At 55.8% G+C, this 136,766-nt stretch overlaps 5 protein-coding genes across 16 annotated transcripts in view; 2 read left to right on the forward strand and 3 right to left on the reverse strand.

Annotated features, from left to right (window-relative positions):
* Window positions 1-4,104: 4,104 nt before the first annotated feature.
* MPRIP (myosin phosphatase Rho interacting protein) lies at window positions 4,105-87,054 on the forward strand. 9 transcript variants are annotated; one of them, XM_075436675.1, is made up of 27 exons: window positions 4,105-4,270; window positions 15,556-15,633; window positions 17,629-17,694; window positions 39,955-40,106; window positions 43,408-43,492; window positions 48,594-48,804; window positions 49,801-49,960; window positions 50,048-50,317; window positions 56,229-56,370; window positions 56,916-57,032; window positions 59,994-60,050; window positions 61,445-61,513; window positions 61,740-61,829; window positions 62,230-62,339; window positions 63,287-63,325; window positions 66,742-67,327; window positions 68,113-68,229; window positions 71,479-75,348; window positions 78,060-78,207; window positions 78,724-78,841; window positions 79,577-79,736; window positions 79,852-79,971; window positions 80,458-80,601; window positions 81,226-81,388; window positions 81,841-81,926; window positions 83,083-83,148; window positions 85,886-85,974. In XM_075436675.1, the coding sequence occupies exons 1-26, from the start codon at window positions 4,151-4,153 to the stop codon at window positions 83,113-83,115; spliced, it is 7,311 nt and encodes a 2,436-aa protein (XP_075292790.1). In that variant the 5' UTR covers window positions 4,105-4,150; the 3' UTR covers window positions 83,116-83,148; window positions 85,886-85,974. The 9 variants fall into 9 exon arrangements, with proteins under 9 accessions (XP_075292790.1, XP_075292789.1, XP_075292791.1 ...); XM_075436674.1 differs by having other exon boundaries at window positions 83,083-83,144; XM_075436676.1 differs by having other exon boundaries at window positions 80,458-80,544; window positions 83,083-83,144.
* A 7,191-nt stretch (window positions 87,055-94,245) lies between these two features.
* PLD6 (phospholipase D family member 6) lies at window positions 94,246-96,129 on the reverse strand. Its single transcript, XM_075436557.1, has 2 exons — window positions 95,736-96,129; window positions 94,246-95,667 (listed from the first exon to the last, which is right to left on the reverse strand). The coding sequence occupies exons 1-2, from the start codon at window positions 96,127-96,129 to the stop codon at window positions 95,429-95,431; spliced, it is 633 nt and encodes a 210-aa protein (XP_075292672.1). The 3' UTR covers window positions 94,246-95,428.
* Window positions 96,130-99,031: 2,902 nt separating this feature from the next.
* On the reverse strand, window positions 99,032-109,753 carry FLCN (folliculin). 2 transcript variants are annotated; one of them, XM_075436535.1, is made up of 12 exons: window positions 109,510-109,753; window positions 108,601-108,879; window positions 107,678-107,824; window positions 106,766-106,987; window positions 106,147-106,307; window positions 105,381-105,472; window positions 104,495-104,682; window positions 103,038-103,151; window positions 102,548-102,671; window positions 102,050-102,181; window positions 100,337-100,442; window positions 99,032-99,543 (listed from the first exon to the last, which is right to left on the reverse strand). In XM_075436535.1, exons 2-12 carry the CDS (start codon window positions 108,847-108,849, stop codon window positions 99,342-99,344), a joined length of 1,737 nt encoding a protein of 578 aa, XP_075292650.1. In that variant the 5' UTR covers window positions 108,850-108,879; window positions 109,510-109,753; the 3' UTR covers window positions 99,032-99,341. The 2 variants fall into 2 exon arrangements, with proteins under 2 accessions (XP_075292650.1, XP_075292649.1); XM_075436534.1 differs by lacking the exon at window positions 109,510-109,753 and adding an exon at window positions 109,426-109,488.
* A 1,003-nt stretch (window positions 109,754-110,756) lies between these two features.
* On the reverse strand, window positions 110,757-125,566 carry COPS3 (COP9 signalosome subunit 3). Of its 2 annotated transcripts, none has more exons than XM_075437027.1 (12): window positions 125,402-125,566; window positions 122,792-122,921; window positions 120,961-121,073; window positions 120,809-120,858; window positions 119,857-119,949; window positions 118,955-119,134; window positions 117,596-117,736; window positions 116,274-116,447; window positions 115,304-115,390; window positions 114,848-114,961; window positions 114,281-114,361; window positions 110,757-114,000 (listed from the first exon to the last, which is right to left on the reverse strand). In XM_075437027.1, the coding sequence occupies exons 1-12, from the start codon at window positions 125,454-125,456 to the stop codon at window positions 113,947-113,949; spliced, it is 1,272 nt and encodes a 423-aa protein (XP_075293142.1). In that variant the 5' UTR covers window positions 125,457-125,566; the 3' UTR covers window positions 110,757-113,946. The 2 variants fall into 2 exon arrangements, with proteins under 2 accessions (XP_075293142.1, XP_075293141.1); XM_075437026.1 differs by lacking the exon at window positions 125,402-125,566 and adding an exon at window positions 125,085-125,149.
* A 2,273-nt stretch (window positions 125,567-127,839) lies between these two features.
* Window positions 127,840-136,766, forward strand: part of NT5M (5',3'-nucleotidase, mitochondrial) — a 9,188-nt gene continuing 261 nt past the window's right edge. Inside the window, exons 1-6 of one of the 2 annotated variants that reach the window (XR_012765658.1) lie at window positions 127,840-128,561; window positions 131,999-132,099; window positions 132,583-132,643; window positions 133,044-133,158; window positions 133,363-133,890; window positions 134,151-136,766. The exon at window positions 134,151-136,766 is cut by the window's right edge and continues 260 nt beyond it. Coding sequence is in view for 1 of the 2 variants with exons in the window: in XM_075437028.1 (XP_075293143.1) it covers window positions 128,298-128,561; window positions 131,999-132,099; window positions 132,583-132,643; window positions 133,044-133,158; window positions 133,363-133,520 (699 nt within the window). In the remaining variant the exon portion in view is untranslated. Of the gene's footprint in view, window positions 128,562-131,998; window positions 132,100-132,582; window positions 132,644-133,043; window positions 133,159-133,362 lie in introns of both variants that reach the window. The other variant, XM_075437028.1, reaches the window with a different exon arrangement.

A 136,766-nucleotide genomic window follows, 5' to 3' on the forward strand; every position in this document is an offset into this window, starting at 1 on the left:
CCCAGGGCTTGCCGGCTTCAAACCACGAATCCTGCCCTCTCCCCTGGGCATCCATCCGTCTGGCTCCATCGTAATGACGGCGAGGTGGCGGCGCGGAGAGATTAAATGACTTGCCCAAGGTCCCGTGGGGAGCGACGGCCACCTGGGAGGAGCACCCGGCCGTCCCGCTCCTGCCGTGGCAGCACCCGGCCCTGCGGGGTAAGGTGCCACATCGCAGCTTCGCCCGCAAAACGGGGCACGGCCACACGTCCCACGTCCCCACCCTGGTGACATCCTCGCGGTGCACGGCCACACATCCCATGTCCCCATCCTGGTGACATCCTTGTGGGGCACGGCCACATGTCCCGCGTCCCCATCCTGGTGACATCCTCGTAGGGCACGGCCACACGTCCCATGTCCCCATCCTGGTGACATCCTTGCGGGGCACAGCCACACGTCCCGCATCCCCACTCTGGTGACATCCTCGTGGGGCACAGCCACACGTCCCGCATCCCCACCCTGGTGACATCCTCGTGGATGCGTGTGCCATGGCAGGGAGCAGGTGCTGCTCTCCTCTCGATGGCGGGGTTTGGTGGAGCCGAACCCTTTCCCGGAGCAGGATGGCTTTGCCGATGCCCTTGCCAGGCTGGGGCCGGCGCAGCCGGAGCCCGTGACTAACATCTCCTGGTTTGCAGCTTGTTTACCTGGCGCTGGGGCTTCGGTTTGGATCGCTGACTCATCACAGCGCCTTCCCCCTCTGCCACTGCAGCTCTCTGACGAATACTTTCCATTTTCCCATTACTTTAATTGCCCTCGTTTGAGAAAAACTGCTCCAGACTGGCTCTGGGCTGCAGGGACCTGCTACGCACGGCTGCCCCAACCGGGTGTCCCCATGGCAGGGGCGATGGGGGACAGCGGAGTGGGACCCCCACCTCTGCGGCATGCGTGGGGACCTCTGTGCCAGGGTTGTGCCAGGGCCTGGGGCACGCTCGGCAGCGGGTTTTCGGCAGCCCCGACGGCTGGCTGCACGCGTCGAGCGTGGCACACGGGCGGCCGGTGGTGCGTGGATGCCGGCTGCGGCTCCGGCGTGGCTGAATGCGGCGTGACGGGTTTACAGAGAGGCCCGTCCCGTTCCGCTGGATTTCTGGAGAGGCTGGAGCCAGCCCCAGCACCAGCTGCTTCCCGCGAGGTGCTGCTGGCACCGGGTCGCGGCCCTAAGCCACGGGGCAGCTTGGCCGCGTCTCGGGGTGGGCACAGCCTGCGGTGCTGGCCCCAGCTCCACGCTCCGTGCCATCACTGTGCCCCTTTTTGGGGGGACATGGTGCTGGGGAAAGGGCAGCCCCTTCACTTCTGGAGGGACCCCCCAGCGCGTGGGGTCCCTGTCCCATCTCTGTGCACATCAACGGGGTGACTTGCACGGGTCACCCCCATCCCCCTCCCCCTGCTCCCCACCCAACGCCCTTTTCAGAAGTGTTGTCACCCCTGCTCATCCCAGCCGCGCTCGGGGAGCACGGGAGGGTGCTGTGCACAGGTGACCTCATGGTGGCCATGGGTGCTCGTGAGGAGCCCTGAGGTGGTGGCAAAGAGCTGGGGACCATGGGGACGGCAAGCAGAGGTGCTCAGGGAGCTGGTAGGTGGGAAAAAAGCACTGGGCGTCTGCGGGACCTGTGGGATGCAGGGCACGCCGGGTCTTCGGCAGGGAATGAGGCGGGGAATAATCTGACAGCATTGGGGGTGGAGGGAGGGAGGAGAGGGAGATCAGGGCAGGAGAAGAGTCGATCAGGAAAATCGTCCACCCTTCTCTGAAGAGCAGGAGCTCTGCAGTCACGTGCCAGGTGAATGAACCCTGGACCCATGGCGAGGGCGTCAGGGTCCGTAAATCCCAGAGGGGAAAATCCTCCCTCCCTGGGCAAGGGGCCCTGCTGCTTTCACAACATTTGTATCGAGGGGACGGCAAGAAAATCCACCCGAGCAGGGATGGGGTGGGCTGGCGGCCGCCCCTCAGCCTGCTCGTCCCTCCCGGGAGCATCGCACGGGCTTGGGCTGTGCAGGCAGAAGGTGCAGGGCCGGGTGAGGGTCCCATCCTACTCCATGGCACACCAGCACCATGCGCGCCGTGAGTGGCAACGGCGGGAGGGAGAGAGATGATTAAAGCAGCCTTTGATGAAGCAAAAATTAACAAACAAGCAGGCAATCGTGCCGGTCTTTATTTACGCCAGGATGACGGCGGCGGAGCCGGCATGGCGAGGCCAAGCCCCACATCAAACGGCGGGGCAGCGCCGGGCGCGAGGGGACCACGGCCGCCGCCTCTGCTCCGACGGGTTTTTCCTGGTCCCGGGAAGGTCAGCGTGGCCGTTCCTAATAGCAGGGTCCCAGCCCACGCTGGCGGGGGATTTTGGGGTGAGCGGGAGGCACCGCGTGCCGCCGCAGCATCCGAGCGCGGCGGACGTGGGGCGCATTTTGGAGGTGCCGATTGGCATGCTGGTGCTGTCCCCCGGCTCCGGAGCCGGCATTCCCACGTCACTCCTGCCCCGGCGATGCTCCACGTCACTCCTGCCCCGGCGATGCTCCGCTGGGGTCCCTGCGTTGGCTAGTGGGCAAAATTATGGGCTGGGAGGGTAAAACCAGAGCCAGCGCGCGCCCACGGGTGGGTAGCGTGGGCAGAGCCAGGAGGCCAGGCCTGCGCCCATGCGCCGGGTCCTTATCGCCCGGCCGGGCGTACGGACCTACCGGCGCTGCCCAGTTTCCACCAGATAAAAACGCACTGGTCAAACAGAGCTGGCTGCCGGCCCCGGGGTGGTGGCTCCCCGCTCCCCGCTTCAGCCCGGCGGGTCCCCAGCAGCGCAAGCTGCACAGGAGGGGCACGAGGCGGCTTTGCCCCCCGCCGAATCTGGGTGTCCAAGCGGGTGATGAACCCCCCCATGTGCCAACCCAAACCTGGGTCAGGGCCGCGGCCGAGGACGGGGTCGGGGTTAGTGGGGGCAAAGGCTCTGCGGCGGGGGTTTGGCACCCCGGGTCTGGGCCACAGCACCCGAAACCACCTGAGCAGTGGAGGGGCGGGGGAGGGGGTTCACCCCGGGGCACCCCTCTGCTGGGGGGTGGCTGTGGGGGTGCAAACCCCACCCGTTGCACCACGCATCCCCACTGATGGGTGGCCAGGAGGGTCCTGGGCTGTGCACGGGGCTGTGTGGTGGTGGGGGTCACTGCGCTGTATGTGGGGGGGGCTGTGCATGGGGGGGGCCATGCGTGGGGGGGTTCAGTGCAAGGGGTGGGGGGGCCGTGTACGGTGAGGGGGCGTCAGTTCACAGGAGGGGGGGTCAGTGCATGGTGAAGGGGGGGTCAGTGCACTCGGGGGGGCAGTTCACGGGGGGGGCAGTTCACGGGGGGATCAGTTCACGGTTTGGGGGGGGTCAGTTCACGCGGGGGTCAGTGCAAGGGGGGGTGTCAGTTCACGGGGGGGTGGGGTCAGTGCACGGCGGGGCCAGGGCAGAGTGCGGGGGCCCCCCCGCAGCTCCTCCCACGGGGGCTGTGCCCCGCCCCCCAGCTGTCAGCGCCCCGCCCCCCCCACAGCCGAGGGGGGGCCGAGTCGGCCCCGCCGCGCCCTGCCCTCTCCTTGCATCCCATTGGCCAGCGAGCCCTTTTGTTAGCGGCGGATGCCCGCCTCCATTGGCAGGCGGGGACGTCCGTCTGCGTTGCGCGCCCCGCCCCCTTTTTTTCCGCCTGGCTCCGCGGCGCTGGAAACTTTGCGGGCAGCGCAGTCGGAGGCGGCGGGCGCGGCACCGGGCACCCCGCACCGGGCACCCCGCACCGGGCACCCTGCACCGCCCCGCAGCCGGTGGCCCCGCACGGCCCCGCCCCACCCCGCCCAGCCCCGCAGGGCGGGGGCAGCGCGGCCCCGTTGCGCGGCCCCTCCGCGCCGCCCGGCCATGCGCGCCCGCTGAGCCGCAGCGGAGGCGGCCGCCTCGCCGACCCCGCTTTCAATTTCACCGCTTTGATCGATTTGGGGGTGCGAGGGGGTCTTTTTTTGGGGGGGGGGGTGGGTTTGTCGTTTTCCGGCGCTCCCCGCCGCGCTGCGGAGGCCGCGGCCCGCGGGGCGGCGATGGGCGCGGCGGCGGCGGGCGGGCGCGGAGCGGGGCGCTGAGCGGGGCGCGGAGCGGGCGCGGGGCGCGCCATGGCCGCCAAGGACAACCCCTGCAGGAAGTTCCAGGCCAACATCTTCAACAAGAGCAAGTGCCAGAACTGTTTCAAGCCCCGCGAGTCCCACCTGCTCAACGACGAGGACCTCAACCAGGTGGGACCTGCTCACCCCGACCCCCCCCCCCCGACCCTCCCCCCCCCTCAAATCCGCTCCCAACCCTACGGCACTGGGTCCTCGTGGGGTGCCTGGTGGCCCCATGGGTAGCACAGGGTCCCAGGGGTGGTCCCGTGGGTAGTCTGGGGTCCCATGGGTGATCCTATGCATAGCCCACGATCCCGTGGATAGTCTAGGGTCCCACGGGTGCTTCCTGGCCCTGTGGACATCCTGGGGTCCCATGGACAGCCTACGATCTCATGGATAGTCTCAGGTCCCACGGGTGGCCCCATGGACAGCCTACGATCCCATGGATAGTCTGGGGTCCCATGGGTGGCCCCATGGATAGCCCACAATACCTGGATAGTCTAGGGTCCCACGGGTGCTTCCTGGTCCTGTGGATGTCCTGGGGTCCCATGGACCGCCCACGATCCCGTGGATAGTCTAGGGTCCCACGGGTGGCCCCATGGACAGCCCATGATCCCGTGGATAGTCTAGGGTCCCACGGGTTCTTCCTGGTCCTGTGGACGTCCTGGGTTCCCACGGATAGCACAAGGTCCCGTGGGTGCCTGCTGGTCACATTCATAGCAGAGGGTGCTGTGGGTGTCTCCTTCTCCCGTGGGTAGCGTGGGCTGTCAGGGACAGCACGGGGTCCCATGGGGTGCCTGCGGACCCTGTGGATAGCACCCACAGGTCTCCATGAATCTCATGGAGTGTTTGGGAGCCCCGTGGGTGCTCTCCAGACCTGTGAGGTGTCCGGGGGCCCCGTGGAGTGTTTGCTGACCCCCGTGTGTGGTGTGGGGTGCCTGTGGACCCCGTGGGTGCTGTGGGGTCCCGTGGGGTCCACATGGAGCCTATGGGTAGCACAGGGACCCACAGGTCTCCATGAATCTCATGGAGTGTTCGGGAGTCCCATGGGTGCTCTCCAGACCTGTGAGGTATCCAGGAGTCCCGTGGGGTGCCTGCAGACCCCATGGGTGCTGCGGGGTGCCAGGGGGTGCCTGCGGAGCCCATGGGTAGCACAGGGACCCACAGGTCTCCATGAATCCTCCGGAGAGTTTGGGAACCCCAAGGGTGCTCTCTGGCCCTGTGGAGCGTCTGGGGGTCCCACGGGGTGTCTGCTGGCCCCACAGGTACCCAGGTGTCCCACGGGGCACCAAGCATTCCCACGGGTGCCCACTGGTCCCTTAGGCCATGGCCCCCCCCAGTGCCTCCTCCCGTGGGTCCCCTCCCCTTCTCGGAGGCCATTTGGGGTCCGGTGCCTGCACTTGGGGTGATCCCAGCCCCTCTTGGGGTGCGCAGGTGGGGGGGGGAGATCCTGTAGGCTCCATCCGGAGACCCTGAAAGTCCTGGGAAAAAGTCGGCTGCCAACAAACCGTCCCCTCCTGGAGGTGCCGGGCACGGCCCCCCCACCCTACAGCCCCCCGCTTTCCTAGGGGCACGGGAAGGGGACCCCTGCCCCTTCCAGGCCGGAGGGGGCTACCGGGGCTGGGTCTTCCTCCTCCTCCTCTTCCTCCCAGGCCTGATATAGGCCTGGGGAGCATGGGGGGGCCGTGGTGTTGGGGAGCTGGAGCTGGGCCACCCTCCCTCCCTCCGCACCTTTCGGGGGCCGGGGCTGACGTCCCGGCTCCCGATCCTATTATGGCAATGAGATCAGACATATTGCTGGGGGCTCTGGGGGGGGGGCATAATGAAATCTTGAGGGCTAATATGGAAAAAATGTAACTGGAAAAAATGCCGTGGTGTGTGCGGGAAGGGGCGGGCAGCGGGGAGCGTCGCGGCCGTGCCCAGACAAAGGAGCCGTCCCGGAGGGGGGCTCGGAAAGAGCCCCCCGCTCCCGGCTGGCCCCGTCCCGCTGCCCTGCCCGGGGTTTCGCCGCCGTCCGGGTGCAAGGCGTTGTGATTTTTATTGGGGGGTTCAACGTGTCGCGCGCTGTCCCCTGTAGCGCCTGCCTGCCCTCGCCGCCCTCCCCGGGGACTCGGAGCCGTCTTTGGGGCAGCCTTTCGTTGGCTTTGTTCCTGTTGGGGTGGCGGGTGGCCCTGGGGGGCTGCCACCATGGCCGGATCCTGCGGGGATGGGGTTGGCCCCGTGGCCGGATCCGGACCCCGCGTGGGGGCTCCGGTTGGGATAACGGCGCGGTCCTGTTCGGCTTCTCCCTTTGCAGCTGGGGTGAAGTAATCCCGATTCCCAGATAAGATGGTGGCTCTGGTAGCGTGGGATGCATGCGGACGCCCTCCCGCCTCGCCGTGCAGCCCCCCGGGGCCGAGGAGCCCCCGGCCGTGGCCAGCCCAGCACCCTGTCCACCCCCCCTCCGAATTTGTGCCCCTTGGAGGAGGAGGAGGAGGCTCCGCACCGCAGCGAGGAACCTGGCTGGGTGTGGGGGTGTGCTCCTTCCGAAGCACACCCAGGAATAACGGTTCATTTAACAGCGCTGGATGGGGGTTTTTTTCCCTTTTGGTTTGGGTGGGGGGGACCCCAGGGCGCAGCGTGGGGGCCCTGCGCTCAGCATGTCCCGCTCGCCCCGTGGACGGGGATCGTGTTGGTGATTACCTAGAGTCAGGCTAGAAAAGTCCTTTTGAGTCATCTGACCTTTCTACTTGGCTTGCAGGAAAGGTGAAGGTACTTCACACTTACGCACTCGTGTCTTTTTTTGGATTTTTATTATATAAAAATACCTGCGTGGGTGCTGGGAGCCGTCCCTGCTGCTTCCCAGGGTGCTCCGGAGCCTCTCGGGGCAGGGACCGGTGCGCGTTGGCAAAGAGTCACAAATATTTAGTGATAGTAGTGGATTTGCATTGCACTTGGGCACTGAATTAGGAAGGGGGCTGGGAGGGGGGAATCCGGCCCCAAACATCAGGATTAATGAGCTGGAGCTCTCTAATAATAATCGGACTTAGCGCTTCCAACTTCAAAGGGCTGCGTGGCCGCTAAGTCCCTAATCCCGGGAGCGCTGCGTTCACGAGTTGTTTTTGTGCGTGGCTGTGCTGCCGGCCGGGGGTCGGTGTGGCTTGGGGTGGCTGCGTGGGGTCCCACTGCCCCGTGGAGCCTTGGCCACCCCCCCCAGGCAGAAGGGGACATGTCCTTGACCCCCCCCAGCCTGCACTTGACCTTTTGGGGTGCCTGCATGGCATGGGAAAAACTGGGTCAGTCGCTGCGTCTCCTCCCCGCTTTGGGAATCCTGTCGCTGTGGGTCTGCCCCGACGAAGCCGAGCCCCGGCATGGGTGGCCGCAGGGTCTGGCCCGTGGTCCCCGGCGGACACGGTGCTGTCGATGGCTCTGTCCCGGCTGCTCCTCCCCTTGCGCTGCCCCTTTCCCAGCAAGGGAGAAATTCCGTTTTCGTGGGAATTCCCTCTTTCCTGGCAAGGCGTGCCTGCACCGACACCGCGCAGTTCCCGGTAACCTCCTGCCTGCCTCGTGTGGAGGTCAGCCTTCCCAGAGCCTGCCGCGGGAGGATGGACGGTTCCCGAGGACCCTTCTCCATCTCCGGGACAAAGCCGAGCCAGCCGGTGGGACCCTCTGCCCGAGGACTCTGCAGGGCTGTGGGGGTGTCCCCGCGGGGTCCTTGCTCTCCACGCCGGCTGGCCTGGACCGAGCCATGCCAGCGCGGACGTGCCTTCGGTTCGTAAGGGAGCTGAAGTCCCCCACGACAGGAACGGGCTGGGAATTAACCTCAAAATTACGCTCGGCCTGAATTGGAAGAAGAGCAGAGTGTAAAGCAGTTTCTTTTAATTTTCTCCATGCATGTGCTCTCTGGGGACATGGGGACTGGCACAGATAGAGGAATTTGAGGACGTCTTTCCAGCTACCGGTGCCTTTTTTTTCCTTTTTTTTTTTTTTTTTTTTCCTTTTTTCCTTTTGTTTTGTTTTTTTCTTGAGACCGTGGCATGGATGCCCAGAGGACCACCCAGTTAGAAAATGGAGCTCGCAGACTTTTCCCAGTGCCTCCTCCTGCCCCGGCCCGTGACACCCCTACCCAGCGGTGGGGGGGTGGTTATTTCCATCTCTCCTCTGTCGGATATTATCACTTTCCTGCTGTTCTGGACACCAAACAGCCGGCCGCCAGCAGCCCCGAGGCCAGAGAGCGTCAGCGTTGGGTCGTGGGCTTGGCTTTGCTCCGGGGCGTTGCGTCGATGGGGCTGCGATGCCCTGGGGTCCTGTCCTGCCTCTGTGCGTTGTCCGAAGGGCAGCAGGGTGAGGGATCATGTCCCGGGCACGCTTTCGCCTCCACCCCCTCTCCCCGCTCCTTCGGGAAGGAAAAGCCCCCTCTTTACTGGAAAGCAGCCCCCGTGCTCGCGTTCCCTGTGCCTGGCTGCTTGTATCATGCTGCAAAAATCCGCCTGTGCTTGACTAATTATTAGGACTGAACAGGGGGGGATTCTCTGCAAATGTCAAAGCCGCCTCCGCCGGCGGCTGCAGCGGGCAGGGCTGTGGGGGGCACAGCCAGAGGGGCTGGGGCAGGGCAGGGTCGCAGCATCCCACCCTCGGAGAGCGGCGTGCAGGCAGCGGGAGAGCCGTGAGGTTGGGTCCCGAGGTCACCTTGGGGTGCGCTTGACCCTCCGCGTGGCCCGAGGACGTGGGGGTGCGTTTGGGTGCCGGAGAACTGTCCCCTTGGCGTGCTGATTTGCTGCTGGTTTTTCGCCTGGCGCCGAACCTTATCTGCTCTGGCACCCGAGGAAGGGATAAATCCCCTCTCCAGCACTCCGGAGAGACGTTGCGGCTTCTCCCCGGCACGGAGGAAGCCCCGATGCGGGAGGTGGTTGGATACGCCTGCTCGCTGCCGGGCACGCCGGGCTTCGGGGCCGCTCGAGGAGGGGGAGCTGGGGTTGCAAAGCCCGTTCCTTCCCACGTCCATTTTGCTGCCACCTGATGAAATGCCCGTTGGCGCTGCAGCCGGCCTCTGCCAGCTCCTGCTCCGACTGCCCGAGCCGGTGGCAGCTCTGGGACCCGAGCGCAGCCCCGGGGCCGGGGTGTTTGCAGAAGGAGCCCGGCTGTTTGCACGAAGGGCGAATCCAACCTCTCCCCGTCGCGTTCCTCTGGCTGGCCGGTCGCTCCCGCTGCCCCCGCCGCAAGCTGCCCAGGCAGCTCTGTTCCCCGGGGTTTGCCAGCGGCTGCGTCGGGGCCGCTGGTGTGGCCGGGGGGGCTGTGCCATGCACGGTGCCCGTCAGCCGCCCGTGGCACCTCGTGCACCTCACGCCCCAGGTCAGGTCTGTCCGGTCTGGTTTGGCCTTTTCCTGTGCCATGAGATGGGCAAAAGCCTGGACGATTTGCAGCTTCGGTGGCAGCGGCCGGCTCACGCCCGTACCCGCGCTGTGCGAATGTGGTTTTGCGGGAGGTGGGTGCGCAGGGGGCTGTCCCCACACGCCCAGGAGCTGCCTGGCTCTCGGGCTGGAGAAAGCTGAGCTTGGAGCGAACCTGGGATCAGCAAGGAGCTGCCACGATGCTGAGCTGGGGGCTCGCAGGGTGTTTCCACTCCGGGAGCGGCTGTGGGTGCCCACCAGCAGCACAGCAGCCTCCCGCGCTGGGGTTTGGCCCCGCGCCGTCGCCAGGTGACGGGGAGCAGACGGGCGATACTGTATGTGCAGGGAAACCGAGCGTGAGCAGCTCAACAGCCGAGGCCGGGCTGTGTCCCCAGCCCTGGGGACTGCGGCCGGAGCGCGGGGTTGCACAGCGGTGTTTGCGGAGCATCCCGCCGGCTGGGATCGTGGCAATCCCACTGGGAGCGTGCGGAATGCGAAGCGGTGCCAGTCTCTCGGTTCCTAGAAGCCATGCAGTGGGCAGGGAAACCTGCTTGGGTGTCACATCCTATTCCCACCCCGAACACCATGTCACCTTCCCCATTCCTGCTGGGTGACCGTGGCTCCGACTCGCCCATCAGCAGCGTTCTCTCGGGCTCCAAAACCGAGAGCAGAGCGGAGCTGAAACCACACAGGTTTCCTCTTCTGAGGTTGCAACCACAGCGCTCGTGGTGACTTTCCCCTTGAGCTCTGCCAGAAGTGGGTCCCTGCCTTCGGGGAGCCCTGAGCAGTTTGGGAGTTGGTGCTGGGAGATGGCGACGGTGTTGTCCCTGCTCTGGGGTCCGGCTGCGAGCTGTCACCCTGTCACTGAGCACCCAGAGATGCACACAGGGAGCGGCAGGCGCTGCTGTCGCTGCTTGCGGAGCGGCCCCTTTGCTGAACGCTGGGACTAAACCCAGAAGGGTGGCGGGACGGGAGTCACCATGGGGTCACCCGCAGCCTTGGCCAGGCTGGGGCCGTTGTTTTCTCGCAGGGCTGCTGGAAGCCCCGGCACAGCGTCCCTGGTGCACGGGGCTCTCCGCGTTCAGCCTTGGAGGCAGAGGCTAAAGCTCCGCTGCCGTGGTCCATTCTTTTTTTTTATTGGGTTTTTTTTTTGTTTCCCCTTCCCGCTCATTTGCCAAGCCTGAACAAAACAAGCCCAGCCTCCACCCGAGACAGGCTGATGACGTCTGCCGGCAGCCTAAACAGATTATCCCTCCCGCCACGCGCTCGGAGCCAGGAGCCTCTCCCAGCGATGGATTCAGACTTCCCTCGGAGCGCGGTGGGATGGGTGGTGGTGGGGGGGACATCCCCAGCCCGCCTGGGCGTCCCAGCACCCCGATGGGGACGTGGTTGCTCCGCCGCGGGGCCGAGTCCGGACCCGAAGAGGAGATGTGGCTGTCAGCAAAGCTCCCCTGTTCCACCCTGTGCGATGAGCTCTGCTGGGTGCTGCTGAGCACCCTGCTTGGCTGGCTGGTTTGTGTGGGAGAGGGAGGAGGTGAAGGTACCGCTGACAGACGCTGCAGGCGCGAAAGCCTGTCCGACGGGCGTGCTGGTTGGTGTCCAGCCCACCGCCAGCTCTGTGGCAGGGTGCTCCATGGGTGCTCAGGCTCCCGTCGCCTGTCCTGCCTGCGGGAAGCGGGTGGCTGTGCCCCCTCTGCCCTGCAGCCCTGGGGATGCGCAGGGGGTCCCGCATCACGCTGGGCGTTGGTGGGTGCTGGGTGGCTCTTCACGTCCTTCGAGCCCTGTCTCCCTGCTGCTGGGAATCGTGTTCCCGGTGCTGGTGGAGCTCGGTGCTTTGTCCGTGCCTGGGCAGCATCAGCGCGGCAGCTTGACAGCTTCGTGTAAACCGAGCTGGGGCCACTTCCTTCTCCGCTTCCTCCCAGCCGCCGAGCTGCCAGCGCCGGCCCTGGGTGGGAGGCAGCGTCCTCCCCGTCGATGGGTGCGGGAATGGATGCAGTGACCCGAGGGGCGGGTGAGGGGCTGCGGAGAACCCACAGCACGGCTCTGGCGATGGGCCCTGGAGCTGAGCAGAGGTGAGATGGGATGCCTGGGCGTTCCCAGAGGTGCGACGGGAAGCGGCGCGGTGACGCGGCTGCGTTTCTGCCTGAGTCAGCGTCCGCCGGTCCCACGGGACGAGACCCAACCGGGTGCCGTGGGGCTCCGACCCGGCCACTCGTCACAGAATCACAGAATGGTAGGGGTTGGAAGGGACCTCTGTGGGTCATCTAGTCCAACCCTCGTCCCGCGCGGTGGTGTCCCTGGAAGGCACTGTGGCTACATCTCCCCTTTTTTTGGGTGGTGAAGTGCCTGCAGATCTCTCCCGCGGTGGTGAGGCGGCAGCTCCGGCACCTCCCGGCCGAGGTCGTGGCGGATGGGTGGCTTTGTCACCGCGAGCCGTGCCGGAGGAACCGGCTCTCCTCTTCCTGCCTGCCCTGGGAGCGTCGCCCCACCTCACCCCACCCCAGACGTGGATGCATCGCGCTGCCGGCAGCTGCCCTCCTCTCCGCTCCGTGTCGTGGTGCGGCTCGCCCTTCGGCCAGGTCCCTCCTGGAGAAAAGCAAAGCCACTCGGCGCCCGAGCATCCCGCCTGGCTGCTGCCTGCGGGGAAGCTGCCCGGAGCTGCCCTTCGGACGTCGCCGCAGCTCGCGGGAGACGAACGGGGCTCTGCGTCACCTGAGAGCCCCGGGGCTGCTCTAACGCCATCCCTTAACGTGAGGTTGGACGGATCTGCTTGGACCGGGGAAGTTTTTGCTCTGAGCTCTTGCTCGGTGCTGGGCGTTGCATTTTCCTCCAGCTCTCCGGAGGAAGCCGAGCTGGTGCAGAGCGTCGTGTGGCTCCAGCTCCATCGCGGCGCGGTGACGCTTCCCTGGACCTGCCTCCCGCAGCGGCGTCGAGCGGGGTTATTTTAAACCTCGTTTCAGCAGGACTGTTCCAATGCAGGTGTGACGGGTTTATTTCAGGCACTTTGCGTGCGGACTCATAGCCCTTTTATTTAGGCTTGTCCGTCTCTGGGCAGTTGCTTGGTTTTAGCACTAGCTTGCCTTGGTTTGGCTTTAAAAAGCGCTGCTGTGTGTTCATCTGTTGGTGGGTGGAACCGGGCTGCCCACGCTGGCTGGCTCTAATTCATACCTTTCAGCTATTTCAGTTTCAATATCTGAAATTGGATGCTTCTGCTGAAGTAAGTATAGCCCGCTGGTGCTGTTTTGTGATGCTGGTAAAGAAACGACGGTGCTCTCTGTGTTAAGGTCATGTATTTCAGGTGCTTGGTCTGCTGAGCCAAAACTGGAGCGGTTGAGGGCAAAATAACGTCTGGGGCAGGGCGTGAGGCAGGCTGAGGTCAGGCAGGGCTTCACACCCGGAATCCTGGGTTAGGGCTGCTCGCTGCTGACCCTGGCGATGCTGTCCCCTGGCTGGGTTTCGTGGTTGCTTCGTCCCCGCTGTGGCACTCGGGCTTGCCCGCTGCCTGTCGGACGGGGGGCTACGTGGGGCCAGGGGGCATGAGAGGTTTTCCTGGTGGGGCTTTGCTGGGTTGAGCGTTTGACTGTGCCCGTGGGCTCTGCTGGGGCATGGAGGGGAAAATCGGGGGACGGCGGAGGGCCGAGCCCCGCAAGCAGCTCAGCTTGCTAATCCGGGCGCTGGGGATGCCGCGTCCTGCTGTCGCTGCCATCCTCTTCCTCCTTCCTGGGTGGTGGTGGCTTCTCCCAATGTCTCCTCGAGCGCCGGAGCTGGTTGCTCAGGGCTCGCTGCGAGTGCCTCTTGTGGGAGTTTGGGGACCCCCCCCTTCCCTGCCGCAGTGACCTGCTGAAGGCGCTTCCCGACTCTCCGGTGGGTCATCCTTCGTTATTTCATCACCATTTTGCTTTCCCCCCTGTAAAACAGAAGAAAAATTTTGGGGATGCAGTTTGGAGCGGCACGCCTGGCACGGTGGGGAGCAGTGGGAGCCCCTGCTCCAAAGTCCTCCCCTCGCGTGGGCAGGGGTGCGTCACGGGCGCCCATGGGTGCGGGCGCGGGGCGTGGCGGGACGCGGGACGGGCGCGCAGCGGGTGCCGCGGCGGCTGGGGGGCCATGGGCGAGCAGAGCACCCAGGTGAGCAGGGTGGGTGGATGGGATGGGGGGCGAGGGGCTCCTTGCCGAAGCCAGGGAGGGCTGGGGGCTGCGGCGTGCCCACCCGTGCCAGCAAGGCGTGGGTGAGTCTCGTGCTGGTGGTGGGAACAGACGGGTGCAGGGGTGCCCCGGGAGGGAGGGAAGCAGCTCCCCCAAGCTGGATCCCGGTCCCAGCACTTCTTTGTCATTGTTTCCAACCCCCTTTGAAGGGAAGGGGAAGGAAGGAAGGAAGGAAAGTCTTCTCAAATCATGTTTTCCCAGCTGCTGGGAGAACAACACCTAGAGCTGATACATCACGTTGTGGTGGGGGGATAAGAGGTTTTGTGATTTCTTTTCACTTTATAAACAGTAGAAGGGCTCCTCCAGCTTGTTTCCAGTTTGCTTACTCAGTGCTTCATGCATTTGACAGTTTTTGGTGCATAGGCAGTTTCTTCTATTGTTTGCAGGGATTTTTCCAGAGGGGAAACTTTTTTTTTTTTTGACATTACAAAACCACAGAAACTGGCAGGAGGAATCTAGGGGAGGTGCTGAATTGGAAACAGTTTTAAGCTTTAAGGAGAAAAAAAAAAAAAGGAAGAAAAAGAATGAAAGCAACAAGATTAACCAAATAATTTCAAGAGCAGCGGGGAACGTGTGTCCTTGTTGCTGTACGGGGAACGTGTGTCCTTGTTGCTGTATGGCTGGGCTGGGCGTGCGTGGAGGTTTCATGGTGGAAAGCAGCGTCTCCGGAGCCAGGGGCTCCTGAAGGTGGGTCTGTCCTGGGCTTCCTCCCTCCCTCCCTGTCCCGGCACCTCCGCCTCGGCGGTGTGGCAATGCCTCGCTGCTCTTGCGCCAGGATTTGGCCTCAGCGCTTGCCGGGAATGGGGTTGGCTAATAGCTTGACAGCAGGAGCGGTGCCCGTAGGACTTTGCGGGGGAGGACATGCCCGGTGCCCATCCCACCGCTCGCCGTGACGCGGGTCAGCTTCCCACCGGCCACTTCTGCGCCCAAACCACCGGTGCAAAGAGCCTGGATATTTTTCTTTCCTCGTTGATAAGCGGCAGTGCTGTAAGGCATTTCTTTCCGGGTATTCTTTCCCTTTCTCTTCCCGGCTGGCTGGCTGAGCTGTTCTCCCTCCTCCCGGCCCTGACCTTCCTGCGTGCTCGGCCGGGGGCTGCTGGAAGCCGCTGCCGGGGAGGAGGGGGCTGGCAGGGGCCACCCCTGCGGGGAAGTGGCTGTTGGACCTGCACGGCACGGGAAGCAGCTCCGAGCTGGAGAAGTGCCAGCGCCGGGTAGTTTTTCCTCTCTTAATTAACAAAAGGAAAACATGGAGCTCTCCTTCGGAGTGGGTTTTTGCTTTGGAGCAGCAGCACGCTGCCGATGGCGAGGGGAAGCGCTGTCAGCGAGGACGTGCCCTGCAGCTTGGCGGTACCCAGGAGGTTGGTTGGCGCTCCCGGCGCGATGCCGTGCGGAGGCAGCTGAGTCTGGTGTTTGTGGCCAGGGTTTTACCTCCTCCTGAGGCCTCGTCTCAGTCCCGTTTGCACACAGTGTATATGACACCACGGGCTGCCATCAGGCATCGTGTTCCCCACGCTGCAGGGCTGATGTTCTGAGTGCAGGAGCTCGGACCTGTGCAGCCGCCTTTGGACTGGGACTGATGCGGTTTCCCCTGGTCCCTGACCATCGATGCCCTCGCAGAATCACAGAATGTTCAGGCTTGGAAGGGACCTCTGTGGGTCACCCAGTCCAACCCCCCTGCTGAAGCAGGGTCTCCTACAGCAGGCTGCACAGGACCGAATCCAGATGGGTCTTGAATACCTCCGGAGAAGGAGAATCGATAACCTCTCTGGGCAACCTGTGCAGCACTTGTCCACGGTGAGCCGGTTTCCTCGGCGTCTGACGTGTTTCTCCGCTGTTTCTTTGCAGGCCAAACCCATTTATGGTGGCTGGCTGCTGCTGGCCCCGGAAGGAACGGACTTTGACAACCCCGTCCATCGCTCCCGGGTAAGCGAAGCGGAGACGCCCTCTGCCCGTGACGTGGGTGGGGGTGGTGGGAGGAGTGGCGAGGGCCTGTCCCCGTCCACGGAAGAAGCTGCGGCCACGGGAGTGCCGCAGGCACCTCTGTGCACCCATCCCCTTCTGCAAACTGGGAAGATGGGAGGTGGTTCCTGGAGCGGGGCTGGACTGCCTTCTCTGGGATGCAAGGTCTGCTGTGCTGGGCAGCAGGCTGGGGTGCTACGGGTGCTGGCCAGGCTCGGTCCGTGCAGTTTTATTGCTTGCTGCTGTTGCTTTCTGATCCCTTGATGCTGCTCTGGTTGGGGTCTGGTTGGCCTGACACATGCCACGCTGATGGGAAGGCTCGTGGGCTGTGGGCTGTGCGGCTCTGAGCTGGGCTGGGACCATCAGCAAAGCACCCAGATTCCCTTTGGTGCTTGGAAACAAGTAGTTTATTTTCTGCAGCTCATCAGGGGCATGCCCAGAGTTCTGGAGGGAAGCTGCATCCCATCCCGTGGGTCAGGCAGGTCCTGCAGCGAGGAAGGGGCTGAGAAGCGATTCCCCCATTTTCCTGCCCTGAGGGGTGAGAGGCCCAGAAGGACGTGGCCAGGCTGATGCCCTTTCACCACCGGCTTGCGACGAGGACTCCCAGCCTGTCGCCAAGCTGCTTTTCCAGGGAGCTTGCTGCCGAGGCCGCCAGGACAGGGCTGTCTGGTGCGTGGGAGGGATGGCAATGGTCCGTGAACCCTCTGTCACGCAGCCAAAACGCTCTCAGAGCTGCTACTAGTGGGAAAAAAAAAAATCTCTAGAGTGAACAAGGACTGGGTTCCAAGTTCAGCCTGGGGTATACAGGTCATTATTTGGAGTCACAGCTCGTGGCAGGCTTGCTGGCCCGACATGGTGGGGACATGGGACTCTGGTCCCCCCTGGAGCGGAGGCTGCCTGCTAAGCTGGGGCGTGCGGAGGTCCACAGGGTCCTCGATAGATTTGCTTGTCCCTGAGCACCTTGGACTTTACCCGAAGGGCTAAGAAAAGTGAGATAAGAATTGCTGCACTGGGGCTATGAATCTAGGACCTTTTTTATTTCAGCCTGCTCGACCAGTTTTTGCTCTTGGCTGAAAACAACCTGGCACATAAAAAAAAAAAAAAAAGAAAAAAAAAAAAGGCAGTTTTCCAGCCAGATCAGTTCTCCAATCTGGTTTGCTGTGTGGCTGCAGAAGCAGCAGTGCCAGCGTGGTGCCGGGGGAGGCAGGACCTCCTAGGCAGTGCCACCCCCGGGGTGCAGCCACTGTCCAAATCCACTGCTGGAGGATGTCTGCCATGACACCCTGTCACCCTGCAGCACCGGCTGCTGGAACGGACCACGCAGGATGATGCTGAGGGCTGAGAGTGCTTAGTTGGAGGATCCTTCTGGTGTCCTGCAGGGCTTGGGTCTCTTGGAGAGCAGTGATGGGGCTTGTGGGTGTCCCTCAGGAGAGGAGGAGGAGGGAAGTCCTGGTTCCAGCCTATAGCTGGAGTCTTTTGTCTCCTGTATAGCTAATCCAGTCCAGCCTGGGGTCTGTGTGGATCCAGAGAGGAGCAGGGTGGGGAAGCAACCCTGAAACAGCCTCTTCTGGGGTGCCCACGAAGCCGGGCGGTAAATGGGCATTGAGCGATGTGGCCGGTGCGAGCAGCCCTCTGGCAGGACCTTGCTTTGGAAAGCCCACGGCACCCCAGACAGCTCGGTTTGGGGCGAGAGGCTCAGCAGAAGTCCTTCTGCAGCATTCACCGCCCTTCAGGAATGGTTCCCGCGGTGCTGGGGGGTCCCCCCTGCTTTTTTGGCAGCTGTGGTCCAGTGCTTGGTGAGACCTGGACATGTGCCCTGTTGTCACCAGTCCCCTGCCGCGAAGGGATTCCAGGGCCTGTTGTCTGCCCCAGCTTTGTGGGGCACAGCTCCGGTGTCCCTGGCAAGGCCCGGGGGCTGGTGGGCGCTGCCATGACGCACCTCGCTGTCTTCTCTTGCAGAAATGGCAGCGTCGGTTCTTCATCCTCTACGAGCACGGGCTGCTGCGCTACGCCCTCGACGAGATGGTGAGTGCTGCCGGCGGAGACGCGTGGCCACGTTCGGGCTGTGGGGAGGGGGCTGCCCATGCCCCAGAGCCGGGGACACCTCTGCTGCCCTCTGAGGAGTGTGGGGTGATGCTCCCGGTGCGCAGCGAGGTCCCTGCCAGACTGGTGAAGCGTTGTGCTCGCTGGGTTTGGCTTACGGCCGGGCTGGGTTTGCGTGGGAGCTTGGTGGACGGTCTGCGGAGGGTGGTGGGTGTTCTGGAGGTGTGTGGGTCCCACCTGGGTCTGCTGCCAACAGATCCCACACCGGCAGGGAGTGCTAGGGGGGTCCTCAGGGTGTTCACCCCCCTCCCACTCCTTTCTGCCCCAGTCTTCAGTGCCGGCTGGGACTTGGTGGCGGTGAATCGCCTTGGCAGTGCCCGGGAAGGAGGCCCTGGAAAGGAGGTCAGCTGGGATGGCTTCCCACTGCGTGCCCACCCCGGCACGCCAGCGGCACCGCTCCCCTCGCTAGCAGAGAGGGGGGAGACGAAAGGAAACCTGCGGAAGGAAGGGAACCTCCCTTCCCTTGTCCACTGCGGCTGCAGAGTGGAGCTGCTGAGCCCCGCGGGGTCAGCCCCGTAGTGACCGTCTGGGGCTGCCGAATTATTCCCCTGGTTAGAGCGAGCCCCTGGGAAGGTGCCGGGGTTTGAGCGTGGTGGCACAGCACTGCACGCCGTGCGCCCACGTGCTGGGATCCGCCTGGGCGGGAGGCTCACGAACCGGGCGCACTGGGATGCGGAGCAGCGTGTGTGCTCACACGTGGGGCCGGGACGTGCGGGGACACGTGGGGATCTGCGTCGGCGGCGGGGAGGCTCCCTTGGTCCTCGGCACGCCTTGGTCCGCGGCCGATGCCTGCTGCGAGGGCACCGTGGGGCGGGGGGCACGCAGCGCAGCAGGCGTTGCTCGAGTTTCATGCCTTGTTTGTTTGTATTTTTTCTTGGGGTTGGTCCAAGTGCCCTAAATAATTTAAATGTCTCGGGTAGGAGCGGTGGAGGCTTTCAATACGTTCGTAGTGTCTCAGCAATGTGGCTCAGCACTGGGCTGGTGTTTGATGTCCTACAGCGACAGGAGAACGGTGTGTGGCTGGCTGGGATGGGGAGGTGCCCTGATCCGAGGAGAGGTAGAAGGATATTGGGAGAGATGATTTTTAATTTTCTTCTTTTTTTCGGTTTTGCATCCTGGAGAGGTTGACCTGCCCCAGATGCTGCTGCCTCGGGGCAGGAGCAGCCCTGTGCCCTGCTCTCTGGACCTCGGGGCACTGCTCGCCGTCCCCCAGCAGCCCTGTGCTGCTGGGAACTGTTGCCAGAGAGCACGCAGAGGGTGAAGGAAGCATCCCGCAGTTTTCTGGGCACCTCCTGGGCTTTTTCCCCTCGAGAAGGGTAAAAGTGGGGAAAAAAAACAAAGGGAGCATGGAACAGGAGGAACAGCCCCCGAGCAGGAGGAAAGGGGGGGTTTTGTTGTCGCTCAGCCCATGCAGGAGCAGGGCTGGGGCAGCTGAGGAAGGACAGACAGGGACCATCTTCTCCCACATGTGGGAACGTGTCCTGTGGTGTGTCCTCCGCTTGACCTTGGGGGAAGTTTTGTTTTTCTGCCAAACCACCAGTCCCTGACCCCTCTGCCTCGGGTGCCGGCATGGCTCTGCTTGCTGGCCCCGAGCCCCGCTCCAGCAGCCCACCGTGCCCCGGCACAGTCCTGCCCGGGCAAGACCAGAGCGTGGCTCAGAGGGCTCTGGTGGGTTTGGGACCCACCGTCACCGTCCCACAGCATCAGGCCATGATGTTGGAGTATTGGGGATCACTGGAGAGGACTGGTGGCACTTGGGTCAGGCTGTCAGCAGGCACGTCCCTGTGGGGAATGCAAGGACCCAGCCCAGTGCCCACTACTCCACGGGCATTGCTGGATGGGGTTGCAGGGGACACTGGTTTCTCCCCTGGGGTGCTTCTCCACCCCTCCGGCTGTGTCCCCCCTACCTCCACGGGCCAGGGAGGAGCAACAGGGCCAAGGCATTGCCCAGGAGGTGCCAAGCACAGTTCTTGCGTGGGGGATCCACTTTGCCGCCCATGCAGGGATGATCTACCCCCAGTGGGCCCCGATTGCCCCCCCCGGGAGCTGGGTGGGGGTCCCGTGGGGGCCTCGGTGTGCTGGGAGCTGGGTGGCAGCTGGCCGGAGACCTCCCAGGCTGTTGCAAGCAGGGATTGAACTGCTCTGCCTTGAACCTGTTCGACATTAATTTTGTGGGTTTGGCAATTTCTGCTCTTACTAAAAGCAGGAGGGGAGAGAGGGGTGGGCTTGGGACGGAGCCCTGGGCTGGCGGTGGTGGTGGAGAAGCTCCCGTGCCCGGCCAGGGACACCCCACGTCTCGCTGCCGGCAGGTTGGAGAGCAGCAAGGGGTGGCTTGAAGCCCGGCCCCAGGCTAGGGAGACCTCGGGGCGGGGGGGTTCTGCAAAGAGCCCCTCTGTGCCACGGTACACAGAGGCTGAGGGACGGGCCAGCCTCGGACACAGGAGCCTTTTGTCGTGCGATGGGTTGAGTTTGGTGTTGGACTGGAGCATTTTGGGCGAGGAAAGCCCTTAGGAGAAGGTGGGACAAGCGGGCACCAGCCGCCCCACTGGCATCCAACCTTCTCCTGAGACCTGCCCACGCGTGTCCCCAAGCTGATCCTGAGTCTGTGCTCCTGCTCGGCCGCCTTCTTTCTGTATGTCCACCCTTCCATCTGTCCGTCCCTCCTCTGCCATATTTTCACTCTGCGAACCCCAACCGGTTCTGCGCAAGGGCTGCGGTGGGGGGGACGTGTGCAGGCTATGGACCTCAATCCCCTCAGACCTGGGCTGAGCCCCCAGCCTCGCTCCCTGGGGTCTCCTTCTTTCACCCTGGTGCCGTTGCTGCCGGCAGCGCCAGCCCGGAGCCTGCCTCGCCTCTGGGAACGCCGAGCGGAGCGCATCCCCTTCCCCGCTGCGGGGAGCGTGCCAGCGGCCGTTCCCGGCTCTGCTGAGCCCCGGCTAAGCCGAGCCTGCTCAGACGTGCAGAAATTCCTCCCTCCCAGCCGCGGGTGGATGCGGAGGTTGTGTGATCGCTCGGGGTTGCTTTCCCATGCTGAGCCGCTGCGATTACCCCTCGGCACCGGCTTGCTCCTGCCGTTTGATAACCCTCCGTGCTGACCGGGTAGCGTGCGGGGGTTGACATTTCTCCGCAGCAGCTGGAGGATGGCGAAACCGTTCTTGGGTTGCACTAAGGGAAGGGAGGCTGATGAGGGGACTGGAACATCTGCCCTACGAGGAGAGGCTGAGGGAGCTGGGCTTGTTCAGCCTGGAGAAGAGAAGGCTGCGAGGGGACCTAATAAATGCTTATAAATATCTGCAGGGTGGATGTCAGGAGGATGGGGCCAAGCTCTTTTCAGTGGTGCCCAGTGACAGGACAAGGGGCAACGGGCACAAACTGAAGCAGAGGAAGTTCTATCTGAACACGAGGAAGAACTTCTTCCCTCTGAGGGTGACGGAGCACTGGAACAGGCTGCCCAGGGAGGTTGTGGAGTCTCCTTCTCTGGAGATATTCCAGACCCGCCTGGACAAGGTCCTGTGCAGCCTGCTGTAGGTGACCCTGCTTCGGCAGGAGGGTTGGACTAGATGACCCACAGAGGTCCCTTCCAACCCCTACTATTCTGTGATTCTGTGATTCTGTGAGGCAAGAGGGTGACAGGGAGCTGAGGACAGGCTTGGGGACGAGCTGCTGCGTCGCCAGCATCTGAGGACGTTTGCCCCCGTGTGCTCCCCAGTCCTTTGGTTTTCCCCAAGAGTTACGTTCCCTGATTCCCCATTGCATGGAGTGCGAGACTAAAGCCTGCCAAAAAAACCTAAGCCAAGGCACATGTGTCCAGAGACTTGTTTTGGAGGTGGAAGACTCACCCAAAGAGCTTAGACCTTTGGTACTTCAGGATATGTGAAACTAGAGAGGATAAAGTCCTCGACCTGTGGGGAAAGAGCCCTGCCTGGGCTGGGAGGGATCGCACTGAGTCCCTCGAGGGGACGAGGGGGAACCCGTGCCAGGACGGTGGGTGGCTCCGTCCCAGCACGCTCTGTCCACGGGGAAATGCCCAAACCGGTGCTGGCAGCTGCAGCCTCTGACGTTGCCTCACGCTGTGCAAGGTCCCAGTCCTCCTGTTCAAACACCCTGTGGTCCCCAGCGAAACCCCTGCTGCAGCGGGAGAACAGCCCAGCACCGCAGTGCCAGGGCGGTTTGGGAGGTTTTGGTTGAGGTATGGGAGCTGCCACAAAAATAGTGCCGGGGTAAGGGGCTGGAGCCAGAGAGTGGCAAGTGCAGAGTGTTTGCCTCCATTTGTTTTGATTGCCGTGGTCTATAATTAGCGGCCGAGGTCGCTATGAATAGAGCCCTGCTGCGTGGGAACGTCATGGAGAGGCAGGGGGTTTGCAGGGGTAGCGATGGCCTCAGCGCTGCCTGGGGAAGGATCCAGCCCCGTGACTAGAGCAGGTCAGAGAAGAGAGTCTGGATCTCCAGCCCAGCTTCTTAATGACTCATTATGTGTCCATGGGCCAGGCCCAGTTGCTGTGCCTCAGTTTACCCTTCTGCCACTTCCCTTGGGCTGGGATTTACGCTGGGTTGCCATTTGTGCCAGTGCTTTGCCCCAGCGAGAGCTGCATCGTCCCTGGAGATATTCTTCCATCACACGAGGCTTCGTTTCAGTGGCTGCCTGAGACTATTCATTTTGGTCTGTTTTTTCTTTGTGGAAGTGCTGGTTTGAAATTCAGACTCTCCTGGGAGCGTCTCAGATTTGCTGGTGTTGTGGATAACGTAATGCCAAGGTGAGAGCATCTTCTGGGTGGGCTTTCCCAGCTCCCGTGTGGGGGATCAGGAGGAGCATCCCTGGGCATGCCGTGCCCTTCTCCCAACAAGGTGATCTTGCTCCGTGTCGGCGGGGTGAAGCGTGAGGATGGGCTCAGAGCCCTGTCTCTACCCTACCCCTTGTTTGCTGGAGTCCAGTTGCTTTCTCACCTTGGGGTGGTGGCATTAGGACTGCTGTTTGGGGGGATCTAAGAGGATGCTTAAACCAGTAGGCAGCCATCTCTGTGCCATCTTGCTCATGCGTGTGGGGTTGGGTGGTTGCATCCTCCGTGGCGGCGTTGCAGACTCTTCTCGGGCTCAGGAAGGAGTCTCCTTCTCTGGAGAGACTCTAGGAGTCTCCTTCTCTGGAGATATTCAAGACCCGCCTGGACAAGGTCCTGTGCAGCCTGCTGTAGGTGACCCTGCTTCGGCAGGAGGGTTGGACTAGATGACCCACAGAGGTCCCTTCCAACCCCTACCATTCTGTGATTCTGTGATCCTCGCAGCCCGGTAGTTCTGCTCCTAAGTCAGGAACTCGGGCGGATCATAAGGACGTTAACCTCGGTATGGTGGAGCAGACATCCCTGCTCCAGCCCGCGATGGCTGGGCAGGAGGTCAGGAGGGAGCCGGGAGCTGATGGGACCGGGGCAGGATGAAGAGCGAGGCCAGCCTGGCATCTGGCAATGGTTAGGGGAGCACCGGGACCCCCGGACTGGGTGTATAAATAGGAGAAGAGGGGCTGGCTCAGAGGTGGGAGGTCTGGCACTGCGCAGGGGGCTGCCAGGTCACATCTGGAGCCTCGCGTGGCCCCAGGCCCTGCTCCTGGCCGCGGAGACCTAAGGAACCGATAAATGGGTAACAAAGGCGAGCGGTGTAAGCGTAGGTGGCTGCTGGTGGGGGATCAGAGGGAGGGAGGGGTGCGTGCCCAATGATGCTGTGATCTATAGACGCGTGTAATTACTGTTTCCTAATCAAACCTCCTCCAAAATCCTCTTTATTTGGAAGAAAGGGGTGTTTTAAAACGTCACTGTCAGCAGAGCTGCGGCGTGTTAATTTTCATCGTAGTTCCCTCTTTTGTCATCTGGGTTGTTTGAAGAAGCCAAGAATCCATGCGTGTGTTTTTCTCCTCCTTTTCAGATCAAAGCAGTTTACTTCAGTCTTGGCACAGAATGGAAATCCGTTGGCAGGGATTAAAAACGAACCTTTAAGCATCCTGGCCTCTCTGTCCGTCCTTTTTCCACAGATTTTTGCCATTTAAGTGTTTCCAAGCTCTCCCTGCCCCCTCCTCCACGGGAGCACCGGGCTTTACAAACCCCCGTTCCCCTCGTCCCCAGCGTTTCCCCCCCCTCACGGACACAATTTTGGCAGTGCCTCCGTTTGCCAGATCTTCAAGACTTTCAGTTTCTGTTTAGCATAGAAAGCTTTGGGCTTGAATCAAAGCGTGTTTCAAATTTAAAGCAGGCTGAAACAGAAAGGCTGGAGGGGAGCGGCTGTGCGAGGCTCGGGTGGCGGCAGGGACCCCCGCGCCAGGTTTTTTCCAGGGCGTTGGTGTGACTTGGTCTTGCAGTGGGAGGACTTCTTCCTGGCTCTGCTGGGTTTTGGTTCAACCTCAGTAGAGGGGGAAAGCGACTCCTTGCACGGCCGCATCCTGCGATGGTCTGGAGATGGTGTGTCACCTCGGCAAGTGCTGGTGACAGCGCCCTGCCAGTCCCACCAGTTTATGCAGTGGGGTGGGAAATGGCTTCATCCAGGAGCTCCTGGATTGCTGGTCATGGTGTGGGTGGGAAATCATGCAGGGTATGAACCGGCTGGGATGGGAGTGATGGGCAGTGGTGGGCAGCAGAGCCGGGGAAATAACTGGTTTGGTGGGAGCGGGGTCGAAGATGAGCTGTGGGGAGGCTTCACACCGGATGTTTAGTCCATATCTCAAAATGAAGCAGTAGAAATAAGGAAATGTGTGGAATAACTGGGGAGCAGTGATCCTTTCTCCTCCAGGAGAGGGACTCTTGAAGTCAGGGTGCAAGGGAGAGGGGACAAAGCACGTCCTTGTGATTGCACTGCGGGAGATACAGAGACAGCACAAATGTTGGTGGCTCCCAACAGAGCTTGGAGGTCTTTGATGGATCTGTTGTGTTTAATTCTCAGTACTGCTTTTGGGGAAAAACAATTCTGTGAAACCTACCAGCAGTCCTTGGAACTCGTTCCCCAAGACATCGCTGAAGCCAGGACTGAGCCGGCTTGAAGGGTTTGGGAGGATACGCACATCTTCATTCGCGGTCTCTCTAATCTTCATGTCTTGCTTGATGCAGATCCAGTGTCATTTTGTTTGCTGGGGTTGGGTGTGGGGATGCCGTAACGGTGGCTTCAGGGGGGTTCATGTCTTCCCTTTTCTGTCTGCTCAAAGCGTCTGGTCCCGGTTGCTGCTGGAGGTGGGTCCTGCTGTCAAGACACCAGTGGGCACCTCCGTGAATGGTTCCCCACCCTACCCTCTGCTATTTTACCTCGTTTGGTTTAGTTTGTCGCGGTGTTTGGGGAAGTGAAACTGCTGAGCTGCAGAAGGGTGGTTCACCGGGGCTGAGGGAACAGGGAAGGGCTCTGCCCAGGGATGGCTCCAACTCCAGTCCTGGCATTGGGGTCCATGGCTGGGGACCGTCGCTGGGAGCCCAAAAGTGCCTGGGTTTACTGTGAGTGTAGGTGGATCAAGGTGGCTGTTTCTGTTCACATCTTCTCGAGTGTGGATGGAGGACGCTGATGTCCACGTTGAAGCTCCCCAGGAAAGGGATTTGGTGCCTGCAGGACCCACTCGGGTGAAGCAGTCCGTGGTGGGAGCTTTGGGAGTTAACAGAAGGCAAGAGGATGAAAGCGGAGTTGGGAGAGCTCAATACAGCCAGCAACCTCCTAATGAAGGAGCAGAGCAGCTTTGATGACCTGGCCCAGGTGCTTCCTTCCTGGAAACAACACAGCCGCCATTGTCTGCTGCAGGGCGAGCTGCGGAGCTGGAATTGCTCTTACGCTGAGCAACGAGAGCAGGTTCAAGCGGCTCTGCCTTTTCTGCTTTTTCGCTACTTCTCCATCTCTTGAGACCCGACAAAGGCGTTTGTGTAGAAGACACGTGCAAGAGCAGTAGGGGAAATGAGATGGGTTGTAAATTGGATTTATCTAGTTGACGGGAGGCAGACTGGTATGGGCGCTTGTAGCAGCTGGAGTTTGTTCTTTATGACTTCTGGAAATCTGGGCTCCGTACCCGCGGCTTCCAGCCTGGCTGTAGGCTCTCGGCGAAACAAAAATCGTGATCTGCTGTGAAACATTAATGCAGAAATCAAATGCGCCTCTAATGGCATTCAGCAGCGAAGACGTCAGAGCTGGTCGTGGAACAGCACCGCTAATTGCCGAGCGCACGATTACCCTCATGCGAGCCCTCCGGGGCCCCGGCTGCGTTCCCACCCTCTGCCTCGCGCCGTGGCCTCGGCCCTGCCTCTCCTCTGCGTCCCACCACGCCGTAAACATCTGATGAAACACAGCACGCCCGCGACGGCCCCGAATACCGCGGCGGCGGGCGGCAGATGGTAGCACGGGTATTTACTACGGGCGGTTGCTCCAGCTGCTTTTCTCTTTTTTTTCCTAAATTTTTAATTTTTCTTTCTGGTGGAGCAGTTGAAAGGCAGCCGAGGAAGGGGCTGCGGTGGTGGGTGCCTTCGGTGGCTGCGCAGTCCCAGCCCTCTGCAAGCCAGGGCAGCGCTGGGCTCCCCAGCATCCCCCAGTCCCTGGGTGGCCCGTGCCTGTCCGCAGAGACCGGAGCGACCAACCCACCCAAGGAACCAACAAAACCACCGGTTTTTTGTCGCTTGGTGCCGGGGAGGGGGTGTGAAACGAGTTGCTGCAGCACAGCCCCGTCGCTGCCGGCCGCACCACGGAGCTGTGAGGATGAGGCTGGGTTTAATCCTTTCCAGCCCTGTCACGGGCCACCAGCTGAGGTCGGCAAGGACCACCAGTGGGCTGTGGGCACGGCTCGGGTGACGCTGGGCATTAGCACCCCTTTTCCCATGGCATAAAGGAATGCCTGGAAGAAATGGCATCCCGGTGGCTGGCACGTCCCTGCTCCTGCCAAGGGTCCCATCTCTGCCGGGTGGCGTGGGGTCTCCTGGCCTCGCCTGGTGGGTTCGGTGCTGCAGAACCCTCAGTGACAGCTCGGAGAGGGGGATGAGGACGTGAATCAAACAAGGCAACAAAGCAGCTCGGAAAATCCAAACGCGTTCCTCCTTTTTTTTCCAGCAGAGATCCTGTGTTCCTGGATTGTTGACATGACATATGTGGGTTGGAGAAAGGCAGCGGCGGCTTCTGGCAGGGGAGGAAGGGGCCGGGGGGGCTCTGCAAGCCGAGATGCTGATTACCGGGGGCAGCAAATAGCTTGCAGCTGCCTCCGCTCAACACGCTCTTTGTGGCTCTTGCAGCCACTCTTTGGATGCAGCTATTTTTAATTTCCCCAAGCGTGCACACAAAGCAAAGGGGGTGGGCGATGCCGCTGGCATCCCCCCTTCCTGCCCCCCGCTTCCACCCCCTTCCCGGCCAGCCCCACGCTTCCCGGCTTCTTTCCGGTCTCTGGGGAATGGGGGAGCTGCACCCCCTTGGGTTTTTTTTGGGGTCTGGCTTGGGAGCCGGCCTCGGCTCCCCCCGCCCCGCGCCAGTCTGTGCGGGGAGCTGGGAAAATGCAGAAATAAATAAATACGCAATTAGGCAGGCGTCCAGCCGTGGCGGGGGGTGGGTGCTGCAAAAAGAGGCTCCGGCCAAATTTTGGAATGCCTGAGAAAGCGGCCGGAGCCGTGGGCGAGCGCAGGGTTGTGGGCTTCCCACCGCCGCTCTCCTCCCGGCAGGGAGGAAGAGGAAGGAGGGAAGGAGGGTGGCAGCTCCCAGCCTTGCTCTCAGGGCAGGGGGTTCCCCCCATCAGCCTTTCGCAGAGTCCAGGACAAAGCGTGTTTGTGCTGGAGGTGTGATGAGAGCGGGGGGTCTCGGCCAGCCCTCGGTGTGCTCTTGCCACGGCTCGAGAGCAAACTTTCCGCTGGTGTTTTCGGGGCCAAAAGCCGAGGTGTGCACTCCGTTCAAGCAGCAACACGGTTCGGGTTTAATAAATTACTGATTTGCAGTCCTTGTTTCTCTGTTACGGTAAGCGTTAGTGAATATTATATTTCTGGTTTATCCCGGACATGCATTATTCATCAGGTTTGGAGTCTGTAAAAGGGACATTGTCAGGTTAAAACTTGCATGGAGACAAGCCGAGGTCTTCAGCGAGGTTTTGTAAACGGCTTTTCTCAGGGTTACTGAATGCAGGGTTTTTGCAGAAGTCCAAACCTTTTGTCCGTGCTGTTTTGAGGCATTTCTGGTGAAAAATGAGAATTCCCAGGCAGATTTATTCTTGGTCTTGCTGATTGAGTTATCATGGGCTGCAAGATATATAAGGCAGGAAAAAAATGCCAGCAAAATACTGCTTGGCCAGTGACAGCGTGTGAATGTGCTTTTGCTAGTTTTGTGAGACCTTTTTATTTTGCCCTGTCCCTTCAAAGCTGCGGAAGAGGCTCTTCCCTGCAGCCGCTGAGGTCTGCCTGCAAGTAGGCAACAAGGTAAACCAGCCAGTCAGACTTGCTGAAAGTTAAAATTACCACAGGTAAATCACGTGGGCAGCAGCTTAATGTTCCCCTTCACCTCCTTCCCGCAGGATCCAGGAGGTGATTTCTCTGCGTATATTAACGTGGGTTGCACCCTGCCGCCCGCCGCGGGCAGCCCGGCTCCTCCGCGACCTCGGCTGCTCGTAGAGGAGAGCAGGACCCTGGGGCAGAGGTGCTGGGTGGGGTGCTTGGGCGGCTCCGAGGGCCAGGGAGAGCTGGGGAAGCCTCCCACCTACCAGGGAGGGTTTTTTTCCCCACGTTTTCCTGGCGTGCACCCCAGGACCGTGCCACGTCTCCGCTGCCATTGCGCTGCTCGATGTGGGGCTGCAGGGGTGCTGTCTTGGGGGTCCCTGCTCTTTCACAGCCCGTGCCACGGGTGCTGTGGCTCCAGGTGCTGTAGCTGTGGTTCTCCATGATTTTATGGGCCCTGGGGACCCACAGCAAGGCTGTGGGATGCTCTCTTGCTGCAGCCCACGGTTGTCACCACGCTCCTCTCAGTCCCCATACGGTGATGCCTGCAGCGTTTCCTTCGCCGTGGGTGACGGGGTCCCCAGGGAGAGGAGGCAGAGGGGTTGGGAGCACAGGTTGGTTTTAGACACGTCCCGGCAGCACCCTGAGCTTGCACGGGATTTCCACCCGTTGTGATGCCGCAGCTGGGGAGAAAGGGTGGGTTTTTTGGAGCCTGCCCAACCTTGGCCCTTTCCTCCTCATTTCATCGGCGCTGCCGCGACAGCATCGGTAAAGTCGCAGCAGATCACCGGGGCGCTGCGGAGCTGCTGGGATATAATTAGGGTTTTAGTTCACTTTCCTGGCTGCTTTCCCATTAGGGGCGGGACAGCGAGGATTATGGACGGAGCAGATGTGTGGAGGAAGGGGATGTTTGGCTTCGACGGGCGGTTAATGCCAAGCACAGGCCGATGCCAAGGGGTGAGGTCCATCGTCCCAGGCACAGGGGATGTAGAAACCTCCTCGGGCTCATCCCCGTCGGGTGCACCAGCCCTAGGTTTCTTCTCTCCGCTGAGGCCGAGCGGCTGCTCCCGAAGGAGTGGTTGCGGGGACTGCTTCCAGGAGCAGATCGCAGCCACGAGCTCGTTCCTCTCCCTGAACTCCTCTGCGAGTGTGAGAGCCAGGTTTGGGGAGAACATGCTGCTCCCCTGGGACGCGGGGACAGCTCCGGCAGCTTGGTGTGTTATTCCCAGCCTTTACCCCTGGCCATGGCAGGGGCTCAAAGCACTGTTCCCCTGGGTGCCGCTTGCCTTTGAAGCCGGCGATGCCTGCCCAGCCAGGACGGCTCTTTGCCGTCTGCGTTGGCACCTCCACGGCACCTTGCACGTGGCAGCAAAGCCCAGCTCGAGTTGTTGCTGGGTGGTCTCCTCGCTGTGCCACAGCCGTGTGCGCCTGTTGGAAGCTTGTCTCCTTGGAGTTGCCTTTCTTGGCCAAAGAGCTTCCCATTTTGTGCCATTTGGTGGGATGGCCAACGGTTAAAGATCGGGAAAACCTCTCTGGTTGCCACTTCAGCTTTTGGGAAGGTCTCCAGAGTCCAAGCTTGTCTGGGAGCTGCTGGGAGCAATGCAGAGCAGAGCAGGTATGGGGTTTTCTATAGGGGTGAGGTATGGGGTTTTCTATAGGGGTGAGGCATGGGGTGCAGGACGTGGCTGCTGCTGGGTTTGTTGACTCAACCCAACATCTTCTGCTTGGGTTGGCCCTCGCACCTCCCGCTGCAGACCCTGCGTGCCCTGAGAGGCCGGCCGCGTGCTATTCCCAGCCCGGCAGGAAACTCTGCAAAGCTCGTAAGAGCAGTGCTGCGGAGTAATGAGATTTCCAGGCTAATTTAGCTGGATTCAAGAACTTCCACTGAAGCATCTGCGCCCATGGGAGTTGCCCGAGCCTCCGGCGGATCTGCTGCTGTGGATCCTCGGAGTTGTCATGACTTTGTTTGTGGTCGTTGGGTGGTGATGCAAGACCATGTATTGACAGTCCTCAGGGGTGAAGGTGGGGGCTTGGGGGAAACCCCACCTCGGCGGCAGCCCCATGGTGCATGGCTCCAGCAGGAGATCTGCAGCGTGGGACGTGACCGGCGTCTGCTTTGCTGCGGCTGGACTGGAGCCTGCTATTTCCCTGCAGAAGGGAGAGCAGGCAGCTGTGGGGTGACCTGTGTGCGCGCGGTGGGGTGGGAAAGTGTTGACCACGAATAAATTGCCTTTACCCACTGCAAAGCAAAGTCTGCCAAGGAAATTTTCAGTTCAGCTCCGCCCGAAAGAAGCCAAACTGGGGAGAAACTGCAGCCATGGCCTTGCGGTACGGCACTGGGTCGGCTGGTCGGATGGCGTTGGCTTGAGTGGGTCTCACCCTAGGTCTTGTGAGAGTGTTCAGCAGAGCTTTGCTGAGAGGCATCTGCTGACTTTGTCCATTGAGAGGTGGTGCTTTCCTTCTTTTATTTCTTGCGTTTTAGTGAAAAAATGAAAATTTCTAGTTCATATGGAAGTTTTTTCTTTTCTTTTTCTTCTACTGAGACGCTAGAAATTCTTGCCATTTTTATTTACTCTTTATTATGGGAAGCCCTTGCTGTTCTCCACCTTGCTCTGTGTGCAGTTCACTGTGCTTCCTGAGCTGGGCCTGAATTATCCAGAGCTCAAGACGATGGCTTGGACGGCTCGCGCGACTGATGGTGCTGAGGGCTCGGTCTGTAGCTGTGTGTTTGCTCTGATTCCTCTGCTCGGGTGTCTTTGCCGGGGAGGTTGCGGGATGGCTGGAGACCAGGAGACCCATCCTTCCTTCCCCTCTAGGCTGGAGGGGAGATGGATTCATTTAGGGAGATACAGGGCTTTAATTGATTTAATTTGCTGCTTTCCTTGGGTTGCTCTTACCTTGGCCATGCCCATCCTTGATGGTTCAGAGGAGGCAGAAGCAGCAGCTCCCTCCACAGCCCTTGCTCTCCTCTCAGATTTCTAGTCTGGATCCTGCCAAGTCTCTCCACATGGTCTGCCCTTGGGTGCCAGATGCTGTGGGGTGGCCTTGTACATCTCAGCTGGTGCCCGGTTGCTGTGCGCTTTGTAGGACACCTTCGTGCTGTGAGGGTGGTGGCACCTGGGGCGGCCCTTGGCCTTGGTGGTGGTTGCCCCTAGGTCAGAGCAGAGCTGAGCAGAAGACCTTGGGAGTCATTCCAGCAGCGCTTGGTGCTGTAAATAACGTTGAAGCCCACATCACCTGCAGTTGTTTTCTCGCTTTGCGAGAAGACTGGCCCCAAAATCAAGCAGTGAGGGGGCTGTACCCTGGGTTCATGTCCTAAGGTTTTTCCCAAGGTGCGAAACCCTTCTCACTTAAATGGCTTTTACACCTTCTCAATAGCTGCCGTAAGGATCCTGAGCAAGGGCATTGCCCCCCTTACCAGTAGTTCTACCCAACTCTAGGCTTGAAAATGGAAAGGTCTCGAGAGTAGTGCAGCAACCTCAGCCCTGGTGTGACTGGTTAGTGGAGCCAGCCTGGGCCGTTGGGCAGAGCCTGCCCTAGTTTGGCCTCGGCTCTCTGGCATAGCTGATGCCCAGGCAGGTGCTCGAGCTGTTTCCCTCACTTGCAAGAAGCAGAAACCCAGGTCCAACTGCGGCTGAACAGGGCTTGGGAGGCCAGCCAACATGGGTGGAGATCACCCTCCTTCGATGCAAGCTTTCCGCCTCCTGAACTGTTTCCAAAATTGGCATCACCGTGTTTATGACCATCTCTGCATGCGGGTGACCTCACGAGTCCTGCGCTGGGGACGTGGTTGCCGATGTTCTGGTGAAGCCCTTTGCCTCTGGGGAGGGACGTGCGGGGAGGTGGTGGTGAGTGCCTGCAGCGCGCGGCACAGGGACCGCCTGGGACTCGTCTCCTACACCGAGGGGGTGGAGAATAACGTTGACAAGGCCAATTTGGAACAGCGCAATTTAAAATTCAAATACCGAGATGCACATGAAGCCCACCTTTCCTTCCCACCCCCAAACCGCTGCGGTTCCCTCTCCAGGCAATTCGCCTGCGGTTTGCCTGCACCAAGCTCTGGTCCCTTGCCGTGTGTAGTGTCCCGGCGCATGGTCTTGCCAGGCCTTTGCCATCGGGCTGATTACCATGACAACTCGCTTGGACACTGCAGATAATTTGCTTTCCCTCCGTCTAGGTTGCTGTTGAGCCTGTGAGTCGGGGAGCAGGGAGGATGCCATGCTGGCAGCTGCGAGCAGATGGGGTCGGATCCATTATCATATATTCCTCCCAGCCCCCTGCTAGCAGGGAGAAGGACATTTTGCATTTTGAATGCGTTTAAATCCCAGAGAGCAAGAGGGAGAAATAGCTCTTGGGTTTGCAGGGCTGCAGGATGGTGCCTTCAGCATGGCAGGGCCAGCAAGTGGCCGTGCAGTGCTGGGCTTTTGCTTTGGTCCCTGAAGAGCTGGCATATGGGTTGAGCGGCTGCTCCAAGCTCTTGGTGCAGTGCTGGGCTTTTGCTTTTGTCCCCAAAGAGCCAGGATGGTGGCTTGGAGTGACCCCTCGACCCCCATCCCGGTGGGATCTTGCGTTTGTTCCCGTCATGGTGCTGATGTTCTCCGCATTTTCTGTCCCTCTTCCCCTCCAGCAGCGTTGAACGTGGAGCGTGTGTGCATGGGTGCGAGGTCCCCCTGGATTTGGGGATGCTGCCGAGGACCCAGAGAGTCGGACCCCAGCACCGAGGGAGGTTGCACCCGCTTGGTGACCACCGCCGGGTTTGCCGACGCTCCGTGCCCGGTGCAGGCGGTTGTGTCAGGACAGCATACGGCCGTCCCCGTTGTGCGCAGACCCCTCAGAGGCCGTTCAGCAGGAAAGAGGTTAACAGGAAAGAAGCAGGCTAGGCTCTGGCTGCCAGCTCCCGACCCCGCTTTGGGGTGGGGAGCAGCTGGGAGCTGCAACACTGGTGCGAAAATCGCCATATAAGGCCAAGACGAGCCAGCTCCAGCCTCCCGCGCAGCCCCGGCCGGGCTCGCTCCGCTCCAGCGCGCGCTCCCCGGATGGGCGCCCGTGGGGATGGGGCTGCGGGTGGGATGCGTGGCCCCAGACTGGCTGCCTGGGCACCCCCGGGATGGGTGCTGCCCGTGCCTCGCTGGGGTGGCACTGGGTGGGAGAGGAGCCCGAGGGTGCTTGCGGCCAGCTCGCAGCCTCGCTCGGTGTTTAGACTCGCTGTCTGGGGACGTAAACACCGACTCCGCTTAAAAGCGGCCGCTGGCTGAACTCTCCTGCCCGGCCCCTGCGCTTTGCCCCCTCCCCAGACTGCTCTGAGGGAAGAAAATTCCTTCCCCCTGGCAAAAGTGGAGCTGCGGTTGTTTTATCTCCTGGTGGAGGCTCGGGCAGGCTCCGCAGGGGCCTGACATGCGGGGACAGGGGTGCACGGGGTTTGTGAACCCGTCCTCCAAGCCCAGCTCCCTGAGCCGGTTCCTTGGGGTGGGTGACCTGGGACTGCAGGGAGCTCCTCCGGCAAAACGCATTTCAGGAGCCGGCTGTTGGTCCCCGTGATGAACAAGCAGGGGCTGACGATGGGGAAATGTGTGATGGGGATGGGGGGAGTGTTTCGGCATTTATCCAGCCGGGAGGGTGTTTCTGTGTTGGTGGCTGTGCCCCGGGTGTCCTGTCCTGTCCTTGCGCCTGCGCAGGGTGGCTGCTGGCAGCACCCCGAGCCGGGTTTGCTGCCGGTGCGGAGCCACATCGGCACGTGCCAAGGTCATATCTGCAGAGCATCGCATGTGCCTCCGTCTGTGAACGGGGACGGTGGCTTCTGCCTGGCTGGAGGGTCCAGGCAGCAGTGAGATCTGGGGGCATCTTCCCCTGTTTCTTGCCCAGGGGCACGAGGTGTGCACGTGGAGGTGCAGGGGGACGCGTGATGCTCGATACCTCTGGTGCCTTCCCTTGCCCACGGTAAAACCCTGCTTTTCTCTTGCCTGGTGCACGGCCCGAGCAAGGCAGAGGTTTCTCAGTGGCTTCGCTGGGCAGCAGCTGCGATACAGGAAGGCTGGAGGTGGGAAAGGTGTGCTCAGGTGGCCAAAAAGCGATGCCTGCCTCTTGCTCGCGTGGAGAGCCGAGAGCTGCCGTGGGGATGGGGAGTGCTCCTGCGTGCGGGGAGGTGTGGGATGGAGGAGCACAACCTGCTGCTCCCCTGTGATGGGTGACTGCTCCAGTCCATCCATTCGCAGAGCCCGCAGAGGTTGTTTTCAAGAGCCTTTTGTCTAATTTAATAAATCCAGGATGCTGAGCCTGTTAGACGATCTATAAGTGTAATAAAATCTGCCCGCCGCAGAGCCCGGGTCGCGTCGTGGCCGTATCGATAGCCTCGTGGCGGGAAGCCTAAAACGCTCGTTAAAGCCCCGCTGCTGTGCCAGCCCCGCTCGCCCGGCGCCGGGCCAGCTCGCGGCACACCGTGGCCACCCCGCCGGCACCGGTAGGCTGAGTGCCCGCGGCGCGTCCCCGGCTGGGGTTTAGGGAGACGGCGCGTAGCCTCGCACGGCTGGAAAGGGAGCTCCCTGCGACTTTACAGGGAGTTGGTGCTTTCTTGCTGATGGCTTCAGGGTGGGAGTGGTGGAGGCGGCGCTGGTGTGGGCTCCCTGTGCCGCGCTGGTGCCGGGAGCTGCCCGTCCAAGCTGCGCCGCTGCCCTGGCCCAAGGCGTGGTTGTCTCCACGCTGCTCCGATGCGGCAGCGGGGTCTCGCTCCCTCCCGTGCCGCAGCCCAGCCGAGATCCCGCTTGCATCCCGCCTCGAGCACCGCCGTCAGCCGAGCCCGGGCACCGGGGATGGGGGAGGCTTTTAGCAAACACGGCGGCTGCCTTTGCAGAGAGCTCAGGAGCGCTGCGAATGAGCAGCGCGCTCGTCGGCAGCCACCCTCATTAATATTTTAGCTCGGAGAGTTAACATTTGTCGAGAAGCATTTGCGGAGGCAGCACGGACGTCTTTTCCCCAGGCACTGCAGGCTCATTGCTGCTCTGGGGCGGTGCTGGGAGCCGGGGCAGAGCCAGGGCAGAGCCAGCCGGAGCCCGAGCCCTTCCCGGGCAGCGTCGCGGGATGGCAGAGCCACGATTTCCCCCCTGGGACAGCCGGGCCCCGGTGCCAAGGCAACCAGCCCGCCATGCGAGATAGACAAATGGTTGTGGGTTTGTTTTTTATTTTTTCCCTTCCTGGTTCTTGGCAGAAAGTAAAATGTCCTTTTTGTTCGGTTTCCTCCTCCCCCTGCCCCATCGCCTTTCTTTAAAGGTTGTGTTCCAGATTTCGGCAGCCCACGTTGTGTAATAGCCCTGGAGAACAGCGTGGGCACTGGCTGCGTCCCACCGAGGCCGTGGCAGAGCCGCCCCTCGGGAGCTTGATCGCAGGGTTACCTGCTTGGAAAACATCTTCTGTACATTGCTGAGTGAAGCTCTGTTGTGCTTTGGATCGAGCTCCTACGATGCACACGTGTCAGAAATGATAGGGAAGGTACTTGGGGAAAATTTGGAGATTTTTGAATGTAAATAATCCTGTATTTCTACCTTAGCCTTGCAAAGCCGTGTGGAAATGAGGGACTCTTGCAGATAAACCCTGCTGACTTACAGCATTAGCCCCAGTGCCTGGGAGTTCGTCGCTCACAGAGCATCCAGCACTGTGCTTCCTCCTGCCACAGCACCTGCGTCTCCCCAGTAATGCCCCGCTGGGGGTTTCTTCCTTCAGGCTTGTCAGAGATCCCCATTTTTTCTTCCCCTCCTTCCACTGTCCAAGGTGGGGTTGCTGCTGGGCTCTGCATCCTAAGAGCATCCGTCCGAAGGTCCCTGCACCTCGTCCGGAGGCTGCTGGGGTTGTGGATGTGGAGAGCGTGGCGTGGCTCGCGTGCTGGGCACACGGGAAGGGAGAGGAGGAGGAGGAGGAGAGCGTACTATAGGCTTTGTGTAGCGTGGAGGGGGATGTTGTGAGCACGTGTGTGTGTAAATAAGGATCTGTCATACCAGAGGGAAACAGCAACGCGATTGTTTCCTGGCTTGGGTTCCTCTGCTGATACTGGCAGCGTGGAGCGCTGTAGCTGCTCATATGGTGCGGGTGCTGCCTTCCCCGCGCTGGCACACGGCCGTAGCCGCTCCGCTCGCCGGGCCGGAGGTGCTGGTGGCACCGAGGGGAGCTGCTGCTCGCGGTGGTGCCTGTCATGGTGTCCTGTGCATCGACAGCAGCATGGGAAGTGGCAAAGGCAGGGCCAGCACCCGGGGACGGGGCTGTCCCCGAGGCAGGGAACGGCTGAAGCCAGCAGCTGGAGCCGGAGCTGAGCCGGAGTGGCCACTCCTGCCTCACCAGGACGCGAAGCCTCCCCGTGGCCCCGGGGTCCGACGCTGGGTTCAACCCTGTATCAAAGCATCTGCTCTTCAAAGGGCGGGTTGGAGTCCCAGCCTTGTTATTGTTTTGGCGTCTCCGCCGGATAACACCTCCCTGCTTTTGCAGTTATTTATTCCCTTCCAGTTGCCGGAGCCGCGCTGTCCTCACCTGGCCTGGGACCAGCCCGGGGACCAGCTCTGCGTTAGGAGGAGTGTGGGCAGCAGGGCGAGGGAGGTTCTCCTTCCCCTCTACATTGCCCTAGTGAGGCCCCATCTGCAGTGCTGTGTCCAGTGCTGGGCTCCCCAGTTCAAGGAAGATGAGGAGCTGCTGGAGAGTGTCCAGCGCAGGGCTACGAGGATGGTGAGGGGACTGGAGCATCTCTCCTACGAGGAGAGGTTGAGGGAGCTGGGCTTGTTCAGCCTGGAGAAGAGAAGGCTGAGAGGGGACCTTATCAATGCCTACAAATATCTGCAGGGTGGGTGTCAGGAGGATGGGGCCAGACTCTTTCCAGTGGTGCCCAGCGACAGGACAAGGGACAATGGGCACAAACTGAAGCAGAGGAAGCTCCAGCTGAACCCGAGGAAGAACTTCTTCCCTCTGAGGGTGACGGAGCCCTGGCCCAGGCTGCCCAGGGAGGCTGTGGAGTCTCCTTCTCTGGAGATATTCCAGCCCCGCCTGGACGCGGTGCTGTGCAGCCTGCTGTGGGTGACCCTGCTTGGGCAGGGGGTTGGGCTGGGTGACCCACAGAGGTCCCTTCTAACCCCTGCCATGCTGGGATTCTGGGATTCCCCGGGGATCCGCAGCCCTGAGGAACCCCACAGCTTAGGAGCGGGTGCTCAGAGGCGGGGAGGGGGTCTGTGTGTCCTTGTCTCCTGCTCCCACCCCACCACCCCATGAAGCCGCTGGGAGCCGGGGCAGAGCCAGCCGGAGCCCGAGCCCTTCCCGGGCAGCATCGCGGGATGGCAGAGCCACGAGGGCTGTCCCGGTTGTCCTGGTTCCTCGGGGAGAGCAGCCGCGCGCCATTGCCAGCTCCTCTGGCTGGGGATCCCCGGCTGGTTTCGGGGTGCAGTGCTGCCCGAGCCCCAGCCTTTTCCTCGATGGAGTTGGCACGTGCGTGCGCACCTTTCCGCCTGGCACCGTTCGCTTTTTGCTTTGCTTCAAAGTGCCTGCGCTGCCTCCGAGGGAGGAAATAACTGGTGTAAAAGAATTTACATCGCGAGCGAGCGAGGATGCTGATCTGTCGGCTTCCACCTGCCGAGAGGTGTGGGGGTGCAGGGGGGCTGCCGTGGCGTGGAGGGTTTGTCCCTGGTGCCCGTCCTGCCGCTGGCTGCGGGTGCAAGAGGGGCAGTCCCAGCTTTTCTCGCAGCCCCTCTCCTGGCGTGGCGGCTCGAAGGCGCGGTGGTGGACGGGGACCGACGCGTCGGGCTGCGCGAGATGCAGCGTTCACCGTCGCGAGGAGGGGTGTGCAGCAAAACCACTTCACAGGGCCAGCCCGGAGGTGTGGGGGCCCCAAACCGGCTCCTCCGCTCCGGGCACGCTTGGGTCGGGGCTGGGCGTGAGCAGTGGGGAAGCCGCCCTGAATGCTGCCGTGGGGTGAAGGAGGGAGGCGAGCAGGCGGGTTTCGCGGGGAGCCGTCTCCCCTCCTGTGCCAGCTCCCTGCCAAATCCCTGCGGGGCCTCCCGGGGAGTCAAGCGGTGTCTGTGGCAAGAGGGTCTGAGTGGCCCAGGGTCCCCATGAGGGACAGGGGAGCTGCCCTCATCCCGTTTCCTTCCCCATCTTGGTTGTGTTCCCCGGTGCAAACATGCTCTGGGTGGGGAGGGGGGTCGGGCACAGACCTTGCAGTCCTTGGCTGTGCTGAAGGCCAGCGAGACAAAAACGTTTCAAGACTCCACTTGGAGCAGGAGAAAGTTTTTCCGTTGGGTTTTTATAACTCCCGGAAAGCGGGGTTTTATTTTTGTTGTCTAAGACAAAAAAATCCTCTTAGGAGCCGACTACCCGCAGCGGTGCCGGGCGGGCGGCCGTGCATGCGCCGTGCTGGGGGTCTGGGCTCGGCTTTGCTTTCCCTCCCTCGCTGCGGCCCACGGGGTCCGTGGATGCTGATGCTGGCTTCCACAAAGGAAAAAAGGAGGTTTTGGTGTCCCTGATGTGCCACCGGTCACATTCGTGTGCCGGTGCTGGGCGCTGGTGCTGCAGCACCCATGACGGCTCCATGCCACCCGTGGGCTGTCGTAGGATGCTCCCGTCTGGGGACACGGCTGCGGGGAAAGCCCTTTTCCTGGGGAAGGGGCCTATTTCCCATGACCCACAGATGGGTGAACTGGGGGGCCCTGAGGGGCTGATCTGAATTTCTGGGGAGTGTAGGCTGAGGCCGTCGAGCTCTCCCCAGTCTCCCCTTCTTTGCATGGTGCAGGCTGCCTTTGAAGGGGTTTTGCTGGCAGGGGAACTGGTTTCCATGGTAAAAACCTTAACAGCATCTGCCAAAAATCCGTCTCCCTGTTGGCTCGTCCATCTGGAGGGCGCAGGGAGCCTTTGGCGGGGTGAGGACGTGGCTGCGGGCTGCTTTGGGTGTTCCTTCAGTACTGTTGGCAGCTCAGGGGGGTCAGTCTGCCTGGTCATTTATGCCCCAGGTGCAGGTTTGTGTCGGGATGTGGGGGGATCCCAGTGTCACCGAGCCTGGTGGGGCACAGGCAGGCTGGCCAGGGGATGGGGAGACATGGCATGGCTGCTCGGGGAGGGAGGGCTGCGGGTGCCGTGCATAGGGAGCGGGTGGCCACGCTGTAATCGGATGAGCCAGTGCTGCTCCAGATGGACCTGTCACCTCTTGTCAGTGCTGACACCCCTCCGGGTCCCTCCACGTCCCCTCGGGCCAGCAGGGCCACCGCCTGTCCCACTCGGCTGCGGCTGCTGGGAGCAAGGGAGCCGGGAGGTGACACTGTGTTTGCAAAGCCCGTCAGACAAACAGGGTCCCTTCCACGCTGCGTCCCTCCCTGCAAACTCCATGTTCTGTTAACTTTAACGGGAAAAACCTGGCAGGCGTGTCTGTCTGTCTGTCCGTAGTGCCTGAGCACCCAGGTGGCTTGCAGCCGCAAACCCGAAGCACCCAGCTGGGTGCCTTGCCTTGGTGTCCCTGTGCTGCAGCGTGACAGCCATCCTTCCCTGGGCGTTCGGCGCAGGAGAAGCATCTTGCTGGCAGCGGTGGACTGGGCTGGACTGGACTGGGCTGGCAGGAGTCCTGCCTGCTGGTCTGCGTCCCCAGGTGTGCGGCGCAGGGCTTTGCTGTGTGCCGGCACGGCACGTGGGTGGGTCTGGGTGCTCGTGGGCAGAGCATCTTGGTGTGTAGGATCCCGGTGTCCACTGGGAGAGGTTTTAGGGCTCAACTCTGCACTCGTCTGCTCTTCTCTCCTTAAACGTTACTCCTTTCTCCTTCCCCTCGCAGCCGACAACCCTCCCGCAGGGCACCATCAACATGAACCAGTGCATGGATGTGGTGGACGGGGAGAGCCGGACAGGGCAGAAATTCTCCTTGTGCATCCTGACGCCGGAGAAAGAGCACTTCATCCGGGCCGAGAACAAGGAGATCATCAGCGGGTGAGTGCAGGTCCGGGGCTGAGCCGCCGCAAGGCTCTTCCCTCGGCTGGGAGGAAGAGGAGGGCGGGTAGGACCTTGCTGAAGGCCGGGTACCCAGGCTGATCGCCGAGTGACGGTCACAGCCTGCTGCAGGGATGGTCCTGGGAGCCAGGGGTAGCTGCTGCCCCGCAGTCAGCTCTGGTCTCCTCCGCCTTTTTGGCAAGGACGAGGTTTCTTTCCCCTTCCCCGCTCCCCTGCTGTCGCCTGGTGCTCTGCAGCAGAGCGGGGGCCTGAGCACCCCCCGAGCCACCAGATTTGTGGTGCGAGCGTGAGCTGTGTGGCAGCCGATGGTTGAAGTCCTTCCTCCACGCCCAGCACGCGTGCTCGGCCGTGCCGGGCTGGAGCCTGAGGCCTCCCAACATGCCGGACACCTTTCAGAGCCGGTGCTCAAGGAACCTCAGCCTCTGCTGGGAGCCTTGGCCAGGCACCAGAGCCGAGATGGTCCCGAGTCTCGCCCTACATAAGAAGGCCACCATTTTCAGGTCAATTTTGTTGTGTGCCGTTGGGCGATATCCCGCTCCCTGCTGCAGAACGGCACTGCCAGCGGTGTTTATCGCCGGGAGCGAGCTGAGCTACACCGGAGCGTTTGTGGGTGCTCCGAGGGTGCGTCTGATGCTGAGATGGACTGGCCGTGGCAGCTTGAGCCCCAGCAGAAAGCAGCTGTTTGCTGGGCAGGGGAAGAAGCTTGGTGAGCACCAGGATGGGGTTGGAGCTGATGGGTGCTGGGGTGACGCCACGGTGCTTTTAGCACAGCACCCGGTCAGGCACTCAGCCAGTTGGCACGGGTCCTGTCCCCACGCCAGCCACAGGTCCTGTAATCCCGGGATCTGATCCTCATCCATCCCTGGGCAGATGTGGCCTCCTGGGGCTGCCCGCTCTGCATTTACCCTGTCCCCGTCCGGACTGGCCTCGGCAGCGCCCACCTCGCCCCGCTCGCTCCCCGCGGGGATGCCGCCCACCCCCCTGCGCCCAGCGGTGCGTCTGACCTCCGAGGAGAATTAAAAAACCATCGCTCGTATGAGCGCCTGCCGCTGGGGTGCAGTTGCTCAGCAACACTGAAGAGTAGGCCACTAAAATGAGGAAATCGCGGTAGATTTCCCGACTCCGGGTGATGGATGGTGACCCAGAAGCATCCTCGTCCGTCGCTCGTGTGCCGGCTCGGGGTGAAGCCGCCAGCACGCAGCGACGGACTGCGACGGAGCTGCTGCTCACTTGCGAGCGTTTCCCAGACGGGGTGTCTGGAGCTCGGTGCCTCCCTCCCGACGTTTGTTGACATTCGAAGCTGGAGCAGAAAGTTGACGGGATGAAACGCTCGCTTTTTCCCACTCTTCCCGAGGCACGGCGTCTCCTGCTTGCCCACGCCCCGGCAGCGGCTATCAGTGCTGTCTGTTGAGAGGACTTCTATTTCCAAGCATTTTCTTTGTGACTTCCCCCATTTGGTAAATACTGGTTGAAATAGGCGTTTTTCTACCATGAGGTTGGGATTTTGATCAGATATATGTTTTTGCACGTTGAAACTTCCCTGCCCTACTGAGACGTGTGAGCATGGGTGATTCCCGCTCCGTGCACCGCCTCGGGCCGGCAGACCCATCCTCCGATGGCACGGCCACCGCCCCGGCCCCGTTTGCAGCCGTGGGGTTGCGGCCGCTGCGGAGCCGGGCTGCAGAGACACAGAGGGAACGTGGCACGGGGGAGCCAGCTCCTCTCCTCCAGCCAGAGCCATGGCTACGCCCCAAAACGTGCCAAAACCCTGCTCTGTTCTCCCTCTCCCCACGCTCCAGCTCGCAGCTCGGTCCTGCCCGCCGCATGGGAGGGAAAGGCATTGCAGAGCAAGGTGGGGCTGATTTATTGCTCCTTGGCCTGGTGCTGGATTTCGAAGCGGCGTGTTTGCTCCTCGCTGCAAGCGTTCATCATCCCGAAGCGGTCCCGCTCTGGGTCCGAGCCAGGCGGGTTTCATTTGCAGTTCCAGCACGGCAGGAAGATTTCCCCAACCGGGGGAGAATTTGTTTTACGTTCGTTGCGTGCTTCTGGCATTTATTGCTTAACCAGAACGCACTTGATGTGGTCATCTCAAAAACGCTTTACAGCAGCAGCGTGCAAAGTGGGGGGAGCGGGAGAGGGAAGCGGGGACGTCCGAAGCAGGGATGTTTCCCAGTGCTCCGCCGATCCCCGTGGAGCTCGCAGAGATGCAGGGGCAGGTTGTCAGGCCGCGGCGGGAGGTCACGGGAGGGTCCCACAAACAAGCGGCTTCTCAATGCCAAGTTCACGCTGCTCTGGCTTGGACAAAAGCGCTTTGTGTGCGGTGTGCGGGCGTTGGCATCGCTGAAGGGGGAAGGTCCTGCCGGAGGCTCTGTCCCTCTCGGAAGTCTTTCAGGCTCCTCAAATCCCTGTCCCATGTCAGCCTTGGCACTGACCTCGCTCTTGCTGTGAGCGAGGTTTGAACCAAAGCAGCCCGGGGTCATCCCTTCTCCCCTCCTTTCTTGCCTCATTTTTCTCCCAGGAGCTGGTTGGGATAATTTTTGGATACTCTTTACCTGGTTGACCCTGACCGGGTTGGAGAGGCTGAGCTCCTCCCTGTGCCCGGCTCCAGCTCGGGGCTGTGCTTGCGGCCGAGTTGCAAACCCCGGCAGGCTGGGGGTTGGGGCGAAGGGTGGATGCTCCATCTTGGGAGCGAGCAAGTGGTTCGCTTGCGGGCAGCCTGCCCTGGAGGCGGGATGGGGCTGCGTCTCCCATGGAGGAGATGGGATCCCGGAGGCGGGATGGGGCTGTGTCTCCCACGGGGGAGATGGGATCCCGGAGGTGGGATGGGGCTGCGTCTCCCATGGAGGAGATGGGGATCCTGGAGGTGGGATGGGGCTGTGTCTCCCATGGGGGAGATGGGATCCCGGAGGTGGGATGGGGCTGTGTCTCCCATGGGGGAGATGGGATCCCGGAGGTGGGATGGGGCTGTGTCTCCCATGGAGGAGATGGGGATCCCGGAGGCGGGATGGGGCTGCGTCTCCCACGGGGCAGATGGGATCCCGGAGGCGGGATGGGGCTGTGTCTCCCACGGGGGAGATGGGATCCCGGAGGTGGGATGGGGCTGCGTCTCCCACGGGGGAGATAGGATCCTGGAGGTGGGATGGGCTGGTGGGGGGGAGCACCTTTGGGGTCCGCAGCCTGCAGGAAGCCGCGTTACAGCCCACAGTGGAGTGCGACACTCCCATCCCTGCGTGCTACCCTTTGGCACAGACCTCACCTTTTGCTCTTTCTCTGCCCGCAGGTGGCTGGAGATGCTGATAGTCTATCCGAGGACAAACAAGCAGAATCAGAAGAAGAAGAGGAAGGTAGAGCCCCCAACTCCCCAGGTAACCCCGGGGGGACACACACTGTCGCCTGGTCCCTTGCCTCCCTCTCAGGGCCGCAACATTGCTCTGCCTCTGGGGAAGATCCCCCCAAACCAGCCGGACCAGCACTCTGCCAGCCCCCTGATGCTGCCTGCGCAGAGGGTGAGAGCCGGGGCAAGCCAGGGCAGCAGGACGGCGTGAAGTAATTCCTGGTCATCACTTCCCGGGGTCACACGCTACTGCTACTGCTTTTCTGGCTGCTTTGGGGCCACATTTCACCCCCTCCCCGGGCAATGTCTTTTGGCACCAGCCCTGCACACGCTGTCCCGGCAGCGGCCGCAAACCCGCGTGGTCCCCGTGGGCGACTGGGGAGAGATGCTGGCCTTTCATGGGCCATTTCGGCCAAAACAGGATGAAATTCCATCTGGCTCCGGTTACCCCCTTTGAGATGACCCGAGAGATAATGGGAATGAAAGGAAAATACTAAAGGCCAGGGCCAGGCTGGGAGCTCCGGGGGCCGGAGCCGGGCTCTCCAGGGACCCGGCGGTGGCTTCGTGCTCACTTTGACTATAAATGGTAAAAAGCGGGGCTGGCCGTGACTCATTCGTTCCTGCTGGGCTCCCACGTGGCCCGAGTGGGGGAGAATCCCACAGATGGGGAACGTGACCCCGAGGCCACCCTCGTCCCTTGCCGGGGCTGAGAACAGCCGTGTCCCTGAGGCTGCCTGACCTCTGGGTGCGTGTCCCACCGCTGCGGGGGACCGGCTGGGAGGGCTTCTCTGGCTGAGCCGGGATGCGGCGCTGGGGGCTGGAAACAGCATCGGGGCTCCCCCGAGCCCCGGTTTTCAGGTCCCCTTTGAAGAAGTCACCGGCATAGTCCTGGTGCAAACCAGGCTGTGGGTGGGTTTTGAACGGTGTTTGTTTGAATCAGGTTTCCACCGCCGGATAAAGAGGTTCTGGGTGATGGGAAAAAAAATTGCGGCGTTAGATGAGCCTTTGTTGCACATCAGGCTGGAAGTCTGAGCCACCCCCTGCCAAGGGCTGGGGTCGCCACAGCCCCTCCAGTGCTGGCTGGGGTGATGCTCTGGGGAAGATGCCTTCACCTTCTGTGGCCGAGAGCTGATGTGTGATGAGTTGCCCGTCCTCGAGCCCCAGGGAGGGGGCTGCTACGTTTGGGACACCCCAGCGAGCTGGTGCAGCAGAGCGGGGACAATCACTCCATCCCCAGCACAACGCTAAGCCCAGGCTGGGTTCAGGAGAGGGACGAGGCGGAGAGCCAGCAAAACATCATTCTGGGTTACATTTCATCACCATGGCAACTTCTTGGAAACCGTACAGGATCCGAGCTCCTGAGCACCAAATAAGGGAAGCGGCTGCGGGAAGGATGCTGGCTCTCCGGGGGCGGGTGGGCTCCCCAGATGCTTGGGGATGGCGTGAGCGTGGAACCTGGTGGCACTTTTCCTCACCATGGTTTGGGGTGGACCACCCTGCTCCCTCCTGCGCGAGGGAGGGAGCAGGGTGATCCACCCCAAGCCCCATCCCCCTTGCAGTCCTCCTTCCACCATCTCCATCCCATCACTCCCAACCCCGTAGCGCTGGAAAAAGACTTAAATTCACTTTTGCGAAACCGACCTCCGCGTGGGACTCGCCACCAGACGGATGCTGCGATGTCGGGCGCTTGCGAGCGATCTGCAAAGGCAGAAGGAAAACCCAAGGAGCGTTTTCCCGGCATCTTCCGAGTCGTGGTGATGTGGGTGGCTGGTTCGGGGAAGGAGAGAGGATGCAGAGGAGAAAATCAGCACCAAATCCCCCTCTGTGAAATGGCTCCTCCTGAAGTTGGCGGCTGTTCAGCTCGCTCTCCGTGTGCCGGCAGAGAAAGCCTAATTTCTTTCTAAAGACGGCCGCCCGCTAATCTGTCAGCAGATCATGTCTGAGAGCCACTCAGGGAGGGACGGACACCTTTGTGATTTAAAAAAAAAAAAAGAAAGAAAAGCAATGGATATTTCTGCTTTTTCTCACTCCCCACGTAGTTTTTCCTTGTCTGTGCTACAGCAGAGCTTGGCTGCAGCCAGGCGCTCCTGGGGCCTCAGGGCCATTTTCAGCTCCCCTCCTCATTCTGCGTCTTCCCCCTGCAGAATCACTGGGGTGGGAGCGATGCAGGTGAATCTGGGAACGTCGCTCCAGCTGCAGATTTTTGAGCAGGAGTTGTTGGGTGTATCTTTAGAGGTGTTTTCACCTTTGCTTTGCAAGCAGGTTGTGGTCTTAGGCAGGTTTGCCTTGCGGCTTCTGCCATGCTCCGGCAGAGCGGTGCAGGCGGCGGGAGAGACTGGGCTGGCTGCCTGTGCTTGCCCGCTGTCCCTGGGAAATCGAGGCAGGATTTGGGGCTGAAATCTGGGTTTTGAGGCGCAGCCCTCTGTTGCAGGACGGGTTTGCACAGGCGTGCGGCAGGCTCGGGTAGGCAGAGCGTGCCCAGACACACTCAGTGAGGCCGATTTGGGTGCACGGTCCTTTTTGGAGCCGTTCGTACTGCTGAGCAGCAAAGAGTTAATTTCTCTGCTTGCTTGTAGACCACTTTTTTGCCCTCATATCTCTGTCTAATTTAATACATATCTACAAATAATTATATGGAGGTGTGCGTAAGGGATATATAAACGCTGACGATGAGCTTTGGGCTTTCGGATCAATGAAAAAGAGGATGGTTGAGGTTGGAAGGGCCCTTGGAGATCGACTGCTGCGACCCGCTGCTCGGGCAGCATCCCCTCGAGCAGGACGCCCCTGAACTCCGGATCATTTACCTCCAACGCCGCATTCCTTTAGGGTGAAATTTCCAAGGGTGTTTGTTTTAAAAATTGAGGTCATTTTCTGCTTGTTGTGGCTGTGCACGGAGCCAGGACCCGCTCCCTGGGAGATGCTCCGGCAGCTCCGGTGCTGCGAATGCCAATTTGGAGGTGCAGGGCTAAAACCCAGCCATGGCTCTGCTGCGGTGGGAGGGCAGATGGAGGGGATGCCCCTTGCAGCCCGTGTCCCCAGCCTGCGGCCGCTGGCTCGGGTGCTCCTGGCTTTCCCCTGCTCCATGGAAAGGAAACAAGCAGCCAGGAAACTTCCCACTATCTGGAGACTTTGGAGGAGGGTTAATTGTCATTGATTTATTGGTGGCTTTAAGAAAAATAATCTGTTAATGCAGAAGCTTAATACGACAACAGCAAAACATCTGGTAGCGAACAAAGCCAAACCCTAAATGAGTTGTGAAAGCTGCTGCCTCTCTGGGGCGTGCGCTGGACCTGGGCTGCCCGGGCTGCGGCCGCTGCCATGGCATCATCATCTGATGGACTCCAGAGCCCCGCGGTAGCTAGAGAAGCGTTTAAGATGATGAGTATTGTTATAAAATAGCATAAAGCTCAATGCAGTGTTGTGTTTCCTTTTTAAAAGAAGCAACCTGTAACCAAAGCACGCGGGAGGAGTACAGCGGTGGTTGGGTTTTATTCTTTTTATCAGTGGCCCGTAGCAAGCCAGCTGTGACCAGCAAACAACGCAGCTGCTGGTGGCAGGGAATTCATTTTCTCCTCCATCCCATGTCCTGTAGCTTGATTTCCTCGTTGTTCGGGGTTTTTTTTTGACGTTAGTTATAGTACTGAGAAAATTCAGACCTGGCAAACGAGACCTGGGAGAGAAGCCCGGTGTTGGTCTGTGTTGGTGAGAGGCGGTGGCTGCCCACGAGCCAGCCCGCAGAGGGACAGGGGGTGTGCAGAAGTATTGGGGACCTGGAGAAGGACCAGGGACATGGAGAAGGTCCAGGGCTGTGGACAAGGACTGGGGACATGGAGGTGGACTGGGGACGTGGAGGAGGACCAGGGGCATGGAGAGGGAAATGGAGGATGCTGTGTTTATTTGCATCAATTACAGAGGATGCACTGGCACCCCATGCTGGGTTTTGGCAGAGGTGAGGGGAGCATTTCCCGGTTCCCCGTGAGTCAGGACCCGACAGACCCGTTTCTTTGCAGGCTCTGCAGTGTGTTGCACAGAAATTGGGGTGCACAGCCCCACACATGTTCTGGGCAGCTTTTGGGAAGAGCTGCTGTGCCGGAGTGGAGCCGCGTGGGGCCCTGCGTGCCAGGGAAGAGCCGAGGCTTTGCTCCACTTGGGGCCAGGCTGCGTGGGCACGAGATGAGCTTGTCCCAAGCAGTTACGTGTCGGTGGCCACAGCCTCCTGTGCACCGCACCAGGAGGGGCAGTTCCTATCCGAAAACAAAGCCTGTGAGCCCCTCTGCTGCCACAGCGCTGGGCGAAGGTCTCCTTCGTTTGTTGGCTTGCCCAGAGGAGACCACAACAATGATCCGAGGGCTGGAGCACCTCTGCTGCGAGGAAAGGCTGAGGAGTTGGGGCTGCTCAGCCTGGAGAAGAGAAGGCTCCGGGGAGACCTTATCATGGCCTTTAAATACTTAGAGGGAGCTCATGAGAAAGATGGGGACAAACTGCTTAGCAGGGCCTGTTGCGATCGGACAAGGTGGGATGGTTTTAAACTGAAAGAGGGGAGATTCAGACTGGATGTAAGGAAGACATTTTTTACCACGAGGGTGGTGAAACGCTGGAAGAGGTTGCCCAGAGAGGTGGGAGATGCCCCATCCCTAGAGACGTTCCAGGTCAGGTTGGATGGGGTTCTGAGCAACCTGATCTGGTTGAAGATGTCCCTGCTCACTGGAGAGGGCTGGGACTAGATGGCCTTGAAAGGTCCCTTTGGACACAAACCGTTCTATGATTCTGTGATCTTTTCCCAGCTGGATGCGTGGGGAGGTGTGGCTGGTGTCAGGAGCCCTCCTCGGGGCCGGACAGTGAGGGACATTTCCTCTCTTGCTGTGAGAGCAGCGATGGTCCCTTTGGCCTAGGAAGTCCTCACCCGTCACCCCACCACGCTGCCCTGGGGCAGGGTTTCCACCTGCGAGCTTGTCCCCGTGGGAAAGTGGCGGTGGCACGTGGCTGGGCAGCCCTGTCCCCATCATGGCATGCGTCGTGGGCAGCACCCAGGCCCCGTGGGACCTACGCCTCCAGGGACAGCCCCGTGGGGACCCTGGGTGCGGAGCTGTGGCAAACCCCTCTAACCCTGCTGTCTCCCTCATTCTCTTTAGGAGCCTGGTCCTGCTAAGATGGCCGTGACCAGCAGCAACATCCCCAGTGCGGAGAAGGTCCCTGCCACCAAGTCCACGCTTTGGCAGGAAGAGATGAGGGGCAAAGACCAAGCGGACGGGAGCAGCGGCATCAGCCCAGCGCAGAGCCCGGTGCAAGGCCAGGCCGGGGCTGCCAGCTCCCTGAAGGATTCCGTGCTGGACAGCAAGGAAGGTGAGGGATGGGGATGCCATCACTGGTGTGACGCTGTGGTGACCCAGTCAGGGCAGAAAACCGCCGTACAGGGAGCAGTTTTCCATGGGTTCAGTTCCTGGAGCATCCCAGCATGGAGGGGGAGGCAGCCTCCGTCCCTGTTGTGTTGTGTGGGGACCCAGGCGAGGCGTTACGGGCTGGAGTTCAGGAAGGAAAAAATTTGCGTCACGTGCTGGAAGACCACACGGCATGGGGCCCGATCCTGCCCCGGCAGGGAGTCAGGGCTGCCTGGCCTCGTAGGTGATGTTGCCCTGGTACTGCAGAGGAAAACAAGGGGGAAAATGCCTTTTCCAGCCCCTCCGCGTCCGCAGCACCCGCAGCGTGTGGGGCCATGCTGTGCCCAGCCCTGAGCGCCGCTTCCTCCTCTGGCCCCTGCGCCAGGGCCCTGTTTACGTTTGGTCTCCCCGATGAGTCCCTGGAAGGCGCCGGGGCCGCGGCATTGTTCTCCCTGGAACAATAAGGGCTGGGGACTCTTCCTGCCGGGGCCGCGGACAGGTCCCGCGCGCTGCGGCCCTTTCCGTTATCTGCCCGCTCGGATGGGGAACGCTTTCCGTCTGCTCCCCGCTGCCGGGAGCGAGGTGGCCGTTGCCTTGCGCCTGCAGAGCTGTGGTCGGTGCTGGGTGGGGAAGGACGGGGATGGAAATGGGTGCAGAGTGGTGACCGCAGCCGTCCATTTCTTGGTTTGAAGGTTCAGGTCTTTCAGCCGTGCAAGCCTGTCCCAAGGGTTGGACCGGCATGCCCAGCTCCCTGCAGACCGTCCCACCATCTCCATGGGCGTGACGGGTGGCCAGGGGTGGAAAAGCCAAGGGTGCAAGAGGTGGCACAATGTGGGGCTGGGGCTCAGAAGTCTGTCTCTGCTCTCGTTTCCTGCCCCTCTCCTGGGTGGAATCAAGGTGGTTTCTGTTAAAAGCAGAACTCAGACTTGAAACCAAGCATGGTGACTTTTCCATCCCTTAGATGAGAGCTCCATGAACGGAGACCGGATAGACTGTGGGCGGAAGACGCGTGTCGAGAGCGGGTACTTCTCCTTGGAGAAGACCAAGCAAGACTCGAAGCTGGAAGAGCAGCAGCTGCCGCCCCCGCCGAGCCCACCCAGCCCCAGCACCCCGAACAACAGGTACAGTTATCCCAAATCGCCCTCGCAGGAGCATGCCCAGCCCTTTCCTTCCCCAGGTACCCGATCAGGCGACCGAATGATTCACAGCTTCTCTCTGAACTCCTTGGACTCGAAGAGCAGTTGCCCCATGCACAAGGACTCCAGCAGCAGAGATGTAGGAAGGGGAGCTGAAAAAGCGGGGCGTCCCCTTTCTTTTAAAGCCAGCCGGCAGTACACCACCCTGGCCGACGTTCCCAAGGCCGTTAGGATCAGTAATCGTGAGGCCTTCCAGGTGGAGAGGAAGCGGCTAGAGCGGAGAACCCGGGCCCGTAGCCCTGGGAGAGAAGAAGTGGCCCGGCTCTTTGGCAATGAGAGAAGGTAAGGGATGAGTGGCTCGTCTCCTCCTTGCATGCTTGCAACGGCAGCTGGACGGAGCAGGCAGCGTTCGCTGGGTGAAGCCCCTTTCTGTGACAGTGCTCTTGGGTTGAAGGACGCCCGTCCACACCGCCCAGGTGGTGGGATGTCCTTGGTGGTGCCAGCGGGCGGGTGTCACACTGCCTGGCTGCTCTGGGGACAGCCAGCTGAGCTGGGTGATGTCCGGTGGCCACATTTGCAAGCGAGCCCACCCTCGCCATCCCCTCCCCTGCGTGGCACACGCTGGCAGCTGGCACCATTAATTAGGTTAGCTCGCTGAACGGCGTTGGAGCCGGGTGCGTTACGCAACTGCCTAATGAGCTGAGAGAGGTTTCAAAATGTCACGGCATTAATCTGGGAGAGGAGAGGCGGGTGCAGTGCTGAGGCAGGGCGCAGCCGGCTGCACAGCAGCTTCGTGCGGAGGAGGACGGGGAGGGCGTCCGCACGCCGGCGTGCTCGGTGCTCCGCGGGCGAGGCGAAGGACGGGCTCGGCTTGCCCTGGGAGAGACTCGTTTCTGCTACAAGGGAAGCCGAGCAAACTGGGAGACAGGCCCCTGGCGAGCGGGCCGCCTGCCAGTCTGATTTTCTTGCCCTGGGTTTCCTCCGGGCATGTTCTCTCTCGCACGGTTTCAGCAGGCGCTTCTCCTCTGTTGCTTCCCAGCCCCTAAAGGACTGTTTTCCAGCCTGGCTTCCTCGCGCCGGGAGCTGGGAGCGGGTCTGGGGAGGGTGGCGCAGCCTCGTGCCAGTGCCGTGGGTTGGCAGGAGGATGCCAAACCCAGCCCGGCCTCGGCAGCATGCGCAGCGAGTGCCGGGCTGGGGATGAAGGAGAAGAGCATGGCTTTGGCTTTCTCTGCCTGGGGAGTTGGGGGAGAGGAGGAGGATGCACACAGGTCCCCTGGCCACCCTGGCTGGGGAGGAGGCTGAGGAAAGGCTGGTGACCAAAGGTTTGCAGGCTGAACCGGTGCAGCAGGCGAGATCGTGTCCGCGCTGGGTTTGCTTGCGCAGGACACCCCAGCCAATGCCTGGAACCAGTGTGTGGGGACAGCGCGTGCCTCCGGTGCCCGCAGTCCCTTGCTCCGGCCCCGGGGGTATCGGGCAGCGCTGGGATCCGGCACCGAGCTGGGATGTGCCAGCCGAGGAGAGGGAGGAGCGGATTTACAGGCAGATGACAAGGCCTGGGAGAGGATGCTGCTGCCAGACACTCTCCTTTTTTAATGTCAGCCTCACTCGTTGCCTGCTGATGGGTGCCTTTTCCCAGGGAAAGTCTGTTTTTCCCAGCCCAGCTGGGCTCCTGGGGCTGTTAATAGGGTTTTATTCCTTTATCAGTATTGGCAAAAATTCCCCTATGTCAGTCCAAGGCCTTTTATCAGAGCAGGACGGGTGCAGGGAGAGGAGCGGGCTCTGCACCAGGTGCAGAGTTCTTGCTGCCCGCAGGGCTGAGCCCGGTCCAGTGTTTGGGGAGGAGGTGATGGCAGAGAGCAGAGCGAGGGGTCTCCACCAGCCAGAGGGTTCAGCCGGGCACCACAGCCGGAGGAGCCTGCCATGAGCAGGGATGGTGTTTAGGGACGGGCACGTTCGCTTTCTCCTCCAATAACCTGGGAATTGGCCCGTGCTGGTGGGGGGGATGGAGAGGCCGTGTGTGCCGGAGCTCGGGGGGACTCGGCAGGGCACGGAGGGGCAGTCCAGTGTCTCACCGGAGACCTGACATTCGCCAGCACCCTGCTCAGCTTGCCTTGGCTGCTTTTAAATTTGGATTCACTTAGTCCACGTATCGCTCTCATTTTTCTCCTCTGAGCTCAGGCTGTGCTGTTGGAGGTTGAGCAAATACAGTAACTCACTTCCATGCTGCAGGGTCAGCTTTTTCCCCCAGGTTTAACACCATTTCTGATAATCCTGCGCAGTAACCCACTAACACATCTGGGAACGCTTGCCTGACATCGCTTGCCGACATGCCAACCCCAGAGGTGCCAGCCGGGTGTCGTTCGGATCGGCCTTTCATCTCTCACTGCAGCCAGACAAATTTGCTCTGATTCTGTTGGTATTTTCGGCTGTTCCTCCCATTTTCCATTTACCCACTGTAACTCAGTGTGAGTGTCAAAGCTGTGGATGGCAAAGAATTATTTTAGGTACCCAGTGCTGCGTTCTGAGTGCTGCTCCTGTAGGCTTAGCTCCGGATAAAGCTGTTTTTCAGGCTTCTTGTCCTGTTTCTGTATAGTAAGAGATATTACGTGACTTATGTCCAGGACTGTGCTGGGGATTTTCTGTGTTGACCATTTATACCTGACGCTGCCTCCACGCCCTGTCCGCGCCCTGCGCAGCCGTCTGAGCTCGCGGCTGCTCAGAAACGTGAATCAGAAAACAGGGGATAATCTCCGTGATTTTGGCGTGCGTGGCGGAGCGGCGGAGTGTGAGTTCCCTCTGCTGGCACGCGGCAAGGACGGGGCTGCCCGCACCGCGCTGCCGGCACCGCGCAGGGGGTCCGACCGGGCCAGGGCAGAGGGTCTGTGTCCGGAGAGGTTGAGCCATGCCTCAGGTCTCCCACCTCAGACCCATGCCTAGGGCGAAAGAGCCAGGGCAGCTCTTTGGAAACCCCATAGATAACTCTCGAAGCCTGTTTTGCACGCAGAATCGCAGCGGAAGGGGCTGCAGGGACAACCTTGGATGCTGGTCCCCATATCCCAGCGGAGCTCTGCAGCTGCGGGGATAAGTCCTGGCGCATCTCCGGAACGTGCGAGCAGCGTTGGGAAGGAGACCACCATCGGGTGGGGAGTCCTTGGGGTGCTGAGACCCAGAGTCCCTTCCTCTGGGTCTGCGGCTGCCGGCTTCCCCACATCCTGCAGCTCCCCAGGGAGCACTGGGATGTCTGGTTGGCAAACTTGGCTTTTTTTTTTTGCATGCTTCCAGGGATGCAGCCTCTAAAATTGCGGCTTTCCCAGTTGACCCCACGTTCTGCTCACGCTGGCATCTGCTGAATCTGCTGTAGGAGCGTGGTCAGGGGGCTGAGGAGTATTTCTAGCCTCTATAAATAACAGGGCTGCCTGAAATTGCTTAAAAGGCTTCCCTTTCTCAAATTCCTTCTCTGGAGCTGCTTGACGTGTAAGGCTCTGCTCTGAATGCTGCTTCTACCCATAGAGAGGAGCGCCTGCTCTCCCAAGTATTGGGTTTTTTTCTTGTGTAACTATCCTGTTCATTTTTGTGGACCTTTTGGGGAAATTCCTCTTCCTTTTCCTGACACTCACTGTCCTTCTTGCTGCTAAATAATGAATGAATCCAATAAAAACAAGCCCTTTCTTCCAATCAAAGAAAGAAAATCACTTTAACGATAGCTCGTGCTGGTCTTTATAGCTTTCCTTCCCACCGCACACACCCCTCCACCTAACAGCCGAGATCTGCGGCTCGGGTTTAGTGGCCTGGAAAAGATTTAACAGCCAGCATGGCCGAGGAACTCCTTGGGACGAGCTTTGCAGCTGAGAAAGCACTAAATGGCACCGCGGCTTTTAAAACGCTTCTTCGTACCCGTCCGCAGCCTCGCGTTGTCAACACGGAGCTGCTGTTCAGAGGGAGCAGCTCTCTCCTCGGCGCGGTGGGGAGGAGAGGAGAGCTCTTCCCCTCCCCGTGCCCCCAGGATCTCTGGCAGTAACCACTCTGAAATGTTGAGCTAATGGGGAAAAAAGCCCGATTCTTTCCTGTAATCTGGATTATATTAACCCTTGGGGCTGTGATTTGGTTGCAGTGATTTATTTTTCTCCTCCCTTTTTCAATGACGAATTACTGGAATGATTTTGATTTTGTTTTGTATGTAGATGCAGATATATGATTTCCTCTTCTGTTCATTCATTTTCCAGCCTTGTTTTCTTCCAGGTCTTGTTGCTCTCCACCTTCTCCTGCTGTGTTGCTGTGTGACGTGTCCGCCTTTACTTCGCCTGCTTCGCTACCATCTCATCTCAATCTCAAGCCGTAGAACAACCTGGTGGTGCAGCCCCTTTCATGAGAAATCAACCTGCTTTTGATTTTGTTTTATGTTTTTTTGGTTGGGTTTTTTTTTTTTCTCCTGATTTGTTTTTCTTCAGGCCTTCACCTGACAGGGTATAGATAATGTTAATTCATGGACCTCTTACTCCCTCCTAAACTGACACTCAGAGAAGGCTGGGCCAGTGTAAAAAGGGTTAAAAAATTGTGACTCCAAAACAGTTCCCTGTCTGTCGGTGAGCTGAGAACGAGGATTTGCTCTCCAGAGGCTGGCTTATGTGAACGGACGTCTTGTGAGCGGAACATCCTAGGGGGTTTGGGAGCTCTGCACCAGCCCGGGATCTGCCTGCTCCCAGTCTGCAAACTGGGAGGTGGCGGTGGCTGAACAGATGTCCCATAAAAACATCACAGACGTTTGAATTTACAAAGCAAAGTCTTCCCCGCCAGTTTTGTCCCTTCCTCTTCGGTTGTGGGCTTCAGCGCCCAGTCCTGGCAGCCTGGCTCTGAGCAGCAGTGGGGGCCCCCAGCCCGCCGGGGGATGTGATGTGCTCTGACTGTTCTTCTCATTTATGGAATTTGGTTCAAATGTTGGTTGAAAACTGAACATCTCATGGTTTTTGAGCCCTTAACCTGCTGTTCCTTTTTGTGAGAAGTGTTAAGAATGTCGGTTTTATAACCTGTTTCCCCTCATGTGGTTTCCATTGTGATTTTCATGCACATCAGAGGTTCACACAGAGCAAGCAGCCTCGAGTTTAGATGCGGCACGTGTGGGTCCAAATTTTGTGTCAAAAACCCACCTGGACTGAGCTTTTTGGAGAGGTTCAAAACTGAGTTTTAAACCTCACAGCTTGGAGCTCAGCTGGTGTGCGTGCTGGTGGTGGGTTGTTGCTTCACATTCCCAGGTTGTGGTTAAAGACCCGAGGTTGATACTTGCCCGAACTCCTGGGCTTCAAACTTAGATACCAGCAGGTCCTTTGAAAATTCCAGTATTTCCTCTCCTGTGGGTCAGTGAGCAGCTTTTCATGCTGAAACAGCGCTGGCAAGTCCACCTGCAAAGGCCTGTTGTTTGCTCATTCTTAGGAGCATCCCATTTGGGTTTGGTCCAGGGTTGGCTCCTGCTCCATCCATGGACACGTGTGCCATGGAGCGATGGGCCACTGAGACGGTGTCCGAGAGCCCGGGTTGTGCTCCCTGCTGCCCATACTGGATTTGCAGACCAGTTTGAGAGGAGGGAAGAGCCCCAGGTTTTGCAGGGGATGCCCTGCTGTGCCTGCACAGGGTGCTCCTCATCTCCTCATGCCTCTCGGCACCCTGCAAGGCAGCCCCATTGTCCAGAGGCACCTACGGACACTCCTCACCCAGTGCAGTCCTGTGGACGTTACCCGTGCGGGGCTGGGTTTTGACAGGGTCTCTGTCGCAGTGAACACGCAGGGTGACCCGTAGGCACCCGTAACCTCCGCACCCCAGCTTGGTCTGACGTGTCTCTGCTCCGTGGCCTGGGGAGCCGTCGATAGCTGCGGTGCTAGAGACCAAAGACAACGCTTAAGCCAAAGCTGCTCAGTAATCCCTGCTTCTCAAAGGCTGTAAAATTCATAAGTAAAAAAGTCATTGCTGATTTTGCAAGGGTTTTCTAGATATTTAAGAAGATAGTATTTGTGGAGCTGAGTAGTGTGAGGTTTTTCCCCACTTTGGCTGCAGGTAAAACGGTGCACGTCAGATCGGGGCGTTTTGCCCTGGATTTGTGCACGCTGGAGCTTGCAGAGAAACAGGGACCAAAAGCCGGGTGTGCATGAACACTGGGTCGAGCCATTCTGCAGCCTTACATTGGTGGGATTGCACAGCTCAGCGCAGTCACTGTTCATGTGTTTAAACGGGCTCTGGTTTCCCCTTTCTCTCTGTTTTCCAGGCGATCCCAGGTAATTGAAAAATTTGAGGCGTTAGATATTGAGAACGCGGAGCACATGGAGACGAACGTGTCAGCCGGCACTGCCCTTTCCAGTGAGACGCGGCAGGGCAGGAGCGAGAAGAGGGTTTTCCCGCGGAAACGGGTAAGCTGCTGGGCCGAGGTCTGGTGGGGGGGTTTGGAGGGTGGCCCCTGGGATCCGGCAGACCGGGACAGAGGGTTTAGCTCTAGGGATTAGCTATAGGGTTTGTCCCTGGATGGAGCAGGGGATCTGGAGTCACAGGCAGGCTCGTGCGGGAGCCAGACCGCTGTGTGTGCTCAGCCTGTGCGGGTTTGCTGCTTGCTGCTCTGCTCCCTTGGCCCAGCTGCAGAGCAGTGGAGCTTCAGGCAGTCTTTTCTCCTTCCTCCAAAACAGAAGGAGGGAAACTTCAGATCTGGCGTGGCAGGACACATCAGGACGGGGCGAAGTGACAAAAGAAGCAGGCAGCCTTGAGAGTCCCAGATAAGCTTAGATATATTGGGAACAAATTAATGCACGAGAGGACAAAAAAAAATGTCTTGCCAGTGAAATGACACTTGTTCTGAGCCTGAGATGCCCCTGAAATAAGTGGATTTTTGTGCCATGGGCCAAGAGAGTGGGACGCGCTGTCCTAGTTCCTGCGCTGATCTGGGCTAACGCTGTTTACGCAGGACTTCACTTGCGAAGGTGCAGCTGTGGGCTCCGTCCTGGATGTGTCTGCATCTCCTCTGTCCCCCCATCGCCGGGCAAAGTCTCTGGACAGAAGGTCCACGGAGTCCTCTATGACGGTGAGCACCAGGGCCACGTCCTCTGCCTTGGGGGAGGACGTGAGAGGCCCTTGCCGGGCAGGTCCAGTGAACACGGGGCTGGCTGCTGCTCTCCCTGCAGCTAGCATGTAGGACATGGGATATGCTCGGGTTCAGAGCAGGTTTCAGTGACTTGGCTTCCCGCTTCACACTCGGCATGTCAAGGAGAGCAAACACATGGCCTGGTTTTCTAATGCCGCTTCCTTGGTGTTTGTGCAGTTGCAGGTGGGTGTGAGTGGGACGAAGGCTGTGAGGAAGGGCTGAACCTGCCCTCCTGAGCCTCCCTCCCTTGGCATGTTTCAAATGCTCACCAGACCTGGAGGCAAACAGTACAGAACAAACACGAAATGCTCTCCTCTCACTCACCGCCCTGCTGTAGGAACAAAATAAACACATCTGCTAATCTCTCAGAAGGATTACACCGCCACTGTAAATACGGGCTGCATTTTTCGTAGCTTGGACAGCTTCTGCTGAAGGACTTCTCAGAAATATGCAGTAGCTTAGTGTTTCTGTAGTAGCTTTTCATGTAGACTTGTACAGCCACAAAAGTGTTTTTTAAATTCTTGGTGGTAATAAAAAAGGTGCCAGAAGTGCACATTAAGTGGCCATGCACATCACTAATGAAGGCAAGAGAAGCATGCAGTCAGTGGGAAGGAAACCTTTTCCTTGCATGAACCACAGAACAGAACAGAATCCCAGCATGGCAGGGGTTGGCAGGGACCTCTGTGGGTCACCCAGCCCAACCCCCTGCCCAAGCAGGGTCACCCAGAGCAGGCTGCACAGCACTGCATCCAGGCGGGTCTGGAATATCTCCAGAGAAGGAGACTCCACAGCCTCCCTGGGCAGCCTGGGCCAGGGCTCCGTCACCCTCAGAGGGAAGAAGTTCTTCCTCGGGTTCAGCTGGAACTTCCTCTGCTTCAGTTTGTGCCCGTTGCCCCTTGTCCTGTCGCTGGGCACCACTGAACAGAGTCTGGCCCCGTCCTCCTGACCCCCACACTGCAGATATTTAGAAGCATTTCTAAGGTCCCCTCTCAGCCTTCTCTTCTTCAGGCTGAACAAGCCCAGCTCCCTCAGCCTCTCCTCGTAGGAGAGATGCTCCAGTCCCCTCATCCACTCCTGCTATAAAAGTAGCTACGTAAGAAAAACCTGCATGCCTGCTGGCTTATGACCGTGACTGCGAGACTCTACCCTGCCTGTCAGGCTCGCTGTGTCAGATTAGATGGGATATCCCTCGGGATAAAGCCGAGGGAGACTTCATCCCTTGTTAGGCTCGGTGGGTTACAGCAGAGCTGTGGTGTGCGCTGTGTGGGTGTCTCTTCCATCACGTGCTTCATCTGGTTTTGGTTTCGAATGTCTACACCCATCAGTGGCAGCTGGTCCCAAACCTTTTGCGCTTCGGCAGCTTTGCAGCTTTGGGCAAAACCTGCGCTCTCCTGCCTGCCCGAGCGCTCAGAGGGAAGCAGAGGGGTTTCCGTGGAGGAGCGGGACCTGCAGGAGAATCCTTCCCGCTCCGAGTGCTGCTGTAGTGTCTCGCCTGTAATGTGCAGATACTCTTTAGCAGCGTCTTTCCTCTCTGGGTGCTTCTGCAACTTCACTTAAATTTTAAGGAATTTAACCAGTGTAATAAAGTGGTATGAATGCTGCTAAGGAGGGGTTTGTCTGCTTTTGCGGAAGATTCTTGTGTCGTGCTGCTTCCCGGTTGATAAATAACAAGCCCATGCGCAACTGTAGCACTTGCAGCCCTTCTGTTTTCCTTTTCTGCAAAGTGTGTGACTGGGAGACGGTTGGTTTTGATCCAAAATGTAGACCCTTTGCTCAGCGCTCTCCCCTGGTACAAGAAAGGGCTTAAACAGGACCCGGGTCCTGGACGCACGATCCCACCTGCGCTGCAGCAGAGGAGGAGCAGGCGTGCAGTGGTATCGCTCTCTCAGGGTACATTAAGGCTGAGATTAGAATGCCCAGCTCCTCATGGCCTACTTCAGAGATGGATGTAGTCATTGCAAATGCAATTTTCTCTGTGGTTTGTTGGTGGCTTGTCGCTGCCTCGTCAGCAGGTCCTGGCGGGGCTCGGCAGGTTCGTTGCCTGCGGCCACATCACAGCCAGGGCTGCGCAGGCTGGCGTCTGCCCGCTCCCTCCTCCGCTTCTCTCGGGATTCGGGATGGGCAGGGTGGCATTTACTTTCCGCTGTGTTTTTGTGGAGCGGGGCTGGGTTGCCACCACCGTGGGAGCACTCAAATGTGGGATGTGCCGCCCCATAGCATTGGTTTATTGAACAGGCTTCCAGACCCCGGTTTTCCGTTGCTCCCCTTGCTCTAGCCCATTTCAGAGGCTCCAGCTGCGTTTCACACACTGCTGTCCTTTCCTCCTCCGCTCCGCAGCACGTGGAGGAGCTCGGCCTCCAGGGAGCAGAAGCGTTTCCACCACGTCCTTGCAGGGCTGGCGGGAGTTATCCCACGCTGTCTTGGTTGCTTTTCTCAGAGCTTCAACATCCCAGTGCCCCTGCTCTGGAGGAAAGAGCAGGTGTCGTTTGGGCGGTGCAGCGCTGGGATTTCCCTGTATTTCCAGCCTCAGGAGCTCAGTCTTGTTTTGAACCCTGCAGCCTTGCATCGGTAGCACATAGTTTGTCCTTCGTAACACATAATAGCGGGACAAAACTGCCTGCAGTCTTGCTAATCCCTTTCTTCTCCTGCCTCTGTAATGCCAGCGTAGCGGTAGGAAATTGCAAGAGAAGGGCTAGGAAGGGGACAGCCTGAATAAACTGTACAGCAGCTCTCTGTTCTTCCTGGGAGCGGACATTTAGCCTCCACACAGTAGAATGATCCAATTTAACTGTTTCTGGTCTCTTTTATCGCTGTGCTGTGTTTTGTCAAGCTGCTGCTGTTGTCTGCTGGGTGTGGGCGCTTCCAACCCTCCGCTCTGATCGCCTCTCTCCTCTCTTGCAGCCCGACCTGCTGAACTTCAAGAAGGGCTGGTTGACAAAGCAGTATGAGGACGGGCAGGTGAGTCTGGGAGAAGGTCTGCCCTTCGCATCAGCCTTCAGTGCCACGGTCGGTCCCGGTTTCTGGCAGCTGACAGCCACTCCAACGTGCCAGCTGTGCAGGGGCTGCTTTCAGCGCTGCCGAAGCCCCGATGTCCATGCAGGGTAGATCAGTATTGGGCCGTGCTCGAGATGGGAGAATCCAGACGTAGGCACTCGGGGCAGAGCAGCGACAGGGAATTTGCACGGCTCTGGAGCCGGGCAGCAGTGGCTGTGTGTGAGCCCTGTGCAAGCGGTGTTTGTCTTGGAGCGGGAGTAGCTGGTGCTCTGTCCTGGGGAAGTTTCAAAGCCCCACGGCTGGATATCGAGTCGTGTGTTTCTAGGGAGCCAGGGCAGCTTAGATAGCAGCGCTGGTTTCGTGTTCCCGTTCTCGTATTAGTCTCCTCTCCCTTGTGACCCAGCAACCTCTTTGGCGTCAGTAATGAGGCTCAGGAAAGGTCTCCTAAGCGCCGGGGAAATGGCAAAGCCAAGAAATAAAGAAGTGCCTCTGAGCTGGCGCTGAGTGAAGCAGCCCCTGCCGTGTTCCTCCTGTCCATTCCCGGAGGGATGCGGGATGTGTGGCTCTATCAGAGCCTTAGCGATGGGCATTGATGCCAGGGCAGTGTGGGTCCCTGGCTGGTTGCACACCATCCCTTGTCTGGATTTCCTTCCTTCCTGCTCAGCCTGGTGAGGGAGAATGAGGATGACTTGCCCACGGCTGCGAGTGCCGTGGGCTGGGCTCCGCTGCGGGTACCCACTGGTGTGTTGGGCCCTGGGGCTGAGGACCCATCTGCAGGCAGCCAGAGCAGGAGTCAGCTGCTGGAGCGAGTGCTTGATTAACTGAAAGCTGCCCTGGGGAAGCCTGTGCCTCTCTGGGAGCGTGTGGAAGGAGTATTTGTATAGAGCAAGGGCCAGGAATAGTCTCCAACTCAGTTTCTAGGTACTGCAGACAAACCATGAATGTTTTACTGCTTTTTTTAATTGTTTTTTTTTAATAAAAAGTCCCTCCAAGGCTTTAAGTGCGGCCACTAAAAGCATCGTCTTAGTGGAGCTAATGGAAAGGCTCCAACTGCCCCATGGCTCTGGCGATGTTTCACCATCACATGCAGGATTGGTGACGCTGAGGGTCCGGTGCTCTGCCGGTGCGGCAGCGCTGGGGAAATCGGGGTCCTGGCAGTGCAAACCATCACGGTGTCCCTTGCATTGCCGACTGTTTGGGTCTCCCCTTCCCCTCGGGAGGGTCTCTTTGTGAAGCCGGGTGTGGAGCTGGGAAGGGAGAGGCTGCGAGCTGCCTCCCTGCGGAGCATCGCTGCTGGGTGACCTGTGATGAGCTGCCCGGGCTTTGCTGGTAACTTCCCCATCTCGGTTGTTTCCTAGTGGAAGAAGCACTGGTTTGTGCTGACCGACCAGAGCCTGAGATACTACCGGGATTCGGTGGCGGAGGAGGTAGGAGTCTTCCCCAGTGGCATTCAACCCATTGCTCTGCACCCAGGGCAGCCACAGGTGCTCTTAAGCTGACCATGGGCAGGTTGTCTTCCCAGATGCCGGGGTCCTGGAGCACCGCTCTTCTGGGCTTTGCGCTTCCCGAGGACCTGCTGCGTGCCTCCCCGCGAGCCCACCGCGCTCTGGGGTTGCAAAGCACTACGGCTTATTTTACCTCTTCCCTCTCCAGGCAGCTGACCTGGATGGAGAAATCGATTTATCCACGTGCTACGATGTTACGGAGTACCCGGTTCAGCGAAACTACGGCTTCCAGATCCACGTAAGGAAAATGTGGGCAGGAGGAAGAGTCCGGCTGCGGGACGGCCGATGGGGCTGCTCATGCCGTGCTGCTGCCTGGGGATGCTCATCGGAGACAGGGAAAACATCTCCCCAGACACCTAAGAGAGGCCACCTGGCATCACCCCCTTGCTCCAGCGAGCTGTGGCCTTGGGTTTGAGAGCTGGTTTTTCGGTGCTCAAAAAATGGAGGGGGAAAGAGAAGATTTTGTCTCAGCGTTAGGGTCTCAGCTGCAGAAAAACTAGCCTGATGGCTGAGAAACGCTGATTCTCCCCGTGAGCGTGCTGGGTGATCGGGGCTGGGTGCAGGGTTGGGGCGGGGGGGGTGAGAAGGTGCTGGTGGGTGCAGTCAGCTGCTATGAGCTGGTCTTCCTCTCCCCGTAGACGAAGGAAGGAGAGTTCACCCTCTCCGCCATGACGTCGGGCATTCGCCGCAACTGGATCCAGACCATCATGAAGCACGTTCGCCCCACCACTGCTCCTGATGTAACAAGGTAAAGGGAGGAATTTAGAAGCCCCTGCAGTTGTCTGGTTTGCTGTGCAGGAGAAACTCGCCCCTCATCCCCTTTCTTTCCTCTTTTCTGAGCCTGTCCGTTCCTGGAAGTTGCGGCTCTTTCTCACATCCCTCTCTCTGGGCTTAATTTGGATACGCTTTGTGGGGATGCTGATATGCTGAGTTACTCTTAGGCCTGCAGATTTCAAAGAGGGTTGAAAATGTGGCTTTAATTTGTGCATAGGAATATGAAATACTGTTCCTATATCAAGGCTCCTCTGGATTCCCACCAGGTATTGTGAAACCACTTGGATTCAGTTGTGCTGGGTTCCCCCTTTCCTCTGGCTACTGTTCAGCACGAGCTGCCCAGCCCCTCCGCGGGTCACGGCAGCACGAGCCCAGGGTTCAATTTAGAAGCTGTTTGGCTCCGATATATTTTTAAACTCCAGGCAGCGAATCGTCTTCCCTCCTCTTTTGATCTTCCAGATAGCTGCCGCGGCTCCTTCCCCTTTCGCGTTAGTAGTGCTCGCGTCTCCTCCTGCCGTCAGTGCCAGAGGAAGGGACCCCCCCACTTCACAGAGTGCGATCTGTGAGCGCTTGCGGCTGGGGGTGAAGGGTGTTTGACCTCCTCACAGCTAACCGCGCCAGCCGCACTCGTACGGGCCACCTCTTACAGGCTTCGTGGACACGGCCGCACCGTTAACTGCGTCTCCTGTCCCTCCCTGCAGCGAGCAGGTTTTTTGCCAGGTTTGTCCCCACATTGACGGAATGGCTCTTCTCACCCGGGGCTGTTGACCTGGAGATGCTCCAGCCGCTCCTTCCCCATCCCGCTTGGCACTCGGCCACCGTTGCCCAGCCTTGCCCGAGCTCTGGTGGATCTCGCGGGGGTCTCGGGGAAGCCGCCTCTCTCCTCACTCCTGTGTATGTTTGATTTCCATGCAATCCCAGGAAAAACTTCTCTTTGAAACTATCCGTGCTGAAGCCCAGGTTGGAAAACTGTGTTCTCTCCTGTATTAACGTTTTGTGGTTTGTATATCTCGTGATTCACTGCATGCTCCTCCTTTTCTGCACCTCAGATGGGAAGTCCTGCAGTTTCCATTTATTTTTCTTGATTTTCTTTTTTTTTTTTCCCTTTTTTTTTTTTTTCCCCCCCTTTTTTTTTTTTTCTTGAAATAAAAGCCAGAGAGAAGGGAAGAAGCAGCCTGCTCTTGACACTTGATTTCCCCACACTGGTATCTTCCGATGTGACTAGATACGAAGATGAAGACCAAGGAAATTTGAGGGGACCTCTCTGCCTCTAAAGAGCCAGATACATTTATAGCCTAACAGGTTACTGTAGCACGGTGCTGCTGTGCTCACTGCCTCTGCGTCTGCTCTGAGCCCGTGCAAAGAGGTTTGTCTTGGCTTACCCCAGTGAGAGGGTCCAAGCACAGGTACCAGTTGGGCAGTAGCTTGTTAGGCTGCATAAACAGACCGGGAATCTCAGACTTGAGCTGGGGTAAAAGGAATTACAGGTGCACTTGTGTTTTCCACCAAGCTGGTTTCGGATGGGGTAGAGCCTGGCACGGGTTAGTCACGTTGTGGAGAAGTTGTGTGGGGCTGTGCTCACCCGGTGCCTGCTCGCAAGCCCTTTGCCGTGGCATGTGGGTGCACGGGGTGTCCCAGCCCGTCCCGCCTGGCTTCGGGCACGTCGTTAACATCTGCGGCTTGTGGACGGGGCTGCTGGAAAGCCGGAGGACAGACTGCCAAAGGCTCGTCATGGAGAGGTGGCAAACGTCTGCACGGCGCGGCCGGAGTGTGAGAGGGACGTTAGTCTGGATGCTCGGCTGTGCCGGAGGGCGGTGGTGTTCGGCCGGTCCTGGGGGCCAGTCCCGCTCTGCATGCTCTCGTTAACCCTCTGCCATGTCTCCCCTGAGCCAAACACACGTTTTCCTGGTTATTCATGTCCTAATTACTGTTTGTATTGCTGCGTGTGTCAGCACCTGGGGAGGGGAGGCAGGTTCTGCACTGCTCCCTGCCCTCAGCAGTGCCCTGCAAACTGCAGAGGCACTAATTACGCTCTGCTAACGATGACCATGCAGATATAAAATACCCACAAGAAAGAAAGTGGCCGCTTCAGCGTTGGGTCCTTCTTCAGCTCCCAGCCTTGGTGAGGCTGAGTTCCCCAGTGCCCCCCCCCAGTTCCCTGCAGCCCTCATGTGCTGCTTGTCCACTGTCACAGCGTGCTCGGCTCACAGCTTGCACTGCTCCCACAGCCACCTGTATTAAAACCAAAAAACTTTGTGTTTTGACCTATAAATACCATTGTGCAGCAAAGACCCCCCCTCCTGTGTGATCTGAATTAATTTGTCTGGGATGGGAGAGAGGTGTAATGCTTGAGCAGAATTAATAGCCGTGGGGCACCTGCGGGAGATGAAATGAGGAACTTCGGGTCAGTCTTCTGAGTCTCTTAACTCGGTTCCCCGCGGCCGTCGCTCCGCTCCCTGACACACATCCCGTGCCCTTCGGAAAGCAGCCGAGGAGAAATGAGCTCGCGAGAGATGTCACCTCTAGAAATGCCGAGCTTCTTCCACGTGGTATTCAGAGCAGCAGAATTTCTGTCTCCTAACAACGTCCAAGGAGACCCAGGGCCCCTTTTTTCCTAGCGCTCTGCTCCGTCTTAAGACTCCATCTCATCCCCGCTTTACTTATTTAAAATGCAGCTGTAGTCACTGCCTGGCTCCAGACTGCGCGCACGGCTTTGGAGTCACGCAGTATCTTCTGATGGGTGAGGAGCAAGGAGGTTCCGTCGTGATGCCTTTTGGGTTGATGTCATTAGCTGGAGGTGACAGAGCTGAAGATGGGATTATCTCTGAGCTGGTTTTAGCCTGTAACTGCTCGAGTTTCTTGAAACCCCAGCTCTACTGAGGCTGTGGTTTGGTCGTGGGTGAAAGTGCATCGGAAGATACTAGCTCCGGACCCATGCAGCGTCATCTCTTCCGCTCCGTTCTTTGTTTTGGGCACATGGCACATACAGGAGGTCGCTGGCTGCGGGCGCTGGGCTGTGTTACCGAGGCGGGAGGAGAAGCTGTGGCTGCTGCTCCCTCCCAGTCATGGTGGCCTCGGAGCTTGCGGTCCTGGGGGTCAGAGCCCAGTGAGCAGCGGTTTGCCTGCAGCGAAGGGCCCGGGGAGCTGCTTTCCAGCTCTTCCCACTGTGCCCTGCTAGAAAGCTTGTCGAGGCTGTGCTGGAGGCTGGAGCCCGGGGGATGCTATGGTTGTACTGGGAGGGGGGAGAGCCAGGAGCTGCCCTGAGCTGCAGGGCAGTGCCTTGGAAGGCACCTCGGGGGCTCCTTATAGCAAGGAGGGTTCAGCAGGTGCCTGCCGATCCCTCAGGACAGACTTCCTCTGCAAACTTAGCATACTGCTATTTTCTTTTTTAATTTTGATGCATGTTCCAAGGCTGGCATGTCTACATCTAATAAGCTAATACTGCATTATGGATTATCCATAGGTTGGAAACAGTATTGCCCTCCCCTGTTAACTTTCCCTGCTTGACGAGTATGTCTCCCCTCTCAACCCACCACTCTCTAACTCAGCACTAAAAATCATCCCTTGCTTGAGAAATCAGCATTTTCAGTGACTTCCACGGTGTGTTGAATAACTCTTGCTCTCCTTGCTGCACCAACAACTGCACGTACGGCGTGCAGCCCCGTGCCGGGGTGGCTGCCCGCGCTGCCCGCAAGGCTGGTTGCCCCGGGGGAGATCTGCGCCTTCAGTGCAGATAGTGGCACGGAGAAGTTTTCGACCCATTAATACCCCGACTTTTGCCAAGCTCAAGGAAAACCTTCCCCCTGTTACCCAAGACCTCTGGGAGCTGCTCTGTGCTTCTCCGCCCCACAGCTCCGAAGCCAGACTGACTTTGGTGGGACTGGTGGCATCCTCCCCGCAAGCACGTGACGATGGCCGCGTCGACCGGCGCGTGTGCATGGAGCCCCGCAGCCGGGGAGGCAGGCGGGGAGCCAGCTGCGGGCGCCGGAGGAGCTTCCGAAGCCTCTTCCCCGCCTGGCAGGATGGCTCAGGGTCGCTGCCTCGGCCACTGGCTGCTGCTGGGTCGCGGTGGCCGGCCCCGGGGTGGCTGCTGAGGAGGAGCGAGATCGGGATCGGCTGCTCTCCGGGGACCGGGGGGTGCCCGCGAGCAGCCGCTTGCACCAAGGCTTTGCACACCAGCAACCCTGGGGAAGGGCAGCGGCGGCTCCTGCGCCCGAGAGGCAGTGGGGGACGGAGGGGCAGGGGGGCACCCACATGGCATTGGCTTGGGCTTCCAGCAGCCCCTTTCCACCCGGCTCTTCGAAGCATGCCTGGGAGCGCCTGGCCGTCTCGAGCACCCACTGACACTTTTCTTCACCCTCTCTCTGTCCTCGCAGCTCCCTGCCGGAAGAGAAAAGCAAAACAAGCTCTTCCTTCGAGACTAGTCCAAAGCCGAGCGAGAAGCCAGATGTGGAGCAAGCTGAGCTGGACCCGGAGCAGAAGCGGAGCCGAGCCCGGGAGCGCCGGCGAGAAGGACGATCCAAGACCTTTGACTGGGCCGAGTTTCGCCCCATCCAGCAAGCCCTGGCGCAGGAGCGCGCAAACGCTGCAGACTCCTCTAAGAGCGGCTCTGCCGCCTTCCCCGGGGACGCCGGGGCCACTGATGCTGACCCGGGAGAGCTGGAGCGGGAGCGGGCCCGGCGGCGGGAGGAGCGGCGCAAGCGCTTTGAGATGATCGATGCCGTGGACGGGGCAGGATCGGAAGAGGTGCTAAGGATGGAGGTGGACCGGATCCTGCCCATCTCGACGGACATCAAACCGCAGAACGTCCACGTCGAGATCGAGCAGCGCTGGCACCAGGTGGAGACCACGCCGCTGCGGGAGGAGAAGCAGATCCCCATCACGCCCCTGCACCTCGCCCACGCCGAGGACCGGGACGAGGGGCTGACGAAGCAGCACTTGACCACGCTGCTGGAGAAGGAGGTAAGGTGGGGTGCAGGCCACTGCAGGAACTGTAGGAAGCTGAGCAAGGTTTAAAAAAGCTGCGTTTGTTTCTACTTTGTGACAGCGACGAGTGGGGATGCTGTAGGATCCCCTGGGAGCTGGCAGGGCACAGATCTGTGTCCGTTCCCATCTGGCTCTGCTGGCAGCCTGCCTCTGGTGAGATGGGTACAGTCCACGTGTGTTAAGCAGATTCTAAATTCAAGCCCATGCTTCTGTGTGCCTCTGCAGCTGTAGATTAGTGTCTGCAGTTATGTCTACCAGGCTATAAGCTGGCTTGGGTTATAGCACACAGCACAAAGGTTCCCTGTTTGCGGAGCCCGCATCAGGCCATCTTACGATTTTAGGAACAGAGAGGGGGAGGCTCAGCTCGCTTGGAAGAGGTCCACGCCTGGGATAACAAAGGTTTTTGTTGGTTGGGCTGAAGGTGTATTAGCAGGAATGGAAAGGGTGCAGGCGTGGAGTAAGCAGGAGTATCGCTGATCTGAACCGGGCTGGGATTTGCCTGGGTCCTGCCTGGCACGAGCTGGTGCCATTCGTCCTTAGCTTTGCGGTGAGCTTTACGAATTAAACTACCGCGTAGCTTAGTTCTTTCAGGGGGAGGGATCTTGCCTGGCAAAATGAAATCCAGATCCCAGAGCAGAGCAAAGCAGTGGTGCCATCAAAAGCCCCGTTCATTCTGCTCTGCGTCCCCTCCGAGCCGCCGACTCCTGATGTCCGACCCCCTGCCCACTCCCTGGACGCTGTCTCTGTTCGTGTCCCTCCAGCTGGAGCAGAAGCAGAAGGAGGCCCTGGAGCTCCTGGAGCAGAACCGGCACCTGCAGGACCAGCTGAAAGTGGCACTGGGCCGGGAGCAGAGTGCCCGGGAGGGCTACGTGTTGCAGGTAGGAGAGCGGGGAGGAGAGAGAAGCCTGTCTTCCTCTGCGCCCGAAGGGGACCCTGGGTGGGCTTCAGTCCCGGGTGTTCGTGGGGGCACCCTGGTCGATGTGGAGATCTGCACCGCTCTGCAAGAGGTTTGACCTTCTTGGAAATTTTGCTCGTTCTGTAGTCGTACCAGGATCATCTGCTTAACAAAACCACTGAGCTGGGATGCGGTCGACAGAAGATAGCATTACCTACTGGCGTTCCCGAGGGAAAACAGCCATGGGAGACAGATGGGACCTCAGCAAAGTCCACCTCGGATCCATCCTGTGCTGTGTTTGCCTATGCAGCAGCTCTTCCCCCTTGCTGTGCCCCGGGTTGTCCCCTCGGGCAGTGAGGTCCACCTAAGGCTTGCGAAGCCTCTCGTAGCCCAGCGTTGCTCCTGGCCGGGGAGTTTGTGTGGCGGTTACGTGGGCAAACACAGCACCTGCCGGCGTACCCCCCCGGCCCGTTCCCCGCAGCCAGAGAGGGATTTGCACCGGCACGACCTGTTGTCACCTTGGGTGGTTTCTTCTGTTACCAGATGCCTTTCTTGCAAAGCCTAGAAGTGTGTTTTGGAGGTTCTGGCAGAAGAGATGGGAAAGTCTCTTGGGAAGCCTTTCCTCCCCTCCTCCAAACGCAGCGGACTTTTTCCAGCCCTTGCTCTGGGAGCATCTGTGCCTGGAGGAGCTGTGGTGCCTGCAGGGCAGCTTCTGGCTGCTCTCCTGGGTCCGTAGTCCTGTTTTGTGCAGAGTCAGCGTTTTGACCTGCTCAAATCTACTTGGCCAAACTGGCTCTGGATTGAAGTCACCACACGCTGTACTCCCAGGGCAGCAAACCCGGTGTCGACGCTGAGCCTTGTGTCCTTATTTCTCACGGGAGAAATTTCCCCCGAAGAAGGCACCAACTAAAGCACAGGAAGTTCTGTCTGAATATGAGGAAGAATTTCTTCACTCTGAGGGTGACAGAGCACTGGAACAGGCTGCCCAGGGAGGTTGTGGAATCTCCTTCTCTGGAGATATTCAAGACCCGCCTGGACAAGGTCCTCTACACCCTGCTGTAGGTGACCCTGCTTCGGCAGGAGGGTTGGACTAGATGACCCACAGAGGTCCCTTCCAACCCCTACCATTCTGTGATTCTGTGAAGTTGCATGGGCAGTGGAGCCGGCCCAGGTCGGGGGGCATCTTGCCTTCCTTGCCGGAGATCTCCTTGGAGGAGATATTAATGCATTTATTTCTGGAGTCCCCGAGCTGACAGTGCTGGCTTGGAGGAGCTCCATTTTCACTTGGCAGTGTTGGAAAACTAACCAACTCCCACTTCCCTGGGGCAAAGGTATCTGACCTTGCTTTGCCTGGAGCCTGGAAAAATCAGGGAATGAGGCTAAAAGCTGGATGCTGAATCCGCCGTCAGATTGGCCGTGTTGAGGTTGGCAGCAGTGCCTCGATACGAGGAGGGGGGGCAAGAGGGGAAGTCTGCAGAAGGGCTGAGCAGATCGTCGCTGCAGTAAGAAGTGACCCAAGCTTGGACCTAAAGTTTGAAAGGGTTTTTGGAAGGACTGGGGGCTTTTTCTTGCTCCAATCTAGTTGTTCTGAGCATTTCCCTTACATTTCCCCGGGAGCAGAGGGATTAAAGTGCCGAGGCAGAAGGGAGGAACCCCACCAAACCCTGCTAGGGTGAAGGGAGTGAAAGCGCTGAGGCGGGGGTCTGCGGCCCCAGACTGCGGGCAAACATCACAGCCCTTTTTTTTTGGACGGACCATCTGAATTTCGCGTGCCCCTCACTTCCATCATGCCTAATTTTGGAGAGGTTCCGACGTTGTCTGTGGGGCGGGAGGATGGAGGAGCCTGACTGCTGCCAGCCTGTCCCTCCCGAGCTGTCCGGGGGGCACCGACCCCTCCTTGGCAGCACGAACAGCCCCATCCAGACCCCCAGGCGTTGCCCTGACATCAAAGACGCTGCGCGTTTCGTGAGGCAGCTGCTGAGATGCCCACCCCGATGCATGTGCCATGCACCAACGCCTCTCCGGCCTCGCGTAACCCCTCTCTCGCTCTGAGCTTCCTCGGGATGGGGCACCCCAACTTTGAACCCTACTGGGGGGAACGGCGGGGGCTCCTGCTCCTCGCAAACGGGCCGGAGCCGTCCCCGGCTCTGGTCACGGCGGGCGGGAGGGGTCACGTACTAACCTGTCCCGGGCAGATGTTCTTGCATGTTTTTGGTGTAAAGCATGAAATTTAACTTAACGTAACTGAGTGTCACATCTGTGGGCTTTCCTTATCAGCAACCAGAGTACAGCAAGGCAGGCCAAATTCCTAGGCTTCACGCTGTGCTTCTCTCGCCTCTTCCTGTCTGTGTATTTTTTTTAAAGATACATAATTTCTGTCGCCTTTTGCATGACTCTCTCTGTGAGTTTTCTCTCTGCATGCTACATTGCTTTGGTTTGAATCTCACACAGGTTGGTTTCTTTTATTTTACATTCTCATCACACCTTTTCCCTCCCTTCACTTGTCGGGCTTTTTATTTTGTCCTTTGTTTTCTTTATTTTGCAGGTTAGAGAAATTAGACCCTCCCTAGTCTTAAACTGTAGCGTAACAACATCTCTTTAATGCGATGAGCAGCCACTAAGTCCTGTCTGGCAGTCGCAGAAATGACATCGCCACGCCGGCTGTCCTGCCTCCCTGCGTCTGGGTGGGATGTGATGTCATTTGCTGTCACCTCGCTTTCTGTCGTTGCTTTTGGTCGGTAGGACTGCGTTACCTGAACTGTGCACTTTTTGTTTCACGACAAAGCAGACAAACGTGCTAAAAAAAGCAAGTCCTTTCTTCTCGACCTGTTCCCATCCCCTCCTCCTCCTCACCCTTCCCGTTTTTCTCTCGTCTGTCCGTCTCTGTTTTACTGCTGGTGTTCCTTTTTCATCGTTTTTTGGTTCTATTTGATTTTGGTTTTTTTTTTTCCTTTTAGCCTGTTACTGTACAGCTGTTTTGATGTTGTGGTCCGTGTTTTCTGTTACTGGAAAGCAGCTGTTGCTCATTCAAAAAAAAAAAAAACAACCAAAAAAAGTTAGTTAAAACAAACAAAAAAAATTGTGCCAGGAATAAATCATCCCAATTGGAGCATGTGGGTGGCAGCCAAAGCGCTGCGAGGAGCTTTTCCGTGGCCTATCTGGCCAGAGGTGTGACACTCAGAAGGGAGAGCCAAGAGTGTTACTAATCTAGTATTTAATCAATTTTTTTAAGACCGAGGTGGCCACCTCGCCATCAGGTGCCTGGCAGAGGCTCCACAAAGTCAACCAAGACCTCCAAAGCGAGCTGGAAGCCCAGTGCCAGCGCCAAGAGCTGATCAATCAGCAGATTCAGTCACTGAAGCGCAGCTACGCCGAGGCCAAGGACGTGATCCGGCACCACGAAGCCGAGATTCAGAGCCTGCAGGCGAGGCTCAGTAACGCAGCAGCCGAGCTCTCCATCAAAGAACAGACCCTGACCAAGCTCAGGAGTGACCTGAGGAGCGAAAAGGAGAAAGCCAAAGAGCAGCTGGAGGAGTGGCAGCACGGCGAGGCCGCGCTCAGCTCCCAGCTGAAGGCCAGCGAGCAGAAGCTGAAGAGCGCGGAGGCTCTGCTCCTGGAGAAGACCCAGGAGCTGCGGGACCTGGAGATGCAGCAGGCTTTGCAGAGGGACCATCAGAAGGAGGTGCAGCGGCTCCAAGACAGGATCGCTGACCTGAGCAGGCAGCTGAACACTAGCGAGCAAGCGCGGATCCTCATGGAGGAGAAGCTGCAGAAGAATTACGAGGCTTTGCTGGAGAGCTGCGAGAGGGAAAAGCAGGTTTTAATACGGAGTCTGAAGGAGGTGGAGGATAAGGCCAATGAGTATGAGAACCAGCTGCAAAATAACGAGCAGCAAATGGAGATTCTGCAGAAGGAGAAGCTGAGCGCGAAGTTCGAAGGCAGCGAGCTTGTCCACCAGCTGGAGGAGCAGCTGGTGATGAAGGAGACCAGCATCCAGAAACTCGCAGAGCACATCAAGGAGCTCGAAAGAGAGAGAGATCAGATCAAATGTCGGTTCCACGAGCTCATGAATCAGGTTGCTGAGTCAGATAATGAAGTTGCAAAGCTGCAAGCAAAGTTGAAAATGGAAGAGACCAACTACCACAACCTGGAGCAGTCGTTCGAGGAGGTGTCGGATCAGTTCCAGGGTGTGCAGAAGGTGCTGAAAGAAAAAGAAGAAGAGCTGAGACACGTTAAGGAAATGCACTTGAGAATTTTGGAGAAGAAAGATCAAGATCTCAGTGAGGCTTTGGTTAAAATGGTTGCTTTAGATAGCAGTTTAGAGGAGACGAAAGTAAAGCTAAAGGCCAAAGAGGAGGCTTTAAAGAAATTAGCTAGTGTAGGCACAGGTCCGTGTGCTGAGGAGGCGGAAGACCTTGGCCCCAGTCTTGAGGCTGATGAAAGTCATCCATCCCAACTGGGGCAGCCTCTGCAAACTCAGGATGTCCTCCCAGCTCTGACTTACGCACTGAAGGAGGAGGAGGAGGATGAGGTTCTTGAGACCAGCCAGAGGCAGGCAGAGGAATTCGGCTCCCCGTCCAAAGCTGTAGAGCTCCAGGACCAAGAGTTAGTTCAGAAAGCCTTAGCAAAGCCTGATGTAGGAATCATGGGGGCCAAGAGGCAAAGAATCCGTTTTTCAAGCATCCAGTGCCAAAAATACATCCATCCAGATGGATCAGAGAAAAACTGGACAAGCAGTACCTCTTCAGATACTAGTCAAGACAGATCACTGTCTGAAGAAAGCATGTCATCAGAGCCAGCTCTTGGTTACCCGTCATCAGGGACAAGCGACTCTGAGACCTATCTTTCAATCATCCATTCCCTGGAAACCAAGCTTTATATTACAGAGGAGAAACTCAAAGATGTGACAATGAAGCTTGAAAGCCAGCACGGCCATAATCAGGAGACGCTTATTGCCCTCCACCATCAGTGGGCCAGCACAGAGTCTCAGCTGCGGGAACAACTTCAGACCAGCTTATCCCAAGTCAGTGCTTTGATCTCACAGCTGGAGAGTGAGAGGCAGGAAAAGTTCAAGCTCATAGAAAATCACGTTAGTGAGCTGGGAGGTTTCCAAATGAAAAATGATCAAGCGCTGACTTGCTTGGAGAAGTGCAGGGAGCAGCTAAGATCTTTGCCCAAATCAGACAAGGAAAAAGAGGGTGATTTGTTCCTTGTTACTCTGTCCAGCATGGAGACGACCTTATCAAACGCAATCCAAGCCTTGAGAGGGGCCTCAGTCCTGTCGGAGTATCAGCAGAGCGAGAGCCTTATCGCGGAAAGCCCCGCTCCAGAAGGAGGTTTGCTGGGAGAAGAGGAGCACGTCTCCAAGGAGCAGCGAGCGGAAACGTTTGACGCCGGCCAGCTGAGATGGCTTTCTGAGAGAGTGGCATTAGAGGCCTCCCTCATCAACCAAATAGCGGAGTCTTTGAAAAACGCAAGCTCTGAGATATCTCAGCTTCTGAGAGAGATCCAGGGAACAGCTGACGTGGTTTTGTTGGAGCCAGCAAATGTTTCTCATACAGCAGTCGACTTGGCCGGCGTCCTATCTAAGAAGCTGCTGCTGGAGGGGGAGTTCTGGAGCCAGGTGGAGGAGCTGAGAGTGCACTTGAGCACCAGGGAAGGAGAAGCCGAGGGCAAAACAGAAACAACAGGTCTGGGCTTTTCTCCGTGTTTTCTCAGTGCTGTAGCAGATGCTACATTGATCAAGGCAGAACTTGGATTTGTTGCACAGAAAATGAGAGAATCTTTCCATCAGAGATTAAAAACAATCGAAGAAGACCTCCACAATACCAAAACAGCTCTCCAGCAGCATAAATGTATGTTGGAGGTGATTGTCAAAGTGTACAGGACTCCTGATTTTGACAGAGTTATGCACCAGATTTCTGAAGCACTTGAAATTCAGGAAGATGCTTCAGAGAGAACCCAAATCTCCTGGGATGGGAGCTGTCTCCAGATGAAGCCGTGTCAGGAATTAGCCAAGGCGGAGGAGATTGGCAGCCTGCCGGACTGCAGTAGTGAAGCTCTTGTTTCCATTCAGGAAGATCTTGCCCAACAACTAAAGGACAAATCAAATGTTCTGAAGGAAATATCTGTTGCCTTACTCTCTCTGCCTCCTGAAGAGGCAATGAGAGACTGTCAGAAGCTCCTGAAGATCTCTCAGAGTCTTTCGTATCGTTCATGCATGGGAGACCTGGAACGGTATTCCTCTTTGTTAGTCCAAGATGCAATTGTTCAGGCTCAGGTTTGCTATGCTGCTTGCAAAATCCGACTGGAGTACGAGAGAGAGCTGAAGTCCTACAAGGAGTCCTTGCAGAGCATGGACGCGCTCTGCCAAGAGCGCGTGAAGACGGTCTCTCTCCTTCGGGATGAGTACGAAGACTTGCTTAGAAAGCAGCAGGGTGAGTACGGCGAGGTGATCGCCATGCTTGAACGGGAGAACGCTGATCTCAAAGCAAAGGTGTCCCAGCTTGACAGTCAGCGAAGGCTGTTGGAGGAAGAAGAGCATAAGCACAGCAAGAGCTTGAGCGAATTGCAGGGACGGTATGAGGAGGAGATTCGAAACGTGATAGAGCAACTGAACAGGACAGAGGATGCTCTGAAGGCCGAGAGGACAGAGGGCCTCAGCCAGCTGGATGCCATCGTCCGTGACAAGCAGAACATGGAGCGGTATCACCTGGAGCAGATGCAAATGCTGGAGGACAAGTTCCAAGCCAAGATCAAGGAGCTGCAGGTCATCCACGGCGAGGAGCTGCAGGCGTTGCAGGAGCACTACAGCCAGAACCTGCAGCGCTTGCAGGAGACCCTGGATGAGTACCAGAGGCAGCACCCGGAGACGTCCCCTGCGGCAGGCCCAGGTGGTGGGGACGCCTGGATGGCTGGTGGGACAGGTGGCACCGGGCAGGGCCCTGGCAGCGACCTGGACTCCATGCACGGCCTGAGGGAGCGCATCCAGGAGCTGGAGGCGCAGATGAACGTCATGAGGGATGAGCTGGAGAACAAGCATCTGGAGGGGAACGCTTCCACCTTGAGGGAAAAATACCAGAAAGACTTTGAAAACTTAAAGGTCTTGATACATTTAATGCTTTACACTTTACGTTGCTGAGTGCGCAGGAGGGCGCGTTTGGTCCTGGGGTTCACTTGCTGAACCAAGGGGTGTCCCCCAAAAGAGCCAGCACACCAAGCAAGCCCCACAGTGTTAGAAGGGCCTCTGTGAAGCACGGCGTTTCCCTTTTCTCCATGCTGGGGTATTCTAAATGCATTGCTGAGGGCTTGCTCTCGGTGAGAGAGCTGGTGGTTGGAGGTGGTCTCTGATCTTTAAGGTCCCTTCCAACCTTTGCCATTCTATGTAGAGGGAGGGAGGGTTTTGAAGTAGCTTGATGACTTCACGTTGTCCTTCAGTTGGGAGACCGTAATGTTTCTCCTTGTACCTGAGGAGTACGTTTTGTTCGTGACTTCTCTTTAAAAGCATTCCTCAACTCTGTCTTTCCTAGTCTGATCAAATCTCCAGTCTGTCTCCGCTGCCCTCAGAAATGTCAGATGAAACGGAAACTTAACGCTCTCAAAATGCCTGTTCCTGGGGAAAGCAGCTGCAAGCAGATGCCAAATTCTGCAGCAAAGCAAAGCTCTTCTGCACGAGGCTGCAGGGAGAACCACCCTGGTGTTGCACACCAGCAGTTCTTCAGCAACAAACAGTGCACAGTGACGGGAAACCCAGGCTGGGCGCAGAAAAACGCGGTGGCAATGAAGTGCCCATGTTCAGATTGCTCCACCAGGCAGGGCTGGCTGTAAAACCAGCCTGGGACGGTACAGCGTCTGAAAAAACCTCTTGGGTTTGGTGTTTTGCTTCTGGTTGGAGAGCGTTGCAGTTAGGAAGTGGGTGTAGGGCAGCAGAGGACGCCCGGCAGCGCGCAGAGAGGCTTCCAGGGTGAACGGGCAGCCCGAAGGGCAGCGATGCCGGCTGCGTGCCGAGGCCGTGCTGGTGAGGCCCTCATGGAGCGTTGGCAAAAACGTGAGCGAGCTGGCTTCCAGCCGCAAGATCTTGAGCGTAGCTTTGGGCTGGGGGTAAAGCCCAGCTCAGCTCTGGCCAAAAGCTGGTTTTAGCCCGGGGAGAGCAGTGGTTCTGCTGCGTCCTGTCAGGGTCAATTGGGTGTCCTGGGGAGGGAGAGCTGCTGGGGAGATGGGAGGGAAGCGGAGGTGTTCCCTGAACGCCATCTCCTCCATCTTAACCCTGAAGAAGGACAAACCCTGCTTGAACGCCCGGCTCAGGTCAGCGGGACACACAGGTAACGCCATGTCCTGCCTGCTGGCACCGAGGAGGGGCACCGGTACCGGGGGATGTTCTTGCTTTGGAAGAAGCAAGAAAGACCAGAACCAAAATAGAGGCTGAAAAATAATAGCAAGCACTGAACCTGAACCTCCTGCCTCTGTTTTCGGCTGTGCCCTGCCAGACTTGCAGCTTGCCCGGTGGGAAGGCAAGCGGTGTCTTCTGGGCAGAGCGGCGCGGCCTCTCCCTGCAGCTCTGTAGGAAGCAGAGGGACAGACAGCAAAACAGAGACCTCCCTTGGTTAGAAAGCTAACCAGGCGATGGGAAACCGGTCCGGTTTACAGGCTAAAATGTGCTCAGTTCTGCTCTGCTGAGGCTGATGGAGGATCTGTGAGAGGCTGGTCTGTACGTGTTCGAATGTCCTGGGTTTGCAGCAGTGCATTTACAGTACGTTAAATACTGGGTCTCCAGCCAGAGCTACGGAGCAGCGTTCGCCATTTTCCTCCAGCGTTAGAGGTGCAGTGAGGAATCCTGCGATGCGGCTTCCTGCCTCTGTAATCGGCCAAGTCCAGGCAGGTTCTGGCACTGAGTTATGAGTTTCAAAAAAAAAAGGGCTGAGAAAATGAAGGATGCCTCAGGATTCAAACTTAAAGGGGAGGAATAAGAGCACCAGAGCTGAAAATTGGGAGTGGCACAGATATGGAGCGTTAGACGACGAAGCGATGCTGAAGAGTGTGTGTTAGAGCAGGTCAGCGGGTGTTTGACTGTCGTGAGCAGCTTTGTCAGTGGGGGAGGGAATTTGTCCCCCTTAGATCTCCCGTGGAGTCCCAACGGCTCCCTCGGTGACAGTTCTCGCTGCCCGCAGAAAACACGAGTGTGGATCAAGAAGAAACGCGCTGAGGTCAGGAAATAAAGCCAGCCTGTAACATCAAGAGGGAGAGAAGCCCGGTGCAGTGCTTGGCATCGGGGTTGCCCCCGGGCATCTGACGGGGCTGGTGCTGGGCATCCCCGGTGCCGTTCCCAGCTCGTGGCTCCTGCCTGCCCGTGGCTTGGCCTCCCAGTAATCAATTAGCAAGTAATTGCCCGTGCAGCATTTGGAGCAGTACTCGGTTGGGAATTAAGGTCCTGTTGCTGCCATGAGTCATTTGTTTTCCACCCCAGAGGCGGCCGTATAAAATCAGGCACTGCAAAAGAGAGCAGAAGGGGCACAGTGGGCGCTTTTTTTGTTATTGTTTTTAACACATCTTTGCATTCCCCAATCATATCTGACCCCAGACCTACCCCATCCTTCCCTTTCACCAGAGCTGTCAGGGGTCGAGCTGGCAGGACAAGCTCCGACCTTGCGAGGTCCATCTTCAGCTGGCTCCTCTGTGGCTGGGAAGGGAGAAGATCCCCGTGATGGGACTTGGGTGCTGACCCACCCACTGGTGTGCAGCTCCAGGCAGGCTCACCACTGCTGTGATGCTGGCCCTGGGCTCCTGGGCCAACCCCTTCCCTCACCCCTTTTGCAGGCAACATGTGAAAGGGGCTTTGCAGCCATGGAGGAGACACACCAGAAGAAGATCGAGGACCTGCAGCGGCAGCACCAGCGGGAGCTGGAGAAGCTGCGGGAGGAGAAAGACCGCCTGCTGGCAGAAGAAACGGCTGCCACCATTTCAGGTACGGGGACACGCCAGAAGGTTCCCTGCGGTGGGGTAGCTCCGTGTTGATGGGGACATGGGGATGGCTTTGCTCCAGTCCTGGTCCTTCTCCAGGCTTGGTATCCCTCTCCTTGGCTGTAACATGGTCTGATCCATTTTCTGTTCCATCTCAGAAAGGCCTTAGTCATTCCTGTGGTTAATTTATTGCTGATTTCACGCTGAATTCATTCTTCAGTGCCCCAGGGAGTTTTAAAGCGCTGGAGCCCAGGGTCTCTGCCTTAGAAGTCCCCCAGTCCAGGAAGAAACATGTGAATTGGACAATCGTTTGGACTTTATGAAATAAAGAGTGGGATTTGCAGAAGCTCCTGTGCTGCTTTGCAGCCAGGGGCACAGACTGAAGGGGCCACAAAGCAGTGGGAGGTTCACTGGGATGACTCGGGTTTTGTTCCTTTGAAAAACAAACAAAGCAAAATTCAAAAAAAATCTGCCCTTGGGTGGAGCGGTGCTGGGTGCTACGCTGTGCTGTCCCCCGCAGCCATCGAAGCCATGAAGAACGCGCACCGGGAGGAGCTGGAGCGGGAGCTGGAGAAGTCCCAACGCTCGCAGATCAGCAGCGTTAATGCCGACATCGAGGCCCTCCGAAGGCAATACCTGTAAGACCATCGTCATCCTCAGCCTGTCGCTGTGTCCTACAGGGAGACCACGCCTGTGGGAGACCCCTTTCACCCCTTTGATTTGGGCAGAGTTAGGGGCAGACCTGTCATCTCAGGGACCTCTTCCCTTGGTCCCGACCCAGCTGTGCCCATCGAAGGCTCCTGGTTGCCTGTAATGTTTCGGGCTCCAGGTCAATGTCCCCAGACTACCCAAATTCAGCTGCGTTACGGTCACCAGGAGTAGCAGATGTACAGACATGATGCTGCTTGACACGCAGCTGAGGCGAGAGGTTGCTCAGCCGGATCTAACCAGGCGAGGAGAAGGCACTGAGCTTCTCGTGGCAAGGCTGTCCTCACGTGGGAGCTGAGCAAAACAGCCACGTGGCTTTCTTAACCTTGATGCATCTATGCAAGATGTGTAGGTGTGCAAATACACCCAGTCCCGAGTGCCAGGGCGAACCTGATAGATCTCAGCTCAGTTTTTGGAGGCTTGAGGAAGTCCTGACATTCAGCCTCCTGGAGAAAGACCTCCCGTCCCCTTTGGTGCCCGAGCACTGCTCTGCCAGGAGAGGGAAGGGCTGGCTCGCTCTGGGCTGGAGGCTTCTCCGAAAGGGATGATCCAAGTCCTCCTCCACAGCGCTTGGATCCCTGTCGGGTTGTCCCGGGGTGCTGGAGGAAGGGTGGGCGCGGGTGGGTGTGAGCGGGGAGAGCACTGCCTGGCGTGTGTCCCACCAGGGAGGAGCTGCAGTCGGTGCAGCGGGAGCTGGAGGTGCTTTCGGAGCAGTATTCGCAGAAGTGTTTGGAGAACGCCCACCTGGCGCAGGCGCTGGAGGCTGAGAGGCAGGCCCTCCGGCAGTGCCAGCGGGAGAACCAGGAGCTCAACGCCCACAACCAGGTGAGGGTCCCCGCCGTGCCCCGGGGCAGGGGGCTGACGGACGCACCGCCCGACGGTGGGCTCCGCGCCGCAGCCGCGCTCCCCCGTCCCACAGCGGCTCTCCTCCTCTTCCCAGGAGCTGAATAACCGCCTGGCTGCGGAGATCACGCGATTGCGGACCCTGCTGACCGGGGAGGGCGGGGGAGAGGCTGCTGGGTCGCCTCTCACGCAGGGCAAGGACGCCTACGAGCTGGAGGTGAGCTCTGCCGCGCCGAAGGGGCACGAGTGCCCGGGGACCCCCGGGAGCGTGCCACGGCCATCCATCCCTCCCTCCACGCGTCGGGTCTGCGTGGCTGGTCAGCACTGCGTGTCGTGGCATGCGGTGGGGCCAGGAGGTTTTGCAGCCCTCATCTTCCTGTCTCGCCATGTCGAGCCGAACACCCGCTCTTCCTTTGCCATCCCCTGCTTGTCCCCAGGGGTGCAGTCTCTGCAAAGCAGTGGGGTCTAACAGAAACCGAGGGGTGTGCAGGGAGCACATCAGCGGTGCAAGCTCAGGCCAGGTCCCACGAGGTGCCGGAGTCATTTGCTGGCATGAACCAGAAGACAGCTTTGCGGTGCTGGCGCGGAGCCGGCGCAGGGCTGAGCCTCCAACCCTGACTCGGTTGTCACAGGGCGCAGTGGGCACCTCGGGGCCATGCTGCATCTCCTCGAGTGTGAACACGTGCTGCTTTTGCTCCCACAGGTCCTGCTGCGGGTCAAAGAATCAGAAATCCAGTACCTGAAGCAGGAGATCAGCTCCCTCAAAGACGAGCTGCAGACGGCACTGAGGGTAATGCCCAGGGACATTTCTGCAAATCCTCTGCCGGGCTGTGCTCTGCTCCTCGGGGTGTGTGGTGTGCTTAGATTTCAGCTCACTTATCCCCACATTTCAAACAACGTTTAATTTTTCCCCTGAATGGAACTGAATACCCATTTTGGTGTCATCAGTAAAGCACCCCATGACTGTATCAGCTCAGGACTTACCCCTTCTGCCGTCTTGTGGGAGAACATCCCCTCCGGTGTTCTTCCCTGCTTCCTGCCACATCAGATCAGATTTGAAATGACAAAAGTAATCAGTGTTAGAGGTCTGCCCAGCCTCCCAGCATCAGATCTGGTTTGCTCCGGACGGCCTCTTTGCCAAGACCATTTCTGGGAATTCTGCTTGAATTCCCTGTCTTTGCTAAAATTAAAACCCACAGACAAGTAATCCTGTAACGAAGGGGCTGCGTGCACGGGCAGGGCTGTACGCTCGCCGCCGGGCTCCCAGCTTTCTGCCTGTCTCAATTGCTGTGTCGCTGCGAGACGGAGCTTCGAAAGCGTGTGTGAAACGCGTGCGTTGTCCCGGCTGAGCGTTTCTCCCCGCCGCCGGCTCTTCGCCAGCGTTTGCCAAGCTGCCCTTCAGCGCGTTCGCAGCCCCCTCGGCTCCAGCTCTGTGCCTGACTCCCTTGCGTTCTTCTTGTTCCTTTGCCAGGATAAGAAATATGCCAGCGACAAGTACAAGGACATCTACACGGAGCTGAGCATCGTGAAGGCCAAGGCAGACTGTGATATCAGCAGGTTGAAAGAGCAGCTGAAAGCAGCCACAGAAGCTCAGGGAGAGAAGTCCCCTGTGAACACCACTGTATCGGGATATGGTCAGTCCTCCTCCAGCGGTTCTAAGCGACCGTGGGTTCTCCCGAGCTAACGCGTGCATCCTAGCGTACAATCCCTGGTGCAGAAACCAGTCTGGAGTGGTGCTTTTTTGCCGTTTTGTGCTGCTTCCCAGCTCTGCTCCATGGAGACAGTCTCACTGGAGATGGCAGGGACCAGGCGGACCTGGATTGCCGTTCCTCCTTCCAGCCCCATGGCTGGGAAGCTGGCGGGCTTTGAAAGCCTTCTGGCATCTTCCATTGGGAAAGCCTCACGCTGCCCGTGGCGCAGGGGAGCGCAGACCCCCGAGAGTCCCCGCTGCCCTCCCAGCAGCGCTGCTGGAGTCGGGCTCGTCGGGGCGCTTGCCTGGGCTGGGAGGGTGGAGGAGCCCCAGCCCTGCTCCACACAGCAAGCCCACGGGCACCACACTAACACTGTTTTTTTCACTTCTCCCCAGATATTATGAAATCAAAAAGCAACCCTGATTTCTTGAAGAAAGACAGATCCAGTGTTAGCCGGCAACTAAGGAATATCAGGTCAAAGGTGAGCTCAGATCTCCTTCCCCGTGATGACAATGCCCAGCATTCCTCGCTGGTGGAGGTCCCAGGTGGGAAGAAACTGATAGAGGAAGAAAACGGAGAATTTCCCAGTTGCTAGCGCTAGCCTGGATGGCACTGGGGAGAAAAGTGAGCTTTTGACTGGGAGACGGCTGGCTGCGCAGCCCGGCAGGGCACACGCGCCTGGCCCTGCGGAGATCCAGGTGGGAAGATGCTCCCCGCTTAAAAAAAATGATGAATTCAGTTCACCCTGTTGTTTGGTCTTTCCCAGGAGGACTCTCCCAGTGTTTGCTCCCCATTTTCAGCTGACATTTAGGTGGTGTCGATAGGCGGAAACGCGCACGTCATTCTAGGTTTTGCAGTGTTCATCACTGCAAGATTTTTGGTCTTTATTTGGAAGAACGATTCCCTGGTCCTGGGCGTAGTTAACACACGTCTCGCTTGTGTGTTAACGTGGTGCAGGTGGCCCTGTATTTCTCCGGCCGTTCTATACTCGCTGTTGGTCCCAGAGCCCCGGGATGCTCTGCCAAGCTCGCCTGCTTGGCCTGCAGAGCTCCATCGTGCTACGCGCTGGGACCACAGGGATAAAAAGGGCAAATAAAGCCGCTGAGAGGTCACCGTTAAACGTAGGTCAGTTGGAAGGAAGGCTAGCGTGGGCAAAACCTGCTTTGCCTCTCACCACTGTGTACCTGGTGTCTTGTGCTGATGTTTGAAGTGGTTGGGACCTCGGGCAGAGCAAGAAGCTGGGCAGGCAGAAGGCTTCTAGCTCGGTGCCCGTGCTGGGGAAACAGTCAGCACCCGAGCTCTGCGAGCGGGAGGCCCTCAGCTTGGGGCGTCTGCGCTGCACCCGGTAAATGCAGAGAGCGTCTCTGGGCATTTCGGGGGCAGCCCAGAGCTGCTGGGCCAGGTCTGATGCTGGGTTTCCCTTCACCACTTCAACTCAGACCATTTGTCTTGTGGTCCCCAGCGTGTGTTGCTTGGTGGGGGAAGGAGGAGAGGAGAGCAAGCATGGGCTCTGCCTGGGCGCGCTGCCCGCTCGCATCGCTGCTGGGCCGGGGGGCTGGGGCTGCGCGAACGCCAATGCATTTCGGATTGATCAGCTTCTTGTTTTGTTTTGTTTATTTTGCTTTCTCCTTCAACAGTCCGTTATTGAGCAGGTCTCATGGGATAACTGAAATGAACCCGAGTCCAGGTTCCCTGCCACGTAGGTAAACAAACCGGCACCCACCAAGCGACGCAGCTGCCCGCTGGAGCAGCCCACTTTTGCATGCACTGCTCACACCTCCGTGGCACACGAGAGCCCTTCTTCTCTTAATGACTGACTGGTTTATTTGTGGCTAATTATTTTCCTGGGGGAGGGGGAAAGGGAGGGGAGAAGTCAGCGGACCCACAGTCCGTACGAGATGCAATCTCTGTGGCTCTTCCCTGGGCAATGGGGCTTTCTCGCCTTCCTGCTCCTCCCACCCTCGCCAACACAGCTCACCGTCACAGAGAGGACTGGGACGCGGTGGGACACGTTTTCCTGTTTGCTGTGTTGGGAGCGCGGGACGCTGAGTGTGCATGCTTGAATGACTCTGCATGCCTCAGACTAAACTCCAGCAACGTCCAGGTCTTGTAGGAAAAATAGCCAGTTTGCAGTTGGCCAGGCGGAGGAGCGGGTCAGTGATGCCTAGAAATGCATTTGCCGTGAGGGCCTGTAGAGTGTGAAGTGGTGGCCCCCATCTCACCTCCAGAGGGGATCTCCTGGGCTGCCCTGAATTTCCTTCACCCGTAATTGCCATTTCTTTAGGTTGAGCCGTGCCTGAGCAAAAGACTCTTCCTTGCCCAGTAACCTCCTCCTGCTCTCCAGGCTTCCTCCAGCTCCCCGGTGTCCACCCCGCTGCTCTCCATCCCTTGGCACCGCGCCTTCATCCCACACACTGGCCCAAGGCTTCCGAGCTCACCCAGCAAAAAGAGGGAGCTGACGAGAAACGAGGCCAATCCTAATGACCCAGATACCTCGAGTCACTGGAGCAATAGTGAATTTACTGGCCCGTGGTAAAGGCTGAGGCGAGAGCACCTGCAAGGGAGGTTAGAGAAAAGAGGGGAGCTCCCCAGTATGGTGGCAGAGGGGTGGCTGGAGAGCCCCAGGAAATCAGGAGGAGGATCCTTTAATCACAGATTTCATCCTACGTTGGTCTCCCTTCATCAGGCTCCCCTCGCCAGCAGCTCAGATGGGTTGTGAGGCTGCCCAAGGGGTGAATTTGCTGAAATTTGTACCATCAGGCAGAGCAGTCAAATGGCTTCTGTTGCCTCCTTCCTTCTAATGAGAAATCGGCTGCACAAACTGGAATGCAGGGGTTGCTGCCCAGTTAGAGGCCCAAAGTCAACTTCCTTTAGGAAACGTGTGCTCAGAGACCCGCGTCCCGAGAGACCCTGCTGCCTGTTGAAAAGAAAGCATACGGCATCTGTGAACTCGGACCGCTCCGTTTCAGTGCCTTCCTTCCCGTGCCGCTTCCCAAAGCCTTGCTGTGTTTGTGGGCCTGTGGGAGGAGAAACGTTCACAGAAATACCGTAACCATGGAAATCTGCGCAGCCTCGGGCCAAGTTTATCATGGAGTCCTGCCTTGATAAACACACGTTGAACAAAACCCAGCCCCAGAGCCTAACCTGCTGCTGTGACTGCGCAGTCCCCTGGCCGGGGAAGCAGAGGGGGAGATGGCTGCCCGTTCCTAGGAGGGGCTTCGCATTCAGGGCTGCGCCTTTTGAAGCCGCCACGTCTTGGTCTGTGAAGCAAATAATGTTCCAGCTGCAGAGTGGATTCCTTGCAAGTTGTAAGGCAGGGGCTCGCAGGCAGCGGTTGCGTGCAGGCAGCTGCCTGTCCCCGAGCAGGAGCAGCCCGGCAGTGAAAGCCTCCACAGCGCGTAGGGGCAGAGCCGTAGCTCTGCGGGCACGGCTCACGGTGAGGGAGATGGCTGTGCCTCCTCAGCAGCAGCAGGCAGGGAAAACCCACCGGTGCTCTGCTCCCCTGAAGCTCCTGCGCCGCAGCTGCGGGGCTGCAGGGAGGAGGGAAGGATGGCTTCAGGCTCGCGTGTCTCCTCGGGCTAGTTTCGGGTTAAAGCTGTCTTAGAGGGGGCAAAGCAATTTGCTTCTGGGTCTCTGCCCCTCACGTTGCTGTTCTGCTGGGTTCCCACACATAAGCAAGGGTACAATTCACAAATTCAAATGCCGAGGGCTAGCGGGGTGGGCTTTTCTGTTGGCTAGCTGAGTGTCGTGCCTTGAAATCTCGATGCTGCATCTGAGTTGGATCAGCCATCGGATCCTGCTAGACCTGCAGCGAGCACTTAGCGAGTCCTCTGTCTAACCCTGTGCAGTAGAGGCAGCTTCGGCTTGGGAGAGCCCCCAGGCTGGGGTTAGAGAAAGGGTGGGATTGTCGCTGGCAACAAAAAAAATGGAGTTTTCAGGGCTGCTTGAGCAAAACCTGCACGTTGACCGGAGCCAGGACCGCCCCAGGCGGACGCGCGCTCGCTCGGTGCTGCCGTGGCACGGGGAGGGTCGGCGTGCAGGTCCTGCTCAGCAGCGTGGTGCGTTAGCAGATCCGAGCTGACCTTCCCAGGGCTCCCACAGTGCTGGAGCTCCGCTGAAATTGCCCCAGCCCCCGCTGCACCGCAGACCCCGGGGGTCATTTTCAAGTTGAGCTGATCCCGCTTGCGGCATGGTGTGCCTCTCATGTGCTTCTGGTCCGTCGCCTGGTCCGTTCGCAATCTCACCCTCTCTCTAGGCGCCATTCAGCAGTAACCGCCCTCCATAACCATGTCTTTTCTCTTAGCATGTCCCACTAATCTCTCTGCCAAGGAGGCCATTCTCCCGCTGCCCACGTCTCCTTTGCCTGAGCATCGCACCCTCTCCGTGCGCTGGGTGCCCGCCCGCCCGCGCCCGACGCTGTCTGTCTTTTGTCTCTCCCAGAGTCTGAAGGAAGGCCTGACTGTGCAAGAACGCCTGAAGCTTTTTGAATCCAGGGACTTGAAGAAAGACTAGTTCTCCCCGCTCCGCTTGACCACGCGCACCTCCCAGCTTGAGGCAGCACAGCACCAGCACCGTTTGTCTCTCGTCCCTTACGACTGTCCTTGCTGTCGTTCGTCTTGACGCCCCTGACGGGACCCGGCGCCGCAGTGGGGGTCCCCCCCGCCGCCCCCCTCGCCTCCCCAGCACCTTTCCCTGCTTGTGAGACGCTCCAGAGACTCTGAGAGGGAGAGGAAGGGATCGGGGTGGGGTTTTCTCCCCTTTCTTCGGCGCTTTGTAGGAGAATCTTTCCTTTACTGTAACCCATTACACTAAGTGTCAGTATTAAGGCTCAGTAGCCTGTTAATAAGCTAGCTCTGTCGTACCAACCGTTTTGGTACGCAAGCAGGGCCTGGGTGGTATCGGCCATACCGAGCTCTTACTGCTGTCAAGAGACCCAGTGCTCAGAGCACGCCAGGAGCCTAATCTAACCGTTGATCTCGATTGCATTACTTGCACCTACAAGGGGGGAAAAGCCTGGGGGAAGCTGTTGGGGAGCGCAAGCCCGTGCCGGCGCACGCAGCCTGGAGGTACCAACACTGACGTCTCGCTGGAGAAGGATGCAAGAAATGATCCTCCCGCCCTGTGACTGTGCCGTATCCTGAATGTAGGCGACGCTGAAGCCCACTGAGCTTCGGTGGCTGCCCGGGTGGTCATGGATAGGGAGCTGCAGATACTCACGTGCGCCGTCGAGTCCGCCCCGTCGGCGTGTCTTTGCCTCCCGTCTCGCTGGTGGTCGGAGTCGGTGTTTCGGGGGCCGAGCTGTGAGATCACTTTCTTGCCTCTGTTAGATCAAGCCCAGCACTGTCTTTTTTTTTTTTTTTTTGCTGTTACTCCCTTCCTCTCATTGAGTCCCGTGTATCCCAGGGTCTGTGCGCATGTGAAACTCCCTTTTCCTAGTCCAAGGAAAGTAGAGTAGAAAGTAGAGCCAATATTGACTGAAAATGCACAGTGCTCAATGCATATAATGCTCCTTTTTTATCAGCTTCTTGAATTCAACTCTTCTTGTCAGCAGGGCAGCTCCTATTTTAATTCTTTAATCTTTTCTTGAAATAAAAACCTCGAAACCAGTATGTGCTTCAGACCTTCTCAGTCCTAACAGCTTTTGCATTTAAAGCGTGCAGTTTAGCACCGTCAGGCCGTTAATCGGACCCAAACTACGAGTGAGGCGAGGGAGCTGGTAGCACTAGGTGCAGTGTCGGGGCTGCCCCGGCACGGTGGCTTCAGCCCAGAGTCATGAGAACGTTTCGAGATGTAGAGACCGCAGGTCCTGCTGCACCAGGAGCAGGGCTGATGCAGCGCGCCGGCACCTTGGCTTCCCAGCGCTGTGTAGCCGCCGAGCAACCTGCGGCACATCGGGGTGGGCTGTGCAAAATACACCCTAGCTGCTTCTTCTCTTGCGGGCGCTGAACACATGGTTGAAGCAGGCAGCTCCGTGCTTTCCTGGCTGATTTGGGTCCGTTAGGTGAGTGGAGCAAATTCTTCGCTGCGGCTCTGGAGCGGTGGGCGCTGTGGGGCTGGTGACAGCCGTTGCCAATCCTGCCAGGCTGGACCACGGCGGATGCCGGAGAGCTCGCTCTCCTCCTCCTGCTCGGAGCAGCAAGTCTCTCAGCCACCAGACCCTCAGCAGGAGATGGTGTTGTCTGTGAACCAGGCTCTCGTCCAGCTTGTGTGGCCAAGTGCTTGGCTTGACACCTCCCAGGGCACTTGCAGCAGCGTGTGGCAGCCGTTCAGTCCTCCCCGTAGGAGCCTGACTTGTCCCCAGCCAAGATGCCAGCGTCGCGCAGCCAGCAGAGCATGTACGGGGATGCTCTCCCGCGGCGAGCCTCTGTGGTCTGTGCCTGGGCGTACGTCGAAGTCCTGGAGATAGGAGCAGCGTAGGAAAGATGCTCGACCACTCAGATACAAAGGCTTTTCCCTCCTCAGCAGGCCCGTGCCCTCTAAGATGTTTTGATGTGCAGCCCCTTGCCCTAATCTGAGTTCACTGCAGCGCTTGCCGTAATCTGAGCGTTGGAGGACCCGGGAGCCTTCCCATCCGTGACCCACCTGGACCGCCTTTCCGATCAACCATCAACTGCTTCCAGGAGTCCCAGAGCTGCTCCTTGTGTTGTGTTTGCTTTCACCCATCAGCCAGCAGCCGCCTTCGTCCTCCTCCCATCGCACCGTCAAGGCGTGGAGCCTGTGCGCCCAAAGCTGCTCGCCATCGGCTTCTCGCCTGCGTGGTGGGACTCCAAACTTGGGAGCCCCAGAGTGGAAACAGGCACCTTAGCCTGTCCTGGGGCTGTGGAAAGAACTGCTGTCACGATGCTGGGCTAGGTCATGGCCACCTAAAGCAGAGACTATTGTTGATAAACCCATGATGTTGGTAATACTTAGCAGTGGCTTTTTATAGCCATGGCATGGAGTCCTGCTTGCCGTCTAGTTGAGGAGATCCAGATGCAGCTCTCCCTGGTTGTAGCCCTTCCCAAATTCAGCCTTCTCCAGGTCAAGTGTGCATGTGTTGTGCTTAGAAGTCCACTTCTGGAAGAAGAGGGTCCTTTGTCACTAGTCGTGTGCGGGGTTTCTCTCCCCCTCCCCGCTGGCATCTTGCCCTGGTCTGAAGTGAGAGGTCTGGTCTGCGGTGTAACCTCACCGTTGGGTGAAGGGTGCGTGTTCGGGTCCCTGTGCTCTGAGCAGCTGGGAGCGTGACACTTCGGTGGCGTTTGTGAGCAGTTAAAGGCAGTCCTTGAGTTAAAGCAGGGACACCAATGCCTGCCAACTGGAGCAGACTGCAGGACCAGCAGAGATGTCAGTGCTGTGGTCCAGGTTCATCTAAATTCGGGCTATTACTTGGGTGGGAAGGTGACTCTACCCACCGTTGTGTATATTGTATACACCTTCCAGACCGTGTCAGGAGATGGTCACCTGGCCCAGGTGCCTGGCTTGGTCCCATCCAAAGTCTTCTGTACAGTTCTTAGCAGTGGTAACCTTTAGATTTCATCCCTAGCTGCTCTAGATCCACGCGTGGTGAGCTCTGCTCTCCGGCAGCTTTGTGCCCTGCCATCTCCTGGCAGAAACCTTGGGATGCAGCATTAGGACGGTGCATTGGTCTTCTCATCGTCATTGCTCTTCTCTTACAAGATATCGCTGGCGCCAGGAGGACGCCCTCTTCCTTCTCTTCTCTCAAGACATGGTGGGACTCTGTACTTTTTAGCAAACCAAGCTCTCTCCTTCTCACCATGTGGAACCTTGACCTTTCTTACGTCCCCTAGCAAATCCTGCTTTTCCTTTGCACACTTCATTTGCTCAGGAGCACTTACTTTAGGCTTGAGGACTAAAGTTAGTACCTTGCTCTTTGCGTTGGCACGTCAGCGGTGTGGAGGACACAAGCTGGACCCTTTCTGCTGACACAGGATCATCCCACTGAGCACCTCGCGGCTCCCCACGGAGGGATGTGTTCTGCTCTACGCTTGCTCATACCCAGAAATCCTCTCTTGCAGCATAGCCTCCTGCCTGGGACTCGGTGTTGAGCCTAGCAGTAAGAGCGCGTGATTTCTTTTCCAGCACTCCCGCTTCGAGCCTTATTTCTCAACGCAGAGCAGAGCTGGGCAGGTGGAGGGCACGTGCGGAGCGATCAGGTGGGCATCATCCCCAGCTTTTGACTCAGCAGGTGTAAATACAATCGTAGGAGTTTTTTGACGAAGGGGGTGAGGATGGGCAGGTGGATAGTGCAGGAAGGCAGAAGAAGGTGCGATGAAAACGCAGTGGCACGGGGCGCTGTGCAAAGCACGCGCGGGCTGAAGGCGGGGAGGGCCCAGAGCAGAGCTTTCTGCTTGGGCTTGGCCCTGAACTGCCCTGCGAGGAGAGGCTATGAGGGGTTGTTCTTGCTTATAGATGTATAAAAACATAACGATGTTTGGCAGGGGGCAATGATGTCACCCAGGAACACTTGTGCAGCTCTTTCTCCTTTCCTGTATACATCCCCGTACGCTAAGCAAGAGATCTTTTATAACTTCTGGGCCGCTTGTGTGAATTCTCCAACCGAGGGAGCAGAGGTGCTGGTCTGTGTCTCTCCCCGAGGCACTGCCGGGGCTCCGGCACCAGCAGGAATGAAGCTGGGTTTGCTTCTCTCTTTCCTCTAGTTTGTTTTTACCACATTGTACAGAGAATGCCAGTCCTCACATCACCACCACCCCCCCTTTTATGGGCTCCCTGACACATTTGTAAAAGGATTTGAACTGAGGTTTGCTGACAGGATCAGACCCGGGGGGATCAGCTGCGCAGGGGTTTGCTACCAGGGCATTTTTATTTAATACATATTGTCCGGCTTCTCTGGACCTTCAGACAGCAGAGAAAAGCAAACCAGGCAGGTTTGCTGGGAAGAAAACCCTGGCACTAACTACAGGTATAGCTAAAATGTGTTGGATGGCAGGAGGGCAGCCGCGGGCGCGCGGAGGGACGGGTAGGACTGGCCGCTATTGCCAAGGTTTTAGCAGTGTTTAATAAGCCAAATAATTAATCTGATTGCTGAACTTCGTGGGTTGAAAATATTTATCGCTAAGCGAAGGGGTCTTCTGTGAACGTAGTGGTGGTCTCACGTGCCGTAGCTTGTAGGAGCAGCTGTCTTCCCCTGGGGAGTTTGGTGCCTTGGAAAGTTAAACCAGAGAACCTGGCTCTGCTGTACGAAGGCACTTGGGGGGCTGAGCATCATCAGGATCAACCTCACCGTGTGGGGCAGCGCTTCACCAGGTGGGAACGCTGTGCACGATGTCTTGCGGCCGTAGCTCTGAGTTCTGGGGGGTCACAAAGCAGAGGAGGAGGAGGAGGAGGAGGAGGGAAGATGCTGTGGCATGCAGATGACTGTTCTGAACTGCTGCTGCAGGCTCTGCTCCAGGCTGCCAGCTCTGCTCCGCTCGCAGCCTGGCAACTCTCTAAGCATCTCTCCGAAGCAAGAGGCAGTACATTACCTTGCCTGGAGGTTAAAGAAAGAGAGAGAGACCCTGCAGCACCGATAAGCAGCTCAAAACTGAAATATTTCTGCAGAGAGCAGTGCTTTAAAATAAGGGGCTGGGAGAAAAGCCAGCTGGAAAGCTTTTTACTGATAGCGATGGTCCATAGCTATCCTGTCGCTTCTTCCTGCTCCAGGCTTCATCCATCTTTCAAGACAAATCAGTGGCTATTTAAATCAGAAAGTGTGTGGAGGAGGTTTGGGGGGGGGAAGTATAGGGAGGGGAGGGCGCGCTCCCCGCTTGCACTGGGCTCTCAAAGCCCAGCCGCACCATCCAGCGCGGTCGCTCGGCACAGCCCGGCTGTGGGCTTCGCTGGCTGCCGTGGTCCGGGCGCGCGGTGCGTCTGCACTATGGATCGTGCTGAAATGTGAGGGCTGGGAAAAAAGTGTAATGAAGAAGCAGACACAGATGCCTTCTGATTGGCTCCAAGTAATTTTTTTTTTCCCTGCATAAAATTTTCCTCCCATTTGCACCGTCTCCCCTGAAATGGACCAACTCCTTCTTTAAATGTGGCCTTTTCTTTGCCCGCGTAAAAAAGAAAAGCAAATTGTGTTCATTTGCTACAAAACCAGCGCTGCGTGCTGACCTGCAAGCCAGAAAAGTCTGTTTTTTCCCCCGGCAGAGAGGCGGCCGGGACTGCCGTGCTGTGTCCCTTTGGTACCAGCTCTGCACTTGCCTGCGCTTCCCCTAGACCTCCGTGGTTTCGTCATGGTGCGGATACAGAACTTGGTTTGTTGTGAGCACTTCAGCACATGCACACTCCGCATAGCTTGCCTTTCCTCTCTTTTTCCCTTTTTTTTTAGAAAAAAGCTTTGTTACTCTTCTCTTTTTAAAAAAGTAATTTAAATCCTGTATAGCATTCAAAGCGCGCAATGTAAATATTTATTACGCAGAACTTAGCGGAGGGTTCTCTTTGGTGACTAAGCTGTGGGTTTGGTTTTCAACTCTTGTTCTGACGCAGCCGCCCCATGTGGGGGCTGGGAGGGGAGCAACGAGCGTAACGTGTCCAACCCCCCCATCTGCCCTGATAAACGGTTTGGTTGGGTTTAATGACTGTTATAAATACCTTTTCGAACCTTTTCTGCTGACATTTAGTTTTGAGGATACCTGTCCAAAGATGGGGTACAGTCTATTGCAGAACCGTAACCTTCCTGTGCTATAAACTTGGGTTTTGTGGGTTTTTTTTCCATTTGGAGAACTCAATAATCTTGTATTTGCTAGCGGTATTAACACCGTGCGCCTGCAAACTGTTCCCGGTCGTTACGCAGAGCAGCAGCAGCTCCTCGGCGACGGAGCAGAGAGGGGTCCTTGCCGGGCAGCTCAGGGCTGGCTGGTGCAGCGAATGCAGGTGTAACGCTGTAGTAACTCGCTCTTGGACTTCGCAAGGGACCACCAGGCCCCGCTGTGCAGCCACACGTCCTACAGCAGCACGGCCACGCGCTGTAGCTTACAGTGCATAACTGTTCCAACGTAACTTTCAGCACAACGGAGTTACTACTGAGCTGAACTTAACGTGATCCTATAGTACAAACCGGTTTTTACAAGAGGCTGCAGACGTGCTGCTGCCGGAGCGAGGAGCGCCAGGTCTCGGCCCCAGCAGCTCGCCTTGCCTCAGCTCGGGACTCCTAAAAGAAACCGAGGGTGTGGGATTTACTAGCAGAAACCTGATGAGCCAGCCAAGCTGGTACCAAATGAGCTAAACCAGCTGGCCGTGAAGTCATAAATAATGAGTGCAACTACAATTCTTTTCTTCGTGCTTTTTCCACACGCTGCCTATGCGCAGGATCGACAAGAACACTCACCCTTTGTTCTAAACTAGAGACAGCAAAGTGTGTTGTAAAATACTACAGGCTATGGTAAGTAGGAAGCGGACAGAAATGCGCGGTCTTTGACCCGTGTCCACCCTCCGGCGACCTGGAGTTGGGGATGACTTGAGAATCGTTTGAGAGGACGCAGAGAAGGAAGCTCTGCAAGTCTGTGGTGGCACCTGAATTGGCACTGGCCGTTCAGGTACTAATGGTCGATCTTCCTCCACCCTCCTAACGAGAACGGGCAGCTTGCCGTAGTTCTGTCTGACCGCAATTTCAACCGACGACTGGCCCGTAAGCGGAGGGGGCTCGTTCCAGATTAAAACCACGCACGCGCCGAGCTCTGCCGCTTCTGCTCTGTGAAGGAGTTGCGAGGAACGAGGATGCACGAGTGTTCCCCAGTTTCGGTGGCGATGCGACGCGGCAGCAGGCGAAGCGGCAGCGGAGCAGGGACGGCGGTGCCCGGGCCGCGCCGGGATGCTGCAGCCTCACCGCGGCTGGGAGCGCCTGTGGCTCGCACCCGGGGACGCTCACAGCGGGCGGCGGGGAGAGGAGGGAGCGGAATTGTACTCGAGCCCTGGCCATCCACAGGGCGAGCGGCCTCTTCCAAGGGGCATCTTCCATGCAGATTAATCTGGGAAATTGCATCTCACAGGTGGTTTTCCCTCTGGAATTTTGTGGGTGTTGGAGGCTCCCGTTTCTCGGCACGCGTGAGTTCCTCTCTCCGTCCCTTCTCCCTTCCACTCCGGTTTATTTCAGTGCTTTGTCAAGAGCCGCTGTTCCCCACCAACTGCTCACTGCAATAGGAACGTCACTTTTTCCTCACAGTATTTATTCCTTACAAAACCTTGTGTGACATGCTAGGTTCCCATGGATGTAGCTGATCATTTTTATTTTGTAAATATAATTACCTAACTTTACATTAACTATATCGTAATAAACTATTTTTGCACCACCCTTTGCATGCTGTGTAGTGAGGGGTTTCTTTCACCAAGGATGCTGCTACAGAAAGAACGGAGCGGAGGCCGAACGGAGCGGAGGCCAGAGCCTGAAAACGAGCGAGCTGTTTGCTCTTCTAGCCACACTTCACGAAGAATATGCAACGGGTGGCATTTTAATAGCAGTAACGTGTTTAAAGCAGTGTAAATCTCATGCTGCTGAACGAGATTTAATAGAGAATGCCCTTCCTCAGCTGCTTCCGTAGCTGCTGTGCCAGAGAGAACAGTAATGCTTCTTCCCCCAGACCCATGCCGCTTTCCTCAAACAGAACAGAACAGCTCTGCAATCTGTTGATGTTGCTCCATGTATCCCCAGTAACACCTGAGGATCTACAGGAATTTTTAATGATTTGGCTCTTTGAAACAGCCAGCCCGCAAGGAATGCCTGGAGTGCAAAAACCAGGAGCTGATGTTGAGTTTTTCTGTGAAAATGGTTTATTTAACCGTGCCAATCACAGCACTACTGCATCAAGCAACACCGGTAACACAATGTGAAGACCATTTTTCATTCTGAGAGATTTTGAGGCACTCTATATGCAGTATAAAGTAACTCTTACAGAGATGCTATTTAGAGTTTTGAAATGGCAAAGTTTACACCCACCTCTGTTCCACCCTGAGCTGCAGGGACAGAGCCCTTCCCTACCCCATGCTGTTCGCTCGCTGTCCCCCACCCTGCTGCTGCCAGCACAGGCGGGCGAAGCCGCCAAACCAGCCCAGGACCTGGTGTCCCCACCTGAACCAACCGGGGTTTCCTTCCACCGCCCCACTCTGGAGTCGGTGACTGAACTCCAGCCATGTCTGGTTGCGAGACAAGACCGACTAGGCCAAAAACCAGCTTCTCTCATTCCCTTCCAGACTTCCCCACGCTTGCTTGCTGGAGGACAAGCTGTCAGTAGTACCTGTTCTCATGCTTTTACGCTGGAGCGCTGCTAATCTTAAACCAGAGGAAACGTGTGCAATCAAAACGTACTTCTAATTTCTGCCTTCGTATTTCCCACAAATTTCCTTTTACAAACTTCCAACAGTTAACACCAACACGAAATGTAACTAAGGCGCTTAATCGCTCTATACAAACTCTAGCTTTGCTGTAGCCCTCGTAACTCTTCCTTTAGAGTTGCTGATGCAGAGGAGCCGTTGGGCTACAATTCCATTCTGCATGTCCCCAGCTGGAAGATGTCCATTTTGCTGCTGAAACACCTCCCCAGCACCATATGAATGCACCATGGCAGCACCAGGGCACGGCAATGAGCCTGCCGGTAGTTCTCAGCGCCGTGAAGTCCTAGCACGGCTATCCTCACACAACAACTTCCCGACAGCCGGGTTGCTCCCTGTGGGGAGGGAAGGACCCACAGCAAGGGACCTGTGGTGCTTGGGGGGGGGGAAGGACCCACAGCAAGGGACCTGTGACCCTTGGGGGGGGAGCAATTTGCTTCTTGGGGGGAAGGACCCACAGCAAGGGACCTGTGGCACTTGGGAGGGGGGGGTTATGACCCACAGCAAGGGACATGTGGCACTTGTGGGGGTGGGAAGCACTTTGCTTCTCCAGAGGAGCTTACCTAAATTACACTGGGATGGCTCACACGGCGATGTCTAGACCCTGCACGAACGCTACCTGCAATGCACTCCACCAGCCCCGTGAGGCAGCTCAGTCGTTTACTGTCTTTGGGTAAAAAATCTGTAGTTGACGGGGTTGTACTCTTCCCAGATCCTTTCGAACTCCTCCAGGAAAGGCTTCACGTACTCGGCGTCCTCCACCACCAGCACGTTCTCCCGGTTGCTCTGGATGGCTTGCGTGGTCCAGTTGAGGGAGCCAGTGATGAGCAGCCGGCGGTCCACGATGGCGAACTTGTGGTGCATGTACCCGCTCTCCTGGTCATGGCGCACCTGGATTCCTGCAAAGACACGGCAGCTCGCAGCCGTCCCCTCGGCACCCGGCCCCGCCGAGGCCCCCCCGCCTCACCGGCGCGCCGGAGCAGGCCGATCTGCGAGCCCGGCAGCCCCATGTACTGCGCGTCGGTGACGACGCGGACGCGGACCCCGCGGCGGTGGAGGAGGCAGACGGCGTGGCCCAGCTGCGGGCTGGAGAAGGCGAAGAGGCAGAGCTCGAGGGAGCGGCGGGCCGAGAGCAGGCGGCGCAGGAGGCGGCCGAGGGCGCAGTCCCCCCGCGGCAGCGGACAGGGGCAGGGCCGCGCCGCCCCGCCGGACCCCGCCGCCTCGGCCAGCAGCGCCTCGGTGCACCTGGGCGGGGAGGGGAAGAACAGCACCTCGCGGACCGGCCGCCGCCGCCGCCGCCACGCCGCCAGCGCCAGGGACAGCGCCAGCGCCAGCGCCGCCAGCGCCAGGCCCGCCCGCATGGCCCCGCCGCCGCCCGGCGCATGCGCGGGGGCTCCCGGCGGGGGAGCGCGGCCAGGGCGGGAAGTTACCTCAGGGCGGGGGGCGCGCGGCGAGGGCGGGAAGTGCCCGAGGGGCGGGGGGAGCCGAGGGCTCGCTTCGCCGAGTCCCCTGCCCACCGCCTTCCCTCAGCCCCGAGCCCGCCGCCTGCCCCGAGCCCCCAGCCCGCTGCCTTTCCTGAGCCCACCACCTTCCCCAAGCCCCCAGCCCGCCACCTTCCCGGCTACGGGGCTGCTTCAGTGGGTGGCTTCGGGCTGTGGGAGCAAGGGCTGAAGAGACCAACTCCAGTCATCCCAAGCAAATCTCATCTGAGGATGAAGCCCTGCTCGCCCTCACCGGCCGAGTGACCCAGGGCCAGCCAGCTGCGTCCAGCAGCTGGATCCTGCCTGGCTGAGGTGACAGAGGTTGCAGAAGGGCTTGGGCAGGTGGTGGTGGGTTGACTTGGTGACTGTAGAGATCTTTACCAACCCCTACGAGTCCTCCATCCCACCAGTCCTCCATCCCACCAGTCCATTCCTGCAGCCCAGGTCGCTGCCCAGCACCTGGCTCCCTCCTGGGTATATGCTGCTCGGCCACACAAAGAAGGAAATCACGCCGGAATAAAGAAATATCCTGCTTTAATCAGTTTGTCTTTAAGGCGTAACGTTTACAGGGAAGGAAGGTGGTGAAAGATGTCTGCAGACACGCTTTTTTGTTAATTAAGTTGTGCTAAGAGGAGCATGCACATTCCAGCCATCGCTGATGGCAAAATGAGCACCGGCGGCCTGATCTGCGAGCTGCAGGAACTTGCCCAGACAATTACTTGGTAATCCCACGTACAGATCTGTTCTGGCAGGCAAGCACAGCTGGTTTTATGGGTTCACAGACTTCAGCAACTCTCCCCCTTCTTTCCTGTAGGTATTTCATACGGGATAAATTTGTGGTTTCCTTGCCCTGGCTCAAAAACGGTAACATCATCCAGCGTCTGGCTGTCTGTGACACAGCCCTGTTTCAGATCAGAACGGAGACCGACCAACATCGTGTACAACTCACTGCTTACACAAGTGCAAGGAGGAAGAAGATGAAGCCTCAGGCTTGACCTGGTGATCATCTTTTTCCTGTTTTGGAAGCGACCACACCTCCGTTCAGAAACACGGGCTTTGCTAATGGGCGCTCATGCACCAACTCCAGGCTGGAGACAAGGTTTTAACGTGGAATTCCTTGGGAGAGCTGCTCTTTAAAGGATAAAAACAGTTCCGCAATTGAGAAGGTCTAACCTGTTGTGTTAGGCACCTCTGACCAGACCAGAGCAGCTTTCAAGTAGAAAAATACGAGAGTACTAGATCACATAAAAGGTAGCCACAAGAGCAAGCACCGACCTAGCACTGGAAATTCTGATTTACTAGTCCGTGCTTTTCTAGTTACTTCTGTCGCTTTTATCCCACTGTCAGCAGGCTTCATTTTGCCCTCATCAGTAGCACCTAGCACCCAGGAAGCGAGATGAATATATTATTCAAAGCTCCCTTTCCTGTGGATAGAGCCTCAGCCCCTCTTTTGTCTCCCGTCCCGGTACTGACAAAGGGGAAATGGAGGCCTTGTCACAAACCCTGAAATTAAGTTAATGAGTTAGTTTTTGTAGTGACAAAGCAATGCCTTTTCCCAAGCATCTGTTTGTGGTTTGAATATCCTGTGGTTGTTTTACATCCAGTCAAGCATTTTTGATTAATAGATCTGAGCATCTCTTGCTCCATATGTAGAAGAAGCTAATACATACAGAGTTCAGAGGAAAAGACCCGTTAAATTCTGTAAATTAGATCAAGGCTAAGATGCAGGCATTACCATTACCTTGTGGATCAACTGATGCTTCCCCCACCCCAACACACACTGAAAATCAACACAAAAACTGGGCTTTGTCTGTTTTACAAAAATAGCTCTTAATGAGGTTTAATGCCTGTCTCCATTTTACAGATGTTCCAGACAAAAATCCACCTGCATGTTTTATATACAAGAACAGAACTCGGGACAAGGGGGAGCACCCCCTTCTGAGCTTGAGTCTCGTTTGAGTGAGTGTAGAAGGTCACCTGGGTAAAACTCGTTGGAAATGTCTACGGTAACGTCAAGTTTTCCCAACAATTATCCAGAAAAAAAAAAACAAAAAAAAACAAACCACAAAACAAAAACAAATAAAACTAGATGACTTCACAACAGAAACAGTAATTCCTTACAAGACAGATAAGGAATATCTGTTTAGGTAATTAAAAAATGCACCAACGTTTCCATGCTATTTTGCTATTAAGCAAAAATGGCTACTACAGAGTTATGTAAGAAGGGAGCACCTACAGGTTGGATCTTTTCTGCTTAACTTAATTAGGAAGCTAGAAAACTATTTCTGAAGACAGAAGAACACCAGCAACCTTATCTGGTGAGGTTATTTTCATTACCTGGAAGTTTTGCAACCACAGGCCAAACAAGGCGAGTATTTTACCCTCTAGGGAGGCAAGCAGGCTGCATTCTGAGACTTCTATTACAGTTCTCCCTCCCACACAAGATTTCCAAAGCAAACGCTGAAACTGTCTCAAGTTAAGATATAAATAAATAAAGTGGAGTGACAGGACTCCAACAGGACATCCTGACTTATGCTACAGCAGAAAATAGTCTCTTCTTAAATCCGAGCATGAAGTGGTTTGAAATAATTTACACGTGATCCATACCCTGTGACATGTCACTTATTTTTGGTTCTTGTTCTCACAAGCATTCAGGAGATTTACGTGGGATTTGGAGAGATTAACTAGATCCACTCCCAGGAGTTCCGGATGTTGTCACAGGTATCCGAGTCTTGCCAATGAAATCTAAAACCGAGGTCTAGTGCCACACCGTAATGCTGAATGAGGACAGTACAGGATTTTAATTAATTCACACCCATTCTATGAGTGTTGCTGTATTTTAGTCTTGAGTGTGCAGGTCTAGATTTAGAGTTGAGTTTCAGGGCAGACAGCAGCACTATTTATTAGCACTTATTAGTCCAGTCTCACAGCAATTAGAAAAGACTCAAGTCGCTCTTCAAGTTAGTTTTGAGGACCAGAAGAACAGTGACGAAGTTTCACTATCCGCCTAACGCACGCGCTGCGGGCTCAGCAGTGGCAACTCAGGGTTCCCTGCGATTATCTGAAGGCAGCAAGTGAGGTTTGGGCACCCTTCAGTTCCGGGACTCCGAGGACGTCGGGCTGCGAACTGTTGACATCAGGTGGGACTTGTACGTCTTGCTCAGGCCAGTCATCCAGAACTTGAGCAGCTTGACGTTGTCCTCCTCTGCAGCTCCCAGAATGCTCAGCAGTTTTTGGGTATCCTCCTTGGGTCTGCTGTCCACTTTAGTGAATTTAAAGAGGACCTTCACTTTACTGCAGAAACAAGAAACTCCTGTCACTATTACAATGGACCTGCATGCATCAAACGGAACGAGCAGTAATTGCAGCCTCTCTCGGTACCCACTGCAACTAAATGTTAATAAAAGCTTCAAACCATACCCCGTGGAAGCTATTCTCATGCTTTAAATAAGGAAGGTGGGGGGGAGAAGAATACAAGAAAAGGGGGGGATTAATTAGAGGGATTAGTCATTTTCAGTAGCAACATGCATAATTCTAGTCTGTTTTTTCGTTCTAGCGGAAAGTAAAACAATTAATTGTGACAACTGGGAATCTCCCTGGGAGACACATCTAGTGCCCACCTGGCCTTCAGGTAAATTCACAAAGTCGTGATGTTCCATCATTTATTTCACATGACTGCCCGGTCTCCCTTGATCACTACTTGCACCTTTGAAATGCAGCGCCTGAAGGTGCAACCACGACATCTGTTTGGCACGTTACCCGCACTGCAGTGCGGCACACATTGACAGGCCTATGTGTATTTGCATACTTAATCCTCATAACGTATACGAGGCAGACAAGTATTGTCACGTAGGCAACCTACAGATGCATGAACTGAAGCATAAAGGTTAAGAACTACTGAAAGCCAGAAAGAGAGTTAGGACCAGAGCAGAAGAACTCCGATATCCTCAGCTCCCAAGAGCAACGCCAGCTACTCTCAGTACTGCAGCAGAAGTTATGCGACTACAGGTTTGTCCTGTGCTCCGCTGTCATTGGTCTAGGATTAGTGCCAAAGCTGTTTCTCTGCAAGCAACGTAGCCGTACTTACTTCATCCACTCCTCCTTCAGGCAAACAAGGCACTGATCCACAACGTCTACAGAAAGGTTCTGGTTGGTCAGGGCAGCTTCGATCTTGTTCAAGATTGTAGGGCCAACTACAGGATCAGAGAAGGGGGGGAAAGGGTGAGAAAGGGGACACCCAAGCTACAGGTTACCCGTTTACACCTTTACTAGTGGTTGTTAGCAAGGGCTAGTCCATTTATTCTATGACCCGGGCCTGAATGCCTGCTGGAGTTACAGACAAGGATACACATTTGTTCCACCGCTTGCTCTGTTCAACAGCACTAGCCCGCACTCATTCTTCACCAGTACCTCGGTCTGGTGCACTAATGCAGCTTTCTCTGTAGGCAGAGAGCTGCACTATTAATAACAGCACAGCCAACTTCAACATGGCATTTGGCTTAATTAGTTCACAGATAATAATCTTCGAGTCAGGGAGAAACCTACCTATTCTACAAGGCGGAAAAATACATCCCCCAGTGGCCTGCCTCGATTTCACTTCCATGGAAGAGGAGCCAAAGATCATCCCACTAGAAGGGCATCTGATCCAAGAAGCAACACGGAATTTTGTGAAGGATCCCGACACATGCACACAGGCTCAGAGGCTTTTGTTTTCTTCACACTCACTTTTAAACCAAAGTTGTTTAGATTTTGTTGTTGCTATTCCCATATCAAAAGCTCATTAAAACATGCAGAGTTATGAAAAATCTTCACGCTCTGTACAATATACATACATATATAAAGATATAAACCCTCGATTTTCAAGTCCCCACTTACTCTTGATTTAGTGTTCCTCTCATTAAGGGCACTTCCACGATACTTAGTGAAAAAAAACCAAACCGACAACCAACCCAAGGCACTGCTTTCCTGGACCACTCTTTGGAATTCCCTAGGACGCTTTTTTCCCCAGCAGTCCATGACCTATTAAACTTGATGCTGCAGTGGAGAAAAGACCTTTCAGGGATTATTTTGGTCCAGAAGCTTCTGGACATGCCACTGGTCGGATGCAAAGCAGACTACTCTAAGTACACGTGGGATCTACAACAGGAAGAACACTACAGAGGGAGTAAGTCTCTGCTTTGCATCACGCCTGTATCTTCGAAGGACAGAGCAGGAAGGATTAGCCATCTGCCACGTCTTCTGAGACAGTCAGAGAGGCCAACTCATCTGAATTAAGACTTCCTAGAAACACAAGACTGATGAACCTGACTCAAATCACATCTAGGTGCAAGCGTTCAAGTCCTTGAACAAAGCAGGCAAAAAAAAAAAAAAAAAAAAAAAGAAAAAAAGATCTAGGCATTTCTGTACCAGTCATACTTGTCTATAAGGTGGAACATGGGAGATGAGTCATGTTGTGGTCCTCAGAAGCTAGACTCACTCAAACACACAAGGATTTCAGGACAGAAAGCATTCACCACGGGTTACAGGATAATTTAGAATTGCTACTGTACCCATGTTACAGAATTCATTTCTCATTTCTGAGAATTAAGAAGCAAAACGCTGATCTGGTACGGCAAACCCTTTATAAACAAACAGATTGTGGTACACCTCACCTCATACAGCGCTACCCCAGCTGTAAACTGGCCTGGCTTCTATTCAGACTTCCTTAAGGGCCAGAACACGAACGGCATTATAACCAGTTAAAGGTCAAGGTGCTCCTTTAACCTCAGTGATACAGGTTCCTTGTTTTCAAATCACCCACCTCGATCTGCTGCAACAGGGCTACCGCTGGTGACAACAAACTCGTACTTGTTGAGGGACTGCTCATCATCAAACAGAGTGGGGTAGAGACTGGACCGGGTAGCAGTGCGAACTTCCACAAGGACCGCAAACTCTAGAGCAACAAGAGCCCAAAAGAACATTAACTGTGCTAGCCCAGATTCTAAAACACAGCTACACACCCTGCGCCAAGAAAGCACAGCTCTGGCAGCTTACAATAGCTGGCCCAGCATTAACCTGCCCTCAGCAGGAACCAGGACTGCCCGCTATAGGCTGAGCAGCGCTTAACGCAGGTGTCACACCACTCAACTACTGACCAGGCAGGGGTACGGGGGGAGGGGAAAAAAAAGTGGGACAGGTTTTAGTTCATGCAGCACCATTAGACTATCTGCCAATACTTTATTAAAAAAAAAATTTAAAAAATTGTGTCCTTTAACATAAGATGATAGGGAAAGGAGAGGGTTCTGCACCCAGTTCTTACCGGATGATAATATGTGGGATGGGATTTGGACATGTGGGCTGAGCCCTAGGAAGTTACACCGATAGGCCTCTTCGTACTGGTCACTGTAGGGGATGATTCGCACACAACCAACAGGCAGCATAGTCTAGAGAAGGAAGCAAACTCGTCAAGAGAAACACTGGAACTAAACAAGTGAAGTACAGTTTTTTCCCCTGACTTCCAGGGCCAGCCAAGACTTGGAGCACTGCTCACGCAGATGCTCCCGATTTGGGGGACCAGAAGCATCTTACTCAGCTTGAAAGGCTCTGCAGTTGCTGAGGACAACCAAGACATCCAAAAGTTGGGGTTTTTTTTTAGGTTTTGGGTTCTTTTTTTGTTTGTCTACTTGCCCCAAACCACACGACTTAACATACATTCTCCACAAGATTACATGTCAGAGACAGGCTGGACTACTATGGAAATATGTGTAATACAATATATGCAGTCAGGAAACAAAGGAAAAGGTTTCTACCCGTAGTACATCAAAAGCAGACTGGACAAGATCCATGTCTCGAGCTTTCCAGATAACCTGGTTCCCCATCAGAACATGCCACGCCAGCATGCGGAATGCTGATGCCCCAAGAACCTGGGAAAAGAAAAAAAAAAAAAACCAAAAAAACAAATTAAAAACCTTCTGCGTTGGTTATGAAAAATCAGTGGAATGTCCAGGTTGCCTTGTCAAAAGCGTGACTGCCATGTAAGAAAATGGCTAGAGCTGAACAGCAGAAATGAACACGAAAATTTAGCAGGTCTTGGGCACAGAGTAGTAGCCCTAAACCACAGCACCAAGATCAAGTATTTCTTTGACAGATGCAAAAGGCGACAGACTGTCATGAAAAGCAATGTTCACCTCCATCTACGGTTTCAAGAACAAACAGCAGCGAAGCACTACTTTGCCAACATGCCTAATCAATGATCCGGTTCAATATCAAGCACAGTGTCATTTCTAGGTTGCTCCGAATTCTTCAGTGCTCTGGCCAGACTGCATCCATCAGCCCCTCGCCGGCCAAATGAGCGGTTTTGGTAAAATGGACACGGCCTGTTTGGAATGGGACTGATCACAGAATCACAGAATAGTAGGGGTTGGAAGGGACCTCTGTGGGTCATCTAGTCCAACCCTCCTGCCGAAGCAGGGTCACCTACAGCAGGCTGCACAGGACCTTGTCCAGGCGGGTCTTGAATATCTCTAGAGAATACTAAACTTCCTTTAGACAATAACAATTTCCAGGTGTTTCTCTGATCTGGGTTATGTTCACAGCAATGATTTAGGCATAGAAGGTGAAACAATATTCTCAGACAAGCCTCCAAAGGCGCACACTTGCACCACAGTGCTGTAGTTCAATAGCTTCAAGTGCTCTAAACTGGGAGACAGTGGAACAAAAGGAGCCTAACGCATAAAGCAGGTGTTTGTCAGGAGCGTGCAGGAAAACAAGCTGCTGTGAAAAAGACCATGGGTCAAATGCACTAAACCTTCCCCCTCAGCCAGGTAACCGGAGCACTAGATAAAAGCTAGATCTCTACAGACCCGTTTGTTTTGTGTGTAAATTTTTTTTTTTTTTTTTACCCTCTGAAACACTTTTGTTTTAAGCCAACAATACTTGGCTTTGAAGATGCTGCACGACCTCTGTATTATATTACTGTTGCTGCTCCTGGCAGGAAGCAAAGTGCAGAATTTGAGAGAAATCATATGATCCCATCCCACATGACCAACGATCACTAAAGGCCCGCGTGATCACTGAGGAAAGGAGCGTCCCCAGAGACGCAGTTAACACCATGTTACTAGCTGTGTAGGCAACCGTGCTGAACACAGAACCAGGAAAGAAGTGCAGACTACAAGAAATAAATACATCTTTTCAAAAAACGTTACCAGGAGAAAAGACGTTGTTAGCTCATGAATTGAGCATCGGAGTAACTGTGCTCCTCTCTTACCTGTCTCATGTGCCTGAGAGAGCGAAAGACAGACAGCCTTCTGTGAGCTACATTCCAGCTGTTGCAATCTGGCATCAGAGGTGTTTCAGGTGAGCATTTAGACAGCTCCTGCCCTTCCACAACATCTGGCTGGGGAGCAGGCTTTTCTTCCTCAGAACCATCCCAGCCTTCTGACTCTTCTTTCAGGTCTAGCAAAAAAAAGGTAGAGTGGTCACAAAAAATTGCTGCTCCTAAGAACTGCCTCAGAAGAGCTTACACATGCTGGAGCCAACAGATTTCGGCTGTATGTGGGGACACAGAGCTGAGAACGCAGCAACTGAGAGTACCAGCATCCCAGACACACCCACAGGGTCAAGAAGAAATTTGCATTTTCTACAGAACACAAAGTCACATCTCTTGACGAGCTACGCGTTCTCTATTCTTGTTTCAAAGGTCATGGCCAAAGTTTTGAGACAGGTTTTGTAGATTCTAATCTAAATGGATTAATAAAATAATTCAATGCAAGAAAAAATTACAATCCATTAATTTTAAAAATTTTGTAGAAAAATGAGCAAGAAGTCCACGTATTGTGACTGCAAGTTCTTCTGGCGATAAAGATTCATTTGGACAGCTGACCCAGCCAGAGAGAACAATAATCATGATGATGCAACTCTCCCACACCAGTAACAAACACCATGTGTGCACACAGAGAGCCTACGAGGCCAAGCGCCTTGATTTCACATCCCCGTCAGTCATCTCCATCTGGCAGAGCACAGCAGCTACTGCAGAGACCACCACCAAGGCAGTCGAGAGATGGCTGCACTTATGATGCTGATGAAAGGACTTGGTCTTCTACCATCCAAAGCATTCTCAGAGGCTCTTCCAGCTCTGGAAATTTCTCTCTCACCTGCGAGTTTCTCCATCTGAACGAGGGTGTCTTCTGTTGGTGCTCCCTCCAGAAGCTTCTCTGTAAGTCTGCTGCCGCAAGCTTTCAAAAGCCTGGAGACATTAAAAGAAATAGAAATAGCGTTCATTAAGCCTGCTTGCCAGGTGCAAAAATCCAGGAAGAAACTTGGTGCGCTGAGCTCAACAGAAAATACAACCTTTAACCAATCTGCGTTTCCTCTCAACCCGTCTCTCCGTTTTCCTCGGTGTGGTAACTATCAATGCATCTTACAACTGCTGCCACTCCGAGTCACCGAAAGGCCGACCATTTTGCAACTGCTTTGTGCAACACACTGCTCCCCCAGCCAAGTCACATGCCAGTGTCGCAACCCTCTCCGTGGCATCTTTCCAGGGAAGCTGGACGAGCAAGTCAGGCACTGGAGCAACTGGACTCCCACAGATGCACCACCGTGCCAAACCTGCTTTCCTCCATACCTACTTTTATACCGCAAAGCCCTTCCACCTAGATAGAGATGGTTTCCATTAGCAGCCACATTAGGAGGTTTATTTCACAGCAATAATAATTTTTTTTTGTCCTAACGGCATCAGCAGGCTGCTGTCTTTCTGTGCTCGACTCCTTCCTATTCAGAGACTACTTGGCAAAGTCCAATTTATTAACTCAAGAAATAAAACACCCAAACACTCAAAGCTCATTTCCACCCGTTCAGAATACGGCAATATTCTCTTCATGAACGAGCTGTGGAAGCCAGAAACACACGTGGCATTACCAAGCGAAGGAAGTATGCAAACATGCCCACAGGTTTTCATCGTTGGTCAGTGACGTTAAGGACCGGGCCGCATTGCCGTTCCGCTGGTGCAGGAAGGGAGTGAAGGCCGTGTTCATCCGCTGGGCACGCTGAGGGCACCCGTACTGCTCTGCTTCAAACACCTGCACCACAGAAGAAGGGCAGTGTAAGAGACTGAAAAAAGATCAAATGCTTACACAAAACTGAGCCAAAAAAACCCAACAAAAATAAAATGTGAAAAGGGTGCATCACACACAATCATCCAAAATACATTGTAAATTATGGGAAAGTAGAAGGAAGGAGAAGGACATCTTATTCTTAGACTGACTAAAATTATTATTCTGTAACACTTGTGCTCCAAAACCATTGTCCTTCACAACTTTAGTTACTCAAATTTCTAACAGAGCTATTGTCTAGCAGTTAGGACTGTGAAAAGTGTTATGACTGGCTAAAAATGAGAGAGGTGCCCTGATCCTTCCCTCCTACACTCCCAGACACGCACCGTCCTCTCATCCTTTGTGTCACCCTTAATGATCACCCTGGCTGCAATGAGCTGGACCAGTGTTTTGATTCGTTTTGATTCAGCTGTGCACTGACCTACCTTAAGTGCTTTGCCCTGAAGCTCGTCAATGATGCCTCTAATTTTTCCCAACAAGAAAGGCCAGGAGTTGATGAGGTAAATCCGGTCCATCATGATTGTGATGATGCTGTACCAGCGCTGGAAACCTCGAGCCAGGCTGTCTTTGATAAAGAAGGTGTGGCTGAACACAAAACCATGCTGTTCATCTCCGAAAAAAATAGGGCCTTCACGTCCTGGGCAGACCTGAAGGGGAGGGACACATACACCAAAGCAATTAAGCACATCACACAGCTGAAATAAATTGAATTGTAATAAACTGAACAAAATTTCCCGCTCTTTAACACACACTTGGTAAATAAAAGCAAGCCTTTTTTAGGCTACTATAACAAATGTATGGTCAAGCAGATCTCCAGAGGTATCCTACACACACTACAAAACCTCCAGTTTCACTGTATTTTAAGAACCCAGTCTCTACTCAACTACGATACTGTTGAGAATCCACGAGGGATTCTGCTGATCCTGACACACAAATGCTCATTAATCTGTAAGGTTCTCCCTTCATTTCTATGAGATGCTGAATGTTAATGGTCTACAAAAATGAAATTTCTTGGCACTAAACAACAGATTCCAATGTTTTTACAAAAACAGTTTATCTTGTAAAGAAAAACAACAAAGACAGAGGAGAAAAAACAAGAAAAGGAAATTTTTGGTTTCACAAGGTGAGAGGAAGGAACCCCCACGTCTACCAAAGATCAACCTTAAAAATTACCACCGATCCTGGAATGAACAGACCTGGGTGTCTGTCTTTCCACCTCCATTCCCCCTTGTTTCAGGCTGTGCAGAGCAGCCAGGATCAGCTGAGCGCTGTCTTGGCTTTGAAACGATGCGTTAAGGCCATAAGCAGGTTTCCTCCCCGTACTCCAGGACAGTTACCTCACAGCTCAGACTGCGGACGCAGGCCTGGCGCACGATGCTGAACAGCTGGGGGTGGTTTGGGTGCTGGTGACTGACGTACTTGATGGAAGTTTCTTTGTCGTGGCTGACATATCCAGGATGTCCTCCTGCAAGAGAGCGGCAACCCTGAAGGCAGAAAAGCAAATCCAGCCATAAATGAGCATGCAGTTATCTAAGGTTTTCAAAGGCCTCTGTATATTCCCTTCAAAATGCAGTGAAACACATATAGATAGGAACACAAATAGAAAACAAGAAATATCAGTCAGGGTCAGAATTTGAACCCCGCTCCTCACACAGAACTCTGTGTGACATGCTTCCTCTACTCTTATGCTCATTTTCCACTACTTAATTTGAGCGTGAACTTGGTGTTGGCTCTACAAGTGGTAAAATTCAGTTAACAGTAGCTGTGAAACCAACTAGCCAGAACCTAAATGACAGTAAATAACAAATACCTCAGTAGAAGTACTAATAGCAGACAAGCATGAGAACAACTGAGAAAGTACATCTTCTCTATTATTTTAATTGCTTTTTCATTTTTTTCCTGCTTCCTACTCAATACTGCTCTTAAAATTACTATCAATAAATGACCAGACCTAATCTAATAAAGTAAGTGCTCTTCAACGCTGAGGAAAGCAAAAGAATCACAGATCACAGGGCTTAAAGAGACTTCAAGACACCATCTTGTCAAGGTCTATATGCTCAACAACAGCTCCTTCATCCTCTTGTCAAGGATCATTACAGCTTATGAGGACTTGGAGATATTCTGGTACCAGTCATACAAAATGAGCACAGTTCATGGGTTTTTTTCCTCTCTTAAACAATACAAATTGCATTAGAGGACCCAAGAGCCCTTTCATCAACCCCAGGGCCCCTGATGTCCGCACACAGCGATTTGCACTTGCCTCGCACATGTCTGACTTCTTCGGCCCCGGGCTGCTGGAGTCAGCGCTGGCACCTTCTGCCGGGCTGTGCGAGCGGATCCGACTGCTCATCTGAATGCCGCCTTCCTCCTCCTCCGCCTGCTCATTCTGCCCGGAGATGTCCCCGCTGCTTGCACCTTGGGGAAGCGGTGAATGCAGAACCTCGGTACAAAAGAGGGTGCGAGGACCGTGGAGCTCACAAAAATGGCAGAGGGCAACGATAGCGTTCATAGTGAGAGCTCAGCACATGCGTCCGGCCTCCTGCAGGGAAGGGACAAAGCACACGACACCACACAACGGGTATTAACGCAGCTCCCAGGCCCGGCTGGCGCACCTCCTGCTCTCTGTCCCCCCAGGAGCACTTGGCCTTAAGCGCAGCCCGAGGGACCAGCACCCCTCCACCACGGGGTGCCCCGAACGAGGACCCTGACGGGACGGGACCACAGCACAGCGGTCCCCCCGCACCCGGGCCCCGGACACCACAGGCCCCGCGGAGGTGGAACGGGACTGGAGCGGAACCCCACCCCGGACACCTCCGGGCTTACAGGGACGGGCTGGGCTCCGGCAGAGCAGCCCTCCGCGCCCAGGCACCTCAGGCCCGGCCAGGCCCGGGACAGCCTCCCCGCGCCCGGAGGCCTCAGGCCGCAGCGGGTCGGGCCGGGCCCTGCTCGGTGCCCCCGGACCCGAACGCCTCAGGCCCAGCCGCACCCGCCTACCCGCCTACCCCCCCGGGGGTCCCTTCCCGCTCCGGGACGGGCCCGGCCCAGGCCCCCCGTGCCCCGACACCCACCACCCGGCCCCGCTCACCGCGGCTCCCCCGCCCCGTCCCGTGTCGTGCCGTGCCAGCGGGCGCCTGACACGGACTGACCCACCGGCCCGTACCATCCCTACCGGCATCGGGGGGGGGGAGAGGGGCAGACAGCTTCCCGGCCGCCCATCCGCCGCCGCCATGGAGCGGCGAGGCGAGGGAGGAGGAGGCGGCAGAGCGGCACAAGCAGTCAGTTCGCACCGCGGCACCGGGCCGCTCCTTCCCGCCGCTCTCCCGAGGATCCACCAGGTGCTTCACCCCCCCAGGCGCGGCAGTGACTCGGCCCGCGGCCGCCCTGTCCACAGTGGCTGGGCAGAGCCATTACCTCAGAACGAGCGGTGGGGGGAATGAGAAGATCCGGAGGCTGCCTCCTCCCTGCCCTCGCTGTCCCCTACCCCGCTGCCGCGCCGCAGAGACCGGACAGCAGTGTCCGACCCTCGGCAGCGGCAAGAGGCCGAGCGGCCGCCTGCGACCCCTCAAGCGCTGTACCGGAGCGGGCTCCGTCCCCCCCCGCGAGGTGGTGCGGGCCGAGGGGCGGGTCACGTGGCCCCCGGGAGGCCGACACGGGGCGACCGGTGCGCAGGCGCCGTGCGCGGGCGGGGCCGCGCTGAGGGGCGCCGGGGCCCGGTGGGGCTGAGGGCGGCGGGGGAGTCTCGGAGCTGGCTCCCGCCGAGCCCTCTGCCCCTCCCGGGCCCGGTGAGGAGAGCAGCCCCAGCTCCCCCCAGGCTGGGCCCGGCTTCTCCGTTCGAGACAATACAAGCGCTAGCGGCGGCCATCGTGTGTTTTAACTCCTTAAACTAACCAGAATAGGTGGGGGCAGACGGAAGGCCTCCCTGAAGCACGGCCTCAATCCAAGAGAGAGCAGCTGTCACTGATACCGCTACAATATGCGCCTCTGGATCCAAGCAGACTAAGAATTACGCCTCTGAAGAAAACAATACGCAGATGGTCAGCGAGATGGATGGTTACGGTACCACAAAGATGAGACATCGATAGGAGTGTCCAAAGTCCATCTAATCCTGGAGCCCATCTCAGACAAGGACCTGCAGCAGCACTTCCCAAGGAAGGCACGCAGCTTGCACAAGAACTACTATTTCTGCTCAAGATCATTCAGGAGAGCTCCAAGAAGCCACCAGCAGAGCTTGAGCAACTCCTGAGCAGAGGGCACTGCCACATACAGCAAACTGGCAGCCTCCTGCAGTCAGCCAGAATCGCGTCCTGAGAAGCAACAGGAACAAGGCATCCACCCCCTCTCCCCCCCAAAAAACCTAAGGAAAAGCCAAATACCAAAGACCTACTATCTCATTTAAGACAAACTAAGAAGAACGACTCGTTTGTGATCTTTATTTTCCAATCATACATTTAAACAACTTCTCAGGACTAACCTCTTCAGCCAGTTTTCACGCAGAAAACAGTTCCTAGGTTTTACAGATCGCCTGTGACAACGCATACAACGGGTCGCGGTTGTGCTGTAGCATAGAGAAGGGAAGTCGCAGAGGAGGCGGCAGCTGGAGTCACGCAAAAGCACGTGGCGCGATGGCAGAGGTCTCTACCTGGGGCTCCTCGGTGACACAGAGACAGGAGGGGGGTGGTACACAAACGGCTTCCAACCATTTCTGGTTAGAAACCTTTTATTACCTGCTAGGCGTAACTGAACTAGAGACCCCTCCTGTGGCTAAGAAGCGCAGTTGCACATCTAATGCTACATTCAGAACTGCATTTTAGACCGTTGCTAATTAAGATGCATGAAAATATGAGTTAGATATCAAAGCATGCACTCAGTATTTCGTGAACACATCTTGTGGCCATGCACGACGGGAAGAACCAGCCGCAGGACCTCTCAGAGTCTAAGTTCAGAGCAGCATAGCAGACAGTGTTCTTCTGTTTGAGCACAAGTCCTTCCCTGCAATAAATACAAATTAAAACCAGAAAGCTCAAGTGTTCTCAAAGCGTCTCAGCTGACCGCAGCCCATGCAATTAGTTCCAAGCCTTGAAGGAGCTACTTCATTAAAAATCTGACTTAATTTCAACAGTATCTCAAGACATGCAGATGCCAGACCATATGTGTTTATCAAACTCTTACTTAAAAGCCCTTCCCTGAAGCAATTCTGGTGAATGCTTTATCTCTACTGATTCTATAGGTGGGACCTGACTTTGAATTTTCGACAGCAGTCAGTTTAACAGCACGACTCTCCATGTCAGGATAAGGTTCTCCACATCAGAAAAAGAACCTTAGCAGTTCTCGTTTAAAAGCATTTGCCCTCTTAAAAATCAGACTAAGAAAAATAGCGTAATTTATTGGAAACTATTACATAGCTATTTCTACCATCCTTTTGATGGGAGCAAGGGTTTATTTTTATCTACTTTAGGCAAAAAAGACAACAAAAATGTAGCTGTTATTTGCCAGCTGCATATATTTGCTTCTAATTCCAGAGATCGGAAGTCATCCTGGTAAGTCCATGCTCATTAATAGGAACGAGTGGTATAAAAGCTCAGCCACTGCGAAGCGGCCATTTCTGGTTCTGCTCCAGCCCCTTGTCAGCATCCTGCAGACATTCTCCCCTGGCAAGCGAGCCCTCGGCACATTTTTTGTACAGGTGGCAGGTCGGGGTTGGTCATTTGCAGTACTTGATGACTACTGCCCATGGCTGCAAACGCGTTGACAACCCAGCTTTGTGCTCGAGCCCACAGCATTACTAATCTACCAATTTAACACTTCCACAGTACCAGAGCAGAAAATTGCATAAGCATGTTCAACACCGAAATCACTGCAGGATTAACTAGGAAAAAAACCTTCCAAAAATCCTAAATACCTTTAATTACAAGACTGGTAAGGCAAGTTATGAAAAACAAAAAAACCCAAACCCTCAAGATTTTGCTTTAAGACCAGGTGTAAAAGTTGCCTTCAAATATGGAAGCCTCTATGATAGGAAGCACAAGTACTCAGTGGTGAGCCACTAACACTATGGACCTACGCTGTGCTCAACACTAAACTGCTATTTTATACTTTTAAAAACCTCATTGACATTCACCACCTAGAGAACAACCTGGGGACGTAGCTCTTCTACTAGAAAGCACATCACTGTCACAGAGACTCTGCTGGAATGAAGCAACCGATTTTAAGTGAAAACCCCCACAGTTCTGTATCGGCACTGGAAGCACAAAGGGAGTATTTTCAGCCACGGGTGACCTCCATACACACAAGCTTCACGCAGCAAGAGCCAGAAATGCTTAGCTCCCACCTAGGCTCCTGAAAAAAAGCTGGCAGGTTAGCAGTAGCAAGCAGCCCCCAGTCAGGCGTTTACGTAGGAAGCACTGGATGCTGAGCTTCTCACATTCTGACTTGATGACAGGTTTATTTATGCCTGCTAGTAGGAGATCTGCGCTGACATGAAGTGTTTCAAAGGTGTTTTAACAGTGAGACTCTTCAGATACATGAGAGCTACAGAAAACTAAAGAGCCCATTGATTTCCGGGGTAAAGCACTTACAGAATCCAACAACAAAGTTTTAATATTTAAAATATTGAATTAAAAACCAGATAGCATTCCAGCATGTTATCTCCAAATAAAATCCTGCATTTTTAGTGCTATATAGAATTCTGTGTTCCATGTAGAATTATTTGCTTTGGAAACAAGGATCTATAGCATGGCCTGCACTTATTTCCACCAGAAAAATATTAGCCTGTTGAATACTTTCACGCCAATTGTACAGGAACAAATTTTTTTTTTTTCACTGTGAACGTCGAATCTAGAATCCTTCCAGAACACCAAGGTCTTCCACATATCCTTTTGTTTAGGATACAATTGGTTTGATCTAAGAGCAAATGTTATTAGCAGGTATTTTGTACCCAAAACTTAAAATCATAAATAGCTGTCATGTATGGATTCCCTATAGCGATTTCTGCTGTTCAGCAAAACTGCCTTACAAGGACTCGTTAATACACTCATCCTTCTGGGAAGAGCCCAGGTCTTATTTCATTTAATAGACGGCAGCCAGCTACACCAGGCATATGCAAATTACAATGCAGAGCGTTTACTTCAACTCCACCACCCCTCTGCCCCCACCACACATACGATAAATCCGTACTTTCAGCCAACTTTAAATACAGAATAAGGAACCAGTAATTAACTTGTAAGTGAACCAACACTAGTTTGTATTCTTCCCTGAATAACACTTTTTTTTTTTCCAGAAGAGAAAAAAGGACTGCTACAGAAACACAGCAACATTCAAACCCTTTAAAACAAAAGGTAGATTATTTAATGCATTAACGATGTTAATCTGAAGATAAATAAATCCACAACAGACTTTTAAGTTTCTTTTGAGATTTCCTTTTTCTTTGCAGAGAATATTTCTGATATTGTACAGTACTGAGAGGGTGTTCTTTTATTTTCTTAATGTCCAGGTGAAAAGCAAAGCTCAGTTCTCTCTGCTCTCTTCGTAGAACTCCTCAATGCCCTATTCCAGGCGTGATTCTTTCATAAGCTTTTACTTGACAGCGGAGTGGTGAGCAACATTAATTTCAGGAATAACTGGATGGTTTGGTCCCTGAGTCATCTTCTTGAGAGCCCATACTCTGGAAGGGAGAGAGATACTTCTTTTCAAAAACAGGTCTGAAGGTTTCCCTTTGAGAGACAGTTCTTTGAAGTTACCAGGTAGGAGAATAAAGTGCATATGAAGTAACATGCACTTCCTTTTTGTTTTAAAGCATGATGTTCATGCATGTATTATTTTTAATACTATATGGTATTATTATTAATAACATGTAATTTACACTGTAAATACTGACATTCAGCACCAAGCATACGCACCGCGCTGAATCCTGTACATACTCTTACAAGACAGTAAATCATTACCTTCTGCACAAACTGAGGGTTCACAGTGATCTCTTGATCCATGGCTTTCAGTCGTTCATCAAGCTCTATACATTTCAGCATCTTAAAAATATATACAAAGTTGATTACTTTGTCCAGCTTGCACATGATCTTCAAGATATTTCATGGCTGTGCTAGGCAGAACCAGTAACTTTTGCGATCACAGAAGTTCCCTGTCACAATGTTCTCATCCTTCTCCCAAACACAAAGGTCAGACCATTTTTTTTATTCCCTTATTTTGATCCATGTCTCCCTAACAATCCTTTTTAAGGCCACTGACAGACAGTCCCATGAGGGTCAACCACCTCAGCCTACAGGCAAGTTATCGACAGACAGCGGATGCGATCCTAGAAGTCTAAAACTCTAAAACCCATCCTTCTAAACTAGTCAACTCAAGTAACTTCACCAACATCAAGCAGTCAGTCTACCGAAACATCTCAAGCTGTACAGAAGATACAACAGGGAATGCATTGACAGTAGCTGACTGTCAATCTAAAACCTAAGGCTCTTCACTAGGAATTCCAAAAGCAATAAATCTTAAAGATTTACCTCCTGATCAATGTTATGAAGCATAGCTGGATTGTTATACTTTTCAGGATTATCATGGAAACAAACCATACCATCTTTCTGATTAATACTTGCAAAGATTTCACCATCTTCTATCTGAAATGAGAGAGGGTTTAACATAAGGTATCACCAAGAACAGAATTTCGGGTGACTGCAATACACAGACTCCTTGTGGTATCATCTTTTGCTTGCTTGCTTTTTATTTCCAAACAGCTTCCCACAGACAAACAATGCAGGCCTGATCTTAGGCAGAGAGTATCTTTTGAGATTTTTTTGAGAACAGTCTAAACGCCACAGCAGACTGACAGCATTTCCTTCACCCCGAAAAAGCACCATTCTTCAGCCATTCAGAACATGCAGAGCCAATCCAAACACCTGAAGAGTCTTGAACTGGATCAGTTTTTAAATTAAATAGTTTAGTGAAGTCACAAGTCTTACCATGTGGAGGACGTATTTTTCTGCTTCTTGGGGCCCCGACAACTGCACTCGACTTGCCATGTCTTGTAATGACAATGTCAAAAATGTCTGAAATTTAGAAAATATCAAACCGTTAAAACTAGATGCCAAGAACTTTCCCTATCAATCCTTCATGGCCTACGCAATCTTTTTTTGAAGTCTGATGGGAAGAAACAGGTGGATCACACAGCTATTACTTCTAAAAGTGCCATGAGAGCGGAGTCAGTTCTTCCTCCAAAGACATCAATTTGTTACACCGCGCACGTATGCGGACCAAACTAACGGCGTCATTCCTCCACTCCTGCAGTTCCTCTTCACCCCAGACACAGTCCTGACCACGTCCAGCCTCTTCCCTCACCTTTCTACATGAATAAGGTGACTGCCCATCCCTTGGACTTCCTTCAAGAGATGCACGTATTGCATTACTTCTGAGGTTAGTTCTACTGCAACAAACATTATTTCGGCTTGCAAAAAAAGACCTCTCCCAGATCATCTTTAAGCATTAGCCTGATCTCCCAGCTGAAGGAGCACATCACTCCACTGCTGCTGTGTTTCCTTTTACTTCAGACACTTCCAAAATCTGTCCCACTCACTCTTCTCTAATGAAGTAACCTGTAAAGTTCAGGCTTCCTATTTTCCAAATAGAGATGAAGGTCATTTGGTAGCAGCACTCACAACTTTCTTCATTATGTACAAAAATCTCATGGGCAGACCCCTCTGATAGGCAGACATCTTGAACCACCTTTTAAATAATGCGTAAGGAGCCAACTGAACTGGTTTTCTATACAGAGCATTTTAGTCTCATTTGTTTCAGAGACACAAATCTCAGTTTTAGTCATTTCTCTGTGACCTCACTACATTATTTTGCTTTGAATTGAGTACATTTCAGAGACACACTCTTTGAGAAAAACTCATCACAGTTTCTCAGAAAAACAAAACCCCTACATCTTACCTTGGTTAGCCTCTGAATATTCTTTTTGTAGAGAGATGACAAGCATTGCTTAACCAGCCCCATATTGTTATCCCTTGTGAATGTTTCACTGTGTTTGTTCACCAGATTTCGAAGCTCCGAGGGTTTATTGGTTGAATAAACTTGCGCTAATTCATGGTAAGCATTGCTAAGGGGCTGCAATTGGAAAAAAAGAGAACCCTTCTTAAAGAACAGTGTTCAACCAGCCTCACAAAACCTAGTCACTACTTCAACATCAGAAGTCATGTAGGAATAAAGGTAAATTTAAGTAGCTCAAGCATCTCTCATAAAAACTATGCAATGCCCATACATGGCTTTACAGCAACAATAGATCCTCATACGCTAAATCTGTATTACTGCAATGTAAGATTTAGTAAACTTCATTCAAGGACTCTCTGTATGACACTTCTAGTTATGGGAGAGCAAGAAGCCGCTCTTTGGCTGACCAGCACATGAAGTAAGCTGAATTCAAGGTAGGTAGCACACTGACTCGTCACTGCCCATCCATCAGATTTGTCCTACCCCCAAAGACACTGTCATCCTTGACCACACTGAATCACAGCACGGACAATCGAGAATGAGAGGGTGAAGACTACTTCACCCAAATTACTTTAAAATGGCAATTGTTTGAGCTTGCTTATTAGTACCTGAAGTTAGAAGAAGATTTTTTTGAACTCTAAGATGTTGGTCACAAATCAATAAACTCGGTGTTAAATAAGACCTAGCTAAAAGTGTGTTATTTACCTAGGATCAGAACTCTCCCACTAGCAGTTTTGTCTTCCACCCTACACTGCTTAATCAGAATGCTTACGGACTCCAAACTTGCAGCTTTTTCAGAGCTTTTACTCTTTATAAAGCTGGAGTTTTGGAATAGATTATTCAGCATTTCATACTTCAACCAGATGAAGTTATGGGTTGAAGGTTTTTACAAGGACACTGCATATTGAAAGCCAAATGAAATCTGAGTCTCATTTGAGTTCTAATGCTATCAAGGGACATACAGCATCAGTGAAGAGAATATTGGCAAGTACTATTCAACCCTAAAGCTTCTGCAAATTTAAGTTTAAGAACCTGTGTCGCCACTATGAACAACAGAGTTTGTCTGTAACAGATGTAGAAGTTGCCAGACAATCTTTAGCTATCGTACACTAGAAAGGCAGCAAGAGGTTGTATTCTGGCACACTGTGCATTATTTCCCCACGATCTGCAATGTTAAACAGTACCATCAAATGAGAGTAGGAAAAAAAATCATTTACAAATTCAGATTTGTTGTTCTATTATTTAGCTGTATTCCCAAGACTTACCTTAATGAATCTACCAACTATCTGGGAAGTGTATTTTGGTAGCTGCTGAACTTTGCCAAGTAGTATCAAAGAAACTAGAATATACTTTTTATACGATTCCAACATAATATGACTGACTGCCATGGCTGGAGTAGTTATTGCCTAAGCAAGAAAGAAAGAAATGGAATAGAAATTTAGTACACTGACTGGCAGGTCCTGGTAGCTACTGCATTGACAAAAATCTCAGTTTAAAGCTGCATGCAGAAAGGATACCATGACATACGAAATACACCTTTGAGCATTAAAGCTTAGCTAACTTCTGTCATAATTAATTATCAAAAAATGTCCTAGCAAAATAAACCCTACACAAGCTACTCAAAACATATCCTGTTACAGTGATGCCTACCTTAAAATAACCCGGTTAGGATCAAATAAAAACTTCTTGGTATATGTCTAAAGTTGTACTAGAAAGCACCTCTAGCTGCTTGTTACCAGGAATGATTATACAGTTCCTGTAGAACCTGGATTTACACAGAGCCTTAAAGAGGTTTTATAAAGCTATTACATCATCAAATCTCATATTTAAGTGTGCTGAAAGACGTCTGCAGAATACAGAAAAGGATTTTTAGTTTACTATGATACTGCCAGCTACTCAAGAGCTCACCTTTGTTTACAGAAAAGAAAATGCTGCACCAGTTTATTTTGCACATTTGACAGCATTTTCCCCCATACACACATGAAGTTTCCCCAATGTTGCGATCTTCTCTTTTTCCACAGAGAAAGTAAAAGCAGCAAATATTTTAACAGCCTTGAAGAAGTGTAACACCGCTCGTAAAATTAGCAAAGGTCTTCAACTGTTTTTTCTTTAAGAATACCCAATTCCAAATGACAGCCTGTGAACTGTTTCTATGCGAGCAGTAATAAGCAGGCATTTGAAAAATATTTATAGTGAGATAAATTTAACATCAACCTTTGAGTCGCATAGTTTTACAGTGCAATAGTTATTTGGCTGTAAGAGACCTTCTTAAAGGAAAACAACTCTGAAGACAGTTTCCTTCTTACTTCACTTTATACACTAAAGAGCACCACGCAGGCTGTACCTCTTGTAAAAGAGCTAACAGTGAACACTAACCCAAATCAGTTTATATGTAGCACACAGGTGCTAAACCAAAAGCTGCGTGAACGATGAACAGCACTATACACCTATGAGTAGAATTATATCCCTAAGGTTGGGAATGAAAATAATTGGAGATTGCTTGTACTTCACATCAGGTTCGTGGCTTTTACTGCTATCCTCGGTGTTGTCTCAGCACTGCTACAAATGCTACTTTTGCTTGTCAACTGATCACACTTCAGACTTACCATTTTATTTAAAGTTACCTGTTCATAAAAGTAGAGTGCTCTTTCAAAGTTCTTTAGCCCAGTGTATATCATCCCACCATAGTAGTAGTAACATAAAAAGTGCTTCGCATCATATGCCCCATTCTCTTTACAAATATCCATCATGTCCACATCTAGATACGGGAGGGCAGGTTTAAAGCATTTTGCTAACAAACAGAGCTACAAGAAAATAAATCAAGTTTTCATAAATTAGCCATTTTCATTCAAATTTCCATGAGGAAGAAGTTGAAACTAAATACATCTAGTACCATTTAACAAACCTCACTCCTCCAGGAGTGAAAAAACAGTGCACGTCCGTAGTGCTGTAACACAGATTATTCATTGTATCATGATATTTGAAAAACCCTTAACGCAGATTATGAATTGTTACAGGTTATCAGAATCCTGAAGAAATTAGAGTCTGACAAAGCTGCTTGAAACTCCAGGCCTTCCAGACTACCGTGCTGGCAGCACTAAACATTGCACTAAACATTCCCGTCCAACCCTAAAGTCCCAGGAGCCAAGAGTGAGACAGAGTGCAAATCCAGGCCAAAGACACCAAGACAAACACGCCTTTTGTCAGACTTGGGCAAACGCTATCGGGCTATTACACTTCTACTGCCCAAGAGAAGCTGTGTGTGACTTCAGCCCAGAGAGAAGGGATGGCAAAGGACTTTCAGAAGTCATCAACAAAACCAAAGGTCTGGTGACAGGCACTGAACATTTAAAATTAACAGAAGGTGATTTTATTTCAGTATATCATACTATTTATTACTGGAAAAAACCCCACAAACAGTTAAAAGCCATTTTTACATTGCAATATGTGAACATGCATTTCCTCAAAGGGTTATAGGTATTTTATAAGCTTTTACTCTCACAAAAAGCCTTTATGCTGCCCTTACCTGGCAGAGATCTGCGTGTATTGAGGTCAGCTGGTTTGTGTTCATCTGCATCTTGTCTATGGCTTGTCTGAGAATGCTAATTCCTCGCAGGGGCTGTCAGAAATTACATCTCTTTCAGATAATTTCTCATAGATCGCAGCACATTGGATCTTATGTTGACACTTACAAATGAAAAATAACACTAATTGACAGGTTCCAGTAAGTAGTAGTTAACTCGAGGTTCCCTTTTTGTAGGATACTGCAGTCTCTCACAAAATAAAATTAACCTTGGCTATACAATTTCTCCTGATAAACTAAAGCCATCAATTCTGCTCCACAAAGACAACCTCATTAGGAATACAGTAATTTACATCAATGAGAAAACCTTTTCTTGACTCCAGAATGCCATCTAAACTCCCATCAAATAACAAAGGCAAGGCTCTTGTCTGACTCCACTAAGACCAGACTTCATCTCTATTTCAGGCTAGATTTCACTGAAAATGGCCTGCAAAAGTCAGTATCTTGGCAAGAAAAACACTGGTCAAATAAATCAAGTTTCCTTTACGTTTTAAGGCATTTTATTAAGAACACTACATAACACTGGTGAGAGTAACACTGAAACTAGTATCACTGACTCACCAGCGCTAATAATTTTTGCAGCTCTCCTACTCATGCACACATTGTTTGAAGAATGTTCTCAGTACTACAGATTTCCTCTTTTGTGTGTGAGAGCATGTTTTTAGGTGACTCTCCCCCCAGAAATATATCTTCCTTATGTTTTCCTTAAAGAAATATTAAAATCTTGGTGTATGTCCATTACTTGTTAAGTTTACTGAGAGGTAAGGAGCTGCACAAAAATACTTAACATGAAGTTAGTGGCAAATCTTTATGAAGCGAGTAAGAAACTGGTAAGATCCCCTTTAAGAGCCTGGCTATGTAGGTAGCGTATCTGTACTGCATGATACTTGCTCACCTGTTTTCTCTCCACAAGGGCATTTGTTAACTGGTGGCACAGGCCAGCAACTAAATACAGTAAAAAAACAAACAAAAAACAACAACACAGTGAAAAATCAGTAATAACAAGCTATCAAAAATATATTAAGTCTCAAAGTAAGCTTAACTTACAAGTGTCTGTTGCATATCTAATGTGTTCCCCATTACAAGTGCTGATAAAAAGCTGCACCTGTGAGAATAATGTTTCGAAGTCAGGGATGCTGGGCATAGAAAACTTCACAAACCTAAAATAAAAAACAACAACAACAAAAAGGTTTAACACTTAACATTTGGAGATCAATAAAAAAGCTTCATCTTCACCACTAAGTCTCTCCAGACGCACAGAGATGCTTGCAAACAAATCCAGAGTGTTTATCACAGATGGCATACGATTTCCCCAAGAGCTGCACAACATTTGAAAAATATGCTTTCCATGCACACCCCCATTCTCGATCTAGCGCAAACTACAATTTAGAATAAACTACGATGAGCAATGATCATTTTATCTGGTACAATAGTTACAGTCGTAATAGAAACACTGGCTAACGATGGTGAATTTTAACACTCAGCCACACAACTTCTCTGGACACTTTTTGCCTATTCTGCAGCCATCTCCTGCTTGAACGTGCTCAAGATTTCTGAGCTATTCGATTATTAGACTTGTAACTCTCGACAGGAGCTCTTTCTCTTCCAGTTTCTCTCCACCTCTGGTGGTTCCTTAGCACCCTAGAGGCTGTGGACTATGTGCAGACACATTACTTCTTCTGTAAAGCAAACTAGGATTACGCTTACCTGAGTGCAATGAAAACTCTAGCTACGCATCCTAAAAATGTCACCAAAACATTCACGAGAAACTGTTTGACGCTGTTGGAAGGAACCCAACCCCACCACACTGCAGCTGCTAGACACCCTAACGTGCAGTTCAAACCCGCCCAAATCACAAACACAAGCCTTCCCCAGAAGGCTGACGACTGGGTGGGTTATGTGCTGCCAGCCCTTCCCTGGCTCCTCAGAGAATCTTATTCGGCCAGCGCGGGAGTTTGCCATGCCGCTATCTCAGCCAGGAGAGCTTGCCTATATGCCCCACCAATACCATCTCTTCAAATAACACATTTCCCATATTATTTTTTATAAAGTTATCTTCTTTTCCCCACCTGTTTTAATAACTGTTTTCACGCACCCCATGAAAAGATTCTTCTGCTAACACAGTGCCGATGCCCTGCTTTTTGTGAATTCCATAAGGCATTTTATGAGATACTAGTGCATTGTAACATTAAGTGCGTTATCTCTATGTCTTAGGGTCATTTTGTTTCAAAAGGGTTGTAGGACAAGTACTAGAATTCTGATCTTGCCTTTAAAAGAGAACTTTAAAATACAGTGGAACCTGTAGATGTGTCACTTGCAGTTAGGTACAGATGGAAACAACAGTTTGAGCTTCAGGGCCAAATAGCCCTACCTTACCGCAGCATCACCAAGGCAACTCCAGTATTATCTTAAACTACAGACAGCAGCAAGAGCCTCAGTGCTGTCTAGAGACAAACACCCAAGAACTATGACAAGAATCCATGCTCCACCGGGGAAAAAAGTGCATTACTTCATGCTGACAGTTCAGCACACTAATGCCCTGCCAATCACATTTTAAAAGCTAGTTTTATAGCTTTTTGCTGAACACGTAGGGAAAAATACTTATAAAAAGCATAAACAAGAGAAATGAAAAGGAAAACAAACCCTCAATACTACCATTTGACAATAGCGGCGTTTACAAGCTCCATAGGTTTTTTCTTTTGAAAATACAAATTTGCCTTGTATTTTTATTAATAAAATGTGCACCACTGAAGGAAACTAAGCACCAAATGTAGACTGAAAACACTTATGTCCAAAAGAAAAACAACTGGTTGACAATTCAGCATGTTGCCTGAAGTTTTAATACTAACATATTTAATTAAAAGAAAGCAACACTTACAAGACAGCAAGAACGCCTAACGAGTGTTCCTGCACATCCAGGGCACCAAGCACTGTATCCAGATGGGAAAGATTTTTTGCCAGCAGTTCTCCGCTTTTATTGATCAGTTCACAAAGCTGGGTCATTTGCCCTGCAATACAAAACATCGTTGTCAAACTCCAATTAGAGAACACTCGCACATTCCCATGCTTCATTACACTTTGCTTCCATACATAACCTAAGAAAAAAGTAGCATCACCCAGAAAACGTAATTTTCTTTAATACAATAGGCATTAGTTTTCAACAAGCAAGGTACCCACCATACGTTTTTTTATAACGTGACAGCTAAGCTGCTGCTTGTGTTCTTCTCACAGCACAGACACAACACGAAAAGCGGCATCCCCTCACCTCATTAGAGAGGGGGCTTCAGGGCCTCACAGCAGCGCCAAGCTCCATCTTTGACCAGCGCACTGTGATACAAAACCTTGCCTCATGTCGATCAATTTATCTACACTTGTGCCTTGTAGGTGTTACAAGGGAAAAAAACAAAACAAAACCAAAATAGTACCAAAACCAGTTTCCTCTGCTTTCTAAAAAATCTTAATACCAGAGCTTGTTCCCTGCTGCTTCTCAAGTGCCCTATCCACTTTTCAGGTCTGCTCACAAGCATTTGGGGTTTTTTTTGAAGTAGACACTAAAACTACACCTAAGTACCTACAACAAAAGGATTTAAAAATCTGTTCTTAAATTTACATCGTATAATTAAAACTACAATGTTATTCCATTTGTTGTGAGCTATGAACACAGCATGAAAGGCAACTATTTTGAATTAGGAAGGTATGGTAAGCCCAAAAAACCTTACAAATAAAGCAGACCAATGATCATTAACTGCTTTCAAACTCTTCCTCCCCCCTCAATTACCTGAATTAAAACTACGCCTTTCTGAAGCAGAGTATTGTTTCAGTGTTCAATCCTTGCAGATTAGAGAGAGAAAACAGAAGTTCTCTCACCCTAATAAAAATCTTCATAAAATGAGGAATTGTGCCTCCATTCATAGAGATTAACACTACCCTCAACTCTCTGGCCTTTTCCTTTGGAAAAGAAAACCGGGGAAGCCCTAGCAATGAAACGTTAGCTTTGAAGTAACAGAGGGATCAAAAGTTCCGAACGGGGGACCAGAGCCCAGGAACCCCAGAAACCCATTCCCAGAACTGCTCTCTCCGCACAGAATTAAAACCCCAGGCATAAGCGTGGAAAGGAATAGGGTTTGTAAAACGCTCTGCAGTTTGATAATGGTATTCAAGCATTGTAAGACCTTAGTTCTGGTGTCCTCCCTAGTAGAGAAATCCACCCATTCTACAGCTACCATCTAGCATTCCCCTAAAAAACAAAGCAAAAAAACCCAAACCACCCCAAAGTCACACTCTACCCACAAACATACACTGAACAACTTACAGTGTAAGCAGAAATATTCACACCAGGCCCAGCTAAATGTCCACTTATGTCACCTCCCACACAGCCAAATGCTGATAACCAGAAGCCAACACCACCACAAGCACATGTGCTTCTCCTGTGCGCTCTCATAACCGCCAGCAGCCTGGATTTACTTTCTCACAGAGAATGTCTATCTCGCTCGTCCCCAATGGGAGAACTTCCATAAAGTCAACCAGTTTCCCCTTGAATCTTTTGCACCCACAAAACCTCGCAATAAGGAGTTCTCCAGTTAAACTACACGGACAAAGAATCATCTTTCATCTGGTTTGTACCCGCACCTTGCAGATGTAATTTGTTTCTTGTATCCGATATCCCCAGTAAAAAGACAAGTTAAACCAAAGTAAGAGAAAGTTGGAGCTCCACCCAAAAGTAATTTCCAGAGATAAAGCCTGGAACCATAGAGGAAAGCGTCAATTTTTGATCAGTTCCAGGGAGCAAACACCTCGTGCAGAGAAACACTCGGAACATGTTTTAGGGAGCATCAGCACTGAGAGAAAGTTCAAGAAGTAGGAAATGCTGCACTCACACCCAGGAAAATTAGCAGTTTGGCAATGAAACTTTAGAAATTCTACCTATGGTTATTAAAACACTTTCTGAAGGCCTGGTTATGGCAACTCTGATGTCTCAGCCCTCCCACCACACGCTTCCCCGCCAAGGCAGGACTCTCCTGTCCGCGCTCCACTCTGTCCCCAGGCGCTAACGCTTCCGAAATACGTTTTCAAACCACACACGCAGCACCTTGCGCGCTCATCAGCCCGGCGACGGCCCGGCCTACACAGCCCCAGGTCGGCTCCCTGCCATGCCCGCTCCCCCCACTCACCCGGGACCTCCAGCTCCCGAAAACCACCAGCTCGGCGCTACCCGGGGGGAGGGAGCGAGGAGCCGGTCCCCGCCGTGCTGTGAGAAACCGCCGGCGGCCAAACCCACCTCCCCTTCCCACCCCGGGATCCCTCCGAGGCCGCCCCCAACCCCGCGTCCGAGGCAGAGCCGTGAGCGGGGGCAGGCCCCGACCCGCCCTCCCCGGCCGCGCCGGGGCCTGGCGGAGCTCCGCCGGCCCTCCGCCCCCTCCGCGGGCCCCGCTGGCTCCCCGCCGCTGCCCAGGGCCCGCGGGCGGCTCTCCCCCCTCCCCGCGGTCACCTTGGGCCGAGAGCTGCCGCACGCTGTTGACGAACTGCTCCAGGGCCGACGCCATCTTGGCGGCGCGGGCCGGGAGCGGCGGGAGGGAGGGAAAGGGGAGGGGGGAGGGGGGGGATGAGGGAGGGGGGAAGCGGGAAGGAGCCACCGCTACGGGCGCCGCCGCCGCCACCGCCGCCCGTTTCCAGCCAATCAGCCGCCGGCTGGCGGGGGCCGCGCGACGCCCGCCGCCCGCGCGTCACTTCCGACGCCTCGCGAGAAGCGCGGTCGCCATGGTCACCGCCGCCTCGTCCCCTCCGCCCGCCCTGCAAGGGGCGGCCCCGGCGGGAAGGAGCAGCGCGAGAAGCCGTGACTCAGCAGGGCGGGGGTCGACGTCACGGTGGCGTCACCCACCTGCCGGCCCCGTGCCGGGGTGTGAGGCGGTCCGCCGCCCCTCACACCCCGGCACGGGGCATGTAATGGCGGCCTGCTCCCCGCTGTTGCAGGCCCCTCAGTTCACCCCGAGGGGGGAGGATACATAAGCAGGACATGGACGTGTTGGAGCGGGGCAAGAGGAGGCCACGAAGACGATACAAGGGCTGGAGCACCTCTGCTACGAGGACAGGATGAGGGAGTTGGGGCTCCGGGGTGACCTTACAGCAGCCTTCCAGTGCCTGAAGGGGCTACAGGAAGGATGGAGAGGGGCTTTTCACAAGGGGGTGTAGTGATAGGACAAGGGGGAACGGCTCTAAACTAAAAGAGGGCAGAGTTAGATTTGATATTAGGAAGAAATTCTTCCCCATGAGGGTGGTGAGCCCCTGGCCCAGGCTGCCCAGAGAAGCTGTGGCTGCCCCCTCCCTGGCAGGGCTCAAGGCCAGGCTGGATGGAGCTCTGAGCACCCTGGGCTGGTGGGAGATGTTCCTGCTCATGGCAGGGGAGGTGGAACCAGATGAGCTTTAACGTCCAACCCAAACTGTTCTATGATTCTATAAAAACATTCTGGAACTGGAAGATGAAATATTTTGGAGCTGCTGTTGCTATTGAACAAAATCTTTTCTTTCCCAGCTCGGCGGTTGCCTAATCCTGTTAGTCACACTCGGAGGCCTTCCCGCTGCTTTAGCAGCTCTAATCCTCAATGTTTTTCAGCCAGGGTGATACTTGGCCCTGTGTTACAATGCTCAGAACTTCATAGCGTGTTGTTTCTGTGTCAGTGCTTCTTCTGGGTCCAGGTATCATCTCTACAGCTACCTGAAAGGAGGTTGTAGTGAGGCGGGTGTTGATCTGTTCTCCCCAATAACTAGCGATAGGACAAGAGGAAACAGCCTCAAGTTGCATGAGGGGAGGTTTATATTGAATATAACAGTCAGGCGTTGGACCAGGCTGCCCAGGGCAGTGGTGGAGTCCCCATCCCCAAAAACCATGCAGATGTGGCACTTCGGGACATGGTTTAGCAGGCGTGGTAGGGTTGGGTGACGGTTGGAATTAATGATCTTAGAGGTCTTTTCCAACCTTAATGATTCTATGATTTTAAGGGATCCCATCACCTGTGGGGACAGGGCTGTGTCACATCGAGTGAGCCCCCGGGCACGCACTGCATCCAGCTCTGGAGCCCTCAGCACAGGGCAGATCTGGAGCTGTGGGAGCGGGGAAGGAGGAAGCCCCAGCAATGATGTGAGGGCTGGAACCCCTCTGCTGGGAGGAAAGGCTGGGAGAGCTGGGGCTGCTCAGCCTGGGGCAGAGAAGGCTGCGGGGAGACCTCAGAGCAGCTGCCAGTGCTTAAAGGAGGCTCATGAGAAAGATGGGGACAGGCTTTTTAGCAGTGCCTGTTGCGATGGGACAAGGGGTGATAGTTTTAAACTAAAAGAGGGGAGATTCAGCCTGGATATAGGGAAGAAATTTTCTAAAATGAGGGTGGTGAAACATTGGAAAGAGGTTGTGCAGAGAGGTGGGAGATGCCCCATCCCTGGAGACGTTCAAAGTCAGGTCAGACGGGGCTCTGAGCGACCTGGTCTGGTTGAAGGTGTCCCTGCTCATGGCAGGGGGTTGGACTGGGTGGCCTTTAAAGGTCCCTTCCCACCCAAACTATTCTATGCATTGGTAGAAAACCGTGTATTTTACGTCAAGGCTCAGCTGCACAACCCACCGTGTCACTCACGCGTGCCCCCCACCACGCAGGGCCGGGCAGGGGGGGTGTCACCAGGGGATGGGGGACAGAGAGGCTCCGCAGCGGGCAAGGGGAGAGCAAGTGGCGGCGTGGGGATCCCCCGAGGCTGAGAGCTGGGGAAACTGAGGCAGGACCCCGGCCCACCCCTCAACTCCGGGGGAGGGGGGAGCGGGGCTGGGGCCGGCTCAAAGGGGGCGGGAGGCGCGGCCGAGCCCCCCCCCCCCCCCCCGCCGTAACGGCGTTTGTGCCGCTTTAAGGCGGTGCCGCGGCTCCGGGCTCGGTCAGGCACCGGGAAGAGGAACTGGGCTTTGCACTGCCGGGTCGGGGCGAGCGTACCGCCGGGTCCCGGGCGGCCCCGGGGCCCCCCCGCCGCCCCCCGCTCCGCGCTCGCTGCAAGGGAGGGATGGGGAGGGGAGGGGGAGGAGGCGCTGGGGGCAAGGACGGGCCTTCGCATCCCCCCCCTGCAGCCCCTCTGCTCCCCACTGCATCCCCCTTGCATCCCTTCCCCGCACCCCCCCTGCAGCCCTTCTGCTCCTCACTGCATCCCCCTTGCACCCCCCCCCCCCCGCAGCCCCTCTGCTCCCCGTTGCATCCCCCCCCCCCGCAGCCCCTCTGCTCCCCGTTGCGTCCCCCTTGCAGCACCCCCAGCTCCTTCTGCTGAGAAGGGACGCGCTTGCTTGAAATAAAGGGCCTCCCCCCTCCTGCTCAGAGAGCCCCCCTGCCCCCGAGCCCCCTGCCCCGAGCCCCCCCTCCGCCATGATTTTGCTGAGCAGCTTCTTGCACCTGCGGCCTCGCTGCTGCAGCCCCCTCGCAGGGCTGGGCAGGGGCACCGGCCCCACAGCGGGGTCCCGCAGGGCTCTGCGGGTGCTGGTGGACATGGACGGGGTGCTGGCCGACTTCGAGGGAGGCTTCCTGAAGAAGTTCAGGGCCAGGTACCCCGACAAGCCCTACATTGCCCTGGAGGACCGGAGGGGCTTCTGGGTGTCGGAGCAATACGGGCACCTGGGACCTGAGCTGAGTGTGAGTCTGTGCATCCCCCGGCTCTGCGCGTGGCTCTTGTTCGCTCTGCGCCGTGCAGCCGGAGCTGACGGCTCCCACCGGCACCCGGCTGGTGGGTGCAGCGCTGGGGAGGGCTACGGGTGCTGGCCGGAGCTCCCGCCGAAGCACACGTACAGGAGGGCTTCCGGCGGTGCCTCTTTTCCAGGAATCCGGCGGTTTGCATGCACATCCATCTCTTTTCCCTGCATGCATGGATGGAGATTGATGCAAGGAAAGGAGATCTTTCAGAACATCTGTTTTAAAATGCGCAAATTGCACAGCTGGGATTTTCTAGCTCTGGTTTGGCCAAGCTGCGTGGATCGGTAAATGTTCTTAGATGGATTATTTAGTTCCTCAACAGCAATGTGAGGGGTGGGACACAGCAGAGAAGTTGGGAGCGAACAATGCCGTTGATACTTCCATGTGAGGGCTTACTTAAAACAACTGCAAGCCCTCCCATGCCTGAAAATTGTTGTATTCATTTTAATAATTAAAGCTTAAAAGTAGATGCCCTCTTTGCGTTGTACTTTATCATTCAATGAAGGGCTGAGCGCTGCAGAAAGTTGGTTTCTGCCTCTACAAGTTTCCCAGCACGATGGGTTGTCTGTGGTCTCGTCTGTGGATTGCAGTTGCACTAACTGAAAGGTGCTACAGCAAATAAAAGTACTCTTGTCGTCAGCGGTGTGCTGGCTACAAGGAAGGGAGCATGGATAAGGTCCGGGGCTCTCCCACTGGCAAAGTCCTAAACAGTTTGATGAGGTGGGTTGTACTGGATGACCCACAGAGGTCCCTTCCAACCCCAAACATTCTGTGATTCTGTGAAGGAACAACGTGTCTGCTCTAGCTGGGACTGATGAATGGGCCATGGAGGGCATCGTTCATGCACTAAGGCAGATGCTAAAAGTTTGGCAGGGGTAATGCATGATAACTTTTCTTTTTTCCTTGACCTTAACTGCTTTGGATGTGTTAAATGAAGTGAGCTCATCTTGTGTCTGCTGTGATCATATAAAACCACCGAAACCTTGCGCTGAACAAGTAGCAGAGCTTCCACAGACCGACCTCAGGGCAGCCCTGATTTCACCCGTGGTGTCAGACCAGGGACGAGGAGACTGGGAGCTGCTCTGTGGCTACGGGCACGTGGGCTGTTCCAGTCTCCCTTCATCGGAGAGCACCATCGACCTGCTGGAGGAGACCGGAAAATGGGAGCCGAAGAGTCCAACGAGCTGAAGGCCCCAGTTCCGCAAGGCAGAACCACAGCTCAGCAAAACGCCGAGCACGCAGACCTGGAAGGGTGGGGAGCACGGGGCAGGCAGGGAAGTTGCTCACGGGGAGAGATAAGAAGAAGGAAATCAAGGGCCTGTCCCGCCTGGTACGTGGTGGGATTCCCAGCCTGGGGGATTTTTCCGTCTGCTGGGCAGCGTGCTGGCTGCGGTGCCGCAGGGAGGTAATCTGGCTCGGGGAGCCGAGCAGCGCTTTTCTTCAAGATGAGCTTAGTGCTTCCCCCATCGAGCTTGACTGCAAAACGCTTTTTGACGTGAGTGGAAGCAGAATAGCTACGGAAGTCCTTGCTGTAAGAAAACACTTTGGCGCAGTTTGAAGTGCTTTGCTGCGTCAGGCTGCGTTTCTCAGATGTCTCTTGTGCAACTACAGTCTCAGTACCTTAAAAATAAAACGTTGTTGCCCACCAGTCTAAGGCAGAGCAGCCGGCATTTGAGTGTTTGCCTGGCCCCATGGCAAACTGTTGGGCCAGCTGTTCTTGCCGTGGTGCCAGGAGGCATTTCTGCTGGCTCCCTTGCACCAAATCAGCGTGTTTCATTTTCAACGTGTGTGAAGAAGGCTTTTCTTCCCTCTTCTGATGTTTTCTGCTGCTCGGGCAAAAGGCAGGAGTGCAATAGTTGATCTGGGTGGGCTCTCCTTTTGACTTGAGTGTCTGGTGTTCTTGTGTTATCTGGGATTTTTTGAGAAATACAGGGTTTGATTTTGGCATGTCGTGTTAGATGCTCAGTGCCCAAATATGTAATGGGTTCATGCACTCGTCTTCCTGAGACCAAGCAAGGTGTGCAGCCGGCGTCTCGGCAGCCAGCAGGACGGAGCAGAATGACTCCCCGAGCGAGCCCTGTGTTTGCTCCGGGGCGTTGCTACCTTGAGCCGGGAGTTCACAGCACAGCCCCAGTTGCTTGTGGTTGCCTGCTTTCTTCCCCCAGTGCAGGTGTAGTAAAGGCAAAACGTGGTGGGACAGGCCAGATTCCCACTCCTCAGGCAGGAGGGAGCTGCACTTGTAGCTGGCGTGTCCAACCAGCCTGTTTGTTCCTATGAGTTGTAACCACCAGCGCATAAGCATCACTGAGGTTGCTCTCCCCGACCCGGATGCTCTGCCAGCTCCTCCATACCGTTGCAATACAACAAGGCCAGGATGGGCTTAAAGTTCCTTTTGTCCCTATTACCTTGCCTCAAACACAGAAACAGAGCTGCTCAAAATCAAGATCAATCCCTCAAGACATGGGTCCCTTCAAAACTTCTGCCGGCTGCATCTGCAGCTGCCTGGCTGTGCTGCAATGCCGGGACACAGCTGCTTCCTCTGCCCGCAGCCACGTTGCAGCACTCCCAGGCTCTCCTCCCCGAGGACCCCGTGTCTGTGCAAAATAATTGCATTGCTTGGCGGCTGACGAGCCGTTACCTGTTTGAGGGAGCGCAGGGGATGCTGTTCCTCAGAGCTGTGCTGGACCCGTCGCAGGCAGCCCCCGGACTCTGCCCTCACCCCGAAGTTTTGCTCCCTGTGGTCTCTCGCGGCTCCGCTCTCCCCATGCGCCATACCAGTGCACCCCGGCTGCTGACCTGGATGTGAAGTGTTCAAACCCTTGCCTGGAGATGCTCTGTTTGCCTGGTTGACCTTGGGCAGGGATCTCTGAGGAAGAGCATCTGCGTTCATCCTGACATGCATTTCATCCTGTAATATACTTTCTCCTTTGAGAGCAGCCCTGATGCTATTTTAAGTGATCTGATTGAGGCAAATAGGCCAGACAGCATCTGGAGCTGAACAGCATCACGTTACAGCAGGGCTACCAGGCCATGTCAGCTGGATCTGTGTGGAAGTGCCCCTCCGAACACAGACCCGGGCTTTGGTTCCATTTTGGACAGTCTCGGTGTTTTGCCTTGTAGGAACGTGCTGCTTCCTCTGTGTCTGGGGAAAAGCAAGCCTGCTCCAGAGCATCTCCGATCTAAATTGCATGGGACGGGTGCAGGTTGGCAGGTGGGGAGCAGAAGCACCCACAGCGGCGAGGCGGGTTAGCAGGAGGGGACCGAAGCCAGCGCTCCCACCTATGTCACCATCCTCTCTCCTAGCAAAGGGTGAGGAGGATGCACATGGAAGAAGAGTAGCAAGAAGCCCTGTGCAGTAACTGCTCTTTTTCCCCTCACAGGAGAAAGCCATCAGCATCTGGGAATCCAAGAACTTCTTCATCGAGCTGGACCCGCTCCCCGGGGCTGTGGAAGCTGTGAAGCAAATGGCAAATCTGGCAGAGTGAGTAGGAACCTGGTCATGGTATTTGGGGATGATGGGGGAGCAGCAGTGGCTTTGCAGACTCATCTGCCTCCTGGCAGAAGCGCTGAATACATCATCAGCATTAAAAACAACCTCCTGGCCCGCCGGGCGTGGGAGGAAGGAGAGGGCTTTGACTCCTGGAGCAGCTGCCAAGATAATCAGCCATGTGCAGCCCCTTCCCTTCAGCAATCTGCTCCCAGCAAGGGTGGTGAAAAGGGCAACGTGCTTGTGCCATGGGTGCGGGTACCCCCTTGCCCTGGGGGTGGGATCCTGCAAGATGGGGGATTAACCTCTTAAATCACCCCTGTTTGATCTGTGTGTGGCAGGGGGTCTGCTTTGGACACCTGCCTCTCAGGCATGGAGTGGGGTCTCGCAGAGGCAGCCAGATCTTTCTCAAGGGGGAGCAGGGTCTAATTGGCGTGTTTGGCCAGCGAGTGACCCCGGTTTTTCTCCTCGTGGCAGCACCAACGTGTTCATCTGCACAAGCCCGATCAAGAAGTACCGCTACTGCCCTTACGAGAAGGTGAGCGGGTCGGAATCCCAGCCCCCCCATCCCGTGCTACGCTGCCCAGGGAAAGCCAGCTGACCCCCGCATGCTTCCCGCTGTAAAGTGATATTTCCCTGTTGCACTGGTTTTGTTCCTGCGCATCTTCGCGGAGCAGCAGCTCCGCTGTCAGCCGAGCTCTGCCATTTGCATGCACCAAGGCATTTTGTCTTAATATTTCATCGTGATGTCGAAAGCTGCTTGGCTTTAAAAGAACTTGTGCTCCAGCAGCATCTGAATCTTTCTCACTAGTGAACTTATTAAGCGAGATGTGCTCCCTGTGCGGGGCCTCGTGCCGGGCGCTGCTGCCGCTCTGCTGAGCAGCCCCTGCCCCGTCCGTCAGCCTTCCCGTGCTCACCGCTCGCCTCTCGCCTTCCAGTACGCCTGGGTGGAGAAACACTTCGGCCCCGAGTTCCTCGAGAAGATCGTTCTGACGCGAGATAAAACGGTGGTTTCTGCTGATCTGCTCATAGACGACAGACCTGATATAACAGGTAAGGGAGGTGCGGGGCGGCAGGAGTGGCCGGACACAGCCCCGAGGGGCAGACGGTGTCTGGGGGTGATGGGCGCTGGTCCCTCTCCACTTAATTAGGCACTGGTTAGGGGTTTGTGTCCGCAGGCTCCTCATGTTGGAGTAGGGTCAACCTCTGCATCTCGCGGAGTTGTCCAGAGAGGCCATCTCTCTCCTTGCTTCGCAGGGGCTGAGCTGAACCCCAGCTGGGAGCACGTGCTCTTCACCGCTTGCCACAACAAGCACCTGCAGCTGAAGCCCCCCAGCCGCAGGCTGCAGTCCTGGTCCGACGACTGGAAGGCCATTCTGGACAGCAAACGCCAGCCAACCGGCCAGGCCGCCTAAACACCAGCCTCCCGTGGCCACCCGGGGCTGTGGCCACCCGCTTGTGTCCCTGTGGAGTCCTGCTGAAGGCTGGCGCCACGGATGGACAGACAGATGCTGTCCCTGCTGCGGAGAGGAAGAGGAGGGTGAGCTGGAGCGCCGTGGCCACCCGGATCCAGAGAGCGGACCCCAGGCCAGCCATGCCACAAGGGACCAGCAGCAGGATTGGCCCCGTGGACCCAGCAGCCTGGCTGGGGGGCATTTCACGCTGGCTCCCGGGGTCTCTGTGCTGTGTCTGCACCCCTGTGAGGCCGACCCAGCGTTGCTGACAGATGAGGTCACCGTTGGCGTGTCACTGCCCTTGTCCAGTGCACCGCATGGCACAGACCAGGTCTCCATCCTCCTCTCTGCGTTAGTCGGGGATCATGCGGGGGGGGTTCACAGAATCACAGAATCCCAGCATGGCAGGGGTTGGAAGTGACCTCTATGGGTCATCTAGTCCAATCCCCCTCTGTACCAGGGGGCTGCTTTGGGGGGTGTTTCCTCCTGGTGGTGCCCAGGTCCGGGGAGAGGGGTGGCTGGAAGGGCAGGGGGAGCGGGCAGGCACTGCCCAAGCTCCCTGCACTGGCTCAGCTGTGCCATTCCCTGCAGCTGGTGCAACAGGATGGCTACGTGCTTCCCTGCAGGAAGAGTCCCTGCAGCGGGATACGGGGACGGTACCGCTCCTCCGTGGGTCTGGCCATGGGGAGGGAGCCCTGAGGCACTCTCACGGCCGAGAGGTAGCTGTCTTCCATCTGGCAGGAGGGATCCCCAGTCACCCTCATCCCTGAGGAGCTGCTACGGCTTTAGAGCTGACTCGGGATGAAGAGAGGGGCTCTTCTCCCACCTGCTCATCGCAGAAGCTCGTGGCTCACCCTGCCAGCCGGTGATCGGACGGCAGCTCCTTGGATTTCAAAGCCAGGAAGGTCTGCACACGCAGGCTGCATGATCAGATCACCCCATCTCCCTCCTCCTGGCAGTGTCCAGCATCGCCCTGCCAGGAAAGCTGTGGGTGTGCGTCTGCCGGGCACCGTGCTTCCGTGGAGAAGGTCCTGGGTGCTGCATCCCACCTGGGTCAGGCACTGGGATGGTCGATGCCGCAGAGCATCCTTGAGTCTTCGGTATGGAGCCGCCGAGGTAGACGCTGCTGGGTGGAGAAGCGGGGCTGGTGGAAGAGCTACGGTGTCGCTGCGGAGTGGGTAGAGCAGAGGCACCACGGGTGTCCGAAGGGCAGGCTGAGGGTTGCGCTGGTGGAGGATTGTCACGGCCGCACCCGGGGATGCCATTTTCAGTCCTCATGTACCACAAGGGAAGAAGCCGGGGGGACGTTGCCGTTAAAGGCTACAGAGCCCATGAGAGGTGCCTGTGAGCTGTGTCACGGGGTTAGTTTGTTCTGTAGCTCCGCCACTGCCCCGGTTCTGGATGTCTGTGGACAGAGTGTGCTGCTGGGACCCCTGCAGCGACGTGTTCAGCCGTCTCGCCGGTGCGAAGGGGCTGCAGCATACGCAGCTGCCCATGCCAGATGACCATGCTGGGGGCTGCTGAGCTCCAGGAGTTGCCAGCACTGCTGGGAAACCACAACTGGGCACTGAAAAGGGAGCGTCCGGACCAAAGGGCAACTCCAAGAGGGATGGTTTTTGCACAGATGTACGCACAGCCTCTTCCTCCCCTGCCTGGCTTGTTCCTCCCTCCCTGAGCCTGCACCAGCCCAGCCTTGAACTGCAGCGACTCATCCAGCACCGGCAGCAGCCCCAGAAAGCTGCTGCTGCTGCTTCTCCTCCGCCCAGCCCCGGAGAGGAGGTGTCCCAGCTGCTGGGGACAGCCGGGCATCCCCCCGCTGCCCGTGGGTGCGTCAGGGCCGGTGTGCACGTGTGTCACTGCTGACACCGCGGAGACCCCGCTCCCACGTGCTGCCACGCCGTCTGGGACCCACCACGCCGTCCAGGACCCGCCGTGAGCTCCTGCTCTTCTGGCCTGAGGACTTGCTGGCTGTGGGAGTAAAATTCCCTGTGGGGACACGTAGCCCCAGGAGCAGGGATGGTAGCCAAGGCTTGGATGGGGTTAGCCACCCCGCGCTGCTTGCTCACGCCTTTGGCTTGCCTCTCCTCTCTCCTAAGGGCCCCCCATCATCGAGAAACTGTGTGAGCTCAGAGCTACATAGCTAACAAATGGCAGCCATCCCCACGCCGTGTCCAGGACCTGGAGGAGCAAGTGAAGTTGGTGCTGCTGCGTCTGTGCCTTCCCCGGCTGCTGCGGGGCCAGGGACGAAGCCCACCTTGTCTCGGGTCTTTCTGAAAGCTGCCCCGTCTCTTGGGATGGGGCAACTGCCTAAGGACAGCACAGTTGGGCCCGTGGTGGTGGCAGTTACGTACCACAAGGGTATTATTTTTTTCTTTTTTTTTTCTGTTTAAACCACTGTGTGCTTCTCCGGGCGGTGGGTTTGGTTTGGGGCGGGGTGTTTTGGAGGGCTGTTTGCAATGTGCAGCCCCCTGGGCCGGAGGGCTTGCAGATGGGGAGCTGGGACAGCAGGTGAGCACCGCGGGCAGCCGCTACGGCTGCTGAGCATCACGTACCCCTCGGCTTTGCCAGAGCCCCGCTGGCTGCCAGCCCCTGTGTGCCCCCTCCAGAACCTTCTCGCTGCCCATCCTCGAGCCAAAACTGGAGCCAGCACGGCGTTACGGCAGCTGCCCCAAACCAGCCATCTTCCCCCGAGGCTGGGACGGACCCGAGGGATGTGGCTTTCCAGGGGCCAGCGGGTCTCTCCCCCTCGGTGGGACGTGCGATACCGGAGAGACTGCGTTGGTTCACGCCAAATATACTTGAAAGCAGAGATGGAGTCTCTCATGCGTGAGGCTCCGACTCGACGCACAGAAGTCCCGAGCAGGTAGCTGGCCCCAGCTCAGGGCCGGGAGGTGGCTCTCCATCGCCTGACGGATCGGCCTCTTCAACTTCCGAGCTCTTCTGTGGCCAGCTAAGACGCACAGGGCTTTTATTTTTAGATGCACAGCTATAAAACCGAGGCCAATGAGGAGCACTGCAATAAACACTGGGTTTTATTGGCATTCAGCTTCCTAGGGACGGAGTTTGGGTTTTGCATTTTCCCACCCGTGGCTCTGCCCTTTGCATGGGCATGGGGCTGGGGGGGGGGTTTCACCTGTGGGCTTGGACAAGTCCCTGTGTCCAAAAAGCCTGAAACCAGCCCCCAGCAATGCCATGACCCCATTAGAG

The sequence above is a fragment of the Opisthocomus hoazin genome, chromosome 15, assembly GCF_030867145.1.
Source record: "Opisthocomus hoazin isolate bOpiHoa1 chromosome 15, bOpiHoa1.hap1, whole genome shotgun sequence".
Classification (NCBI taxonomy): domain Eukaryota; kingdom Metazoa; phylum Chordata; class Aves; order Opisthocomiformes; family Opisthocomidae; genus Opisthocomus; species Opisthocomus hoazin.

Coding starts and splice junctions, on each gene's coding strand:
- MPRIP (XM_075436670.1), top strand. CDS start 4,151: ATGGCCGCCAAGGACAACCCCTGCAGGAAGTTCCAGGCCAACATCTTC. Junction 62,340..63,286: donor ACTGCTCCTGATGTAACAAG/GTAAAGGGAGGA, acceptor ATGCAATCCCAG/GAAAAACTTCTCTTTGAAAC. Junction 81,927..85,885: donor TAAGGAATATCAGGTCAAAG/GTGAGCTCAGAT, acceptor TGTCTCTCCCAG/AGTCTGAAGGAAGGCCTGAC.
- PLD6 (XM_075436557.1), bottom strand. CDS start 96,129: ATGCGGGCGGGCCTGGCGCTGGCGGCGCTGGCGCTGGCGCTGTCCCTG. Junction 95,668..95,735: donor CGGCCTGCTCCGGCGCGCCG/GTGAGGCGGGGG, acceptor GTGTCTTTGCAG/GAATCCAGGTGCGCCATGAC.
- COPS3 (XM_075437027.1), bottom strand. CDS start 125,456: ATGGCGTCGGCCCTGGAGCAGTTCGTCAACAGCGTGCGGCAGCTCTCG. Junction 117,737..118,954: donor CACTCTACTTTTATGAACAG/GTAACTTTAAAT, acceptor TTTCTTGCTTAG/GCAATAACTACTCCAGCCAT. Junction 114,962..115,303: donor AAAAATACGTCCTCCACATG/GTAAGACTTGTG, acceptor CTCTCATTTCAG/ATAGAAGATGGTGAAATCTT.
- FLCN (XM_075436535.1), bottom strand. CDS start 108,849: ATGAACGCTATCGTTGCCCTCTGCCATTTTTGTGAGCTCCACGGTCCT. Junction 102,182..102,547: donor ATCCCACATATTATCATCCG/GTAAGAACTGGG, acceptor TTGTTGCTCTAG/AGTTTGCGGTCCTTGTGGAA. Junction 99,544..100,336: donor CTGAAGGAGGAGTGGATGAA/GTAAGTACGGCT, acceptor TTGTTTCTGCAG/TAAAGTGAAGGTCCTCTTTA.